Source organism: Pelobates fuscus, chromosome 5 (genome assembly GCF_036172605.1).
Source record: "Pelobates fuscus isolate aPelFus1 chromosome 5, aPelFus1.pri, whole genome shotgun sequence".
NCBI lineage: Eukaryota > Metazoa > Chordata > Amphibia > Anura > Pelobatidae > Pelobates > Pelobates fuscus.
In genome coordinates this window covers 126,371,144-126,515,322 of record NC_086321.1, presented here as the reverse complement: position 1 = coordinate 126,515,322, position 144,179 = coordinate 126,371,144, and the positions used below count along the sequence as shown (strand labels likewise).

At 43.1% G+C, this 144,179-nt stretch overlaps 1 protein-coding gene across 1 annotated transcript; it reads right to left on the bottom strand.

Moving 5' to 3' along the window:
- Positions 1 to 64,422: 64,422 nt before the first annotated feature.
- Positions 64,423 to 120,529, bottom strand: PPTC7 (protein phosphatase targeting COQ7). Its single transcript, XM_063454257.1, has 6 exons — positions 120,038 to 120,529; positions 82,659 to 82,838; positions 76,907 to 77,105; positions 73,555 to 73,678; positions 71,546 to 71,675; positions 64,423 to 65,975 (listed from the first exon to the last, which is right to left on the bottom strand). The coding sequence occupies exons 1-6, from the start codon at positions 120,237 to 120,239 to the stop codon at positions 65,917 to 65,919; spliced, it is 894 nt and encodes a 297-aa protein (XP_063310327.1). The 5' UTR covers positions 120,240 to 120,529; the 3' UTR covers positions 64,423 to 65,916.
- Positions 120,530 to 144,179: the final 23,650 nt, after the last annotated feature.

Genomic DNA, 144,179 nt, shown 5'->3' with positions numbered 1-144,179 from the left:
CTTGAAACGATAGCACCAAAAGGACTGAATGAAAAATATTCTCTAGCAGTCTTTTTGTAAGAAAGATACATTTCGCTATAGACATCATTACAATAACTCCAGATGAGTCCTGATTAACTCATGAGCCCACCCTGGGGGATAGACTATGGGTTCTCAGTACTTTGATGGATAAGTAACTAATGTCTAATTAGTCATTTAGTTACACTTATGACTATAACAAAACACTTATGACTATAACAATATTTTGGCAGGTGACCCACTTTCCACCCAGGGTGATGGGAAATGGATCGAGCGGACCTATACCATGTAACTGTCTTAAAATTGTTTCAAAATATAATTTTCATTGGGCTTGTTTGAATAAGGATGAGTCTATTAGGAGCCTATCTTCTCTGTTTATAGAGGTGATGGTTACAGTAGAGTGAATTTAGTTGTTTTTTGCGTGATACTACCGTTAAATCTGAAAGTATGGTACACTTTCTGTATGAACCTATGACCCCAGTAGATAGAAACTGGTTTCTGAGATAGAAAGGTGGACATTTTAGCGTGACATAGTGTAAAAGACTATAACTAAGAAGCAGGAAAACAGTCTATGTCTTGATGTGTAAATATGTATAAATTTCAATTTCAGTGATACAGTGATATTCAGCTTGTTAGAGATATAACTAGTACAGCGATCATATGGATCTTTGACTATAACTCTATAAGTCCTCAATAGATTTTTGGTGACACATATAAATGCTAGTGCAGGGATATAGGAAATAGTTATATCTCTTACTCTTGACAGCAATTCTGTTTTGGTCTCTTAAGATACATTGTGAGTAGTTCTAGGATCTGACCTCCAGCGGGTGAAAATGTTTTTAATATTAATAAGTATTATTTCCTTTTAATATTCTCTTCACAGTGGGTTTGTACTAGTTTAATTGTGTTTATTGTGTATGCTGGTTAGAGGCATACAGCTTGAAAAGACTCTGTCTTTGCCAGACGAGTCGCAGAGGTGTCTGGTTTCCATGGATACCCTCAATGAGCGGCCGGGCACGTGATTGACGCATGCGTGATGACGTCATCCGCGTGCGACCGGCATTTTCGGCGCGGTAATGGACCGGACGGCTTGTGGAGGTGTGCCTCTAACCAGGTTGGGTAAGTGTATTGATTGTTGTTTCATGGTATAGTATATATGTATGTTTAATGTATTGGCTAACCTTGTCCTGATGAAAGTCTGAATGTCCAGAGTGAAACGTTGATTCTTTTTAACTTGGAGCATTAAAAGTTAATTTTTATTGAAGAAAAAGACCGTGGAGTGCTATATACTTTCATATTTATATATATATATATATATATATATTGTGACAAAGTTACTCCTTTCCCTTGGTACCTTGCCCTGGGATTGGGGTGTTACACACAGTCTTTTCAGGCTTTAGAGACACTTCACACTCTGGATGAGGTAAATTAACTTGCTCTTTTATTGAGGTTCCAAAATAAATGCACAGTAAGGTATAAAGGTAACAAAAATATATAAAACAAAAGCCTTGCTCTTCTGAGCACTAACTAAACAAAATAATCAGCTAACTGGGTTGGATGGCTTGTCCATTTCCCAACATAAACATAAGCATAAACAACCTTACTGTTTCAGGGTTTTCAGCTCTCTGTTTCCACTCACAGAAACCAAACACAATCTTCCTCCTTCCTTGGCAGGGGAGTACTTAATAGCACCGGTAATTGGCAATCCTTTTCAGGTGAGTTAAATTAGGATTCAAACTCTGGAACTGGACTTCTCACCTGTAGGTTCCAAGCAACTTCCAAAATGTGGAGTGGAGCACTGGCCCACCCTACTCTCCAAGTACTCCACCCCAGGGCCCAAATATACACATATTTAAAGTGCAACATTCATTATAACATTACACATTTCCCTGGGGCTAATTACACAAAGTAGGAACCTTGCAAAATCTGGGGAGGTATATAGATTCCCTCCAGCACAATTCCTTGCTTTCGGTCACACATCCTCCCCCCCAGCTCAGACCTATTGGGTCCGCGAAAGACCATCTGCATTTCCCTGTTTACTCCCAGCCCTATGCTCTATGGAGAAGTTATAGGGTTACAAGCTAAGGAACCAGCGGGTTACTCTACTATTTTTATCCCTGTTTTGGCTCATCCAAGTAAGGGGTGCATGGTCTGTCACTAGTCTGAATTTTCGTCCCAAGAGATAGTATTTAAGTGTGTCTACTGCCCACTTTAAAGCCAGACACTCCTTCTCAACAATGGAATAGTTTCTTTCTTGGGGATTAAGCTTCCTGCTTAAATATAATATGGGGTGCTCCTCACCCTGAATTTCCTGAGAGAGAACAGCACCTAGTCCTACATCAGAGGCATCTGTCTTTAAAATAAATTCTTTAGAAAAATCAGGTGTTACCAACACTGGTTGGGCACAAATGGCTTCTTTAAGCTTTCTGAATGCTTGTTCAGTCTCTGGGGACCATTATACCACTACTGGAGCATTAGCTTTAGTAAGGTCAGTTAATGGGCTTCCAATTGTAGCAAAATTGGATATAAATCTCCTGTAATAGCCAATGAGGCCAAGAAATGTTCTCACCTGTTTCTTAGTCAGTGGTCTAGGCCAATTTCGTATGGCTTCAATTTTAGCAACTTGGGGTTTCACTAGTCCCTTACCAATAGAGTAGCCCAAATATTTTGCTTCCTCTAGGCCAATTGTACACTTATTGGGGTTAGCAGTTAAGCCAGCATTTTGTATTGAGTTAAGGACAGCCTGTACTTTTGGAAGGTGAGATTCCCAATCCTCACTGTGTACTACATCATCCAAGTATGCAGCTGCATAGCGCACATGCGGCTTTAGTATTCTGTCCATCATTCTTTGGAATGTGGCAGGGGCACCATGCAAGCCAAAAGGCAAAACTCTGTACTGAAATACTCGAATTCTAGCATTCTTATTATAGCTATTCTGCTGATTTTGTTGAGCCTTTTGCATGTGTTCTCTGACTATTGGCATAATGGCTTCAATACGTTCCTGCATCTGAGTTATGTGTTCTATTACACTGCGATGTGGGTTTGCTTCTTGTTCCCAAGTTTCCTTTGCTATGTCAAGTAATCCCCTGGGGTGTCTGCCATATAATAATTCAAAAGGTGAGAAACCCGTAGAAGCTTGGGGTACTTCTCTAATGGCAAACATTAAATAGGGCAATAGAAAGTCCCAGTTTTTCCCATCTTTATCAGTTACTTTGCGCAGCATAGCTTTTAACGTTTTATTAAATCGCTCAACCAAACCATCGGTTTGTGGGTGATAAACAGAGGTTTTGAGGTGTCTAATGTGAAGGAGCTTGCAGAGTTCCTTTGTAACCTTGAACATGAATGGAGTACCCTGATCTGATAGGATCTCCTTGGGAATCCCAACCCGGCTAAACATCATCATTAACTCTTTAGCAATGGACTTTGCTGAGGTTGTGTGCAAAGGTATTGCCTCAGCGTAACGGGTAGCATAGTCTAGTACTACTAATATATACTGATGCCCCCTACTGGATTTTACCAGAGGACCCACAAAATCCATAGCAATACGTTCAAAAGGCACTTCAATAACAGGCCAGGGTACTAAAGGGCTACGGTAAGCCGTAAAGGGCGCAGTGACCTGACATTCAGGGCATGACGAACAGTAGTTCTTGATAGCTGCGATTACTCCAGGCCAATAAAATCTCCTCAAAACACGCTCTCTTGTTTTGTCAACCCCTAGGTGACCCCCCAAAACATGGCTATGTGCAAGGTTTAACACAGTGCGCCAATAGGCTTGTGGTACTAACAGCTGCTTTGTAATAACGGACTCTTTTTTTCTCAACTCTGTACAACAGATCATTATCCACTTCAAAATAAGGGTAAGTAAGAGAATTCCCTGGATTGACAGGGGATCCATTCCTTATAGAAATATTATTCCTGGCTACCAATAATGTTGGGTCAGACCACTGTGCACTTCTGAAGTTACCAGGCCTAACCTCTAAATCAGCTAACTCTATATCTGGTTCAGAGCTTCTAGAAGGTCCCGCATTAGTTTGTTCTGGGTTTTCACCAACTAATGTTTTTATAGGGGAATGCTGCATATTGTTAGGCTCATCATCATGATCTCTCTCATCTGCCAGAGTATTTGCAAAAGGAAATTCATCATTCTGTTCACCTGATGGGTTTTCAAAACATGCCCATAGGTCTAGAAAATTGGGAAAATCCCTTCCAATAATCATCTCATGTGCCAGTTTTGGTACCAGCCCCACTCTGCAGTTTACAGTACCACACTGGGTTTTAACAAGTATATCTGCAGTAGGGTAGTTATGTATATCCCCGTGCACACAAGCAATATCAACTTTTCCAGAGTTAACAATATGAGTATCCTGTAATAAGGATTGGTCTAGTAGGGTAACCATACTCCCTGAATCTAGCAATGCCTGTATATTTTTTCCCTCCACATTCACTGTACACCCAGGGTGACTATTCAAATAACCATTTTTTTCCACAGAACATACAACCTGTGAATAAAGTGCAATTCCTTCCCAATTATTACCAAAATTACACTCCATTGGTTCAACATTTTCAGGACAGTCTTTTGCAATATGTCCAAAGTTTCTGCATTTAAAGCATTTTATACCATAATTAGTACTTTTTGATTCATTTGTAGGCTCTTCCCACCTCCCAAAGTCTTTTTCTCTTTTAACAATGTCTCTTGGGTAATAAACCCCTGTTCTCTCATCAAAAGACCCCCTTTTCCCTGGAACAGTCTTACCAGATTTGCTGGGGCTGTAGGTTTTCAGATTCTTGGGTCTCTCTTGGCCAGGAGGTTGAAGCAGTTCTCCCGCTGCTATATACCGTTCAACCAATTCAACCAATTGGTCTGCTGTTTGGGGATTGCTCTGACTGACCCACCAACGAAGTCCAATAGGTAAGCCTCTTAGGAATCTTTCCATCACCAGTTGCTGCACAATGCGGCTGGGTGAGTTGATCTCTGGCTGCAACCATTTTCTGGCAAGGTGTATCAAGTCAAACATCTGTGAACGAATCGCTTTATGCAGGCTGTAAGTCCACGAATGAAATCTCTGGGCACGGACGGCTGTTGTCACCCCCAGGCGTGCCAGTATTTCTGCTTTCAGCTTCTTGTAGTCACTGGCTTCCGCTGGTTCCAGATCATAGTACGCTTTCTGGGATTCACCAGTAAGAAATGGTGCTAGCAGACTTGCCCATTCCACTTCCGGCCAACCTTCTCGCTCAGCGGTTTGCTCAAATGCCATCAGGTAGGCCTCTACATCATCTGTGGATACCATCTTTTGCAAGTAGTGACTCACTCTGATCACCTTTGGACATTGTGGTGATTCTGTGGCACCCCTGGCTAGCCTTTGTGATAGACTCTGGATCTCCTGCTGTATGACACTTGTGGCATGCTGCTGCTCCTCTCTGAGCAATTGATGAGCTGCTGCCTGTGTTGCTTCAACTTGCTTGAATAAAGCATCTGTATTTTCCTTTTGAGCCAGTACAAGCTGCTGCAGTATTGAAATGCTCTCTTGCTGTATTGCATTAGTCTCTGCAGTCCTCCTGTTTTTCTCTTGCTGTACAGCAGTGGACTGGAGCAAAGCTTTCATGACATCCTCCATTTTCTCAGCAGTCTCTTTCTTCCTACTTACAGACTTTGCCGTGTGTTGCCCGCATCCTCCACCATATGTGACAAAAGTACTCCTTTCCCTTGGTACCTTGTCCTGGGATTGGGGTGTTACACACAGTCTTTTCAGGCTTTAGAGACACTTCACACGCTGGATGAGGTAAATTAACTTGCTCTTTTATTGAGGTTCCAAAATAAATGCACAGTAAGGTATAAAGGTAACAAAAATATATAAAACAAAAGCCTTGCTCTTCTGAGCACTAACTAAACAAAATAATCAGCTAACTGGGTTGGATGGCTTGTCCATTTCCCAACATAAACATAAGCATAAACAACCTTACTGTTTCAGGGTTTTCAGCTCTCTGTTTCCACTCACAGAAACCAAACACAATCTTCCTCCTTCCTTGGCAGGGGAGTACTTAATAGCACCGGTAATTGGCAATCCTTTTCAGGTGAGTTAAATTAGGATTCAAACTCTGGAACTGGACTTCTCACCTGTAGGTTCCAAGCAACTTCCAAAATGTGGAGTGAAGCACTGGCCCACCCTACTCTCCAAGTACTCCACCCCAGGGCCCAAATATAAACATATTTAAAGTGCAACATTCATTATAACATTACACATTTCCCTGGGGCTAATTACACAAAGTAGGAACCTTGCAAAATCTGGGGAGGTATATAGATTCCCTCCAGCACAATTCCTTGCTTTCGGTCACAATATATATATATATATATATATATATATATACACACACACATACATATTACGTGGCACAAGGAGTTATGGGGCTGGCATACATTTTTTTTTCAGGGCTGCTTTGAATTCCCAGTCCGGCCCTGAAGATAATGATAGAAGTGGTTAAGGTAAAGGGGGTTTAAAGTTAGAGAGTGGTTAATGTCAGATTTAGATTACATTGGGCATTTAATGTTACGAGGATTTAGAATTTAAAAGGGGTTAAAGTTGTATTGTTAGGGGTGTTTAAAATGACTGGTTTAGGATTTGACTGGAGTTAAATTTAGAACTTGGATACAATGGGGTGTAGGAATATTGAGTTTACAGTTGGGTGAAATTTAGTGTTGGGGTACATGAAAAGTTTGCTTTCCAAGAGAAATCAATTTAAACCTAGGATTAGGCAAAGGATTTTTTTCAGGTTTTGGTGCTTAACCCCTTAGTGACTAGACCGTTTTTCAATTTTCTTACCGTTAAGAACCAGGGCTCTTTTTACATTTGTGCGATGTTTGTGTTTAGCTGTAATTTTCCTCTTACTAATTTACTGTACCCACACATATTATATAGCGTTTTTCTCACCATTAAATGGTCTTTCTAAAGATACCATTATTTACATCATATCATATAATTTACTATAAAAAAATATAAAATATGATGAAAAAAACAAAACACACCTTTTTGAACTTTGACCCCCAAAATCTGTTACGCATCTACAACCGCCAAAAAAAACAACCCGTGTTAATAGTTTCTAAATTTTGTCATGAGTTTAGAAATACCCAATGTTAACATGTTCTTAGCTTGTTTTGGAAAGTTATAGGGCTATAAGTACAAGTAGCACTTTGCTATTTCCAAACCATTTTTTTTCAAAATTAAGTTACATTGTAACATTGATATCTGTCAGGAATCCCTGAATAACCCTTCACATGTATATATTTTTTTAAAAGAAGACAACCTAAGATATTAAACTTGGGGTATTTTGACTCTTTTCATGCTCTTTTCTTGCAACCATTTTACCACCAATCCATTCCGAATTTAAAAAAAAATAATAATAATTTGTGATTTTTTTTGACACACAGCAATTTAAGAATACATGTACGGAGAACTTTAAGGGTTATTGCCAAAGAACACCTCAATATGTTTTCAGCAACATACCCCCCATGTATAGGTGTGTTGGGTTATGTGGGGGCTAAAATACCTTATTTGGAGGGTGCACATTCCAGTTCTCCAACTTGGCATTTTCACAGCTGGTCATCATGCACCCATGTCCTATTTGGGACATTTCTGAAGCAGGCCAATGTAATTTACCCCCATCAAACCATATATTTTTGAAAAGTAGACACCCTAGGGCAGGGATAGGCAACCTTCGGTACTTCAGATGTTGTGGACTACATCCCCCATAATGCTCTTACACCCATAATTCTGGCAAAGCATCATGGGAGGTGTAGTCCAAAACATATGTAGTGCCGAAGGTTGCCTATGCTTGCCCTAGGGTATTTCAAATGGTGGTATTTTAAAACTTTCCATGCACTAATTTTACTACCAGTCTTTGTCAAACGTTTGGGTAGTCATTTTTTTGTGTTATTTTTCACACACTTTGTACTTTAGGAATGGATTCTCAGCTCCTGTTATGTATTACTTCCAAAGAACACCTTAGTATGTGTTCAGCAACATCTCCTGAGTACAGTAATACCCCCTATGTATAGGTGTGTTGGGTTCTTTGGGGGCTAAAAGACCTTATTTGGAGGGTGCGCATTCCAGTTTTCCAACGTGTTATTTTCACAGCTGGTCATCATGCACCCATGTCCTATTTGGGACATTTTTTAAGCCAGCCAATGTAATTTACCCCCACAAACCATATCTTTTTTGAAAAGTAGACACCCTAGGGCAGTGATGGCGAATCTATGGCACGCGTGCTACAGGTGTCACGCCGGGCCCGCTTTGTTGGCACGCGGCCATAGGTCGCCGGGAGAGAGGGGGCTGCTGGCTGTCTGCAGAGTAGGCACCTGCCTGCCCGAAACGGCAGGCGCCTACTCTGCTTCCGGGTCGGGAGGCAGGGGGAGGGCTCTAGCAAGCAGCTCCCCTGTCCTCCCGCGCGATGCTGTGTGGAGCGTTGCCGTGCGTTACCATGGCAACGCTCCACACAGCATCGCGCAGGAGGACAGAAGAGCTGCTTCGTAGCTGCCAGAAACAAACTTACCACCGGACCACCAGGGATGACTGTGTGTCCTCCCCCCCCTTCCCCAAAGGGAAGAGGAAGGGGGGGGAGGGTACAGCATTAATATAGCTTTTCTTTTGTTTTTTTTAAATTCTTTATTTTTGTTGTGCGGGTGATTACAGAGCATTGTCATGCGCCACAACATACGTTTACAGAAAGATACATATAGGTTAAACAGTGGCATGATAAACTTGCACAATTTTTCTTTGTTTTGTAAAACATGCTAAGCTAAGCAGTTTTGTTTAAACGATAGCAATCTATTTGATATCAAATAGATTATTACAAGGTTATTACAACGATTATTACAAGGCTTGGCATATTCTTTTGTTTTTTTAATGTATTTTTACCCCTACCACCCACAGCACCCCTTACCCCCACAGCACCCCTTACCACCCTCAGCACCCCTTATCACCCACAGCACCCCTTCCACCCACAGCACCCCTTACCACCCACAGCACCCCTTACCACCAACAGCACCCTTTACCACCCTCAGCACCCATTACCACCCGCAACACCCCTAACACCCACAGCACCCCTTACCACCCACAGCACCCCTTACCACCCACAGCACCCCTTACCACCCACAGCACCCCTTACCACCCACAGCACCCCGTACCACCCACAGCACCCCGTACCACCCACAGCACCCCGTACCACCCACAGCACCCCGTACCACCCACAGCACCCCTTACCACCCTCAGCACCCCTTACCACCCACAGCACCCCTTACCACCCACAGCACCCCTTACCACCCTCAGCACCCCTTACCACCCTCAGCACCCCTTACCACCCACAGCACCCCTTACCACCCACAGCACCCCTTACCACCCACAGCACCCCTTACCACCCACAGCACCCCTTACCCCCACAGCACCCCTTACCACCCACAGCACCCCTTACCCCCACAGCACCACTACCACCCACAGCACCCCTACCACCACAGTACCACCCACAGCACCCCTACCACCCACAACACCCCTACCACCACAGTACCACCCATAGCACCCCTACCACCCACAACACCCCTACCACCACAGTACCACCCACAACACCCCTACCACCCACAGGACCACCCACAGCACCCCTACCACCCACAGGACCACCCACAGCACCCCTACCACCCCTTACCCCCCCTCCAGAGTGAAACGTTACCACCACACGTTACTACCACCACAGTACTACCCACAGCACAGCACCCCTACCCGCCCACACACACACACACACACAGCACCCCCCCCCCCCACACACACACAGCACTCCACACCCTTACACACACACACACTGCACCCCTAAATGCAGTATGTGTGTGTATTCAGCAGTCTGTATGTGTACTCAGCGGACTGTATGTGTATTCAGCAGAATGTGTGTGTGTGTCTGTGTGTGTGTGTGTGTGTATTTAGCGGACTGTGTGTTTATGTATTTAGCGGATGGTGAGTGTGTATTTAGCGGACGATGTGTGTATGTGTTTAGCGGACGGTGTGTGTATGTATTTAGCGGATGGTGTGAGAATGTGTTCTGCAGTCTGTGTGTATGTATTGCATTTGTTGGAGATACTAATAAATATAAGCTGAATTTTATCTATTTATATCATTATTTAAAATCTGTATCATTAAACTCTCTGTTGTGTTCTTCTTTTAAAACAAAAGTTGTTAATTAGTTCGGACAACTGTACAAGTTGTTTTTTCTAAACTTAAACCTCAGTATTCAGGTTTAATTGCAGTGTTGGCACTTTGAGGAAAAAAAAAGTTAGCATATATTGCGGTTTGGGCACTCTGGCTCAAAAAGGTTCGCCATCACTGCCCTAGACTAATGACATCTCCAACAGCTAATTGGAGTGAGATGTCAGCCAACTGGAGTCCAATCAATGAAATGAGATTGGAGGTGTTGGTTACAGCTGCCCTGCCCTATAAAAACACACACCAGTTCTGGGTTTGCTTTTCACAAGAAGCATTGCCTGATGTGAATGATGCCTCGCACAAAAGAGCTCTCAGAAGACCTACGATTAAGAATTGTTGACTTGCATAAAGCTGGAAAGGGTTATAAAAGTATCTCCAAAAGCCTTGCTGTTCATCAGTCCACGGTAAGCCAAATTGTCTATAAATGGAGAAAGTTCAGCACTGCTGCTACTCTCCCTAGGAGTGGCTGTCCTGTAAAGATGACTGCAAGAGCACAGCGCAGACTGCTCAATGAGGTGAAGAAGAATCCTAGAGTGTCAGCTAAAGACTTACAAAAGTCACTGGCAAATGCTAACATCCCTGTTAGCGAATCTACAATACGTAAAACACTAAACAAGAATGGATTTCATGGGAGGATTCCACAAACAAAACATTGCTGCATGTTTACAGTTTGCACAAGAGCACCTGGATGTTCCACAGCAGTACTGGCAAGATATTCTGTGGACAGATGAAAGCAAAGTTGAGTTGTTTGGAAGAAACACACAACACTATGTGTGGCGAAAAAGAGGCACAGCACACCAACATCAAAACCTCATCCCAACTGTGAAGTATGGTAATGGGGGCATCATGGTTTGGGGCTGCTTTGCTGCGTCAGGGCCTGGACAGATTGCTATCATCGAAGGAAAAATGAATTCCCAAGTTTATCAAGACATTTTGCAGGAGAACTTAAGGCCATCTGTCTACCAGCTGAAGCTCAACAGAAGATGGGTTTTGCAATAGGACAATGACCCAAAGCATAAAAGTAAATCAACAACAGAATGGCTTAAACAGAAGAAAATATGCCTTCTGAAGTGGCCCAGTCAGAGTCCTGACCTCAACCCGATTGAGATGCTGTGGCATGAACTCAAGAAAGCTATTCACACCAGACATCCCAAGAATATTGCTGAACTGAAACAGTTCTGTAAAGAGGAATGGTCAAGAATTACTCCTGACCGTTGTGCACGTCTGATCTGTGTCAGGGTACTCACCTGTTAGACAGACAGCCAGACGTGGTCGCTCCTGGAGTTCCCAACTTATCAGTCCTAGTCCTGATTTCTACCTCTGAGCCACAGCAGCTTTACACAGAGACTACTGAGTCCGGTCCTGTTCATCCTGGCATGGCTTATACACCGGGGGCTGCACCTTGACTTGGCTGTGTCTCACCTGACTCTCATCGGTCATCAGCAGGGTATTTAAACCCAGCCTCTTCCTGTGCTCAGTGTCAAGTCTTTGATCTAGTGTTGCTGTGTCGTACCAGTGTTCCAGTTTATCTGCTTCGTTTATTTGACCTCGGCTTGTGACTACGTTTATTCTGACCTCTGGCATCCTTTGACCTCGGCTATCCCTCGACTATCCTGCTGGTTCTGTCCTTGCCTGTCCTGCGTATTTGGTACTGCATCCTGCACAGCCCCCGTGCACAGACCCACAGGCCAGGTGAATTCTTACCTGACCACCTCGGCCTGTGGATATCTGCAAGGGTGAGCAACATATCTGCGCTACAGACTCCCAACTCAGGTAAGACCCTGACAATCTGCAACTACAGGAAACGTTTGGTTGAAGTTATTGCTGCCAAAGGAGGTTCAACCAGTTATTAAATCTAAGGGTTCACATACTTTTTCCACCTGCACTGTGAATGTTTACATGGTGTGTTCAATAAAAACATGACAACATTTCATTCTTTGTGTGTTATTAGTTTTAGCAGACTGTGATTGTCTATTGTTGTGACTTAGATGATGATCAGATCACATTTTATGACCAATTTGTGCAGAAATCCATATCATTCCAAAAGGTTCACATACTTTTTCTTGCAACTGTAGTTGAATGTGCTAACAACAAAATCACACAAGAATTAAAAAATGGAAATCTAATTTTTCAACCCATGGTGGTCTGGATTTCGAGTCACACTCAAAATTAAAGTGGAAAATCACACTACAGGCTGATCCAACTTTGATGTAATGTCCTTAAAACAAGTCAAAATGAGGCTCAGTTGTGTGTGTGGCCTCCACATGCCTGTATGACCTCCCTACAACGCCTGTGCATGCTCCTGATGAGGTGGCGGATGGTCTCCTGAGGGATCTCCTCCCAGACCTGGACTAACGCATTTGCCAACTCCTGGACAGTCTGTGGTGCAACGTGACGTTAGTGGATGGAGCGAGACATGATGTCCCAGATGTGCTCAATTGGATTCAGGTCTGGGGAACGGGCGGGCCAGTCCATAGCATCAATGCCTTCATCTTGCAGGAACTGCTGACACACTCCAGCCACATGAGGTCTAGCATTGTCTTGCATTAGGAGGAACCCAGGGCCAACCGCACCAGCATACGGTCTCACAAGGGGTCTGAGAATCTCATCTCGGTACCTAATGGCAGTCAGGCTACCTCTGGCGAGCACATGGAGGGCTGTGCGGCCCCCCAAAGAAATGCCACCCCACACCATTACTGACCCACTGCCAAACCGGTCATGCTGGAGGATGTTGCAGGCAGCAGAACGTTCTTCATGGCGTCTCCAGACTCTGTCACGTCTGTCACATGTGCTCAGTGTGAACCTGCTTTCATCTGCGAAGAGCACAGGGCCCCAGTGGCGAATTTGCCAATCTTGGTGTTCTCTGGCAAATGCCAAAAGTCCTGCACGGTGTTGGACTGTAAGCACAACCCCCACCTGTGGACGTCGGGCTCTCATACTACCCTCATGGAGTCTGTTTTGAGCAGACACATGCACATTTGTGGCCTGCTGGAGGTCATTTTGCAGGGCTCTGGCAGTGCTCCTCCTGTTCCTCCTTGCACAAAGGCGGAGGTAGCGGTCCTGCTGCTGGGTTGCCCTCCTATGGCCTCCTCCATGTCTCCTGATGTACTGGCCTGGCTCCAGGTAGCGCCTCAATGCTCTGGACACTACACTGACAGAAACATCAAACCTTCTTGCCACAGCTCGCATTGATGTGCCATCCTGGATGAGCTGCACTACCTGAGCCACTTGTGTGGGTTGTAGACTCCGTCTCATGCTACCACTAGAGTGAAAGCACCGCCAACATTCAAAAGTGACCAAAACATCAGCCAGGAAGCATAGGAACTGAGAAGTGGTATGTGGTCACCACCTGCAGAACCACTCCTTTATTGCTGGTGTCTTGCTAATTGCCTATAATTTCCACCTGTTGTCTATCCCATTTGCACAACAGCATGTGAAATTGATTGACACTCAGTGTTGCTTCCTAAGTGGACAGTTTGATTTCACAGAAGTGTGATTGACTTGGAGTTACATTGTGTTGTTTAAGTGTTCCCTTTATTATTTTGAGCAGTGTATATGTATATATAATTTTTTTGAAAATAATTTTACACTTTATTTGAAATTATTATTTATTTTTTATAATATATACATACATAATATATATAGTTATTATATATGTTATATACACCCTGTTCCAAATTATTATGCAAATTATATTTTTCTCATTTACCTAAATAATTGATGTAAATAACAGTCAGCATAATTCTCATGCTATCAACTATTAAGAGTACAATTCAAATTGTATTGAACAAACCTCCTAATGATAACAGTATTTTTTTTAAACATAAAAAACGTACAATGCACTGTTCCAAATTATTACGCACAGTAAGTTTCAAAACACTTAATAGGTTGTAAAGAACTGAAAATTGTCATTTGTTGTGTTTGCAGCATATTTACTGAAATCAAAAGCTATTTCAATCAAACTTATAACAACATTTTAACTTTTTAAACATTTTAGCATGTCACATTACATTTTAATATAGGACCCCTTATTTGATAGCAGCTTCACAAGTCTTGCATCCATTGAACTTGTGAGTTTTTGGACAGTTTCTGCCTGAATTTGTTTGCAAGATGTCAGAATAACCTCCCGGAGCTGCTGTTTGGATGTAAACTGCCTCCCACCCTCATATATCTTTTGCTTGAGGATGCTCCAAAGGTTCTCAATAGGATTGAGGTCAGGGGAGGATGGAGACCACACCACGACTTTCTCTCCTTTTATCTCCATAGCAGCCATTGATGCAAAGGTATTCTTTGCAGCATGAGATGGTGCATTGTCACGCATGAAGATGATTTTATTACGGAAAGCATAGTTCTTCCTTCTGTACCAGGGAAGAAAGTGGTCAGTCAGAAACTCCACATACTTTGCAGAGGTCAGTTTTACACCTTCGGGGACCCTAAAGGGGCCGACTAGCTCTCTTCCCATGATTCCGGCCCAAAACATGACTCCACCACCGCCTTGCTGACGTCGCAGCCTTGTTGGAACAGGGTGGCCGTCCACCAACCATCCACTACTCCATCCATCTGGACCATCCAGGGTTGCATGGCACTCATCAGTGAACAGGACTGTTTCAAAATTAGTCTTTTTATATTTATGTATTTTTCTGCCCACTGCAGCTGTTTCTGCTTGTAAACATTGGTTAGTGGTGGCCGAATAGAAGGTTTACGCAAAGTTGCAAGATTCTGGAGGACTCTACACGTTGATGTCCGTTGGACTCCAGAGGCACCAGCAGCTTCAAATATAGCTATCAAATATGGATCTGGCAGAAATCTTCCTCAATGTGCCTTTATCTGCACAAACCCATCTGTGCTCTGAATCAGCCACAAATCTCTTAATAGTGCGATGATCACGCTTAAGTTTTCGTGAAATATCGAATGTTTTCATACCTCGTCCAAGGCATTAAACTATTTCACTCTTTTCGGCAGCAGAGAGATCCTTTTTCTTCCCCATATTGCATGAAAATGGTGCTCTGCTTAATAATGTGGAACACCCTCCTTTAGTAGTTTTTCCTTAAATTAGGTTCACCTGGCAATCTAATTATCACAGGTGTCCGAGATTGTTTTCAGTGATCAAAAGAGCACTGAGACACAATGCCATCCATGAGTTAAACTGAAAAACAAAATATTTCATCTTTGTGACACTTAAATAGAATTTGCATAATAATTTGGAACAGGGTGTATATAAGTGTGTAATTTTACTCTAAGTGTATTTTTATATTAATATATGTATATATTAATAAAATAATGCACTTAGTATGATGTTATATATTTATATATAGATATAATATATGCATGTATATATATAAAAATATAGAAAAATTCCTTGCACTCACGCTGAAAGATGTCCCTTGTATACCGGGTGCTAGAGCCAGGGCTTGATAGTACATGTGTCCAAAGAGGTAGCAGCACTCACGGAGTTTTAAAATTACTATTCTTTATTTGGTCATTTAAAAATTGCGATCAACATTTCAGTCCTCTAAACGGGACTTTCCTCAGGATCAATACAACAAAGCAGTCAATAAAACAAACTTATATAGACATAGATATTAACATTGAATTAAATTAGCTTAACCCCAGGTGAAGTGCATTCCCGAATGGCGTTCTAGCTTGATCAGTGCGCATGTGCAAAATAAGCTCCGCCCCCATGACTGCATGACGTGACGTTACCGCGTCCGTTTCCATGGCGACGCGATACAAATATTGTCACCATGGAAATAGAGATGCAGACGTGCTGGCTGTGTGTGTATAAATTGCTCTTGTGTATAAATTGCTCGCCCCTGCAGCCAGCAATGTGGACACCTATGGGGGCCATGTGACCGCTCTTTTAGAGCCCCTGGGGGTCCTAAATTAGAGAGGGGGAGGGGCTCAGTCCAGAGAGTCACCCCTAAGAAGAAGACCGATCACCGACGGGGGAACGGCGGTGATCGGTAAGTACATGGGGATGGAGAGGGAGGGAGGGAGGGTTGAGGGTTAATTTTTAAAACCCCTAGTCACCCCCTCCTCCAAAAAATTAATAAACCCCCTACCTACTCCCCTCACCCTTAAAATAGTGATGGGGGATCAATAACTAAGTACCTGTAAAAACAGAAATAAAACTTACCATTCTTTTTTTTCTAAAATCTTATTTTTTCAGCCCCAAAAAAGGCCAAATAAAAAAACATAATACCTGTCGCACTTTGAAAATAAAAAATAGAAAATCAGACGGGAAAAAAGTAATTCACCTTCACCCATGGAGGACACTGCGCAGACTGAGCTCCGCAGGGCGGGGGAAGACTTATAAAACCTTGCGCCGCCCTGCAATTAGGCTCAGAGCACTCTGGTTGGTTTAAGCCATCCAATCAGAGTGCTCTGACTGGTAAATGAAGAGACTGACAGGTAAGCCTCTACTTTACCTGTCACAGCACTCTAATTGGTTGGTTTGAAATCCAACCAATCAGAGTGCTCTGTGTCATTTTACACTTTGTGGGAACGTTCTTTGGAATTTTCCCACGCTGTGTAATTTGACTCATAACAACACTCTAATTGGTTGATTGAAATGAGTTGAGTCATTTATGAGTCAAATTACACAACGTGGGAAAATTCCAAGGAACAATTAGGCTCAGAGTGCTCTGAGCCTAATTGCAGGGTGCCCTCCATGGGTGAAGATGGATTACTTTTTCAGCGTCGGTTTATTTTCTTCGTCTGATTTTTTTTGCGCTCTCTTTTTTTTTTTTTTTGTTTTTCAAAGTGCGACGGGTATTATGTTTTTTATTTGGCCTTTTTTGGGGCTGAAAAAAGAAGATTTTAGAAATCAAATGGTAAGTTTTGTTTCTTTTTTTACAGGTAATTAGTAAGGGTTTATTAATTTTTTTGGGGGAGGGGGGTGACTAGGGGTTTGGGGACCCCTAGTCACCTGGAGGGGTAACATTTTTGTTTAGGGCTCCCACACGCCGCTCAGGGGTGGGGGCCGGGGGGAGGACAATAGGTCCCCCCCTCTTATTCTACTTTTGGCCCCCACCCGCCGCTCAGGGGTGGGGGCCGGGGGGGGAGGACAATAGATCCGTCCCCCCCTTATTCTACTTCAGGGTCCCCACCCGCTGCTCAGGGCTGGGGGCAGGGGGCCAGGGGCGGAGGACAATAGGTCCCCCCCTTATTTTACTTTAGGGCCCTCACCTGCCGCTCAGGGGTGGGGGCCGGGGGGAAGGACAATAGGTTCCCCCCCTTTGAATTAATTTAGGGCTCCCACCTGCCGCTCAGGGACAGGGGGAGGACAGTAGGTCCCTCTTATACTGATTTAGGGCCCCCACCCGCCACTCAGGGGTGGGGGCCGGGGGAGAGGGCAATAGGTTCCCCCCTATTCTAAGTAATTTAGGTCCCCCACCTGCCGCTCACGGTTGGGGGCCGGGGGGAGGACAATAGGTCCCCCCCATATTCTACTTTAGTGCCTCCACATGCCGCTCAGGGGTGGGGGCAGTGGGGAGGACAATAGGTCGCCCCCCGTTTTTCTAATTTAGGGCCCCTACCTGCCGTTTAGGGGTGGGGACCGGGGGGAGGACAATAGGTCCCCCTCCCCTCATTGTTATTTAGGGCACCCACTCGCCGCTCAGGGGTGGGGCCGGGGGGGAAGGACAATAGGTCCCCCTCCCCTCATTGTTATTTAAGGCCCCCACTCGCCGCTCAGGGGTGGGGGCCAGGGTGGAGTACAATAGGTCCCCCCTCATTGTTATTTAGGGCTCCTACCCGCCGCTCAGAGGTGGGGCCCGGAGGGGGGACAATAGGTACCCCCCACATTATTTTTATGGCCCCCACCCACCACTCAGGGTTGGGGGCAGTGGGGTGGACAATAGGTCCCCCACCTGCCGATCAGGGGTGGGGGTCGGGGGGGAGGAAAATAGGTCCCCCCATTCTCATTTAGGGCCCCCCATCCCTCGTTGTTATTTAAGGCACCCACTCGCCGCTCAGGGGTGAGGGCCGGTGGGAGGGCAATAGGTCCCCCCCTCATTATTTTTATGGCTCCCTCCCGCCGCTCATGGTTGGGGTACGAGGGGAGGACAATAGGTCCCCCCTCATTGTTTTTATGGCCTCCACCTGCTGCTCAGGGGTGGGGTGGGGGTGGAGGACAATAGGTGTCCCCCCCATTGCTATTTAGGGCCCCCACCCGCCGCTCAGGTGTGGGGGCGGGGGACACACGATAGGTTCCCCCTATTATCACCCAGGGCCCTCACCCGCTGCTCAGGGGTGGGGGCCGGGGGGCAATAGGTCCTCCTTCAGTTTAAAAGCCCCCACTCGTGCGGCTCGGGAGGGGGGACACTTGTTTTTTTGTTTTTTGTTTTAACAGTGAGCAGCCACAGGCTTAATACTAAGCAACCTTTACTTAGTATTAGTAAATTTGGTAGATTTTTTGGTAGATAGCTCCCTAATTCCGTGGGAAATAGGGAGTTATCTACTTACTCATTCCCATCCATTGACTGGCTTAGTAACTTTTATATGAGTAACATTTTATATGTGTAACATTCTTCCACCTAGTATATTAGTACTTCGGCAATTTTGTGCTTTGGCACTTCAGACATTCAGCGCTTCGGGACTTCGGCGGTTCAGTTCGCCATTCTTAAATTCGGCACTTCGTAAATTCGTTAATTCTCCAATTCAGCTATTTGGACATTCGGAAGTATCAGAATGTCCGAATTGCCTGAAATTCATCCGAATTGACATTTGGAACTAAACGAATTGCACATGTCTAGACATCGTGGATAGCGGCGCGGCAAGGGATGAAAAGTACGTAAATCTCACCTTTTCAAACCCTCACATGAAGGGGTATATCTAGATAGATAACAGTAAACTATAGTGTTAGGAATACATGTCTAAATTCTGAATGCTATACTGTTCTCTAAATTTGGGATTAAGGAACTAGGTCTAAGGACTAGGTTTGGGAGAGGTTAAATTTAGGGCTAGGTATGATAAGGGTGAAGGAATGTGGAATTTGAAGGGTTATTTGCAAAGTAACCACCCTCCTATGATTGATCGTATAGCTGCTGTAGGAGTTATACAATGTTTATCACACAATGCTGTCACCTTTTCCTCTGCATGGCATTTCCTGGGTGAGAGGATGTAAGGGAGGAGATGGGAAGAGATCTAGCTGCAGACTGGTCAGAGTGCCCATGATGACCCCTGTCCTAAAGTGCTTTCCATGGGGACAAGAGCATCAGGACTGGACCATGGAGCAATATCAAAAGGTTGCCTGGTCGGGGGGGCGGAGCCTGACTAGCAAGCGAGCAAGACGTGCTAAGCTTGAGCTCCCACCGAACGGACGACCAAACGCTGAAAATCAGGGCGCACAAACCGGGAAAACACACAAACGGGCTCAACAGATGGAGGAACCCGGTAAGCACCCGCAGATACCAGTCTCACCACCCTGAGTGCCCGGGATCCGAAACGGCGGAATGAGGCTGGCGAGAGAAGGGGGGTTGGGAAGGCGGCCGCTTCCCGCTCATCACTCCGAGCCACAAGCACGCATGAAACATCCCCCCCCCCTGGACCGGCGGGGGACATCCCGGTCCCCGCCACACAGACCCAGCCCGGTCACTGACCTGCTATCACAGCCGACGGTTCAAACAGACGGACCGGAGGGGAAGGCCTTGAAAATGGCGGCCAAAAGCGACGACTGCACTCGTGGCATGCGGCAGCAGCAGCATGCATCACACTACCCTAATCCTAAAGTGAGAGACTCCCTGGATATAATTTTTTAGAAGTTTTGGGCTCAGCTAATGGCCCATATACGACCAGCTACAGTCATACCACTCCCTGACCCACCTACAAGGCAAGCCTGCAGCCCCGGGAGGACTGGGACACCTCTGCTGGGCGCAAAAAAACGCCAACCCACAGTAACCCACATGAAACGCCTGCCTGGACAGAGGGCAACGGGGGGACCGACCCGCAGGTACCGGCCACACAAACGGAGGGCTACGGAATCCACGCGACGGCCTGCGCCAGGTACACGCAAGGCCCAACGCACCCGCTTGCCGGGAAAGACCCTGGACCCAAGAGGACCCCAGGCTCGTGGCCTGAAGGTACCAGCCCTCACACTGATCCAGGGCAGGGGGAGCACCAGGCCTATGAAAGGCTGCTTAGCCGACCAGCTAAGCCTCTCCAACTGCCGCTACACGCAGCTGCGCATAGGGATCGGATGATCGACCTAAAGGAGTGATGCAGCTGAATTGGTCTTACACACAGTGGGACTGTAAAGCTTCAAACATACCTGGACTCTCTCAAACACACCTGTACTCTACGTAACATTTATCTTTTTGTTCATAATCGTTGCCAAGGGTTTCATAATCTGTTGTATTTTGTGCTATTTAACAGTATAAACTGTGCACTGTTCCTCTGTCACACTTTGGACACACATATAGTATACAATGCACTGCATAGCCTTGTTTATTTATGCTCACTCTACTCATATTAAGCCTGTATATGTACATTTACGTCAAGCGATCATAACCTTTAACCCCTTAAGGACCAAACTTCTGGAATAAAAGGGAATCATGACATGTCACACATGTCATGTGTCCTTAAGGGGTTAAACATGTGCACAGTTTTATCCACTGCCTAATTACCGCAAATCCTAGTTTGTTTCTGCATGCTCAAGCTGTTGGGGCAGGACATGTTATATATGATTTTCTCCACGACACTGTATTTCTGATGTTTGAACCTTATAACTAGACTAAGCTTGTTTCCTTTAACTCACATATTTCTTAACGTGTACCACGCATAGAGCAACATCGTATGTTACTATATGAATAACACTTAGCAAAGTCTTAGCCATGAAGAAGGATCTGCAGTTAGATATCTATACCTAGCTTGTTTACCATTGTATGAATACGAAAACGCAATGATCTTTAAGTGAATTAACCTATAATATAAAAATTGTGCAAGTACTAACCTAAACCCTAATGTTATATCTGTTTATCGAAAAGCATGAGGACTGCCGTTGGGGTAACACATGCCCGCTTGTTATTTCTTAATGCACTGAAAAAATAAAGAATTTAAAATGTTCAACAAAAAAAAGGTTGCCTGGTCTGATGAATCACCTTATCTTTTAGATCAGGTGGATGGTTTGTGCTTAGTTTATCTGGACAAGAGACGCCACCTACAGGTGCCTACTCTGCCTAATGGGAATTCCAGCCCTGGTGTTAACCTGCTCATTAGCAGGAATATACGACAAACAATAGGTCATCTATTGAGACTGGGAGAAATAAAGAGGAATGGGTTCTTCTCAGTAAGAACAATAACGATGTGGAATTCTCTACACAAAGTGGTTGTGGTCATTCTTTCAAATAGTTTTTTCGTAACAGCATCAGTGGACTTAAATCTGTTTTTTTTTTTTTCAACCTAGATTACTATGTTGCTGGTTCCTTATCATCAGATCATCTGAAGTCTCCTGTAGGTGGTGCCTCTTCCCCAGGACATAAACTCTCTCATTATCCCCTCTTTTCCGCTATCACCTTAACCTCTGCCTGTCCTACAAGTTAATATCACTTTATCGCTTACTTGGAAGGGTTACAGGAGAACAAGATAATGATGGCTTTGGCCGTAGACTAGAAATGCAATCATCAAGTATAGTACTGTTTTTTTTAAGAATGACCCACATCCTCACCAGAAATTTAGATGCATCAATTTAATAGTCAGTTCTCCTGGTAAATGCATGTGACATATGATTGTCTCTACTTAAAAATTGGACCTCATTACTTTTATTCAGGGGTTGCGCTATACCAAAGTAAAATTTTGGAGTCTCTAGCTGGGCTAGCCCTGTGTATAAAAAAAGTTCCCTAGTGGGAGGGAGGTGAACTAGGTCCCCACCCCTCATTATTTTACAGGCCCCATTTCTAATGACTGGACAGTAACTATGTGTAACTATTTAACTGTGTGCTCACTAGCGGCCCATAGAGATTAACATTGAGCAAATAAACTAATATGACTAGGTGACTGAATGCTAGAAAAATACGAAGAATGACCGAGGAAATTGAAAAAATTGTGCTGCACACATCTCTAATAGTTATTACTAGTGTATTTAAGACGATCTCTGTCAGTAGAACAGATTCTGGTAGTTTCTACCAAACGCCAGATCATCAGCATTTTGTTACAAAAATAAAACATTTTTGTTCTTTAAAATAAATAAATTTACCATATATTGTTATATATATTATATTGTCATATCTGAAGGTAACGCATTTCATGTTTTTTCTTATCATGTCTTTATTGATAAATGTGTGCTGAATATATATTATTTTTTTTTTCAGACCAGTTGTATTTAGCGTGGAGGACATGATGTTTGAAGCAAACTTTATTTTAGCTACGCTGGAACAATCAGAAAGTAAAATATTAACTCAAACATCACAAGGCACAGTTGTTGGGTAAGGAATACAAGTTTATACAATATGTATCAGTTAAAGTGCTTTGAACAGTTTTTAGTTTTTCTCGAAGCATGATAAAAAAAAATATCAGACAAAAAAATACTTTAATTTAATCAAGGGTACTTTTGTGGCAGGAATAAAATATATTAGGACAGCCATTCTACAATTATAACTCCAATACTATTGCAAATCACTTCTATAAATGTATGTCGTTAATGAGGACAAGAAATAAATTATATATATATATTACAAAAGTACTCTGATCACTACATGGATGCTATGTCTATACCTCTCTCAATGAACACTGTTGATTTTCTTTATTAATTGTGCTACAAGTACAGATTTGAATACACTATCAAATAAACTATATGTGGAAATTAAAAAAGGAAAGTTTCTCTAGTGTTAGGGACCAGGAACCAGACAGAGACAGAACGTTAGATGTAAAACACTTTTTAGGACGTAAACTGGGGTCGATAACCAAAGCGGGTAGTGAGACGAGCCGAAATCAGGAGAACTGAGAGCAGCGGAGTCAGGGACCAGGCCAGAAGTCAGGGACCAGGAAAACACAGGAAATGTACCGGAAAATAGGAAACCACACAAGAGCAAGGAGGTACTGGGATTTGCTGCTTAAATAGCCTGCACTGGCAAAAGGGGCTGGCTAATAACAACCAGGTGAGTAACCATGGCAACAGTATTGAAAGTTGCTAATCGTTAAAAGCAGCTTAATAGCTCAGACACAGAGTAAGAAAGGGATGATGTTTAAAACAGAATAGAAACCCTGACAGTACCTTCCTCTCAATGACTTTCCCCACCCCCACATCCGCGAGTGGATCCAGGCTTCAGGCGGAAGGGCATGAAAGGAACAAAGGAGGGACAGGGCATGGACATCGGAGGCTGGAACCCAGGAGCATTGCTCTGGACCGTACCCTTTCCAGTAAACCAAGTATCGGATCTGTCCTCTGACAACACGTGAATCAATTATGCTGCGTATTTCATATTCCTCATAATTATCAAGAACAGGACGTGGACATGGCAGCGAGGTGGTGTAGCAATTACACACCAAGAGTTTCAAGAGGGAAACATGGAATACGTTAGGAATGGGAAAGACCAAGCGCATAAGCTACAGGGTTAACCTTTCGAAGTATACAGAATGGCCCAACAAGGGATATGCTTCTGAAGCCACGGGTATCCCAAAAAGACCAGGTAATATGGTGAGGAAATCACCTGAAGTTGGATCATCTTATGGTGTAGAGCCCCTACAGCCACAGATACCATCAATGGCTTTTAAAACTAGTGGAGAGGCGCAAGGCTCTAAGGGTATAGAGTGCTCTGATGCAAAGGTACTGTTTATAAAGAAGCCTGCAGCCCCAGATTTGAGTAATGCCTAAATATTAACCCCTTAAGGCCACAACTTCTGGTATAAAAGGGAACCATGACGGAATATTTCCGTCATGTGTCCTTAAGGGATTAATGGATGACCCAGGTCAGGAGAGGACAATAGGAACCAACGGTTCACCTTATTAGAACACAGGGAACGCAGAGAAGCCACCCAAAGTGTGTTGCCGACAGGACCTTAGGTGCAGGGATTTACCCAGACAAATCGGGCAAGACTTTAACAGGTGACCCATTTGGCCTCAGTACAGGCACAGGTCTTCCCTCCTCCTAAAGGCCCTCTCGTCGACAGAGAGGCATGTGAAGACTAACAGCATCGGCTCCACACCGCCAGAGGATTCAGGATCAGGAGGCATGAGAGGAGAGGGAGACTTGGGTGGGGAAGAAAAGCTTTGTGCCAAATATACAGCAGACATCTGCAGGAGCTCCCTGAATGAGGGTCTTTTTCGCAGTCTGATATCAATGAGGGGGGCAAAGGATATCATTTCTCGAGATCCTTGGATATATATCTGGCTGTAATCTCATCCCTAAAAAAATCGGAGAGCCCATGTGAAAAGGCAGCCCCAAGAGCCTCGTTGTTCCTGCCAACCTCTGCTGCCAGGAATATTTTGGCATACTCAGCAACTGTTCTCATGCCCAGTTTGATAGACATGAGTTATTTGGCAGCAAAGGTGGAATGGGCTGGAATATCAAATACCCTTTTGAAGGTCGCAACAAATTCAGGGTAATTGTAAATAATGGGTCTCTCTGCCTCCCAGAAAGGATTTACTCAAGCTAGGGCTTTATTAGACAACAAAGAAATCTTGAACCCAATTTTACTTCTGTCTGTGGGAAATGCCTGGGGAAGCATTTCAAGGTATATTCCAACCTGGTTTAAAAATCCTCTGCACTGAGCTGGGTTGCCCCCAAAATTATGGGGGAGCGGGGCAGACCCAGTCATGCCTCTAGCCGCAAAAAGTTTGGAGACTACAATCGGTGTTGAAACAGGAAGTGAGACAGAGGAGGCCACAACTGCAGGCTAACCCGGATGCTGGATCCAGATGTGCAGTAGGAATCAGAAAGGTCTGCAGTGCATTTACAAACTGGTCCAAAAGGTGGTCCTGCAGGTCCAACCAAGTAAATACATTAGGTATAGGTGGATTTCCTGTACTATCCAGAATCATGGCCCTTGTTTAATGTTAACCCCATAAGGACCAAACTTCTGGAATAAAAGGGAATCATGACATGTCAGACACGTCATGTGTCCTTAAGGGGTTAAGGACCAGGAACCAGATAGACAGAACGTAAGATGCAAAACACCTTTATTAATAAAAAAAATAGTAAAATGAAAATAATCCAAAAGCAAAGTCCAGGAGACAAGCTGAGGTCAGAAACCAAAACGGGTTGTCAGACGAGCAGGACACAAGAGAACGGGGAGCAGCAGGGTCAGGGACCAGGAAAACACAGGCAATGTACTGGGAAACAGGAAACCATACAAAAAGGCAAGAAGGTACTAGGCCCTGCTGCTTAAATAGCCTGCACTGATTAGCAAAAGGGGCTGGCTAAAAACAACCAGGTGAGTAACCATTGCAACAGTAATGAAAGGAGATGATTGCTAAAAGCAGCTAAATAGCTCAGACACAGAGTAAGAAAGGGTTGCTGTTTAAAACAGCAGATACAATCTGACACCTAGTTTACAGAAACTATTCCTTAGAACTAAAAAGGGACGAATGGAACTTGTTCTAGGCCTCCAGCAAGTCTCTTCTCTCTTCTAGGCCAGCAGTCCCCCTGTAAATTCAGTGTACCTATATCTAGTAAGCCCCCTCTAACTAGATTCAATTAGCTGCAGACATAGGCAAGCTTTGGCACTGCAGATGTTTTGGACTACACCTCCCTTTGATGCTTTGCCAGCATTATGGGTTTAAGAGCATTATGGGGGATGCAGTCCACAACATCTGGAGTGCCGAAGGTTGCCTATCCCTGAACTAGTGTATAGCTTTAAGAATTTTTTTTTTCCAAATATATGCACATCCCTTTCATTGTCTGCATAGAAGTCTAGGATGAAAATTAACTAAAGGTGAAGAACAGGGGTATCAATGGCCAGCTTTAGGTGCTTTGTGCAAAAAACTTTACAAGGCTCCTTCCAAACCACAACCCCTTATCCAATTCCTACCACCATTTAAAAAAGTGAGACTAGCCCTGAATTCAAAGTGAATTTCAAATTTGAAGATATAATAGTCAAAATGGACATTTCCCATGTTCCTGCAATCTTGCACAATGTTTTAATGACCCTCTCTTTTGTACTTTTGCTCACACATGAGTGTACGCCAGTAGTGTAATTACAGTCGGCACATGAGTGTACGCCAGTGGTGTAATTACAGGCGGCACATGAGTGTACGCCAGTGGTGTAATTACAGTCGGCACATGAGTGTACGCCAGTGGTGTAATTACAGTCGGCACATGAGTGTACGCCAGTGGTGTAATTACAGGCGGCACATGAGTGTATGCCAGTGGTGTAATTACAGGCAGCACATGAGTGTACGCCAGTGGTGTAACTCCAGGCAGCTGAAATAACATCGGAATTGTCACTTCCAGAAAAGTGAGAGTTTCTTGTTCCCTCTTGTTAGTAAGCACTATTGCAACTTTATCTGGGTTGAGTAGTGCAGGGGAAGCAAGTAAAAATAAGAATAAAAAATACTCACTTCACTTCCATGTTGTTGGTTACTTTGCCACTCCATTAATATTATTATTGATATTATTGGCATTTGTATAGCACCATATCATTCTGCAGCACTTACTCCAAGATGCATTAGGCATGTTTTGAGAATTTATGTATGATTGCACACTCAGGCATCTAGTAGTGTTGTACACAAGCAAATACATTGCACAGCAGGGGTTAATGTGAAGTGTAAAATAAAAATACGAAACTAGCTAGATTTAAATAATAATAGAGCAGTCCATAAATTTTCATCAGCAATTTGGTTGCACAAAAATACCCCTAAATACAGTGCCTCCAACACATTGAGCCTCAGATAAAATTAAGTGTGAGTCTAAACATTTAAGAGCAAAATGTTTGTGCTGTTTAGTGATTCCTATCGCATAGAAAGGTTTAGGACAGGAGTAGCCAAAGGTTAACCCCCCACCTGCTGTTAAATTACAATTCTCTTCACACTTTAAACAAAAACACTATATCAATGGTGGCAAAAAGCAACAGTCTCAAAACAAGGAATCCACAACACCTTATAAGACACAGAAATATATGAAAACAAGAAAAGTAAGAATTGCTCTGAATTATGAGAATGTAACACCTAGGTGTTAAATATGTATACATGCAGATTTTTATGAAGGTGATTTTCTCATAACATGTAACAATAAAAAGAGACACAATAACAGAGCAATAACAAGCTTGGCAAATACCCACACCCCAGCAGCCGCTGGATTAGCAGCAGCAACACAGCAATCATGGCACACATTGGGAACGGGAGTCCTGTGGCGCACAGCAACGGCACAGATCCCCGAGTCCAGGGCTACAAGACACCGGACTCGCAACGAGCCAGGAGTGGGAGAGGGCAATCGTTTGAACCCTGGTCGGCAACCAACCCCAACGAGACCATCAGGCGTGTAACTACAGCCTCCAGATTGGGCGTCAGCTGATCTCTCAGGAACTGAACCACAAAATCTCTCATAGCCCGTGCCTGGGCATGTACGTGAGAACTCTTTTTACCTAATCATACTCATTTTTAACTATACATCTTTCATACCACCAACGTTTTCGTTAACTTGCTTTACGTAGACTTGAAGAGATAGGTATTGTGGAGCTAACAGGGTATATCATCATTATTTTATTTCTGATGTGAACAACTTTGTTGCCGAGTATTTATGGAGGTGGATAATATCTACTTTTTTTCTTTTTAATAGATGTGTGTACTAATTACAATATAAATATAAAATTGGATGTGTTTATTATTAATGAGGGAACATTTTCAATGTGTTGAAAAGAAAGATAAGTGTCGTTTAATACATTGATGTCATATGAGTCACTTTATATAGATTGTGTAAATAATATCAATTTGTGGGTCACATATACACAGCAAATGATACATTTTTAGCAATATTGTATCCACAGCCATCCTGATCGGTCCTAAGGATTTTCTCTGAAATACCAACACAGACTTGCTGGTAATATTCTTGCTAATCATCCCCAATTGATATTTTTATATATATTTTTATATTTTTTGATATACATATTTTTAAATTTTTCGTTGTCACTCTATATTAGTTATTATGGTTTGACACAGTTATTACTATTATCATTATTTTTCTTCTAATAAATTCTTTATCAATTTTAACCTATTGGATTCTGGTAATTTTTTTATATAGAATACAGTCATCCATATACTTTGAAGTTTTATCTTCATGAGCATACTGTTTCTAACATATACAGATTTAAAGGGATATACACTAGATATATGCTTGATGTTGCACTAATTCCACACCAATATAGGGAACAGTCTTTTATACTGTTCCTTTGTATACAAAGTCTTTTTTCTTTTCACTAAATATAAGCAATTGGTGTGTTATAACCCTATCCTGTTTTCTGACAGATTTAAAGGTATACACACCATATATATAACAGTTGCTTGGTATTCACACTGCATATCTATACTGGTGACTCAAGCCTTTTTAAGTGGAACTAGCTCCTGGGTTTACCTATATCATTGCACCAACAATGATATAAATTGTACTTCCACATATACACAGTATTTGAATTAACAATTTATTTTCTTTATATATATATATTAATACATTGTCCATGTGATAAAAAAAAAAAAAAAAAAAATGAAAGATAAGGGTGGTTTAACACACTGATGTTATATGTGTCACTCCATATAGATTATGTAAACAATGTAAGACTGTGGGTCACATGGACACAGCATTAGAAATGATAAGATCAATATTTTGTATATACTAACACATTTTCTTCTTTATATAGATAAGCACTTTGTGTTTTTTTCAATAAATTGCGTTTATGTGCACAAGCACCTTGTTTCTTGCTGCTACGAATATGTTATACAGATGGAACGCAGGTGGAACGCATGTGGAACGCATTTGGAATGCGGAAATAGGAGATCGTACTCACTTCCGGTTTTCGTTTTGATTTGAGCGCGCTCAATTTTACTGATCTAGATGCCGAAAATATTATCAGCTGAGAGGATTTGTCCCAGGACAATGAAGAATGAGAAGACTGGGAACACCCACAGTACTGATTAATTGAACATTGGGACTAGCCCTATTTAAAGGGATTGTATTAAGGGGGGAGTAGGATGTATGATTTTACTGCTTGTTCGATTGTATGTGGTTATTTTTTATTGCGGTCCCTGATGAAGTTCATGTCTTGAACGAAACGCGTAGGACCTAATACCGCATTTCTAATATTGATCTTAATGGTGTTTATTTCACCTTTTATATAATAAAAATATTTGGAGTTTGATCCTATTCGGAGTCCCGTGTACCTTTCAGCTATTTCGTATTAGAAGGGAGATTACTAGCCCCCCATACCATCAGGGGAGGCACCCTATGAGCGCTTTTATCTACATCATCTCGTGAGTGCATTTATTACTAGCGCAAGATACATTGTATTTACTGTATCACACTATTGTGTTTTTTTTGTATGTTCTCTTTATAGAATTTTCAGCCGTATCCCGCTTTGGTTGTGGTTTCTTACTAAAAATGGGGCACAGAGGCTCCACTGTGCAAGCAACTACTGTTAATCTACAAAGCGAGTTCACACACCATACCTATACTAGCACAGATGACCTAACAATCTCAAGCAACCAGCATTATTATTTTGTTATATGTTGTTATATTTTGTAATACTTTACTTAACCTCACTCTGTTGACGTACCTGCTCAGTTAAGCTTGTAAAACAAAAATTTGTGCGAATTAACATGCCACTGTCTGACTACTGTGAAAGCTTGAGATACGCTATTGTGGCGTCTGTCAAAACCATGTAACCACCTGCACAACAAAAATAAAGAATTACAAAAAAAAAAAAAAGTGCTGACTTCTATTGAAATCAACAATTTTAAAAAATGTCACAGATACGACAAACTCCACAAACATAAAGCAATTGAGCAAACTGAAGTGCTTTATGAGCCTGGAAGGTTCCTTTAATCCCTATGACTTAATCCTTGTGTCAATAGATAATGTTATTTGTTATAACAACAAAATGAAATTCACTAGGCAACATGCATTTATTCATAAATGAGGAACATTCATTTGTAAAATGCAGATGTTTCTTATATCTTCTTTAGGTCAAATCTTGTCACGCCACATGTGAGCACTGGAAAAGAGAATGGAGTCAGATCTGCAATGATTGAAAACACTAATAAACACATATCTAAAAATCAGAACAGCAAACATACAGGAATAAGTGATCATCCTACATTACCAAACATTCTTAGGACTACTCAACAATATGTAACACCGTATAAAAGAACAGGAAGGTTATCCCATATTTCTGCTTATGACCAGGTATTATTAATATAATTAAAGGCACAATTAATCAAGATGAAGCCTTTCTGAGAAACAGCATAGTTTATATTTTTCAATGCTCTGTGGGGATTGTGTCGACTAAAATCTGGTGTTTGGTGTCATCAAGTAAAGTATGCCGATGCCAGTGCATCTAATAGTTAAAGGAACACTCCAGTCACCTTAACAACTTCGTCTAAATGAAGTTGTTATGGTGCCAGGAGGCCACCCGGGGCACTCTTACCTTAAGGGGTTAAACAATTCTCAAACAGTTTAACCCCAAAGGTTGTCTTGAGCATTGATCTCCAGGTCCCCTTTTTATAAATGGGGAGCTACTAATTGGCTCTAGCCAATTAGCAGCGCCACAGACCTGTGACTCTCCACAATTCCTGTAGCTCAGTTTCAGAAGCTAGATTCTGCCTGGTGGAACTGGAAATCAATGCTGGAGGCAACCTTTAGATTTAAACGGTTCGAGAACGGTTTTACCTCTTAAGGTAAGAGTGTACCTGGGGGCCTCTTGGCACCAAGAAAACTTAATTTAGAAATGTAGTCTCCCTTTAAGTTTTGGACTGAGAGATTGCAGTGCTAGCTAAACATGTGCTGTATGTCCAATTGGATAAATATAATAAAATTTTGATAAATTCAGTGAGTGAGGATCAGAATAGTAGGGAGTCTGTCTTGGTTCTAGATTACAGATAATAATTTTTTTTTTTATTATTCTTTATTTTTGACAGTGCAGTAGTGAGTACAACATTTGGCAATGGAAGAAATATGCATAGTGAAATCGATGGTCATTAGACAATGTTGGTTAACAAGAAAAATTCTAAGCATACCTCACTGTTATTCTTTTGTTAAAGGTAGCGTAACAACATATATGAACAGGATTATGAGTGAGCCTACATTGAAGTTGCTGGCCTGTGGCTTGACATGTGAGAAGTGGCTTATCTACATAGATAAAACATACATATATCGTTAGTTACAGAGGATATAGCTAGTAGAGGTATTTTGGCATTGTAGCTCTTTTTGTTAAAAGGTAGCAAGACAGCATATCTGAACAGGATCATGAGTGAGCCTACATTGAAGTTGCTGGCTAGTAGCTAGATATGGGAGAACTGGCTTATCCACATAGGTAAAACATGCATAGGTCGTTAGTTACTACGGATATAGCCAGTAGTGATATTTTTCATGTGAACTCTAGAATGATGGACCGAGTGTGTAAGGCGTTGAAAGTGTGTCTTAGATTACAGATAATTTTAAGATTGTTAAAAGAAAAGAAAGAAAACAGGGGACAAGTATTCTTTTATTTATATATATATATATATAATGTAGTAGTTTGAAAAGCACTCCAAGGACTTCATATAAGGTGAAAATAAACTTAGATTTTATTCTGCAACAACCAAGGTGATCGACGTTTCAGTCCTACAACAGGACTTTCATCAGGATAACAGTGCATACAAAATGTGACCATAGGGGGGCGGGGCCGGGCCGCCGAGCGGCAGCCGTTCTCACCGGCTCCAGCTATAAGCGCTATAAAATGCCCGCAAACCGACCTACAAACCTGCTAAACACCGACGAAAAGACAGGCAGCCGAGGAGAGATGCACACAGTACCGCGGCACTCAACGAGCAGGCAGCAACAACAGAGCGCGGTGAACCCCGGAGGCCTGAGACACGCAGCAGGGGACCACAACACGCAATGGGCATGTGAGAATCCGGGTCCGGCCCCGCTCCCCCCCCTCCTGGCCGGGGGGGTGATCCCGGCCCAAGAGTCTGAGCTTCAGAGGCTGGATGGGAGGGCTCACCCGGTGCGGGACACCTTACCGCATGGAGCTAAAATGGCCGACAGAGCCCCACATGTCCACACAGCCATGAGAGGTGCCCCGCGCAAATGTGACAGAAGCCCGCTGAGACACCCTGGCCCCCGGAATGGCGGACCCCACGACTGGGCCCATCTGGGCGGCGACCAGGTCGGCATGGAGCCGGCCAAGACCTCCGGATTTGGTGGTGGTCCGGAGCATATGCCCCCGAGTCTGTGAGCCCTGTGGCGCTGGGGCGCGCAGGCCCCTCGGCGGACCGGTGGCCGGGGGGCCGCGGGCCGGCGCCATGCACGTGACCGGAATCGGGTGAGGCAAGTCGAGGCTGGAGCTCCAGGGAGGCCCTGCCAGAGCTGGGGAGGTGCAGGAGGCCGCGGCCATGGCGGACTCTACAGGAGGGGGGGGACGCCAGACAGCAGCGGTCTCTGAGTGCCCACAGCGCGGTGGAGCTTACCGCGGGCACGGACGCAAGCCTTGGGGGGGCGGAGGAGGGGGGCCTGCCGAAACTGGGGATACCTGGGGGACTCGGATGGGAACAGCTGGCACACCAAGTACACGTTTACCCCGTTCGAACTTAAAGCACAACCATACCAGAGGGGAGCAAGCGGACATCCCGTTTAGGAGGCTGAGAAAGCCATGCTGGACGGTCTCCTCGCACCGGGCGCCATATCGCCCCATCCAGTGAAGTGACTCATGTTGTTCTGTTAGTTTTAAAGATATAGTCTACTCTTAGGTTTTCCTGAAGTAAAAACTATTTTTGTAGAGTTACTTTATACTTACTTTACTCGCCTGCATGTTCAAGTAGCCACGTATAGGACCAGAGATTAATTACAGTTTTTTGGCGCTATTGGTTTTCTTTACATCAATGCAATATTCCGTAGGTCTAAAGACCTTTACTGTATAATAAGCCGGATTACTACAATGCGTTCTACATTGGGCCAAACTTGCCACTTCTCTTAAATGTGGGTGCCCTTATGCAATATATATATAGTTTGTTTATTTGTTTGTTTATCAAAGCTTAACCCTCTAAAAATCCTGCATACGAAGCATTCTTTTTTATAATGCTAGTTATCACCTGCATTTCCAGGCACTATTTGAAGTTGAATAACGGTTGTCTTTTTTCTGAAATGTCCATACTGGTAATAATATACTGCATGCAATGTCCTATCCGGTCATATATCAGCACGGTAGATGTACTGAATGAATACAGCACAATAACTGCACTTTCCAACGTCCCAGAATTCTCGCATCGTGCCTAACCCAAAGCACTGACACAAGCCAGCGGTCACTCTTGCATACAGCCTGCTGACACAGACCACAGGCATACACCTACTGACATGGGATAATGGCTCGAATGGCTAACACAAAGCACCCACGTAACCAACAAACACGCAACACTTGCACGCACCAGTTAATATACACAACGCTTATTTAGGGTTAGACATGAGTACGGCTCGGATGCTAACACCAAGCTGCAGTTAAAGTCGATGTGGGATAAATTCCTGGCCCGTGGATATAGCCCATCCATTCTGCAACTTGCACTCAATAAATGCTTTGAAGACCGGCCTTTACGACTACCTAAGGAGGAGAGGTTGATATTCCCGGTGACATACACAACCATATCAGACCACGTTAAAGAATCGGTTAATAGCAACTGGCGGATGATGATCAACGACAAAAGCCTACCAAGCCAATTTAAACAACGACCTATGATGTGCTACCGGAGGGGAAAAAACCTGAGAGACCTACTTGTAAAGACAGACCCAACCCATTACTACAATCAACCCTCACTCCACCAGAATTTGGGTTGCTACAGGTGTCTGGGGTGCGTCACATGTAGCCATATGCTACCAAGCAAGACTTTCACCCACCCACACACCGGGAAAACTTTCACCATTAGGCATAGACTTACATGCACCAGTGACTTTGTAGTATACAAACTGGTCTGCCCTTGTGGATTGACATATGTGGGCAAAACGGACCTACCCTTGAGGGAGAGAATGCGGAACCACCGATCAAGTATACGGGTGGCATACAGGGATGAGGGTTCGGAACAACCAGTTGCGAAACACTTCTGGGAAAAGAGCCACCCTCTACCATCAATGAAATTCATTGCAATTGACCATATCCCGCAACCAATGAGAGGAGGAGACCGCAAGAAAATTCTGCTCCAAAGGGAATTGCACTGGATTAGGACTTTGGACACGGTGCACCCTAGGGGCCTAAATGAAAAATACAGCCTGGGCATCTTTCTATAAGTCCTTTCCCTACTATGTAATATGAACACTTCTCTACAGTAGTTCCATGCATGTTGGGGTGTTATGTTATTTTGATATTGCTCTACATTAATCTTCTGTACGTTGGGTTTCACTGGTGTATTGTGGATTTAACATTCCTTATTAGATATACCCTACAGGCACACCAACCATAACATTTTAGCTATTATGATCCACTAAGGCTACCTACGTACCCTGATTGTAAATTTGTAAATATATAGATAAGTGTGTATATATTTCTTGACGATACTATAATACCCACCGAACCGCTCCACTCCAGGCTCCCACCCTCATGCATTGAATCCTGTGACATATCACATAGATATCTTACATTGCATAGTTGCCACCTATGATATCAATCAATTATCATCTCGGTTAGGTTATCTCCAGTTTTGCTATTTACCGCTATTTACCGTTGGTGGTCATTCTGGACGTACTAATATGCCTGTATAATGTACAATTGATGAATTAGACATACCGTGACCCTAGTCGTTTTGTTTCAGCATGAACTTAATACACTCCATTATTAATTTATGGGGTTATGCACACAGTTGAACTAAGTGGTATCCGCTTTAACTATTATTGATTTGGGGATGATTCTTTGTTGTATTTGCATTAGTTACATTATGTACTAGATACCCCCATGAATATGAATATGTATTAATTGATCCGATATATCTCTTATAAATTTCCCCGGTTTAGCATCTGGTTGTATATATGCTAGCTTTGTCTAGCCCCCCTTCTTCTAACTAGGTATTACTGTATAACACTGTCAACCCGAGTGTATTCATCATATATCCATCCGATGTATGTCTTCCTCCTAAACTGAGTGTTGTGTTGCTGCCGTGTCCATGCTGCCGATCGCACTTGCGGCTACTATTAGGAATGTAAACACGCCTCTAAGCGTCCCGGCTGGTTGCCATGACAACCTCCAACACGCAGAGGTTCACAGCAGCCCCAGCTGCTGAATACAATATGCAGAATCCGCTTTTGCCCGCGTTTTTTCGGCCGGCAGGACACTGGAGCACACACAAACTCAGGTAAGATTCAGCTGTATCCTATGTACTTTGAATAATTATGTTTGTTATATATATGGTCACATTTTGTATGCACTGTTATCCTGATGAAAGTCCTGTTGTAGGACTGAAACGTCGATCACCTTGGTTGTTGCAGAATAAAAGCTAAGTTTATTTTCACCTTATATGAAGTCCTTGGAGTGCTTTTCAAACTACTACATATATTATTAATGCCGACAAGCACCGGGCTATAAATGTCACTATACTGGAGTGCAAGCTTTTGGACATTATATATATATATATATATAGAGAGAGAGAGAGAATAATAAAGAAAAGAGGGAGGTAGAGGTCTAGGATAGGGGCTTAACAGAGCTCCCACATCCTGTTCCTTAACCAATGTGGTCACCTAGACTGGGAAAACGGGGGTAACCCAAAGTAATGTATAAATATAAGTAATGTATAAATATAGAGGAAATAGTGCTGAAGTGCTCCAAAAGGAAGATAATAATGAAAAGCCCAACGCGCGTTTTGGAGCACTTAAGCACTATGCACTGATACACAATGGTTACTTTTTAATTTTTGTTTCTATTTTTGATACTGAGGTAGTATTTTAGGACTAGGATTGTCACTTCAGATTCAGCATTTATATAGAACTTCCCTTGAAGGTGTTTTTAGGAGCTACAGGGTTTATCAATAGGGATGCCCCATTATTGTCTCTTTAGAATTTAGAGAGAATTTTATTTCTTTTCTGACAGAGACTCTACTTATATTATTGATTCTGTCAATATAGTAGTCACTTTATCACTGCTATCCCTGTCTACCCTTTCTCTTTTTACAACTCTTTAGCTGTTCCTGTTCCCTGTGTTTAGGGATTTGTTGCTACCTTTTCTACTTGCTATTGGACCTTTTTCTTTCCATACTAGGCTATTATTAGCCAGTGTTAGGTTTTACTTCCATTAGCTGGCAACAGTAATAAGGTAGGATCAGGTTGCTATTGATTACTGCTTTTCAATCCTATCTCGCTAATACCATATATTTTTCTGACCTGATGTAGTATGTATTATATAGGCACCTAGTACCTCTCCTGACTTTTGCCTATGGTCTACCAGGTTATATTTATATATATATATATATATATATATATATATATATATAGAACATGGGGGGGTGGTTGCACTCACCTGAACATGCTTAAATGGGGTGCTGCTGGGGGCCATATCATACAATAAACAATACACAAGATCCAGCGCACTCTCCTATCTACTAAACAGCAACTTCAATGTTGACAGATTTTTAGTTTTTAAAAAGGTTTTATTTAAAAACACCTTATCTAGGCAAAAAATAATGGGGATTTAGTTACATTATATGATATGTATGATCATATGATGTAACTAAATCCCCATTATTTTTTGCCTAGATAAGGTGTTTTTAAATAAAACCTTTTTAAAAACTAAAAATCTGTCAACATTGAAGTTGCTGTTTAGTAGATAGGAGAGTGCGCTGGATCTTGTGTATTGTTTATTGTATAATATGGCCCCCAGCAGCACCCCATTTAAGCATGTTCAGGTGAGTGCAACCACCCCCCCATGTTCCATATATATATATATTTGGGAGTCTAGCCAACTCCTTGGTTCTGCACCCCTCCCTGTCACAGGTCCCTATTTAGCCTTGTACTGCAGAGAGCCTCAGATGGAATTTTTTTTCCCAAGTAAGTGGGTTAATCTCATAAGAGCAGACATTAGACTGTGAGAGTAGGACCTGCCAAAGATGGGGTACATTGACGTTGTGGCAGGCTTATGCAATGTATGATCATATAATGTAACTAAATCCCCATTATTTTTTGCCTAGATAAGGTGTTTTTAAATAAAACCTTTTTAAAAACTAAAAATCTGTCAACATTGAAGTTGCTGTTTAGTAGATAGGAGAGTGCGCTGGATCTTGTGTATTGTTTATTATATATATATATATATATATATATATATAATACAATGTTAAACAAAAATCTGCACACCAGTCAAGCCATAAGACTTGCTTTTCCCCACAGAAATCCCAAATCTGCAGTGATGTTACAAGCGCAAAGGATTCTGGGTGGGTATATGCAAATTAGTTTAACAAAAAAATCACATTTTTGCCTCATTCCATTTTAAACATGGATTCCTTTTAATCTATGTTTGCAGTATACAACTGCTTGGAACACAATTTAGGAAAAGATGCAAAACCAGTAAACCACTCATGGACAGCTGTTTATTTGTTAATGCGACTCATCAGCATGAGGTTGGTTACTGGTTTGCTTATTGAGGCTTGGTAGTGCTTGGGAAGCAAAATCCAAAAAGGTTATGGTGGGGGAAAATTGTGATTGAAAACCCCTTCCACTTGAAGTCTCTGGATTGTTAATACAATGTTAAACAAAAATCTGAACACCAGTCAAGCCATAAGACTTGCTTTTCCCACAGAAATCCCAAACCTGCAGTGATATATATATATATATATATATATAAAACACGTCTAACAAGATTTTATATATATAGAGAGATTTTTTTTAAATTAGCATGTTCTTTTAAGTGATATCTTTATATATAACAACTAGACATGTGCAATTTGTTTTGTTCCGAATGTGAATTCGGACGAATTTCGGGCAATTCGGACATTTCGGAGACTTCCGAATGTCCGAATTGCTGAATTGCCGAAGTTTCGAAATTCCGATATTGCCGAAGTTCTGAAGCGCAGTATTGCCGAAGTACTAATATACCTACCCAGTGGAAGAATGAAGTATGTTACACTGTATACAAGTTTAAATAAAAAGTATGCAAACATAGCCAGGATTCAGCTGTAAGCATTTACAACACTTACAACAATCAAGTAACCCACATTCATATAAAATGTAAGTTACTTAGCCAGTCAATGGAATGACAGGAATGAATAAATAGATAACTGCCTAATTCCCACGGTATTAGGGAGCTATCTACCAAAAGGCTGAAAGACCTAAATTGGTCTTTCAGCCAAATTTACTAATACTAAGTAAAGATTAAACCTCAAGGGAAGTAATTGATTGCTTCCCTGGGTGGCCCGCCAGGGTGAACATTTGGATCCTGAAAGGACACGCCTCCCTTGCCTGGTTTAACACAGGGATCTCGTGAACGAAGGTTGGTCGCGACAAGTACCATTGTGGGGGAAGGGGGTTTGGTGGGCTTCCTGTAGCTGGGAGTCAGAGAGACAGGAGGTTTTCCCCCACCGTAACTTACAAGTACAGAGGCTCATGGGAAGGAGACCCTGGATGGTGGGCTTTCTATGCCTGGGAGACAAAGGGACAATGACCCCCCTCTTTCGCGCTTGGTCTCCCAGGCATGGAGGATCCTAGAGGAACTAGCAAGGGGTAAGCGGCCGGGTCCTTCCCAGTCGTGTGGAACCAGTGTTCGTGAACAGCACTGACTGATGGACTACTCCACGTTAAAGCGACAGATGTTGCAGGAGTTGCTAGAGTGGAATCAGCTGGCAACCGACCCAAGACAGACCTGGTCGCTGCCCTCATGGAGGATGACCAAGTATGTGGCGCGGCTGCTGCTCAGCAACCAGGGGGTGAGAAGGATGCCCTGGACAAGGTAATGGATCATCGTCTGGCATACTATGGTTAGAGGTCCTCTGCCGAGGCACAAGCCTATGTCTTGGCGCAGAGGGCATGGGCAAACCCCACATCCAACCCCGATTAGCGGACTGGGGAAGTCCCGGGTGGTCTGGCCGCTCCAGAGCCCAAGCCCAAACTACCCTACCAAGCATTCAAAAAGTTTGCAGAGGCGGAAGAAGGCATAGATGACCTTTGCCTGTTACAGGAGATTGCCCCAGCCGATTGGGTTCCCCTCCTGGCCAGGAAACTCACGGGGAAAGCTGCGGATGCTTACTGTGATGTACCCGAGGAAGTCCTGCAGAACTATGAAGCAGGTCCTGTTGACGAGGTATGCCATCACCCCAGAGGAATACCGCCAAAAGTTCAGGGAACTGAAGAAGGTGGCCCAGGACTCCCATGCGAAGTGGGCTTGCCGCCTGAGCAAGGCAGCCCCAGCAGGCGAAGACTCCCGAGGAAGTGCTGCAGCTGTTCCTGCTGGAACATTTCTACAATGGGCTACCCACAGAGATTCAAGATTGGGGAAGAGACCGACAGCCTAAGACTTGCAGCACAAAAAGCAGATGAATACCCGGATACCAGGCGACCCCAGCGTCCAGTTACCACCCCAATCCACAAACCTCCAGTACGCCTGGCACCCCAGTTTACCTCCCCTGCAGCTATCCCACCCTGAGGTTCCCCAGCTCCTGCACCAGATCCAAGAGCACCAAGCTGGGCAGCCGGTCCATGTCATCAGTGCCAACAGTGGTGCCATTACAAGTGGGAGTTCCCTCAGCTAAGGGACCGGTCCGCGTGGATCTGGCCAAGGACCCCTCCTGGCACTGCCCACTATTATGAGGCAGCCCCACCCATGTCCCCAATCCCAATGAGGAAGCCTGGAGCGACCTGCATGAGGTAGACCCCATACAGGCTGCCTCCGATAACCTAGACCATCACGACAACCAGTCCACCTAAATGGACGCCCCGTGCAGGGTATACAAGATTCAGGAGCCACCCTGACCCTGTGCAGCATCAGCTCGTCACAGAGAAGGACAAGACCGGAGGGACAGTGGCTGTCCAGGTGGCAGGGGGAGTCGTCCATCGCCTGCCCACAGCCCGGGTCCATCTCGATTGTGGAGCCGGATAGTGGAGGTCAGGCTCATGAACAACCTACCCGCCAATGTGCTGCTGAGCAACGACCTGGGTCAGCTCACCTCCACCTATGTCCCAACCAGTGCCCCTGTGGAGGCCTATCGAGTGATGACCTGGCAGCAAGCCCACACCACCCAGGACTGCTCGCACTTTTAGGCTTTGGTAGGCACACGCACCCATCCACTTCCCCCGATCTCCCGTAGGTCTCCCAGGAGCACACACTCCCGTGCCCGTCCACCTCACCCAATTCCCCGTGGCCATTCCCCTACCTCGACACCCTTACCCTGGGATACCCCTGCTGAGTTTGGGAGTTAGTGTTCGACTCTTCCTTTAAGTCCTGTAGAGATCAGGTGGCCACTAGTCAAGCTGGGTTGTCTAAGGAGTGGTTCACGTGGAAAAAGGGTTTACTGTATGGCCTTGTAGAAAAAGGAAAGCCAGTAACCACTCCTACCACCACCAAACAGTTGGTGGTACCCAGGAAGTATTGAAAGGAGCTACTGAAGATAGCTCACGACATCCCTATGGCAGTGCATTTGGGACAGGGTCGGACACATGCCCAACACAGGCATCTCCCAGAAGCAATACTGTCAGGCGATGTCTGTCAGAAGGTGGGGAAGTGCGGCAACTGGCACAAGGGCACACTCCATCCCTACCCATCATTGAAGACCCCTTCGGCAGAATAGCTGTCGATATCTTAGGTCCCCTGGCTAAGCCTAGACCCACTGGGAAGAAATACATTCTGAACATTGTGGACTACGCAACTCGGTACCCTGAGGCAGTCGCCCTGAGCAATATTCAGGCAGAGACTGTAGTCGAAGCCCTGATGCGAGTGTTCTCCCAGATGGGATTTCCCTGGGAGATTGTCTCGTATCGGGGCACCCAGTTTACGGACGAGGTAACCCACCAGCTGTGGAGGTTATGCAGCATTAAACCGATTCTGAGATCCCCATACTACCCCCAGACCAATGGCCTGTGCGAATGCTTCAATGGCACGTTGAAGCAGATGCTCAGTACCTTTGCCGCGACTCGCAAGGACTGGGAGAGATTCTTGCTGCATCTCCTGTTCGCTTATCGGGAGGTGCCCAAGGACTCCACAGGTTTCTACCCGTTTGAACTGATGTTCGGATGGAGGGTGATGGGACCCGTAGACCTGGTCAGGGAGCACTGGGAAGAAAAGGGGGAGCAGGAAGGGACCCTCATCGTCCCATATGTGCTTGAGTTTAGGGACCGGCTGGAGGAGCTCACTCACCTTGTGCGTGGGAACATCCAGGTTGTTCAGAGGCGCCAGTGCACCTGGTACAATAGGGACCATAGCTTTCACATCGGTCAGAAGGTTTTAGTGCTAAAACCAGTCCGGCATGATAAGCTGCAGGCCGCCTGGCAGGGCCCATACCGGGTGGTGGACAAGAAGTGTGCCACTACCTACGTGATCGGCCCTTGCTTGAGTACAGGAGCTAGACGCATGTTTCATATTAACATGCTAAAGCTATACCACGAGCGGACCAAGGAGGTTGCTGCTATATGTGCGCCCTCCTCGGAATATTTTGATAATCTTCCCCTGCCTGACCTCATGGAGCTCAGGCAGGGTCCATAGATTAGGTCCACGGGGGGGACCAGCTGACCGAGCGGGAGGACCGGCAAGCGAGGCAGCTGTTGGCTGCAAAGTGGGAGACCTTCTCAAACCTGCCAGGCTGTACCCCCCTAGCCAAACTCACTGGGTAGAGACCCCCGTCCAGCAACCCCTGAAGCAGACCCCATACTGGATACCGGAGGTGGTCCAGGAAATTATGCAGCAGGAGATCCAGGAGATGCTCCGACTTGGGGTGATCGAATTGTCCCAGAGCCCTTGGGCATCCCCAGTAGTCCTGGTCCCGAAGCGTGACGGAACCACGCGGTTCTGTGTGGACTACATGAGTCACAATGACAAGACGGTCTCCGATGCCTACCCCATGCCCCGCATCGACGAGCTCCTAGACAGGATGGTTCTGGGCTAGTACCTTACCATGATAGACTTATGCAAGGTCTACTGGCAGATTCCCGTAGCGGTAGATGCTGTCCCCAACTTTAGCCTGTACCAATTTAAGGTAATGCCATTCGGGATGAAGAATGCCCCGGCCACTTTCTAAAGGATGGTGGACTGGCTGTTGGATGACCTCCAGGATTATGTCTGCGCATACCTGGATGACATCGCCATATACAGCGACACTTGGGAGAAGCATCTGACACATGTAGGAGTGGTACCAGATCGGATTAGGGAGGCAGGACTAACCCTAAAGCCCCGTAAATGTAACATAGGGATGGCCGAGGTACAATACCTGGGCCACCGGGTAGGATGTGGGAAGCAGAAACCCAAGCCAGCCAAGATTGAGGCAGTAGCGAACTGGCCCCGTCCCCGCACTAAGACCCAAGTGCTGGCCTCTGGATACTACAGAAAATTTGTCCCCAATTACAATGCCATAGCCATGCCCCTCACCGACCTGATCCTAAAGAACCTACCCCGACAGGTAAACTGGGCCCCGGAGTATGAGCAGGCGTTCAAAGCACTGAAGAACGCCCTGATAAATGCCCCTTGTCCTGGCTGCTCCTAATCCTCGCAAACGTTTTCTCATCCACACAGATGCTTCTATATTTGGATTAGGAGCGGTGCTGAGTAAGATCGGGGACGATGGCGGAGAACACCCAGTAGCTTACCTCAGCAGGAAGCTACTACCCAGGGAGGTAAGCTACCCTACCATTGACAAGGAGTGTCTAGCAGTGGTGTGGGCACTCAAAAAGCTGCTACCCTACATCTATGGACAGCAGTTCACCATGCTCACAGATCACAACCCGTTGGCTTAACTGGGTCGCAGGAGACAATGCCAGGCTGTTACGATGGAGCCTGGCACTCCAACCCTATGACTTCACCATCCCCTTCCGATCCGGTGGGCAAAATGGGAATACCGACGGGTTGTCAAAACAGACAGAACTGAAGAAGTGATCTGTGAGCCCTCTCAATGACATCCACAAGCCGATCTGTTGGGGATCTGACCGTGTATGCCGGCTAGTGGTTAAGGAGTAGCCCTGTCTTTATGTGTACTGTGTATTTGTGCAAATTGCCTGCTCCTCGTTCGGGAGTGCTCCACGAAGGGAATCCATTCGCCTCCTGAAGGGGACAACCCCAATAATCCATTTAGAACGCTCATTAGAACGTTCTCACCTATACCTGATGCCAAAACCGCAAGGGAAGTCTTGGCGCATGTTGTCCCCTGGGTGGCCGCCAGTTCGTATTAACGAACGCCATCCAGGTGAAGCATTCGTGAACTGCTTCTCACCCCATTCAGTTCCCAAACGTGGACCTCCCCAGTACCCATTGGAATGTTCGCACCAATCAATTAGAACGTGAACAACTTGCAACATAACTGTGAAACCACAAGAGAAGTGATTAACCCCTTAAGGACCAAACTTCTGGAATAAAAGGGAAACATGACATGTCACACATGTCATGTGTCCTTAGGGGGTTAATGAGTGCTTCCCTGGGTGGCCAGCGTTCATAGAGACGAACGCCGACCAGGGGGAGCATTCGTATCCCAAAAGTAGACACTTCCCTAGTCTGGTTTCACACAGGGACCTCGCGAACGGAGGCTGGTCGCGACAAGTACCGTTGTGGGGGCCCTGGGGTTAAAAATGGATCTCTGTACATTTTAAGTGGTTCCTGACTGGCTGAAAGGGAACTACCGGAGGTAACACCTACCTTTCCTTCTTTGCACAGCAAAAATAAAAAATATTTAAATAAAACTAACCCTCCAACCACAAAAATCATAAATATAAAAAGCGTGGCCTGTGTATGTGTATTTGCCACTGAATATCTGAGTGTGTGTGTGTGCCAGAGTGTGTATATCAAGTTATGTGTATTTGTCAGTGTGTGTATGTACCAGTGTGTATCTGTGTGTATATGTCACTGTGTGTATCTGAGTGTGTGTCAATGTGTGTATCTTTGTCAGTGTGGGTGTGTGCCAGAGTGTGTATATCTGTATGTAAGTGTGTATATATATATCTGCCACTGTGTTTGTCTGAGTGTGTCTGTGTATGTGTGCCAGTGTGTGTATTTCTGTGAGTCAGTGTGTGTATGTGCCAGAAAGTGTATCTGTTTGTCAGTGTGTGTATCTGTGTGTGTGTGTGCCACTGTGTGCATCTGGGTGTTTATGTGCCACAGTGTGTGTATGTGTCAGTGTGTGCATCTGAGAGTGTGTGTGTGCCAAAGTATGTATATCTGTATGTCAGTGTGTGTGTTTCTGGGTGTGTATACGTGCCAGTGTGCATCTCTGTGTGTATATGTATGTCTGTCTATACATCGCAGCAATCAAACACCAATACAACATGCAAACACATCCCTGCAAACAGAAACATTACGTACAAAAACACCCCTGAATTCAAACTCCAAAATTATATACAAACACACCCTTCACTCAAACACCAATACTACACATAAATGTAAATCTGCATTTAAAAGCCTATGTCCAAACACACCAATGCACCCAAATGCAAACATTATATACAAATACACCAATATATTAAAACACTAAAATTATATACAAACACCAACACTACACAAAAAGGAAATGCTACTAAGTAATACAACCAGTTTACTATCTGGAGAAAAAAGTGTGTGTGTGTAAAACTCTTTTTTTGCGGGGGGGTGTACCACAATGTTTGTACCCTATGTCAACGGGTTCCACAGGGAAAATTAATTGGGAACCACGGGTGTATTGTATGGTGAGTGTGTTGGTTCCTTTCTGCAGTACCTTATATGACTCGGGCCTGCCTCCTTGTCTTGTGAAAGAGGGTATTGTTTAATATAAACTAGAGAGGAGTCTTATTTGAGAGGGGTCTGGTACGGGGTATAAGATATGTAACCAGGGTCAGTCGAAGAAGTCACCCAAAGAGTAAATAGTGCCAAATGATTCAGATTCAGACCATGGTAGGTACGCCACTGTTTTATTGATTACTGCACCATTGTAAAGGTGTTATTCTGCTATATTGTAGTCAAGACCATTATAATACATTTGAGATACAGCAAGTCAATGCCTTTGAAAGCACAGAAAGTAGTCAAGACAGTAGCCGAACTGCACAATTTTGAATAGTCCAAGGTTATTTGTAGCTGGTTACTAATATTCTGAAATTACATTTTGATTCCAGTTCCATTCTCTGTTCTTTGGAGAAATGTCATCTCAGAGAAAAGAAACCATGGATCAGGCCTTGTATAGTTTGGCAACAGCAAGTGATGAAGAGGAAGAATCTTGTGTGCAGCTTTCTCAGACGTTCTAACATAGTTTATGGCTTCCTGGTTAACGGTTAGATATACTATTATGTTATATCCAAATGTTCATGTGTTCAACAATAAAAAAAGTGCAAGATATATACTGTCCAAATATTTGAAACTGTAGCTTAACTGTAATTAAGATTGTACAATGCAGAGTGCAGTATTTTAAAATGAGATAGAACAAGAGTGTAAGCCATAGAATAAATGCAAAATGTATCCAGTTAAGAAATATTAGTATTGGAATCAGTGGAAGAAAAATTCGAATTTTAAAACTTAAAGGACCACTATAGTGCCAGGAAAACACTCGTTTTCCTGGCACTATAGTGCCCTGAGGGTGCCCCCTCCCTCAGGGACCCCCTCCCACCAGGCTCTGGGGAGAGGAAAGGGTTAAACACTTACCTTTCTCCAGCACCAGGCGGGGAGCTCTCCTCCTCCTCTCCGCCTCCAATCCTCCTTTTCGGCTGAATGCACATGCGCGGCAAGAGCTGCACGCGCATTCAGCCGGTCTCATAGGAAAGCATTTACAATGCTTTCCTATGGACGCTTGTGTGCTCTCACTGTGATTTTCACAGTGAGAATCACGCAAGCGCCTCTAGCGGCTGTCAGTGAGAACGGAGCTGACAGGAGCTGCAGGAAAGGTAAGTAAACGCTTCCGGCCAGCCCCCCTCCTACACAGCCCCATTGTCTGTATTATGGCAATATAAGTTGCCATAATACAGACATTGACTCGAGTATTAAGTTTCTTTAGATTTCTTTCTATTCTAATTCTAGTTTGTTTATTAATCTTTTCCTGACAGTTCTTAATGGCAAGAGCCTTTTCCTCTGTGTAATTGAGTTTATTAGCTTTAGACAGATTATAAAATTTAATATAAAGATCTGCTAGATCACTTTCCCTACTTAATTTCTGTTGACTTGCAAGTTGAATCCAATAAACTCTAGTTACCGCTTTAAACGTGCACCGCAGGCATTCCTTGGATATTTCGTCAGATGAATTTTCGAAAACAAATAATTTCATTAATCTCTCTATATATTCAATATTAGTTTTAATTTTCAGACTCAGCAAGTCTCCAACTCGGGAGTATTTTATTTTGTCTATCCACCACTTCAGTTATAACCATGTCATGATCAGACCAAGTATTTTCTACTATACTAATAGTTAGGATTGCTCTTAAAAAACTCAAATTACCGGTACCCAAGAACATATCTATTATAGCAGAGGAGGTATTAGGGATAGAGTTATGTGTATAGTTCTTATGGTTAGGGTGTATTAATCTCCAGCAATCATACAAGTCTGCCTTCTTAATGCCTCTATTGAAAGCTGCTGCCCTTTTCTTTAAAACTTTATCTATTTGTTGATGAATTGCTAGTCGTTTATCCATTTGAGTATCTAAGATGCAATTAAAATCGCCCGCTATTATAATTCTGCCCTTTTTAATTTGGTCAACCAGATTAAAAATTCTAACTAGCGTTTTGATCGGATCTTTGTTATGTAAGTAGACATTAACCAATGTATACTCTATATCATTTAATAGGCCCACTAATATAATAAATCTCCCATCAGGGTCTAGGAAATTATATACACATTCAAATTTGATTTCTTTAGAAAATAAACCTGTAACCCCACATTTTTTTTTTACCCTGTAGAGAAGCTGAATATATTAGAGAATATTTTTTTTTTTTTTTTTTTTTTTGTAGTGCATAAGCATAACACAGGCAGGCTAGAGGTACCCCAACGGCATTCCTCCAACTTTTCCCAAACATGCGGGGTATATTAGTAACATGCACAATTTTATATTTTTAAACAGGTTTAAGCATACTTAAAATTACGGTCTAACAGTACATGTAGTTGTAGCAGTGTATTTACGGTCGTATACTTATACTATAGACATGTTCGGTCAGAGCTTTAGTTAGGTTAGTTTCTCACTAAATTGAATGACAGTATTTACAAATGATGCGTATATCCGAACAACGCTTATAAACTGACAGGTATCTGATTATGCATGAATGTGATATACTTTTGTTGCTAGTCGATATATGTTTGGTCATGTACATGTAGATATCTGGCTCTATGACCATAGTAGATAGATTCAGACACGCTAAGCTATACAAGCCTAAGAATGGTCTAAGAGTGGTCTAGCGTAGTTGCGTTCAGAAAATACAGATTGGTCAAATGCATATATCAAAAGCTTTGTACAAATCAAAATAAAATAAAACAGACTAACTTTCTACGATGTAGCATATTAACTGTACGTTGCATTGAGGGCCAAATTAGACCAGTATATCGAGTTATTTATAAAAGGTTGGGTGTTGCACTGGGGATTTTGTCCTGCATTGCACGGCTAGCGGCCGTAGCGGTGGGCCTGCATACCGTCATCCGATGCCACTGTTGTGTTTCAGTAGGTAGTCCTTAGTGTTTGCTAACCCAGTGTCTCCTCTCTCCCTGGTGCTGGTCCAATAAAAGCGTTGGTTCTTAATCTGGGGCAGTGCTGTCAGGTACAGTGTGGGAAGGTCCTGATACCCCTGCTGGTGAAGACCTTGCTGACCGTTGACTGTATTGGCTTGATATGCTAAGGACCTCTCTTCTGTAGCGTGTGCCGGGATTCGGACTCTGTTGCTGCGGGCCTTGTGAGTGCCGGTCGTTCGTTGTCTCCCTGGTGTGGATCGTACGTCTGGGTGCTGTCTCGGCTGTGTGATGCCGCGATGCATCGGGGGCGGGGGTCCCCTTCTGCCCCGGGGTTGCATGAGGGCTGGTGCATATAGGCCACGAGCCTGGAGACCGTTGTGGTCCAGGTTCGACCCTTTCGGGGTAGTGCCGGGAATCTTGGCTGGTCGCTTGGGTCTCCGCTTTGTTTTTCCCGGCTTGTGTGGCCGGCACCTCTGGGGCTTGCCCCTTGTAGCTCTCAGCCCGGGAGGGCTTGTAACGTGAGTGTCGGGAGCTTGGTTGTTTGCGCTGCCCTGAAGTGGACCCTCACTCACCCTTCCGCCATCAGCTCTGGTCGCAGTATGGGAGATTCGGTGTGGCTTTCCCGCCCGCAGGCGCTCTTCCAGCATGACCCAGAAGCGATCAAATATAATAGTGATGGGGTCTTTTGCCTGTTCACCGGTGTGTGAGGTGCCAGGTCGTTTTCGGTGCTTGTCAGGTGGCGTTGGCTGATAGTGCTCCGCCATCTTGGGTGTTCCCGGCCCCGCGTGTCTTCGAGATGTCTTGGTGTCTGTCGCTTGGTGCTGGGTTCGGGACACTCCCCTTGGCGGGGACCGGGATATCCCCCGCCGGTCCAAAGGGGGGGGGGTGCATGTTTTACGCTCTTGTGTTGCTTTCAGCAGCTGGCGGGAAGGCGTCCGTCCTTCTCCCGTGCTTTCGCTAGGCCTCATACCGTTGCCGCGGTTCCCGGACGAGGCTGGTGTCGAATTTGGTATCGGCACGTACAGGAGAACTTCCTCTAGCCGATAGGCTGATTTGCGGAAGAATTTCAGCGGGTTTTCTCGGGTTTTCCGTCGAGTTTGGATCAGCTCGGCGGGAGCTCCTGTGAAGTGCGTCTGGTCGGGATGCCTGTCCGGCTCCGCCCCCCGAGAATATTTCTTATAATGCCACAAAGTCTTCGACTCCCTGGTCCAATGAGTTTTCTGAATAAAAGCCACTTTAATTTTTTGCCTAGTTAAAGTTTCACACAAAAAAGGCCTGAGCATTTAATAAGGATAGCATTCTAGTGGTGTTGTGCAGAGAGGCACTGAGGCTAGTGGTGTTGTGCAGAGAGGCACTGAGGCTAGTGGTGTTGTGCAGAGAGGCACTGAGGCTAGTGGTGTTGTGCAGAGAGGCACTGAGGCTAGTGGTGTTGTGCAGAGAGGCACTGAGGCTAGTGGTGTTGTGCAGAGAGGCACTGAGGCTAGTGGTGTTGTGCAGAGAGGCACTGAGGCTAGTGGTGTTGTGCAGAGAGGCACTGAGGCTAGTGGTGTTGTGCAGAGAGGCACTGAGGCTAGTGGTGTTGTGCAGAGAGGCACTGAGGCTAGTGGTGTTGTGCAGAGAGGCACTGAGGCTAGTGGTGTTGTGCAGAGAGGCACTGAGGCTAGTGGTGTTGTGCAGAGAGGCACTGAGGCTAGTGGTGTTGTGCAGAGAGGCACTGAGGCTAGTGGTGTTGTGCAGAGAGGCACTGAGGCTAGTGGTGTTGTGCAGAGAGGCACTGAGGCTAGTGGTGGTGTGCAGAGAGGCACTGAGGCTAGTGGTGGTGTGCAGAGAGGCACTGAGGCTAGTGGTGGTGTGCAGAGAGGCACTGAGGCTAGTGGTGGTGTGCAGAGAGGCTTGAGGCCTAATAGAAAGCAGTTGTTGTTGGGGGATTCCATCATCAGAGGTGTGGAGATGGACAATGGTGGTCTTGTGAGGTGTCTTCCCGGAGCTACTGCTCACAGAGACAGGAGACGTATCTGTAATATTGTTAAGCAAGCAAAGCAGGAAGGGGAATTGGATGTACTTGTCCATTTAGGGACAAATGACTTGGCTTGCAATGAGGTTTCAGAGGTTAAGGAAGTTTTTAGTGTTTTTGCCAATGATATACGGCAGGTTGCTTCCACACTGTCATTCTCTGAAGTTCTGCCTGTGCATAACACTCAGAACGACAGGCGGATGCGTATTAGGGACTTTAACTTGTGGCTTGGTGAATGGTGTCGGGAGCAAGGATTTGGCTTTATTGCTCATGGTAGCTCTGTTTGGAATGGAAATAAACTGTACCAAAAAGATGGTTTGCATCTTTCTCAAAAGGGAACAAATGTTCTCAGTGAGCAGTTCAGAGGTTTTGCTAGGATGTATTTAAACTAGGAGGGGGGGGGGGCGGCAAAATGGTGTTAAAACATCAATCCAATTGTCCCCCAAAACAAGGACAGAAGGAGCCTGTACCAAATGTGTTAAAAAATGATAAGCTTAGAGTCATGTCTACAAAATGCTCGCAGTTTAGGGAATAAGATCCATGAACTTGTGGCAATAATGGCAACTGATAGTGTAGATTTAGTCGCTGTTACTGAGACATGGTATAATGAGAAAAATGACTGGGACATAGCAATACCAGGGTACTCTTTATATAGAAAAGACAGGGAAGGCAAGAAAGGGGGAGGGGTGGCCCTGTATGTAAAGGATAGCATAAAATCTAGCCTAATAAAGGTTAGTGAGGCGAACATAGAGTCCGTTTGGGTTACGTTAGAATTTGGTAATCACACAGTAACTCGTGTAGGTGTGATTTATAGGCCCCCAGGACAAATTGAAGAGTTAGATAATCTACTAGTTGAAGAAATAGCTAAAATGACAATAAAGGGGGAAGTTATCATCATGGGTGACTTTAATCTTCCTGATGTGAATTGGAAAACAAAAATAGCTACTTGTGCCAGGAGCACACATATTCTAAACTCCCTACTGGGATTGTCTCTAAAACAAGTCGATGAGGAGCCAACTCGTAAAAAGGCCATACTAGATTTAGTGTTAACAAATGGAGATTTGGTATCAGATATTACTGTTTCTCCGAAAATAAGACCGGGTCTTATATTAATTTTAGTCACACAAAACACACTAGGGCTTATTTTCAGGGTAGGGCTTATTTATTTACGGTACCGGTATGTACATTGAACCCCCCCTTTAATTAATCCACCCCCTCTAATTAATCCACCCCCCTCTTTAATAAATCCACCCCCTCTAATTAATCCGCCCCCTCTAATTAATCCACCCCCTCTAATTAATCCACCCCCTCTAACTAATCCACCCCCTCTAACTAATCCACCCCCTCTAACTAATCCACCCCCCCTTTAATTAATCCACCCCCCCATAATTAATCCACCCCCCCATAATTAATTCACCCCCCCATAATTAATTCACCCCCCCTTTAATTAATTCACCCCCCCCTTTAATTAATTCACCCCCCCCTTTAATTAATTCACCCCCCCTTTAATTAATTCACCCCCCCTTTAATTAATTCACCCCCCCCCTTTAATTAATTCACCCCCCCCTTTAATTAATTCAGTCCCAGACATAAAATACCGGTATCTACTCACAGTTCAAAGACCACTGGGTGCCTCACCGCCCAGAATGGATCCTTCCGCTGAAGATCCGTGAAGGCAGACTGACGGCGCTGCGCACGTCGTCATCACGCTGCGCGATGCCGCGGCCCGCAACACTCCTCCCCCTGCTCATAGAAGAAGGAAGTCCCGCCGGGCCGCAAAGGTAAAATGCCTAGGTCTTATTTTCGGGGTAGGGCTTATATTGCAGCCCACCCCGAAAATTCGGCTAGGGCTTATTTTCGGGGTAGGTCCTATTTTCGGGGAAACACGGTAGGTGAAAGTTTAGGATCCAGTGATCATCAGTCAGTGTGGTTTAATATAAGAACAGTAACTGAGTCACACCACACAAAAACAAAAGTTTTAGACTTTAGAAAAACAGACTTTTCTAAAATTAGAATATGTGTAAAGGAGTCATTATCAGACTGGATCAATTTAAATGGAGTCCAAAAGAAATGGGATTATTTAAAAGTTGCACTACTGAAGGCAACAGAAAATTGCATTAGGCTTGTCAGTAAAAGCAAAAAAAATCAAGAAACCACTGTGGTACTCCGCAGATGTGGCCAAAATAGTAAAAAACAAAAAGTTAGCATTTAGTAATTATAAAAAAACCCAGAGTGAGGAAGACAGAATGACCTATAAGATTAGGCAGAAAGAGGCTAAGCAAGTTATAAGAGCTTCCAAATCAAACACAGAAGAGAAAATAGCACAGTCAGTAAAAAAGGGGGACAAAACTTTTTTTAGATACATAAATGAGAAAAGAAAAGTAAAACAAGGATTAGATTAAAAACAAAAGAAGGAAGGTATGTAGATGAGGATAAAGGTCTAGCTGACTGCCTCAATGAATATTTTTGTTCGGTATTTACAGATGAAAATGAAGGAAAGGGACCTCAGTTAAGAAAAAGGATAAATGAGTCATTTATTACACGTGAGTTTACAGAGGAAGAGGTTCTATTTCAACTGTCAAAAGTAAAGACAAATAAGTCAATGGGGCCTGATGGAATACACCCAAAGCTATTAAAAGAGCTTAGTGGTGTACTAGCAAAACCATTAACAGATTTATTTAACCAATCATTGTTAACAGGAGTAGTCCCAGAAGATTGGAAGTTAGCGAATGTTGTGCCCATTCACAAGAAAGGTAATAGGGAGGAGTCGGGCAACTATAGGCCAGTAAGCCTTACTTCAGTAGTGGGGAAAGTGATGGAAACCATGTTAAAGGATAGGATTGTTGAACATCTAAAAACACATGGATTTCAAGATCAGAGACAACATGGGTTTACTTCAGGGAGATCATGCCAAACTAATCTTATTGATTTTTTTTGATTAGGTAACTAAAATTATAGATCAGTGTGGTGCAGTAGAAATTGCTTACCTAGATTTCAGTAAGGCTTTTGACACTGTTGCACATAGAAGGCTTATCAATAAACTACAATCTTTGAGTTTGGATTCCAATATTGTTGAATGGGTAAGGCAGTGGCTGAGTGACAGGCAACAGAGGGTTGTAGTCAATGGAGTATATTCGAAGCTTGGGCTTGTCACCAGTGGGGTACCTCAGGGATCTGTACTTGGACCCATTCTCTTTAATATTTTTATTAGTGATATTGCAGAAGGTCTTGATGGTAAGGTGTGTCTTTTTGCGGATGATACTAAGATATGTAACAGGGTTGATGTTCCAGGAGGGATAAGCCAAATGGCAAATGATTTAGGTAAACTAGAAAAATGGTCAGAGTTGTGGCAACTGACATTTAATGTGGATAAGTGCAAGATAATGCATCTTGGAAGTAAAAAAAAAAGGGCCGAGTACAGAATATTTGATAGAGTCCTAACCTCAACATCTGAGGAAAGGGATTTAGGGGTGATTATTTCTGATGACTTTAAGGTAGGCAGACAATGTAATAGAGCAGCAGGAAATGCTAGCAGAATGCTTGGTTGTATAGGGAGAGGTATTAGCAGTAGAAAGAGGGAAGTGCTCATGCCATTGTACAGAACACTGGTGAGACCTCACTTGGAGTACTGTACACAGTACTGGAGACCCTATCTTCAGAAGGATATTGATACCTTAGAGAGAGTTCAAAGAAGGGCTACTAAACTGGTTCATGGATTGCAGGATAAAACTTACCAGGAAAGGTTAAAGGATCTTAACATGTATAGCTTGGAGGAAAGACGAGACGGGGGGATATGATAGAAACATTTAAATACATAAAGGGAATCAACACAGTAAAGGAGGAGACTATATTTAAAAGAAGAAAAACTACCACAACAAGAGGACATAGTCTTAAATTAGAGGGACAAAGGTTTAAAAATAATATCAGGAAGTATTACTTTACTGAGAGGGTAGTGGATGCATGGAATAGCCTTCCAGCTGAAGTGGTAGAGGTTAACACAGTAAAGAAGTTTAAGCATGCGTGGGATAGGCATAAGGCTATCCTAACTATAAGATAAGGCCAGGGACTAATGAAAGTATTTAGAAAACTGGGCAGACTAGATGGGCCGAATGGTTCTTATCTGCCGTCACATTCTATGTTTCTAACCATATCTAATTTCTTTTTTTGGGCTCTCTGACCATACATTTCAAATACATGACCAATAAATACATATACACATAACAAATAGTAACATAGAAACAGTCATAACAATCGCCTACTTGGAACAGCAAATCTGAACCAAGTACTGGGTGCCGATTTGGAAACCCTCAGGGAGGAATAAGGAGATTAGAATGGCCTAAGAGAGAAAAGTAGCGGGAAAGCAGAAGAAGAAAAAAAGAAAAGAAAATAAATACATTTAAAAAAAAAAAAAAAAAGTATTTCCCATTATTTCCTTGTTCTCCTATCTCAAATCTTGTGCAATATCAATCCAGTGAATATTCATTACTTTTGAGTTAACTACTGCAAACTTATAAAAAAAGGGATATTAGTTTGACAACTACAACATCAAAATAATTCTAAGTTTGACGGGCGATAAGCTCTGTCCCAAGGCTGATTCTTAGAATATCAGTATCTCTTATAGAGTAACACATAGTATGCCAAACTTTCATTACTATGATACATAATTATTCAATAGAGCTATACCATATTTTTAGGGGATAATCCCTTTGAGCCAAAATCATTATATATCCCCACACAGTGAATACTAGGAGGGGGGGGGAAATATTTTTTTACAATAATTAATAAAACTCCCCCCTTCCCCTTACCCCCAAAAACCTATGGTCTATAAATTCTTTTAACCACACGTGAACAAGCTCTACTGATTTGCAGAGCTGATTGATGATTCCATTTAAATTTGAGATTGTGTTTCTCAAAGGAGGGAAAGACTGATGAAAACAAGTTTTTTTGTTGTCTTGTAAAGAGGGAGACATCTGATAGAACTTTTATAGCCTTAAATTTGTCTTCCCCTATAACTGTATTCCTTGAAGCCTGATAGAGTTTAAGCCTAAAATCGAATGAAACAAATGCCACGATTAAATCTCTGGGGAATTTCTGTTCTTGCTTTTTTTGAAAAAGACGGTGGAAGCGTGATATCTTAGTATGAAATTGTTCGGTGAATCCCAAACAACTAAAAAATTATTTTAGATAATCTTCAAGTTTGTCATCTGTGATGTCTTCTGGTATATTTCTGAACCTTAAGTTCAGTCGTCTTGATCCGTCCTCCAGATCACACAATTTATCTTCCAATGCGTCAGCTTTTCTTCCATCTTAATTTGTGTTTCCTTCTGCTCTTGAAGTTGTTGCTTCTTGTCTATCTTCTGTTCTTTGTAACCTCCCCGTTAGAATAGATAATTCCTTCTTAATATCTTGAAACTTTTCAAACCGCTCATTCTTAATATCCAAAGATAAATCTTCTAAACACGCTTTTAAAAGAGAAGGTGTCACCATTTCTCTATCTTTAGCCATTGAGGGTGAAGCAATAACCCCGACTTGAGCAGGTTCTAAGGTGGATTGTTCCAAAACTTCTTGGCTTTCTTGTGGAACAAAAAAGCGGAAAGTATTTTTTCTTGTTTTTGACCTTTCTTCTTCTGTTTTGGTAAGAGCTTTATTGTCTTCCTTTTTTCTGGTCGACATATCTCATTAATGAATCTATTTACAATACTTTTGGTGCAGTTTTCAGAGTGATCAGCAGGTCTATAAAGAACTTTTTTTATAATGTTTTGAAAAGGCTGAGGGGAAAGATACAGAGGAGAGCAAGCAAATTTGGGAGATTTTTATGAGAGCAAGGAGCAGCTGTAGCTTTATTTACAACTATATAACAGTATTCTCTTTTTCCCTTCTTTTCCCCTCCTTCTTCACTCCTTTTCCCCTTCAGTGCTACATCCAGGTCATTTATAAGCCTTACTCACACCTCACCCTTATTCTTGCCACCTTTTCCTTCGGCAGTCCGGTAAGCTTCTAGGCCCCTCTCATCGCAATAAACCGGCTGAGGTGACCCCCCGCAATATTGGTGCTCCGGTAGCCAAAGAGAGGGTAGAATCTCACAGCAGATTATCCTACGTGAGCTGTTTCGAGCAGAAATCTCGAGCCGGAATCCCGTTCAGTGTCTCTAACGACTGCTTCTCCCCTCTCTCCGACCCGCCAATCTCCAACTCCTCCCCTCCTGACGTGCGCATTACGTCATCACGTCCCATTTTTGTTTTTGCCCCCATTTTTCATGAGCTGAACGAAAAAGTCAGACTTTTTCTATGTACACAAAATTATCTATTTCTGTCAAATATTCACAAATCCGTCTAAATCTGTGTTAGTGAGCACTTTCCTTTGCCGAGATAATCCATCCAGCTCACAGGTGTAGCATATCAAGATGCTGATTAGACAGCATGATTATTGCAAAGGTGTGCCTTAGGCTGGCCACAATAAAAGGCCACTCTAAAAAGTGCAGTTTTATTACACAGCACAATGCCACCGATTTTTGCAAGTTTTGAAGGAGCGTGCAGTTGGCATGCTGACTGCAGGAATGTCCACCAGAGCTGTTGCCTGTTAATTGAATGTTCATTTCTCTACCATAAGCTGTCTCCAAAGGCATTTCAGATAATTTGGCAGTACGTCCAACCGGCCTCACAAACGCAGACCACGTGTAACCACACCAGCCGAGGAACTCTACATCCAGAATCTTCACCTCCAAGATTGTCTGAGACCAGCCACCCTGACAGCTGCTGCAACAATCAGCTTGCATAACCAAAGAATGTCTGCACAAACTGTCAGAAACCATCTCAGGGAAGCTCATCTGCATGAGATACCATGACGAGATCCTGAGGCCCATTGTTGTGCTATTCATCCACGACCATCACATTATGTTGCAGTATGATAATGCATGGCCCCATGTTGCAAGGATCTATACACCATTTCTGAAAGCTGAAAACATCCCAGTTCTTGCATGGCCAGCATACTCACCGGACATGTCACCCATTGAGCATGTTTGGGATGCTCTGAATCGGCGTATACAACAAAGTGTTCCTGGTCCTGCCAATTTCGCATAGCTATTGAAGAGGAGTGGACCAACATTCCACAGGCCACAATCAACAACCTGATCAACTGTATGCAAAGGAGATGTGTTGCACTGCAGGAGGCAAATGGTGGTCACAGCAGATACTGACTGGTGTATCGATACCCAGTTTTTTCCATCTTTATTTCTGTTTACATATTGTAAGAAAACCCAGCATTTCCAAGACTTTTTTGAACAATATTTCGTATATTTTACCCAGTTTTCGTTTGTTTGTTCGGTAGTTCCAAAACTACCGAACCACTGACCACCCCTCTGGCTCATTATCTTCAAAGGTCAATTAAGCGCTCTCGCTGTGTGGCCATCTTGTTTGCACAAAAGGAGGCAGCGAGACTTGGTCGTCGAGTGTCTGGAACTAAAATCGGACACTCGACTTCTCGAACACCGGTCAAACTATACAAATGCCTGCTTCCTTTTCCCGAACAGCTAGGAGACCGCTGTTCGGTAGTTTGGTTCCCACGAACCATGGGAACAACCGCTACTATGAGCCAGGGGGTTCCATTTGTGCATTAGTTCGTTTTTGTAACTTGTCGAAATAGACCATGTGCGGTCGGTCCAAATGGGACCTCCATGAAATTCGAAAACCCCTGAACTGATCTGGGTGATTTTTGGATATGTTGGTCACCCAGATCAGGGCTATCAGGGGATATGACATTTCTGGGGATGCTGTGTGTTTTGGGGTACTTTCTAAGTTTTGTGAAAATGTTTTTTTTTTCTGCCTGGAGATAATTGAATTATTACTCTAGCTGACTCAATTATTTCACAGGCAGAGCGGAGGGAATTATATGTTTGTAATAGGAGTGTCACGCTTTGTCACTACATTGTCATTGGTTATAAACTTTGTGTTCCAGTTTCCCACAAGGTCCTCTGTGGGAGTGCCCCTTGCATGGGGAATAAGCCAGTATAAAAGCCAGCGTGGCACCAATAAAGCTTCAGTCTTGTAACACCCTTCATCAAGTTTCGGCTGATGTTTGGGCAACTGGTTACTGTGTTGGGAGAATCTGCTGGAAAAGCTGTACCTGATCGAGAGAAATAGACGAACGGACACCCGAACTGTGAGCTATAACCACTCATGCTGATAGCTGTTCGGGTGAAGTCAGATGATCAACATATAAAAGCAAGAAAGACAGGTCCCCCAGCCTTCTTTCTTGCTTTTGCATGAATTTACATTTAATAAAAATAATTTCCAAAGCTTTTTTAATATTAAAAACTTACCTCCGTTCCAGTGCCGAGCTCCCCGCCAGGCCACGCACACTTTTTCATCAAAATGATGAAATCGCGGGACTCAGACGCTTTTCTCAGAAGTGTCATCGCAATGTGGTGCGCATGCGCAGCACCAATTGCGTACTTCATAGAGCGGCAATGAATGCCGCCCTATAAAGACACTCAGCGCTATACCGCACATGTACGCGGTATGGGCGTTCACGAGCGGAGCTGACTGACAACTCAGCTCACTGTGTGTCCACCCCCCTCCTAATCCAAACTTTGTATGCAAACACTATATATAGAGATTTCAAACAGACACACTTTAAATAAATATGGTTAAACACCTTTCTATTTATCTATATTTCTCTCTATCCCACCCTCAGTCACCCGCCCACAATCAGTCACACACTGTCTCACACTGTCAGTCACGGTCACACACACACACAGTCTCTCTCACTCATTGTGTCTCTCACACTCACTCTAAATTTCTTAAATAAGTGTACTTACAGTTTGAAGTCAGATCTCTGTATCCTCCTGCTTCTGCCTTCGGCTTGTCAGCTCCAGCCGACTCCCACGCGCTGCTGCTGACAGGCTCTGGGAGACAGGATGCTCGTGCACAGTGCTGCCCTCTGTCTGCTGACAGCAGATCTGAGTGGATGGAGGCGTTTTAAGCTTCCATCAACTCGGAAGTCCCTCTGGTGGCAGTCTGAGTGACTGCAACTGGAGGTGTTCCTAGTTTTCAATGTAAACACCATTTTCTCAGAAAATACAGTGTTTACATGAAAAGGGCTGCAGGGAGCTATAGTTCTCACCTGAACAACCTCATTAAACTGAAGTTGTTCAGGTGACTATAGTGTCCCTTTAAGCCACTTAGACTTTATTCATAGCGATCACACCCAATACCGGGAGCTCACTATTTTATGTACACGTTCCCATAGCGATACCAAACAAGCCGCATTGCTATAATAACGGCGGTAGCGTAACCACATCACAATTAGGGGTGGAGCTATAATTGAGCTGATGAAAGTCCCTATTTGGGACTGAAACGTTGGTCCTGTTTTTAACCATTGTGGAATAAAAGTTAGAGTGCAGCAGTCTTCATACAGATTGGATGTTGGAGCCCTGGTAGTGCACCCAGCCACCTTGCCTATTTGGGAGGAAGGGGTGTGTGTGTGTGTGTGTGTGTGTGTGTGTGTGTATATGTAATAAAAAAAAAAATATATATATATATACACATACATACATACATACACATACACACACACACACACACACACAATCATGATGACAGTTTGATTGGCAAACGCATTTTTTTGCGCAATAAAAGTAAAATTTTAATCAAATTTAAAATATAAATCTGGGAGTGCTATCTAGTTCTATATAGATTTGCATATGCCCACCCAGAAGCCTTTGCGGTAGTAACATCACTGCAAATTTGTTATTTCTGTGGGAAAAGCAAGTCTTAGGGCTTGACTGGTGTGCATATTTTTGTTTAACATTGTAAAATTATAATATATATATATATATACACACACACACACCCTATAATGTATGCATGTTCAGATGAGTGCAGCCCTAGCCATCTTTGGATATAGAGAGCGATCTCTCCCTTCTTCCCGCTCGAGATCTCTATATCCAAAGATGGCTAGGGCTGCACTCATCTGAACATGCAAACTGCTAATCCAATCTACACTATAATATATATATATATATATATATATATATATATACACACACACACATACATACATACATACATATACATATATACACACACACACTTTATTTTTAAAAGTTAAAAATATATATCTGGCATTTATAAAGCGCCAAATCCTTTAATAATTTCCTCCATTGTGTTATGCAACCATAATTCAAGAGAGATAAAACGAAGACATGATAGGAGTAGTTTACTTAAAGCATGATCCTTATTACAGTTATTACTGGCAATGGGAAACAGACATCAGCCCTGTACCAGCCAAACGCACAAGTTAAGAAAGATTTGTAAAGTGCTGTTTGATTATACCATTATTTTATAGTAGTCTACAATTAAATACAAAAATAAATGTTCTTTCTTTGCCTAAAACAATGGCAGAGTACAGATTTAGTAATTGAAAAGCCGACTGGCCTGAAGCCAATCTAAAACCCCAGACCTGGATATCTTGATTTTTTTTTTTTTTTAAGACACTGAAAAATAAAGTCACACAAATAAGGCAATTTTAGTATAAATACTAAGTTTATTAAATCATTTCTTACAGTTTACTTAATTGTATGTACAAAGCTATTCCTGTAAAGCAGTATTTCATACATGAAATGTAGACTTTTGCCTCGAAAAAAATTACTATATTTAACAAAACACATATCCCTCATGGAAATAAAACACTATTTTCTTAAGCATATAACCAACATCTATTTTATGCACTCTTAAAGTCTTAGAAATTATTTTAAGACTGTATGTGTTCTGACATACAAAAAAAAGAAAAGAAAATAAATTGTATAGCTACATAGCATACCCATATCTACACACATCACTCTACACATTTAAGCTGGCAAAGCATAATGTAGAACTTCGATTAAAAACATATGCAGTGCCAGGATCAGCTAGTAATAACACTAACTAAAAGACCTTCCGATGGAATATGTCTCACTATTTTTATACTGCATTTCTCATTCAACAGGCTTACTCAGCTAATACATGCACTCTCTCCTTACAGACAGACATTATGTAATTTAACATCCTGATTACATAGCAACTAAGCAGCTATCCCTTTTCGGATGAGAAAAAAAAAAAAAGAATCAACATTCACTTAATGCAACCATAAAACATGGGACATTATCTCCCATTAAGAAAACTGTACTGACTCATAACCTTACATATCATCACAAGGTATTTACACTTATAGAAAGTGCCTGGGTTCGCATTGTCAGATGTCTTGTGCGCAAACAGCTTTGGCGGAAGAAATTAGGCAGATATGTTAAAAACATCACACAAAATAAATGTCACTAGCATCGGGATAAAAATATTTATTCTATACAAATACAGTATTGCTTTAATAAATGGAGATGGAAAGCTATTCATTTTTCTCGTCTTTGGCATTTGTTGGTGAGAAACATAACAAGCCACTGTATGTGAAGTAAAATTTTGATCATTTGTGAAGTTGGGTAGAATGTAAAAAAAAAAAAAAAAAGTATTTAAAAATATATATTTATAGCACATATTGATAGCACTCCAAGGGCTTCGTTTTAAAGTAAAAATAAATTGTAGCTTTTATTTAGCTTATTAAAAATGTCAGCATTTTTAATAAGGTAAATAAAAGCTATATTTTATAGTCACTGCAAAACAAAGTCCTTGGAGTACTATCAGTTTTTGGCTATAAGAAATCTGGAGAGAGAACATAAAACATCACTCTTATAGCTTTTAAGCCTCGTATGCACTATGGGAAATCTAGTTTATACATTTAGACAGCAGAAACAGACATCCAAAAGGTTTGTTTTTATGTGGGGTTCTCATTCACCCAGTCTAAAATTCCTTTGCTCATAAAATAAAACATGAATCAGAAAACAGAAGTTGTGGTTTTCTACCAGAAACCGCTTGATTTGTGATTTTTAAAAATTAAATTAATCTAATTGTTTAGGAATATACACCTTGCAGTGCATAGTCGAATAAAAATTAGATCTGAAAATCCTCTGCAGAAAAATATAGGAGTTCAAAACTTGCAGGTCTAGTAATAGGCCGCCACAGCAGTTTAATATCTTGCAGCAAATTTCTAGTACATCCAATGCTTTGATGATCGTGGCCACCTACACCCTGGAGTGTTCCTTCATCTAGTGCAGAGTAGAATTATAGTAAGAATTACACAAAATGGTATTGGTTTAAGAATCAGTGTTCTGTATCGTTAAAACACACACGTTGTTAATTAATTTACACCCAAGGCACAAGTTAGTAAGGTGAAGCAAATCTGATAAGCAGGCAAGCAGAAGGGAAAAAAAGTTTTGGGGGGGATATGATTTGTGTAATTAATACACATCAGGTAACAGAAGATGGAACATAATGGAACATATTTCTACAAGTAAACTGTACCTTGCAAATATGCTTCAGTTTTTCAGTTGATCTAAGACCCACCCTTTATGCAAAATGTTTGCGTTTTTCTGGCTTGGATTGGGTGCACAATCCAGTTTGCAAAATATTGGTCAAGTGAATAATTGCAGTCACTTCATTATTAGACTTTAACACGGTTACTTTGTATTCTCTTAAAATAATCTAGAGGACTAATTTGGGCTAATTAAAACAAAGATACATTCACTTGAACTATACAACATAAGCCCTGTTTTTCAAAATCGCTAAATGGCTCAGCTAGGGGATATCAGAAAAATGGTGGCATGAGAATGAAGGGAAAAGCAACCTCTAGCCATTCCAGCAACTATGGATTATAATCCCTACAAAAGTCAGTAATGCTCATAAGCTTGACTGATCAACTGATTTGATATCCACATTGGCTGGAATGTGTACATTGACTTTCCTTGGGAGGAATGATGGTTAATTATGGGAATATTTGTGCATATTAATGTATAACCTCTAGAATACTGAAAAATAAATAAAAAATACATTGAAATTGGGTCTCCTGCAGCAAACAACTAAATCCTGATCCTCCAAAAGCGACATGAGCTTCAGTAAGAGACTGCTTGGGATATCTTGGCCAAATGGTAAACTCTGACTTTCTTTCTGCAAAGGACTTGAGGATGTGTGCATGACGTCATCCACGAATATACTCCCATAAATACTCATTTAAAAAAATAATGGAATGTACTGACACATGCTCTGCATGTCTGCATGGCTTCAGCTCATATAAGTGATTGGAAGCTGCTTGTAGGTTTTTTACTCATCTAAGCAAGTGGTTTTTTTAAATAATTTTTTAAGTGAATAGGAAGCCATTTCTGTTCGTACTAAGCATGCATGAGCAGGTTCTATTCATTTGTGCATGGTACAATATTGTTTTCTAGAAAACCTGTGTTAAACAAAGAACCCCCCCCAAAAAAAAACCAAACACACATTTGCATTAAAGGAACACTATAGTCACCTAAATTACTTTAGCTAAATAAAGCAGTTTTAGTGTATAGATCATTCCCCTGCAATTTCAATGCTCAATTCACTGTCATTTAGGAGTTAAATCACTTTGTTTCTGTTTATGCAGCCCTAGCCACACCTCCACTGGCTATGATTGACAGAGCCTGCATGAAAAAAAAATGGTTTCACTTTCAAACAGATATAATTTACCTTAAATAATTGTATCTCAATCTCTAAATTGAACTTTAATCAAATACAGGATGCTCTTGCAGGGTCTAGCAAGCTATTAACATAGCAGGGGATAAGAACATCTTAATTAAACAGAACTTGCAATAAAGAAAGCCTAAATAGGGCTCTCTTTACAGGAAGTGTTTATGGAAGGCTGTGCAAGTCACATGCAGGGAGGTGTGACTAGGGTTCATAAACAAAGGGATTTAACTCCTAAATGGCAAAGGATTGAGCAGTGAGGCGGCAGGGGCATGTTCTATACACCAAAACTGCTTCATTAAGCTAAAGTTGCTCAGGTGACTATAGTGTCCCTTTAAGAATCATACTGATGTTATTTACTTGATGCTCTTCTAGATGTCCCTTTACAGCAGTGGTTCTTAACTTCTGATTTGAGCCTGTAAAATGGGTTCCTATTTATTAGGTCCCCTATGTTGGGTACATGTTAATCAGATCTTAGACGTTTGCCAACAATAAATGGTTTTCTAAAGCAGCACTACCTTCTCTAGGACAAGGGAAACCCCTTGGGCACTGGGAAGTGTAATGAATGTGTTACACCCACTTTAATTTTGTAGAGATGTGGGTCTCAAAAAAGTAAAGAACCACAGCAATAAAGCAAACAAGACCAATTTTAAAATGTTAACGAAGGGAGAAAAATATAAGACTATAAAAATATCACTTGCTGTATTACTTGTTTTAATGCACAGCACTCTTTATGAAATCACAAGCTAGATTAGCGACATTGTCAAGTTTCAGGCAGTTAAGGCAATTTAAGAAGTCCTTCTTGAGGTCTAAGTGTACAAGATACCAATTTAGGAGGAAAACACACTTTAACTGCTTACAAATGAATAACTCATTACCATTTAGAATGAAATGCCTGTTACAAGCATGATGCACTAATGTTACATCATGTACATAGTACATGTTAAGTATTTAAATAAAAGCTAACCATATAGTTATGCAAATATACAGTACAAATTCACAAAAAGAAAACCATGTACAATCTGAGGTAACATTACACACCACATAGTTAAAATACATAGAAATCAGTCATATTTCTTTCAAGAAACAATATTTTAGATTTAACTCAAATGACAGATTTCCACTAAAATGTAACCCCAAAATATTATTGACCGACATTATTTCTCTGTTTAATCACTGTTACCTGAAATATTTAAAAAAATATTATATTTTATATACACACACATTTTTCTCTGTCCACATATATACACACACATATACATACATAATATACTCATATACATATATGTGCATATGTATATATAACATGGCTTTAAGTATCCTTAGAAATAGCATACAATTAATAATGGAAGGAATTTATGACCCCAATTGTGTAGTCTTACAGCAGCTGAGTATCACACTAGGCTTATAGCATTGAACAAAAACAGATACACAAAAAAACAAAACAAAAAAATAAAGAATAAACCACAATTAACCATTACTGTGCCAGGTAATATTAAAGTAAAAAATAATAATAAAGAATTCTAAGCATAGTTGAGGTCTCCAAGTGTGCTTTTTGGTAACAAACAAGGGGAATATCACAAGGGCTACAAGTTTAGAGTAAACAAAGTAAGAGAAAAGAAACATGGCATTCAACTACACGCTCGATTTGTTGTGGAACTAGCAAATCACACACTGGTGGCAGGTAGCATTCTTGTTTACCAAGCCCTGTGATGCTCAGCTAATTATCACAGAGCTACAAGCTACTTGATTATCTAAACTTGCAGCCCTAGAAAACGCTATGTACATCAATCTGTAGGAAGCATTGTGTGTTAAACTAAAAAACAAAACAAAACACAAAACAATGCTATACCAACAATGCTATACCCAGTATTAATGTAACAATTTAAGAAAAAAAAAAAAAACCTATTACATTTCCTCCCTCTATTTAAACTTTTGTCAATACACTAATTGAGCCTAGTTCCATCTTTAGAAATAATTTTCGCTATAGAACAACACTTTGATTAGACAGCAGTGGTTTCCACATTGACCTCAGTTGTATTAAAAACACCCACACCATTTAGCTTTCTTTCAAAACTGGCCAATGAAATTGTGATCCTGCCAGCAGGATAACAGTGCAACATATATTAAGTTCTACTTGTAGTAAAAAAAACAAAAAAAAAACATGTAGCAGATGTTCCAGGTTTATCAGTCTGTATATTCAGCCACAATTGAAAGGAGAACAGTGATATCATCTGGTTTACCACCTGCAAAAAACAAATGCATCATGATATTAATAAAAGTACTTTTTTTTCTAATAACTATTCTATTAATACAAAGCACACACTGCTTATATGCTGCTGCAGACATTTTAATATTTCTAAAAGAACACCCTGTACCTGGAGTAAACTAGTATATTACCATTTTTGTGGACAGAAAAACACACATTTTTACTTACCGTAAATGTATTTTTCCTGAAGATTAGAGGCAGTGCTTTACCAATGGGATTTCTAATCTGGAGGGAAAAACAGGCAGGAAATTCTCCAAACTTTTTAAAACCCTCCCCCTTATTAAGTACTTTCCTTTAACCCCTTAAGGACCAAACTTCTGGAATAAAAGGGAATCATGACATGTCACACGTCATGTGTCCTTAAGGGGTTAAATGTCAGCTTACCACAAACAAACAACCCCAGAAAATACACAAGCCGCGTACCTACACAATTCTGAGTTTATTAGAAAAAAGGGGGGGGGGAATTATAGCACTGCCTCTAATCTTCAGGAAAAAGAAATTTACGGTAAGTAAAAATTTATGTTTTTCTCTTCAGATTAGAGGCAGTGCTTTACAAATGTGATATGACAAAGCAATTCCTTAGGGCGGGATTCATTTCACCACTGCTTGAAGCACCTTACGCCCAAAAGCTGCATCTTCTGAGGCCAGTATGTCTAACCTGTAATGTTTTGATAATGTATGAAGTGAAGACCAAGTGGCCGCTGAACAAATCTGGGAAGGCGTAGCCGCCGCTCGCAGAGCCCAGGACGTAGATATACCTCTTGTTGAATGGGCCTTTACGGAGCCTGTAATTTACGTGTTACTTGTGGAATAAGCTAAATGAATACAATCCTTAAACCATCAAGCCAGAGAACTGGCTTTGAAGCCTTCATACCTTTCCTTGTGCCATTGACTAAGACAAACAGGCGGTTATCCTTTCTGAAAGATTCAGTAGCTTTAAGATATTGCATAAGACATCTCTTCACGTCTAGGTAGTGAAACTTTCTTTCAAAGGCATTGGATGGATTTTGGCAAAAAGTAGGCAATACCACTTCTTGATTGATGTTAGATGAGGTCAAAACCTTAGGAATAAAAGATGGATCGAGCTTTAAAACTACCTTGTCTTGATGAAAAACTAAAAAAGGAAAATTTGCCCGTAGAGCTTGGAGTTCACCCACTCTCTTGGCTGATGTGATTGCCACCAAAAATAAGTTTTTTTAATGATACAATCTTCAGAGACGCCTCTTCTAGAGGTTCAAAAGGCGGCTCACAAAGAGCCGATAATACTAAATTTAGATCCCAAGGCGGACAGGTTACCCTAATGTTGGGAACCAAACGGCCCAGAGCCCTGAAGAATCTAGATATCAGAATGTTTGAAGCTAAACATCTGAAAGAAAAGAAACTGATAGCGGAAACTTGTAATTTTAAAGATGCTGGCTTTAAACCCTTCGCAAATCCCAACTGAAGGAATTTGAGAATCTTTTGGATGGAGGCGGAAACAGGGTTCTCTTTATACCCACAACACCACTGACAACATTTCTTCCAAATCTTGGAGTAAATTTTAGACGTTGATTCTTTGTTAGTAGCCAATCAAATTTTAATAACCTCAGGATCTAGATCTTTACTCTTTAAAATCTGGAGTTCAGACACCAAGCCATCAACTGGAATCTCTGTAGGGTTGGAAGAGATACCATGGAGTGTTCCATAATTTCTTCCGATAGGGGAAGTTTCCAAAAGGTGGCCCCTGGTATGTTTAGAAGAACCGAAAACCAACTTCTTCTTGGCCACCAAGGTAGGATTATGATAATCCTTACTCTTTCCAACTTGATCTTTTGAAGCACTCTGGGAATAAGTACTACCGGTGGGAATACATCTGCTAGGTTGAACTTCCATGGCACTGAAAGAGCATTTATGATATCTGGTTTGTCTGCAGGGTTCAGAGATGCAAATCATCTTGTCTTCCTGTTTGTCCTGGAGGCCATAAGGTCTATTTATGGACAACCGAAGCGGTCTGATATAAGCTTGAAAATTCTGCACGAAAGGGACCAATCTGTTTGCTTTAAAAGTGATGACGACTCAGGGCGTCTGCCAATACGTTGAATTTTCCCATTATGTGAACTGCTGAGATTGATAGAAGGTGAATATCCGACCATAGCATGATCTTTGAACATAGATATTCTAATTTTGTTGATCTTGTACCGCCTTGTTTGTTCAAAAATGCAACTGTGGTTCGACTGTCTGAACGTATCTGAATATGGAGATTTTTTATCTGGAACTGAAAAGCAAGGAAAGCCACCCATACCGCCTTTAATTCTTTGAAATTCGAGGAAGTCCTCACATCTTTTTCTTGCCAAAGCCCCTGCTTCTTTAGGTCTCCTAAATGGGCCCCCAAGCCTAGTGCCGAGGCGTCTTAATATTCTGAAGGATTTCATTTGGAATGAAAGTCCTGCTTGCAGGAATCGAGAAGAGGTCCACCACAGCAGACTCCTCAACGTCTGATTGTTGAATTTTATCAGCCCATCCAGGCTGTCTGTCTGTCGATTACAAACTTGTAGAATGTTTCTCTGAAGAGGCCTCATTCTGGCTTTTGCCCAACCGACCGCAGGGATAGAAGCCGTAAAAAGACCCAGTAAACTCATTGCTTCTCTGACTGAAAAAACACCTTTTTCTCTGAGCCTCTGAATTGATTGCTTTATCTTTAGTTTCTTCACTTCCGGCAGAATTTTTTTTATAGAGATTGAGTCTATGATTAGACCTAAGAACTGAATCCTTTGAACCGGAACCAATTCCGATTTGCTGAAATTTATTAGCCAACCATGATTTTTTAGAGCTTGTAAAGCTGTAATAAGGTTGAACGTTCGTTGTTCTTTTGATTCCGCAATCAAAAGCCAGTCGTCCAAATAAGGGATGACACAGATCCCCAAACCTCTTGGGTATGCTGAGATGACTACTAGCAGCTTTGTGAACACCCTGGGCGCAGATGAAAGGCTGAATGGAAGGGCTTTGAATTGGTAATGCCTGGTTACCGATCGGATGCAGATTGCAAATCTTAATAGCTTTTTGCTGGATTCTGCTATGGGCACGTGAAGATATGCGTCTTTTAAATCCAGGAACGCAAACCAATTTCTTGGTTGAATAAGAAGTGTAGCTGATTTTATGGATTCCATACGGAACTTTTTTATAATACACTTGTTTACGGCTTTTAGGTCTAGTATGGGTCTGAAAGAACCATCTGGCTTTGGCACCAAACATAGCCTTGAATAAGTGCCCTGATGTTTCTCTCTTAGGGGTACTTCTTCCACAACTCTCTTCTGCAGGAGTCTTGACACGTCTTGCATCAAAGCTATCTCTGTTTCCTGAGAACGAACCTTGGAACATAAAAAAATTTGGGGTATTTGCCAGTTCCAGACCGTACCCGCTCTTTATTACTGAGAGAACCCAGCGATCGGATGTCGTACTTTCCCAGTGATTTAAGAAGTGGGTTAATCTTCCTCCTACTGGCCTGGCGTCACAACATTCTATTTCTCTTGTCCGTGAATTTTTCTTTCTTTCTATAATCGAAAACTTTCTTTTGTTGACCCTGATAGTAGTTCCTGCGAAAGGCTCCTGCTTCTTGTGCGTTTCAGGCAAGGCCTTCCTTCATTTGTTTTAACAGATCATCCAGTTTAGACCTGAACAGTCTACCAGACTCAAAGGGTAAGTCACACAAATAATTTTTTTGATGCCGCGTCAGCTGACCAGTTTCTAAGCCAAAGTGCTCTCCTAGATACTGTCGTTCGACCTAAATTCTTAGCAGATAATTTCAGACTTTCTGAAGAAGCATCTACCAAAAAATCTGCAGACATTGATATTTTTTAACAGCTTTACTGGATCTTCCTTTGATTCTCCTGCATAAACCTTCTCTAGTTCTTCTAGCCAATGTTTTTAGGCTTTAGCCACGGATGTTCCTGAATAAGTGCTTTTGCCAGGGCCGCTGAGGAAACAAACATTTTCTTTAACCCCTTAAGGACCAAACTTCTGGAATAAAAGGGAATCATGACATGTCACACGTCATGTGTCCTTAAGGGGTTAAAGATGAGTCCATACACTTTTCCATCACATCCCTTAAACCACTCGAGTCACCTATAGGTAACGTAGTTTTCTTTCTTATCTGAGCTATAGGAACGTCTACTACAGGGACTGTATCCAGCAGACAGTCCTGGTCCGCTTCTATGGAGAAAAGAGTTTTAAAGTGTTTTGAAATAAATGGTTTATGACCTGGGAATTTCCATTCTCTTAAAACCGACTCCTTCAGCTGTGGATGTAAAGGGAAAACTTTAGTTATTTTTCCTGACATCCCATCCTCCATAATGTTCTGCTCTTCCAACGAATGGAAGCAGAGCCTCCCGAGCCTCAGCCCTTCTCACCTGCTTCCCTGGAGAAAAAAACTGCTTAACCTCCCCTGCCAAAGAACTGGGGTTGTTTGTGGTAAGCTGACATTTAAAGGAAAGTACTTAATAAGGGGGAGGGTTTTAAAAAGTTTGGAGAATTGCCTGCCTGTTTTTCCCTCCAGATTAGAAATCCCATTGGTAAAGCACTGCCTCTAATCTGAAGGGAAAAATTAAATATTTAAAAAGGTATATTTTATAATCTAAGTACTCCACGCAAACAATGGGCACTGCACTGGAGCAATAATTCAGATCACAGGAAAGTAGTTGTTAAAATCTTGGTAAACACAGGCCAGATAATTTGAATGCAGTTCTTCAGACACAGATCGCAGGCTGTGATATCGCCTGTGGCTGTCTTAGATCTTAATTTACAGGAAGTGTTTAGAAATGTTTTGTAGGTCACATGAAGGGAGGTGTGACTAGGGCTTTATAAACAAAGTAATATACCTCCTAAGTGGCAGAGAATTGAGCATTGAGACTGCAGAGGCATGATCTATACATGAAAACTGCTTGATTAAGCTAAAGTTGTTTTGGTGACTATAGTGTTCCTTTAATCATTTACCAGTGGATGTGAATTCCGCTAGCCTTTTCTCCATAACCTCTATATACATTGCAGATCAGAGCTGCCAGATATACTGCTAACACTGCAGCTCAAACCTGAATTACAAAAGGTTGTTTTTCCCTCTTCATAATGACTAATCCTTCCATGAGAGTCTTCCAGATTTCTTAAACTGTGCGGATAATGAGCCTAACTTTTTTTCTTCAATCTGTGTGTGGTTCAACCGTAGTGAAGCTAAATTAATGGAATCGATTTGGAATTCTGTGAATACACACAGGTGTTTCCTCACTAAATGGCAGTGAATTGAAACCCAAATTGCAAAAATAGACAACCCAATTCTGCTGTAGTCACAGCTTGGTTATTTTAACCTAAAAAAAAAAAATGCATTTCACTAGAATTCACAATTTAGTAAATAAACCCCATAGTTTAAACTACTTTGGACTGAAAATAAGTGAAATAAGTTAATAGTATCTCCAACCAAGGGATGGAATTGAGGTGCTTTTTATTTCCCTTTGGACTGCTTCAAAACAAAGTCACTTAGTCAACAGTCTCTTAGCACCATAGCTAGAGAAATGTACTCACCTCTAACATTCAATCCATAGTCACATGCAAATTGTGCAAAAGGTGACATGTAATTTGGATCATATGCCAGGTCGTGTGCTTGCTCTGCAATGCTTCGTGCCGCCTGCTGTATACTCTCATAATTTGCATTCTAAAACAAAATAAATACATATATGTTTAAAAAAAAATTTTTTTTTAAATTAATTATGCAAACAGACTACCAAACAGCACAAATATACACACATAGATGTAACCATAGTGCATTACATTTCTCACTGAAATGGTCTGGGTGTAATGTCCCTGTTCCCTTAACCCTGCAATGTAAAACTTTGCAGCAATTCTTAACACTATAGTGTTCCAATTGGCTCAACAAATATAACACTAATAAGTTCACGTCAGATTAATTTGCAACTCAACTGTTTTAAAACAGATTAAGCACATTTCTAGAGATTTGGTCAATTTTAACAGTGAACCAAACAGCACGCAAACGGGCAAGGCAAATATTTACCACACATTTTAGTACAAGGACCATGCTGGTCATTACGCTCTAATTTGCCTGTGGCTGCCATTTAGGTTTTCACATACAAAGTGAAAGCCCATTCCAGAGACTTAGGAGCTTTACAGCTAGGGCATACCATGCATACACAGACTGCACAATATCTTGAACAGGTCATGGGAAACTGATTTTATACCAGAGCAATAATACTCACAGTAGGTATCTTTAAACTACAATAAATATGTTTAAAAATCAGTTTAAATAAAACACATTGTTCTTATTCTAAATTACTTTGGAATTACATATTTCTAAATTACATACATTGTTATTAGTAAGTCACTTGAAAACCCAGAACAGCCCCGCCTCTGGCCACACCCCTAAAACTAAAGAGTCTATCCATTTGAAATGTTGGAAGGTATGCTATAAACACCTCGAAAGAATACATATGCCTCGTCACAATAAATGTAATTACAAAGTACGTGCCTAAACAATCAACATATGTTAAAAGGAACACTATTGTGAACACTTTTATACAAACATCTATTCCTGACACTATAGTTGTAAAAGTGATGTTAAAGAAACACTATAGTCACCTAAATTACTTTAGCTAAATAAATCAGTTTTAGTGTATAGATCATTCCCCTGCAATTTCACTGCTCAATTCACTGTCATTTAGGAGTGAAATCACTTTGTTTCTGTTTATGCAGCCCTAGCCACACCTCCCCTGGCTATGATTGACAGAGCCTGCCTGAAAAAAAACAACTGGTTTCACTTTCAAACAGATGTAATTTACCTTAAATAATTGTATCTCTAAATTGAACTTTAATCAAATACAGGATGCTCTTGCAGGGTCTAGCAAGCTATTAACATAGCAGGGGATAAGAAAATCTTAATTAAACAGAACTTGCAATAAAGAAAGCCTAAATAGGGCTCTCTTTACAGGAAGTGTTTATGGAAGGATGTGCAAGTCACCTGCAGGGAGGTGTGACTAGGGTTCATAAACAAAGGGATTTAACTCCTAAATGGCAGAGGATTGAGCAGTGAGGCTGCTGGGGCATGTTCTATACACCAAAACGGCTTCATTAAGCTAACGTTGTTCAGGTGACTAGTGTCCCTTTAAGGTCCCCAACCCCCCTGTCATAGCAGTAAATGGTGAGTTTACTTGTCGCTGCTGGCTGAAAAGGCAGTGTTTACATGAAAGCCTGCAAGACAGGCTGTAGACACCAGAAAAACTACATGAAACTATAGTTGTTCTGGTGATTATAATGTCCCTTCAAATAAAATTAGGTAATTTATGACACAATGACAATAATCCATTAAAAACTAAACAAAACGCTAAGATCAGTTAAAAAAAGGATTAAAACACAAAGACTAGTTTTGGGGTAGTATCTATAGTCACTTCCTAGATTTTCTTTCATTCAAGACAGCAGTGAGCCAGAAGCATGGACAACTGCGTAAGATTAGATCTATGCATCTGATTTACTGGTGGAGTGAGCACATGCACAGACAATACATGCAACACATTTTAATATACCTTTAACTTCTTTAACTCCTGAAGAATCATGTAATCTGGCATATTGTCAAAAAGTCCATCAGTAGCAGTCAAAATAATATCGCCCAGTTGCACATCAAATGTACTACTGTCAGCAGCATCGGGACTAAAGAAAAAAGAAAGTAAACCAAGTTCACTGAAAATACAGAAGGCTTTATTGTATTCATTTAATATCAAATAGTCTGCACAACTTTTTTGTGTTTTTTCCTTTTAGTCCAGCTCAAAGTGAGTTAGCACACAGGGAAAACAAGTTTTACAGATTCATTATCTAAAAGCAGCAAGCAAAATAATACGTATAATCTAATATAATCAGGGCTTTAATATTTGCTATTGTGTGTCAAAGTTCAGTGTAATGTTCAGATCCCTTGTGAATGTGAATCATATGCCAGTATCTACTGCTCATCTACTATTAAAAAAAAAAAAAATTACAAAAGGCACGTCCTATGAGAAAACTCATTTCCATACACTCCCACCAAGCAGCTTGCTGCCAAGTGCAGCATGCTTTCCATTCCTGGAACAGGGTGTGCTGTTGGAAATTTTATCACATTGATGTGAAAGCAACATGAGATCACTTTGAGCACATGCACTGCTGTTCTGCTCTGCAGAGAAGACTTCTAAACAAATTAGAAACACAAAAAACACAGACTTCTATACAAAGTAATGTTAATAGCATTGTTAAAATGTGTTTACAATGCAATGCGTGTGAAGATCACTGTATTTTATATTAGTCCTACATAAAAGCTTAAAGGGACACTCCAGGCACCCAGACCACTTCTGCCCATTGGAGTGGTCTGGGTGCCAACTCCCACTACCCTTAACCCTGCAAGTGTAATTATTGCCGTTTTTTTATAAAATGCAATAATTACCTTGCAGGGTTAACTCCACCTCTAGTGGCTGTCTTCTAGACAGCCACTAGAGGGAACTTCCTGGTCCATAGCACAGGAAACCTGTGCTAGAGCGTCGCTGGAGGTCCTCACACAGTGTGAGGACCTCCAGCGTCGCTCAAATACCCATAGGAAAGCATTGAAATTTGTTTTCAATGCTTTCCTATGGGGAGATGTAATGCGCATGCGCATTAGGTCTCCTCGGCCGGTGGGCAGGATCAGTCTCGCCCACCCGCCGACGCAATACAGAGGAGGAGCGTCGCGGAGGAGGAGACAGCGGCAAGGGACATCTCAGGTAAGTGACTGAAGGGGTTTTCACCCCTTCAGTAACTGGGGATTGGTGGGTGGGAGGGAGAGGGACCCTCCAGTGCCAGGAAAACTGATCGTTTTCCTGGCACTGGAGTTTCCCTTTAACAGTTATACACACACACACACACACACACACACACAAAATTTGTATTTTCTTAAAGTAGCACTGTCACTGTCAGGGGACTTTGCGTGAAATCCAAAGACCTCTGACAGTGATATCACTGCTAGGTATTGCGTAGCGGCAGCCAAATGCGAATTTTACTTACCTAAACCTATCCCTCGCGGGCGCAGCCATCCTCTTCCAGTGGGTTCTCTTCTATCCCTGGAGATTCAACTTCCAAGAGCCACCGACAATGCTGTATTCTCGTGCATGCACAAGAGAACATCATAAAGGTCTTTTGAAGATTCCGCAAGACCCTTCTTAGACAAAGCTAATTATTTATCTGCAGCCATCACTGGTGACGCTGGGGGATTGACACTTCTTGATGGTGGTATTTGAAAAATAGTGGAAAAATACTGAAAAATCCCTTCTTTGACGCAGTAAATCTCTTGACTGTCAATATGTGTATTTCATAAAGATTATGAAGTGCAGCTGTAAAAATACACTCAGCAGACACACTCCACCCCCTCAACACCAGTTTTGCACCATTAGGTTCTTTAATTCATTTTTTAGCTTCAGTAACAGCCGTATGTAATGCCTGCAATAGTCTCAAGGAGAGGTTAACCCATTGGCGTTCTATTGTCTAATGACAACTCTCAGAACCCATGTTGTGTTCATAAAACATTGCTGTGAGTGGATATGTTCAGCATTGTCATTCTATGGCAAAATAGAATTATGACTAGCTTGTTAACTTTTTTGGTCTGGACACAGCTCACTGCAGAATATGTGAAATCTGGGTATTTCATTTAATTTCATGCATGTTTTAAATAATCAAGAGATGATTGAAACTAACAGTGAGGGATAAATTGTTTATCCCTTAAACTCTGCTTGTCAGGAATTCATGACATAAGATCAGTCCCTATATACTAGCATGAGAAGCTCTGCTGCAGACAGACCCACAAGTGGATTCTGTTGATCTTTTAATGTATATTTATTTTAAAGAAAAAGAAATGGAATTGGGCAACTCTGGCAAGTTCCTATGCAAATGTTTATGTTGGTATATTACTATTAACTTCAGAGTAAACTCTATAAACTGATACTAGGCATGATGTTGAAAGACAAATAAAAAAAACTAAAGTTATGAAAAATAAAAGGCATTCTTTATGAGGTTAATATCAGGGGACAGAAGTATTTTTTGGGAAAGAGAGACCACCAAAAGGGGGAGGGAGAGTACAGAACAACAGAGCAGGTAAGCTAAGATAGAAGGAGGGAGCAGCGCAAGAACAAAATATTTAAAGCTCTTTATTTTAATTTATTGGCACAAGGCATAAGCCCTTTCCAAATACGGTTACTCACACAGCTATCACCAATGTAAACAATACGGATGGTCACAAACTGCCCTGTCATTGATTTAACTAGTTTGTCCTCTAAGTGATACCCAACCCCGTCTTCAAGGCACACCCAAATATGCAGGTTTTGTGGCTTGCCTCACCCAGTGAACACAGGCAGTATCTAAAAAGTTGGCTATACACACACACCAACAATGACATGTTTTAATAGATCCAGGAACCCCGCACATCCTTGATTACTGGTCTGGGGAACACAGTTGATTATTTTTAAGGCTGACATTCAACGCATAATCTTGTATCTCAGTTTAGCTCTACATCCTATGAGCTCCAACTCATGCACCCTGGATTTTCTAGAATATTTATATAGCTTAAGGAACAATAACTACCAGTAGTTCTAGGTTTTAAATGTACTGGCGACCACTGATATGCATGTCTGTTTACAAGCTTTTGATGACAGTGGGTTGTCTCTGTGCCATCACGTGTTATATACACAAAGATTAGCGCCAATCAAAGAATAGTTTCTTCGGTACATTTAACCACAGCACAATACAATGCTGGATCCAAATAATGACACATACAGCTGGGGGGAAAACAAAACAATTTAGTCGCACCCTAGGTGCCAAGACTGTCAAAAAAAGTCTTACATACATAGATAACCAATGCCCCAATCAAGTAAACAGAGGCACATGTACCTGTCACTGAGAACAACACCCTCTGCTTCTGGAGGTGCTATAGACAGTTGGAACGGAGTGTTGAAATAATGCTGCTGTTCGTCTGATCGGTGAACAACTTCACCTGCTCGAACCACAAGAAAACCAGAATCACCTAAATTTGCTGTGTGTAAACGATGACTTGTTCTGTCCAAAACCACTAGACAAGCAGTGCTGCTTCCTTAAAAAAGACAGGAAAAGAAAGTATAAGTTAACACAAAGTCAGAGTGTGCAAACAATACACACATCTATATCTAATGACAATGCTATTCTATAAACAAAAGCTGGAAATTACATCATTTATTTTTTTTAATTTAAAGTTTATTTACTTTTTTCAGAGGCAATTAACGTTGGGGAAGGTTGGGGTACAGAAATAAAAAGGGTGAATGGGTAGGGGAAAAGACAGGTTACAGATAGTCACAATTATACATATGCAGCTGGGTACTTTTTAACATTGAAATTACATAATTTGAAAACACAAAATTGTTTTACCCCACCAGCTTACGACAGAACTGAAGAGTTCACCTGCGCTGCTGAAAACACACGTTAAAAACCATTTAGGAAAATTATAAATTATAAACCATTCAGCAATATTAGGGCACGGCTTTACAAACTTCTAAAGATTTTAGCAAAGAGCCAAAGGTTAGGAGGCAGCCAAAATTTCTATGAGCCAGACACTTTGCGTGAGTAGGTTAAGGTATGTATAAGAGCATTTTCACACACTTAAAGAAACACTAAAGCAGGGCTGCCCAATAGGTAGCTCCTCAGATGTTGTAGAGCTACAACTCCCATGATTTGTGATTCTAAACGCATGCAAAGCATTATGGGAGTTGTAGTTCTACCACATCTGGGCATGTAACTATTGGGCAGCCCTGCTGTAGAGTTGGGAATGCAAACCTATATCCCCAACACTACAGTGTCCTAGTGCCAGAGTAGTTTAGCAAAGAGGAGCATTAGGGACTGATGCGCATGCAAGGTGAACATGCATCCAAATGTTTCTCATAGGAAAGCATTGAATTCAGCACTTTCTTTTGAGCTGCATCTGGTCTCATTGTAGAGAAAGCACCTCTAGTGGCTGTGAGGAAGACAACCGTTAGAGGTGTGTTTAACTGCAATGTTTTACACATTGCATGGATAAAATTACACGGCCACTGCACCAAAATCACTTTATTGAGATGAAGTGGCCTGGATGACTTTAGTGGACTGTTAAATTGACCATGTAAGCACACCAAAACACATCTTAATCAAGTAGTTTTTGCCCAAAGATTCTCCCAATTTTTTTCTACATTCATCTGAAAATATGTCTTTAGTGGCAGTCATGACTGACAGACATTAGAAGTGCATCCTCATTTTTTAAGATTTTAAGGTTTTCTTAAAAGGCATCTATTGCTTCTCTTAGATAGGAACTGAATTTAATGCTCCTCTAGAATCTCTGGATTGGTGGAGCACAATCATTTCCAGACATACTCCCTATAAGCTCAATATCAATGGATTGGGTAGAATGTCAGAGTTAATGGCTTCACTGGAGGCAAATCGGCTGCAGAAAAGACATGATCCCAGCACTGGATTAGAGGCAAGTTTACCAACTGTTACCAATTTACCATACCGGGCATAACCAAGACATACACAAACATTAGCTACTTTCTTACAGACACATTTACATCCCATCCTACAGGTCAACACACTTTCTATTTTTTTTTTCATTGAAGAACTGCTTTTATTCACATCAGTTTGCACACATTTGCAGTTGGAAATTCTAACATATTACAGCATAGACTGGTATACAATAGTATTACAGTAGTACAATGCATTATGGTTAATCGCGACTGCAATAATATGGTTGCAGAACGTAAAAATAACGCATCAATAGAAGTTAACTACGAATATCGCATCAAGCTTACTAATCTTTTCCCTCTTGCACTCCAATAAGTGGGGGCAGTAGGTTCCATTCTGTATTATGAATAGATTCCACCTTAAACCCCATGGGTATATATATTATTTATTAAAGCCCCTTTGCAATAAAGTTATAAAATAAGCTTCCCTTCACTGAGTGCATGAAAACACTGAGGGGGAAAAAAAAAACCTTTATATAATGCCAGGACTCTGTCAAATATTATACCATATATCAATAAGGAGGTCTTACATACAAGTCCAGGATTACTTTGGAACATGATCGGGAACAGGTTGTGTACATTTATATGGGAAACCCAGTATAAATAACATTTAATGATCACCTCCTCGCCTAGGAAAGCAATAAAATTGTCTCCGAAGCATCAACACTTTAGTGGTGAGTGACCTTTCAAATCACATTTGGAACATCTACTCCACCACAAGATTTCTGATTTGCCGATATAACTCAGCCCATTTCACTTTCTGGATTGGTGAATATTACAACACTAGTTTATATTACAGGGAATTTATAGTTTCAGAGTAAAATACTTCCATCAGTTGTGGATGGGCAAAAAAGACCAGGAGGTTTTTGGACAGTTAAATACTGGTCTTTGCCATAGCACAGAGCAAAGCATATGTTCTGTTTAACTTAAAATATTCAGTAAAGTCAAATAAAACCTATTTACCTACAAATACTATACTAGGCAATGCACTACCTTGCTTTTTGCATACCTGAACAAAGGGCCTGGCCAAAACTATTAGGCTGTGACTGTACATATTTTGTTTGATTTTGGTTCTTTTATTCCCTTATCGTGCTCAATGTTTCACATGGGTCTGCAGGTTCATCTGGCCTAGGTACTGATACACTCACAATCCTACCATGCATTTCTCTACTCACCTGAGCATGTAGGTGACCTAGTTTTGCATACAAATATGCATTTCTATCAATCCCACTTCATTGTAATTTATGATTTTCTATTCCATTCTCTGCTCACCTCCTGAGAAATAGGTATGCTATTCCCACACCAGGTACGTTTTCCACAATACTCAATATACAATACTCAATATTCCAGTGAGTGTTCTGTTAACCTACAGTTTTAAGTCTGGCTCTCCTAAACCACACACATCTGCGTATACACATGGTCCTCACTTTCTGACCTACCGGTTTTACGACTGCTCGCACTTTCGACAAAATTTTATTTTTTACATGCACAATTTTATGGTTTTATAAAACGTTGCTCAACATGAGAGGATTAGACATGCAATCAATAATCAATCTTTTTTATGCTGTGAAGAACGTGTTATAACATTGCTAACAGGCACATTTATAACGAGTGTTACATTAACATAGCGTTTCACCAGGATAATAAACAGGAGTGCACTCTTGCTTAGCTAATTGTGCTAATTTCGCCTGGTACCTCCGACATTTGTACAGAACTGTCCAGCATGGGGGTGACTTGCCTGAGGGTGGCCCGTTCATTTGGTGAGGTGATGAGGGCTTTACTTGCGCGTGAGGGTTGCTGGGTGCTGTAGGTGAGTATCGCTGCCAAGTGTGCTGGAGGAACTGCCTGCCCGGACTCTGTTGCTGTCAGCCTGTGAGACCTTGCGATGTTGCTCAGAGGCAGTGTCCACCGGTTGATATGGTTTCTCCCAGCCAGGGTCTGTGTGCGATGGTCGCTGGAGGAAGGGGGGCATGATGTGTTCCCGCTGCGTCCCTGTTTCCAGTCTCTGCGGCTCCGGGCCTTAGCGTCCATGGAGCCTCCCAATCTCGGTGGTGGGCTCGGGGGCCCGCGGGTTCTCCCTGTCCCGGGGGTCCCCACGGGTGAATGGACGGCGTGGAGTAAACTCCTGGTGGGCTCCCAGCCCAGAAGGGAGTCGGGCAGTCAGGAAGGCAGCTTCGGACGTCCTCTTGACAGGTGATGCTGGCTTGGGTTTAAACTTGGGTGCACAGGCCTCCCTCCGCTCTTGTGCTGGTAGGCCCAAGGTGCTCCGTTTTAGTTGCGGCTCAGTGGCCATCTTGGTAGCACCATGCTGGTTGCCCATGTGTCGATCACCTCTTTGTGGGGAGACAGGCGGTTGTAGTCTGGCCTCCAACTTGCGCCAGAAATTGTCGAAGATTGCATCCAGCCTCTGCAGGGCCCCACGCTGTGGGTCTGTAGGCTCGGGGAGACGCGTGGCTTCCACCATGCGGGGTGCTGCATGCTTTTCAGTGCAGTCCCCCACTGCACCCTCTCTGGTCTAGGTGGAGGGGGGGCGGGGGGAGAGTAACAGGGCTCCTGCCTGTGATGTGCCGGCATCTTGTGGCGCCGGACCGGGAGATCGGCCGCCTCTCTGGCTCTACGAGCGCCAGGCCTCATGTCGCAAGTCGGTCGGCCAGCCCCCCTCCCCCCCCCCCCATCACAATTTTTTTTATTTTTTTTTTTTAACACCTACACTAGACAAAAATACAGTGGAACCTCGGTTAACGAATGCCTCGGTAAACGAAAAATTCGGTTTACGTATAAAAATTCATTAAAAAAAATGCCTCGGTTTACGTATTTTTTTCACAATACGAAACAAGTGTCCCAGTTTATAGCTCCGCCCCCTGTATACTGAAGTGTGGGTAGCACGTGAGTGTGTAGTGTGGAGGTGTTGGAGAGGTTTTGGAGCCATTTGCAGCAAGCTGTGGAGCCTTGTGGAGCCTTTTGGAGCCATTTTCAGCAAGTTGTGGAGCCTTTTGAAGCCACTTGCAGCAAGTTGTGGAGCCTTTTGGAGCCATTTGCAGCAAGTTGTGGAGCCTTTTGAAGCCACTTGCAGCAAGTTGTGGAGCCTTTTGGAGCCATTTGCAGCAAGTTGTGGAGCCTTTTGAAGCCACTTGCAGCAAGTTGTGGAGCCTTTTGGAGCCATTTGCAGCAAATTGTGGAGCCTTTTTGAGCACTTTGCAGCAAGTTTTGGAGCCTTTTGGAGCCATTTGCAGCAGGTTTTGGAGCCTTTTTGGTGCATTTCAAGAAGTGGAAAGGTAGGGAGCTGAGCTTAGTTGTTTGCATGCCTTTTACTGTGTGTTGATGTGTGATGTTTTAAAACATAAAGTTGGATGTTTGAAATGTTATTGCTTGATTAATCATGTCCCTGTACAGTATGCATGCCTTTAAAGTGCACTTTATAAAGAGTTTTGAACAGATAAAATACTTTATTTGACTTTTTTCTCACCTCCGGAACGAATTAATTGGTTTTCAATGCATTCCTATGGGAAACCGTGTTTCGGTTTACGAATTTTTCGCAATACGAAACATCCCGGAGAACGCATTAAATTCGTAAACCGAGGTCCCACTGTAATGGGTAATAGTTACATTGTATAAGCCTGCCACAACACTAATGTATGTAATGCATTGTTTCTGTTTCTCTTGTTTTCTCTCTGATAGAGTAGAGTAGAGCTAATGATTACTGACAGGGAGCCAACACTAAGGAATACTGTCACAATATGTAGGTATATACAGCAGCAATGATTTCTACATTTAAAGGAACACTATAGTGTTAGGAATAAAAACCTGTATTCATTTCCTTACATTTTCATATGTTGCAATTTACCCAATAAAATAAACGAAAACAAAAAAAAAAACTGTATTCCTAATACTACAGTGCACCTGTCTCTATATACAGCAGCGCCTCTACCTGGCTGCTGGAGAGATTTGAGATCGGAGCTGGAGGCTCACATTGGGGTCGAGAACTATTTAACCCCTGTAAGAGGGTGCCCAGGGGCCTCCTGGCACTATGACAACTTCATTCAGATGAAGTTGATATGGTGCTTACATTGGCCCTTTAACAATAGATCATTACTTTCTTGAAAAATGAATGTAGTGCTTACCTAATAAAGGTACTTTGTTCTGAAGCAGTTCACAGTAACTTGAGGTGAGTATTCCCACTGGGTTGGTTGGCACAAACCTTCCTTCTTTGACCAAACGCTCACAAGTCCGCATAAGGGTCTCTGAGAACTGAGAAGGGTCAACGCCATAATCTCTCCATCCTCCGACACCATCAGCCACACCTGAAAGTAATAACACGTATGTTCAAAAAAGCTGCACACAATAAAACCTAGTAAAACATAGATGTACTATCCTCAATTCTTAAAAATACATTTATAAAGACGCAACATATCAGCTCAAGGGTTATTTATATATATATATATATATATTTATCTTGTTTTATGCATTATAGCCCACCTCTTTAGACATGTTCTGTCTTGACTGCTATGTACCGAGCAAAGACAGTGATCAGACAGAACTGAACTTTTGGGACAACCTTCAGAGGGTAGCCCAGGGAGACATACTAGTATAATACCACATAACTGGTTGTCTTGCCCCCATTCATGTCCGTGGTATACACTGCAGGCCACGCTTTGCTCATCAGTTATGTTTAACAATCAAATTCAGTGTTATGAGATGCTGTGCATCCCTCAATGTTGCAGGCAGCTAGAGAGCTCTGGGCAACATTGAAAAGTCAGAAAGACCCTGCACAGCTACATTCCCTTTGCTTATTTCCTATTTGTAGGCTCACATAGGTGAATAGAAACCCTAAATTCTGGGCAGCATCCCGCTTGTATTGGCTACAATACATTCCGGCAGGTACCAATTTTAGTACAGACTGAAGTCTGAAAAGCTGGGTATTGCTACTATAGCAGCAAACATATTGCTATTTCACAATGTGATGGGTAATAAGAGTACTGATTGCAGAAAGAAATGATAGGTTATTGGGACTGAAAGTTTGTTTTTCATTTAGAATTATGCTATTTTCATTCTCTTACTATGATCAGCACTTGAAAAGCAGAATAAGTAATGATTCTCATAAAGAATAAACATTGCGCTCTGATTGTATCTCAATCAGCTTCCAAAACGGAAACTGGTTGGCATTTCAAACAGAATTGAAGGACTAGCAGCCAAAGTGCTGCTCTGCAGAAGATTAAATAAAAAGATTGGTGTGGGGGTGGCGGAGAGACTGTATTTAGCATATTGATATTACAACAAAAGGACAGATAGGAGTTATATATTAAATAAGGGAGGGAGCATATTTAGCCAGGACAGTTCCATTAAAAGGGAAACCAACATAATATAAACAAACATTTATACGTTGTCCACATTTCATTCCTAGAGATTTTCAGACAGGGGTTAAATATAAAAGGAATACTAGGTATCCAGACAACTGAACCTCAATTAAGCGGTCTGGGTGCAGAAGCCCTTTGTTTTTTTAACCCTGCAATTGAAAACATTCTTCCTGGCAGCTAATAGAGGTGCTTCCGCTACTATAATTGAGCCAAATTTGGTTAAATCAAATGACATTGAGAGCATTTTGCCACATATGCACACAAGCCTCTCAATACTTCCATATTGGGAATCATTTGATTGGCTAAGATCATCAGTCTCTGTATGACTTCAGCTCAGGAGGCTGTTGCAAGATCAGAAAGGTGAAGGAGTTAAAGGACCACTATAGGCACCCAGACCACTTCAGCTCAATGAAGTGGTTTGGGTGCCAGGTCCATCTTGGGTTAACCCTGCAGCTGTAAACATAGCAGTTTCAAGGAAACTGCTATGTTTACATATGGGTTAATCCAGCCTCTAGTGGCTGTCTCATTGACAGCCGTTAGAGGCGCTTCTCACTGTGAAAAATCACAGTGAGAAAACGCTGACGTCCATAGGAAAGCATTGAGTAATGCCGTCCTATGGACTAATTGAATGCGCACGGCTCTTGCCACACATGCGCATTCAGTGCTGATGTCGGAAGAGGGAGGAACTTTCTCCCGGCGCTGGAGAAAGGTAAGTGATTAACCCCTTCCTCCCCATTCAACCCTATAATGCCAGGAAAAAGTGTTTTCCTGGCACTATAGTGGTCCTTTAAGGCAATTAAAACTCACCTTTTCTACTAGTGCAGGGGTGGTCCTGGTTTTTGTAATTCATAAGCAAGTACTATAATAAACTAAAAAGGTGAGAGCTTGTAGCAGAGTACTTGCTTATGAATTACAAAAACCAGGACCATCCCTTCCCCAGTAGAAAAGGGGAGTTTTAATTGCCTTAAAGGACCACTCTAGTGCCAGGAAAACATACTCGTTTTCCTGGCACTAGAGTGCCCTGAGGGTGCCCCCACCCTCAGGGACCCACTCCCGCCGGGCTCTGGGGGGAGGAAGGGGTTAAACTTACCTCTTTCTCCAGCGCCGGGCGGGGAGCTCTACTCCTCCTCCTCTTCTTCCTCGCGACGTCATCGGCTGAATGCGCATGCGCGGCAGGAGCCGCGCTCGCATTCAGCCGGTCGCATAGGAAAGCATTCATAATGCTTTCCTATGGACGCTTGCGTGCTCTCACTGTGATTTTCACAGTGAGAAGCACGCAAGCGCCTCTAGCGGCTGTCAGTGAGACAGCCACTAGAGGCTCTGGAGGCTGGCTTAACCCTCAAAATAAACATAGCAGTTTCTCTGAAACTGCTATGTTTATAAAAAAAAGGGTAAAAGCTAGCTGGACCTGGCACCCAGACCACTTCATTAAGCTGAAGTGGTCTGGGTGCCTAGAGTGGTCCTTTAAATCATTCACCTGCTGGTCTTACAACAGCCTTCTAGGCTGATGTCACATAGACTGATGATCTCAGCCCAACAAATGATTCCCAATATGGAATACTGCTAGAGCTGTCTCAACAGCTCCAGATTATTATGTACCGTATATACTCGAGTATAAGCCGACCCGAATATAAACCGAGGCCCCTAATTTTATCCCAAAAAACTGGGAAAACTTATTGACTCGAGTATAAGACTAGGGTGGGAAATGCAGCAGCTACTGGTAAATTTCTAAATAAAATTAGATCCTAAAAAAAATATATTAATTGAATATTTATTTACAGTGTGTGTATAATGAATGCAGTGTGTGCGTATGTGTGTGCGTATGTGTGTGTGTATGAGTGCAGTGTGTGTATGAGTGCAGTGTGTGTGTGCATGAATGCAGTGTGTGTGTGTATGAATGCAGTGTGTGTGTGTATGAATGCAGTGTGTGAATGCAGTGTGTGCAGGGCTGGTGCAAGGCCGCCCCCTCCCCCCCCATATGTCCTGACTTCCCCTCCTCCTCCCTCAGTGGTCCTTACCTCCCCACCCCCGTGTTCCTTCACCCCCCCCCCCCCCAGTGGTCCTGACTCACCCCTCCCCTAGTGGTCCTTACCCTCCCCTCCCCTAGTGGTCCTTATCCCACCCCCTCCCTCTCATAGTGGTCCTTATCCCCCTTCTCCCTCCCATAGTGTTCCTTATCCCCCCCCCATCCCTCCCATAGTGGTCCATATACCCCCCCTCCCTCCCATAGTGGTCCTTATCCCACCCCCTCCCATAGTGGTCCTTATACCCCCCCTCCCTCCCATAGTGGTCCTTAAACCCCCCTCCCTCCAATAGTGGTCCTTATCCCCCCCCTCCCATAGTGGTCCTTATCCCCCACCCCCTCCCTCCCATAGTGGTCCTTATACCCCCCTCCCTCCCATAGTGGTCCTTATCCCCCCTCCCTCCCATAGTGGTCCTTATCCCCCCCCTCCCTCCCATAGTGGTCCTTATCCCCCCCTCCCTCCCATAGTGGTCCTTATCCCCCCCTCCCTCCCATAGTGGTCCTTATCCCCCCCTCCCTCCCATAGTGGTCCTTATCCCCCCCCTCCCTCCCATAGTGGTCCTTATCCCCCCCTCCCTCCCATAGTGGTCCTTATCCCCCCCCTCCCTCCCATAGTGGTCCTTATCCCCCCCCTCCCTCCCATAGCGGTCCTTATACCCCCCCCCCCTCCCTCCCATAGCGGTCCTTATACCCCCCCCTCCCTCCCTCCCATAGCGGTCCTTATCCCCCCCCCTCCCTCCCATAGTGGTCCTTATACCCCCCTCCCTCCCATAGTGGTCCTTATACCCCCCCTCCCTCCCATAGTGGTCCTTATACCCCCCCTCCCTCCCATAGTGGTCCTTATACCCCCCCTCCCTCCCATAGTGGTCCTTATACCCCCCCTCCCTCCCATAGTGGTCCTTATACCCCCCCTCCCTCCCATAGTGGTCCTTATACCCCCCCTCCCTCCCATAGTGGTCCTTATACCCCCCCTCCCTCCCATAGTGGTCCTTATACCCCCCCCCCTCCCATAGTGGTCCTTATACCCCTTTTTTTTTATTATTAATTTTTATTTTATTATTATTATTTTTTTATTATTTCTTATTTAATTTATATTTTTTTTTTCGTCCCCCCTCCCTGCTTGATACATGGCAGGGAGGGGGGCTCTCCTTCCCTGGTGGTCCAGTGGCAGTTCAGTGGGGGGGAGAGGGGGGCTGGCAGAGCTGTACTTACCTGTTCTGCAGCTCCTGTCAGCTCTTTCCTCCTCTGCGCCGTCCGTTCTGCTCTTCTGTCAGCTTACACTGTAAGTCTCGCGAGAGCCGCGGCTCTCGCGAGACTTACACTGGGAGCTGACCGAGGTGCTGACCAGACGGCGCAGAGGAGGAGAGAGCTGACAGGAGCTGCAGAACAGGTAAGTACAGCTCTGCCAGCCCCCCTCCCCCCCCAGTCTGTATTATGGCAATGCAAATTGCCATAATACAGACCTTGACTCGAGTATAAGCCGAGTTGGGGTTTTTCAGCCCAAAAAATGGGCTGAAAAACTCGGCTTATACTCGAGTATATACGGTAAGTTTGTTTTTTGTATCTTGAATGGCTGTGTTTTTCCCACCCCTTTATACTGTGCCTATACATTTTTAGAGAAAAATTTAATTCTATTTAGGATATACAAACAAAAAATATCCAAAACAAAGCCAGCATTTAACACTTTGGTAGTCTTTTTCACATGCATTCAAGAGGAACAATTTCCATAGTTAGCAGCCCTCTCCCAAATATGGGAATACAGAGTTTTATTTAAAAAAAACCTCACATCACTAAATAGATCAGCATTCAAAAAGAAGAAACATAAATTTGGGAAATATATAATTTTTAATTCAACACTATATGTGAACTACACTTTTTAAGCCACTCCAATTTATGACAGTCTGAAAGGCTGAATTTAAAAAAAATAGCTTTCATGGTCTTTAAAATATATGTAGCCAAAATTGACCACTTGTTATCACTGTCCTATCAAAATCAGACATTTTATGCATCTGTGTCAGCCTCTTTAAAGGGACACTACAGTTACCGGTACCACTAGAGCTTAATGTAGTGGTGCTGGTGTCTACAGCCTGACCCCGCAAGTTTTTCAGTGTAAACGCTGCCTTTTCACTCAAACGACCACTAGAGGAGCTTCCTAGTCCAGTGCTTTGCAGTGTGCAGTACATACAGCAGCTTGTTATTCAGAAGTACCACACATGTGGCAGAACAACAACAAAAAAACCAAATCAATTACCATTAGAAAAAAATACTTCTAATTAACAGAACTTAATCAGGCTTATGGCTTGTAGAAAATAAGGTTCTTCATTTGATCAAAATTTACAAACACATTGACCCCCCCCCCCATATTCTTGTCCAGATGTCCTCCAAGCCTGCCTTTGGAGAAGAGAATTTCCCTTGACCGGTTTGTGAACCCTGTAATCTGATAGTAACCTGCTGCCAGACTCAACACTGCCTAAGGATTAATCAGATTCAACCCAAAAATAGATAAATCTTTTCACTTCCATTAAACTATTACAGCAAACACAAAGGTATTCTGACATTTTATTTTATATTTTTAACATACCGGTAGTTTGTGCAATGTCTAACAAAAGGAAAATATGGGACATGGACTGGCATTTGATTGTTTCATATTAGAGTAACAGGCTTATGCTAATCTTCTTGTAGGGTAAGTAGACTGCTACTGGGTAAGTGACAGATACCATAACAGATGCTAAACTTAAAAAAAAAAAAAAAATGAATATTCATGCTAAACATGTGACACAGGGGCAAGCTTGTACCGCCGAGGCCCTATGCATGTATACACTTTGCAAAGAAGGGTGACCGCTACTGCAAGAGCAGTGTCTTGGCCTCTGGTAGATATACCAGCTCACAGGGGGATGCAGTCAGCCAATGCCTTGACTTGGCTATTATTCCAGTCGGTCTAAGAGGGCCGCACAGCGGAGCCCGGTTGAGGCACCCTTCCAGCCCCAGCCCCATTTGAGAACCGGTTCCACTTTTCCACTGACCCGGTATCTTCTCAAGCCCAAGTGCATTCGGAAGTGTTGAGGCTTGTCTGGCTTTACTCCGCCTTCCCTTCCCTCCATCACAGCAGACCAAGAGTCAGATGCCATGTGCTGCTTTCGGCTCTTCAGCTTTGCCCAAAATAGGTCAAGAGTGCCTCCAGTTTTTCTGCAGAGGATAGAGGTGAGCTTGATGGATTAGGTGGTTTTGGCACCAAGACCCGGGCCGCCCATTCATGAGAGTCAGCCATCTTGTTTTATGCGAGGTTCAGCTTTGCACCTGGGATGTGGTAACAGAGGCAGCTTTAATATGCAGAACTGCACAGATCTGGGCAAGCGGAGACCGGGATAACCCCCACCGGTCCAAAAGGGGAGAAGCGCGACCCAAACAGTAGACACGTCTTTAAGGCGAGTGACCGGCCACGTCCCTCGCCTCGGTACAGACAGCAGGCCACAGGGATCCTCTGGTATGTGGTAGTGCCAAGTGAGTCGGTCCAGTGGGTGCATACGTTCTCTTTGTACAACCTTATATATTTGTAGTCACCAGGTGTTCAAAATTATATGCTTTTTAAGCTTAAATTGTGGTCTGAACAGAGGAGCTGCCCTGGCCCACGTCCTGCTTGCTTGATGGTCAGGCCACGCCCCCCCCCCTAATATTTTTTTTAAATTTGTTTTATTGATTGCTTATAGATTGTTGGCATACCCTTTGTTATATTTACAGTTTTCCCATTCACTCACATTTGGGTTGCTGCCGATTTTTATTTTATTTATTATAACAGTCTGACAGTTCTTTCATTATTAACAGATGGAGAGACAATTTCCCAGTTCCGTTTATTACAATCTAAATTTAATCTCCCCCCACAGGGAGATATTCATCTATCGGAGAATTAAATCCTTTTTAAATGGTGAAGCCTTAGCAAGGCCAACCACGATAGACCAGTTTCTGGCTCAACACTTAAGTAATAAAATGTTTTTCATGTTCATTAGATTTGTTAACACTCAGCAGCATAAAGAAAAAGCCCTAGCAATGATAAAATGGGAACAAGAACTCCATTTCGTTTGTGCTTGTGAAGATTAGATACAGGGCTTTCTTTTAGTAAAAATAATTATACACAGTGTAACCATACTAGAGGTATATTACAAACGTATTTACCGCTGGTACATGGCCCCATCTAGTCTTTCACGAATGGATTCTTATGGATCTCCTGATTGCTGGCGCAAATCTCACTTTTAACAGGGAAGTCAAATTAAAAGCACACATGCTATTATTCTATATAGGCTTCCCCCTTAGCAATAATAATGCAAAAACCCTTCTGATTCATACAGCGCTACGGAATTTGTTGGCGCTATATAAATAATAAAATTATAATAATAATAATAATAATATTTGTATGGCCACGAAATGAATTGCTAGAAACTGGAGGAAAATAGACCCTCTGAGCTGTACCGAAATATGCTTACAGGTGAATTTCCAGTATAGAATGGAAAAAGGGTTCCTCCCAGACAGATTATCCTCTGACAAATATGAAGAGGTGTGGCTTTCCTGGCATAAATTTAACACATTTTATGGTCATTAGACGCAACCCCCTGCCACAAGTATGCTTGAAATGTGTTGGTAGGTTATTAGTTGGGAAACCACCTAATGGTTTCTATAAACAGAAAGCGAACTATGGACCTAGTAGTTTGTAATAATTTATATATTTACTGCCTTTGCCCTTTCTATAATGAATACAGTATGTACAACAATATGTAAAGCTGGAACCTGTGAAAAATAAAGAAATTCTAAATAAATAAATAAAAAAATTAATACGTTTATTATATATATATATATATATATATATATATATATATATATATATATATATACACATATATACATACATACATACATATATACACACACACACATTAATTCTTTGTTTTTTACCTTAAATCATAATACACTATTAAAGTGACAATATGCATCAAATCCACATCCTCTTTAATTTTAATCTGACAATGTAAAACACTGCCATTTCTGAGAAATAGCAATGTTTACATTTATCAGAGACAACGCTTCTAGGGGCTGTCAGACTGACAGCCACCAGAGGTATTTCCTAATTTAATGTTCGGTATAATAAGACAAACTCTCTGAAATATTTGAAGTATTTGATTGGGCGAGTGTGGAGAAAGCCAGGAGGGCACACAATGTCTCCATTACTTCTTTATCAGGCTTCTTCACTAAAATAAGAATTCAAAGTGAACTTAAAATTTTAAGTCAAAGTAGCGGATTTAGAAGAATTCTCTAAGACAACTATACTTAAATTTTGGCTACTTTGTAGCAAGTGGGGGATCAGTAAACTAAAAAAAAGCATTACAATACATATATTAATGTTTAAATGGACACTATAGTCACCAGAACAACAACTACAGCTTATTGAATTTGTTCTGGTGTGTAGAATCATTACCTTCAGGCTTTTTGCTGTAAACACTGTCTTTTCAGAGAAAATGCAGTGTTTACATTACAGCCTAGTGATAACTTCACTGGCCACTCCTCAGATAGCTGTTAGAGATCCTTCCTGGGTCATGGCTGCCTAAAATGCATCCAAACATTCAGTATCTCCTCCCTCTGCATGCATACACTGAACTTTCCTCAGAGATTCATTGATTCAATTCATCTCTATGAGGAGATGCTGATTGGCCAGGGCTGTGTTTGAATCATGCTGGCTCTGCCACTGATCTGCCTCTGTCAGTCTCAGCCAATCCCATGGGGAAGCATTGTGATTGGATCAGGCTACCACTTCTGATGATGTCAGCAGACTGCTTGTTTTTCTTTTTTTAGGCAAACAGCATGCCTTCTGGCGTGAATACAGTAAGATTTTGCTATATTTATGGATGCATGAGGGGCCCAGGGGGGCTAGATGGTGTTTTTAACACTATAGGGTCATGAATACATGTTTGTGTTCCTGACCCTATAGTGATCCTTTAATGTAACAGTACTCCTTTAGAAAAACCCTACAGATTAGAAGCTAGCAGCAACATCTTTAGGAAATATGGCTTTCTTGATACTGTGGTTTGACAAGTTCTAAAGAATGGCAGATCAGGACTGTATTGGCCTGACGAAGGATATTGTATTTCCCTACAATACTGCAGAACTATTCTTGCATTATCTAGCTATGGATATTTACATATGCCCATTCCCCAAAAAACATGAGAAGAAAAAGTTGAAGTATCCCTACTGGTTCAATGCTGCATGTTTTGCAAAACCATACAAGAATGAGGTTTGCTTTTCCTGGAAGAAGAAAAAAAAAAAAAAAGAAAACCCATTACATGCATTACTTATCAGAAGGAGAAGAATTCCCCAACCTGATGCTTAAAAATAAAATGTAACTGCACTTTACTGAGCTAGTTTCCTTTCCTATGCACCACTCCAAAACTGGAGATGTACGACTATCTCAAACTGTCACGGTTTGAAACCTATTGCAGCAGTATGATTATGGGTCATCAAAAAGCAGCACGCAACTGATGAACAAGACACTTGGAATGGTACATTTAAGAGTGATGGGAAACGAATGTGCCATGCAGCAGACATAGAAGCAGTAAACCTTTCAGAGGGTTAACTTCACGTACTGCAATAACTATTAGGACTATCAAACATTTTTCTGAATTTCGAGAGGATTAATGACTAAATGTAAATGTAAACAGTTTATTTATAGGTTTCAAATTAAGAAAGAAACCATACTACGGGCAGACAAACTATGGCTATGTGTGTTGCATTTGCAAAGAAATCTTCAATGACAAGGCAGCAGTCACACTGTTGCATAAAGCATGAGATTACTCTGTGTGCAAGAACATTATGTAACTCACTCTATGTTTAGATTAATTATTAGGCACATTACCATGCCAAAAAGAGAATACCACAGTAGAACATGGTACTTCAAACCTTTGTACTGTAAAATTATAAAATTAGAACTACCATATACAATAAATACTACTACTGATAAAATATAAAGAAGTGTGGCTATATAAATACACAATTCTAAAAATAACTGAATTAATGAAGTTTTTAAAAGTGGCACTGTAATGGCTGAATTATTATTTTTTAAATAAACCCCTCTTCAACTCATACACTTTATTATCCTCCCAATCACCCCCAAATGCCTCTAGGTCCCCTATTTCATACTTATTTTTTCTACTGCCTAATTTCTTCTCCGGATTTATGTCCTAGGCGCCGCCATCTTTGTGTTCCAGGATAACATCATTTGCCCACACTAGCATGCGCTGTGAAATTCCTGTGCATGCCTACTTGAGCGTTTGCTTCTTGCGAATTTCTCCAAATGACGAATAGAAAATCACATCCAATGAAACAAAGCCCGAATTGTAGTTCTTCATGTGATGGTTTATCTTATTACAAGGATGGAGCTACTAGCCCACAGCTCCCTCCTTTTTTTAATAAATATTAGTTGGGATGAGGGGAGCTGTGCTCCAAACCTTCTAAATCCCCCATGCCCCCTCACTCTAAATAGGTATTACCGTATTTATTGGCGTATAACACGCACTTTTCCTCCCTGAAAACAGGGGGCAAATGATGTGTGCGTGTTATACGCCGATATACATATTTTTCGCTCCATAAGACGCACTTTTTTTCCCCTCAAAAGTGAGGGGAAATGTCTGTGCGTCTTATGGAGCGAATGTGAAGGTTTACTTACCTGTCTTGAAGCGTGGGCCGGTGTTCAGCGCGCACCGCGGTACTGGAACTTCAATTTCAGGTTCCGGTTTCCGGCGGGACTGAAAGGAAGTGCGCACTCAGTGTGCACACTTCCTTTCAGTCCCGCCGGAAACCGGAACCTGAAATTGAAGTTCCTGTACCGCGGTGCGCGCTGTGAAGCCGGCCCACGCTTCAAGACAGGTAAGTAATTATGGGACAAGGGGAGGGAAAGTGCACTATGGGACAAGGGGAGGGGGAGGGGGGAGGGGGGGAGAACACTATGAGATGAAGGGGGGAACACTATGGGAGGGGGTGGAAAATACTATGGGATGAGGGGGGGAGAACACTATGGGAGGGGGGGAAATTTCCTTCTTAAAATGAGGTGCGTGTTAAACGCCGATAAATACGGTATATTAGTATAGTATAGTATAAGAGGTTTAATTCTCCTTCCTGCCCCTACTCACTATGCCACGAGTAGAGGGAGGTCTACTAAACAGGCAGTGGCTGCTCACAGTTGGGAACAAAAAAAATCCCAGTCACCAACAGGCAACGATTTATTCACCATCATTTGGTTCCTGGGTGAATCCTGAGCAAGCGGCTCCCATGTGGCCTGTCTTAAATGGTTGACGGCGACGCTGCTACACAGCTTGTGGTTGAGGCTCTGGTGCAGATCTAGCAGGAAGGCCCTTACAGAGCATTCTTGAGGCAAACAAAGCAATCCACTGACAGCTCCAATGGAAATACTCGATCACGGAGCCTCGACTTGGTGACTCTGATCCAGATGGAGATTTATGCAGGCTCAGCGATATGCTTGCGTCCCAAGGGCCCGAGAAAATCCATAACCCCCTGGGAACTCAATTTTTTTTTTTTACAGTTTGTACGAAAAGCGATACACAGCTACGGGGACAGGAGAACTGAAACACTCCATGGCACCCACAGAGGATTTTATCATCCAGTAAACCTGTCTGGACTCTGGCTGTATGTTACGGGCATAGGCTGAATGGGCTGCAGTTCTTTAGTTACATGTTTTAGCACTAAGCTCTAGCTTTGCTGTACTTAGCCTCCCTTTCTCAGCTTGCTTCTTTTGAGCACCTATTTCAACTATATCATGCACCCTCAGTCTGCCTTAGCAACTAGTAGAGACCAGTCTAAAAAGCTCTTGGTGGAATTATGACCCTAAGTTTTACAGAAGTTAAACTAGCGTGTTAACTATTACATATAAGCACCCCCAACTACCATCTCTAGTATTTCTTTAGTGATTGACAGTTCAGTTAATACCTTGTACTTAGACTAGCATGTTCATTATACTAAATTATAAAAAAAATTACATCATAGAAATGCCACACAATGTACCATGACTTAATATAGATGATATCATGCAACTATTTCTATGCCACTTGTTATTCTTGTACCTGTTGTAGCAGTGCAACAAAAGTAACTCAAACACAGCGAAAATAAAGAATTTTTAAAAACTGCGAGTGGGGGCTATTAAACCAACACGTTTCCACTGCTCCAGAGTCCAGTGGTGGCATGCTTTACACCACTCAATCCATCACTTGGCATTGTATTTAGTGGTGTGAGGTTCTCTAAAAAGGCAGTGTTTACATTAGAAAGCCTGCAGGGACATACAATATACACCAAAACCACTACATTAAATTGAATCGTTATGGGGACTATAGTGTCCCTTTTATTAAGGGGTGTGTCCCAATACTGGTGTTCATATAGTGTATGCCACCAAAAGATCAATAATTAAACACAAGTCCTAACAGTCTGTTATAAAGCTTCATTACACTGTTTTATTACTGTTATATCACAAACTCTTATCCCAGTCACATCGATCAAGTCTTAATTATGTTGGAGTACAAGTCTGGTAATGCAATGCCGCATTGCTGGATACTAAATTGTGATATTTGTGTAGAGCAGATGCCAGTAACTAATTAGCAGTAGATAGGAGGTGCTTTGTTTCAAATCATACAAGCTGGTGAATGTTTTTTTTTCTCTAAGTTATAAGCTCTGGGATCAAGGCTTACACTCCCAATCCTCCAGGGTACAGACGTCTCATAGAAGCATAAGTAGCCAACAACAGATCAGTATTTAAAGTACTTTACACACCCAGTAAATGAACTCTATAAACAGTGAATTTCTCCAATTCGAACAGCATGATTAATATGAAGCTGCTAACTCCATAGCCAGAGGGTCAGACAAAGAATAAGGAACAAATTCAAACAAGACACACCATGTGTTTAAACAGTGATACAGTAACACATGAAATCAATCACAAGTCAATGGTTACTCCAAGTGATTTAAGGACATGGCATGCCGCAATTCCCTTAGAGCAATGGCTTCTTGCAGATATGTGTAACCATACATGGGCATATTTACAAACATTACTAAAGGCAAACTGCTATTGCAAAAAAACAAAATGGACAAAACTACATTTTCTGACAACAGCACAAAAACATTCACAGCAAACAAACATTGGGGGGCTAAACACACAAGCTAGGAACATGTTCTTTCTAGAGATATGTAGCCAGTTTAGGGGATTATTTCTGTCACGCAAATAACAAAACTCACATTTGATACAACTACAAACAATTACATTAGACATAAAGTTGTCCAATTGTAGATTATTAGCTACATAAATTTCCAGCATACTAACCTCAGAGCTGCTGGAGAAAACTGGTGCACAGTGGACCCCAAATAAGTTGTCAAATTGTGCTAAAACAGTCTGACAACTTACTATGATATGGCACCAAGGTGCATCTGCCACTATAACAACTACAATGGGCTGAAGTTGTTTGGAGAGTTCATTCAGCAGTTAATTGTTTTTCTGCAAGAATCTAAGTTTGTATAAACAACTTGAATGAATAATCTTAAAACTATTTAATAGTATGGACAGGAATATTCTATCAGACATTGTACTTTCATTACTTTGGTGCAGGTAATATACATATTTAAAGGGACACTATAGGCACCCAGGCTTCTTCATCTGAACTTAAGTGGACTGGGCACAGTCTCCCTGTCCTCTTTAGTCCTGCAATGTAAAACATTGCAGTTTTAGAGAAACTGCAATGTTTACATTGCATGGTTGGCAGTCTACTAGATTTAACATTGACTGGTAAAAAGGATACTGGACGTCCTCACGCTCGGCACATCAGAGAAAATCATATAGGAAAGCATTGAGGCAATGTGTGCATTAGGTTCCCTCCCCATTGAACGACATTCTCTGGAGTCAAATAAATGAAACCCTTTATGTCCTGGGGTTGGGACACACACCGAGGGCACTATAGTGTTAGGAATATTGCTTTTTATTGCGAAGACTAATTTTCCATTAAAGGGTAAACTGTATGACTGCAATCCATTCAAATAACAGTTATTTTGCAAAAAATCTTCCAAGGTTAAAACTCTGAAGGTATGAGATGAAGATTAATGAACATTAAATAACCTTCGCACAACCTTCAGAATGTGAAAGTACAATAGACTGGTTATTTTCCAAGAGTTAAGTTAAAGATTAGTAAACAATGCGTGTTGCCAATACCAAGGCATCTGCATGACATATCACATTTCAACATATCAAGCTAATTTAGACAGCAGAAGGGTAAAACTGCAGACAGAAGTTTAATTGAAAAAAAAAAAAAAATAAGGTTCAGAATGGTTTTACACTGTAGACCTCAGGTTCTTTGCCATTAGAAACTAGCAGTGTTGGATTAGAGGCTTCATAGGCTTGGGCCAGACCTTAGGTCTACAAATAAAATTACATTTTATTAATTTGTGTTTCAAGTATCATGTACATCAGGGCTTGACAAATTTGCTTTCAATCTAGGAGCCAGCTAAAAAAGTTAAGAGCTAGTTTTTTTCTCAACGACAGAAATACAATTCTTAAAGGGACACTATACTCGCCAGAACTACTACAACTTAAAGGGACACTATAGTGTCAGGAAAACCGCTTGGTTTTTCCTGACACTATAGCACCCTGAGGGTGCCCCCACCCTCAGGGTCCCCCTTCAGCTACTCACCCTTTTCCCCCGCCGGGCTCCCTTACCTCTCCTCCCCCGCCGACGTCAGCATCCTTGTCTGACGTCACCGGCGCCGAATGCGCGGCACTGCCAAGCGCGCATTCAAAGTGTCCGTAGGAAACAATTTTTCAATGCTTTCCTATGGACGCTCTGCGTGATTGAGGCATAATATGCCTCAATCATTGCCGATGCGCCTCTAGTGGCTGTCCGGAAGACAGCCACTAGAGGCTGGCTTAACCCCAGATGTAAACATAGTTTCTCAGAAACTGCTATGTTTACATCAGGCAGGGTTAACCCTCGAGGGACCTGACACCCAGACCACTTCATTGAGCTGAAGTGGTCTGGGTGACTATAGTGTCCCTTTAATGTAGTGGTCTGGTGTCTATAGATTGTCCCTGCAGGCTTTTCAAAGTAAACTCAGCCTTTTCAGAGAAAAGACACTGTTTACATTGCTATCTAGTAACACCTCTAGAAGCCGTCACTCAAACAGCCACTAAAGTGTCTCCTACCTACATTCAGCGTCTTCACGCTCTGCATAGAGCTGATGAAAGTTCCCCATAGAGATGCATTGATTTATTGCAGCTCTATGAGGAGATGCTGATTGGTAATTAATCTTAGCAACGGAGGCTGGCCAGCTGCAGCGAGAGCAGCATAGCGTTGGAAAAAAGGTGAGTAAGAACACCATTCCCATGCGATCAGAGGGGCTGGTGACCTAAACGCACACACAAGGCACACACACTCAGACAGATGACAACACACACAGACAGACACGGCCGGGCCGGCTCTGAGGGATGCGGATGGCCGGGCTGGCTCTGAGGTCCAGCTTTGCTCAGTGTGGGTGGGCAGCAGGCAAGCCGTCAGTCTTTAAATGCTCCCCTTCAAGCTTGCAATTTTCCTGTGGGAGGATGGAGGGAACAGGCCGACCAATCCCAGACGCAAGGGCAAAATTCTTAGTCGCCAAGGCGACCTGACGCCTGGGATTTGTCGAGCATAAAAGACAGTATGACCTCTGCAACTATATTTTGCACATTTATAAACTTGAAGTTTAAAGCATGTAAAATCCATTTTCACATGCCCACTGAGGCACAGAAAATAAAAATCCACTGAAAGAATTTATAATCATTAGAATTCCAAATCAAATTTAAAAATTGTTTACAAGTCTGAGTAAAGTTAAATCCCTGGTTAGAAAAACACCATCTTTTGTGTGATTCTATTAACAAAATGTATGTTTCAAAGAACACCATAAAATAAAAAAATAAAAAGATATAATCAGATTTACTTAGAAGGGGAAAAAAAGTACATAATCCGTCCATTATGACCTTCAAGTTAACCAGATCGAACAGCTTCATTCAAAGTCTCAGTTCTGGAGAACAGCCAGTACACAGGGTGTTACCTTTCCACACCTTGACAGTGAGAGAACAGAATTGTATATAAAACAGACATGTTGTGATAGAAATTACTTTGACATGGTTAATATAGTTTTATGTTGCTATTAAGAGTCCGAGGAGGAATGTAGAAAACCACTTGAGATTGTATTAATATATGAACTTCAAGATTAACTCAAAGATTACCAATCTCAAAATATACTATTACACTCATAATCTACACACAATATATCTGAAAAATAAGTCGGTATAATGGAAAATGTATTTTCTATAACAATGCAGAGTTGTTGCTCTTGACTAACTTTTTTCTACATTCATTGCAGAATAAATGTAAAGTCTAGCCCTGTGCTCAGAAAACGCAAACTCTACACAGAACACAAATTAATAACCAAATGCAATTTAAAAATTTTTTTTTTATTTTTTTTTTCCCTTTATGGCCTATTGCTATTCAGTGAACCTTTGTAGTTTAAAAGGTAGACAAAAAAACACATGATGGCAAACAGCAGCAGCATCTCCGAAAATATAACGTGCCTCAAAAGGGACACTCCAGACAAGTGTAGATTAGATTGCAGTTTTTCTTTCTTCTAATAAGGCATTTCGCTCCATACACAAAAAAAAAAAAAAACACTCCGAGCACTTAAAGAGCTTTTTGGAGGACTTCAAACTAGGGATCAACCGATTATCGGTCTGGCCAATATTCGGCAATAATCGGTATCGGCCTATAGAGATACCGATATTGCAGACCAGGACCGCCGGGCCCATGACAAGCCCGGCGGTCCTGGAGGGCCTGCAGCAAGCTCTTACCTTCCCAGCAGCTCCCCTGTCTAACTCTCACGGGTCCACAGCCGTCAGAGCGTTGCCATAGGTTACTGTGGCAATGCTCTGCACGACATGCTGGCTGCGAGATTTAGACAGGGGAACTGAAGGGAGCTGCTGGGAAGGCAAGTAAGATCTTGCTGCGGGCTCCCACTGCACAGTTCATGCCACAGGATCACCAGGGAATGTCATATCCCCCCTCCCTGGCCAAGTAAGAAGAAGGGAGACTTAAAAAAAAAAAAAAAAAAAAAAAAGTAAAATAAAAATGCCCCCCCCATTTTACACACATTATATACATACATACATACATACACACACACACTAGGTTTCAGGATTCCAGGTGGGCGGTAGGGATTTCCTCATTTGGAGAGATTGGATGGGAGGGCTGGCGGGTGTGAGCCGGCGGTACCCCTACAACCGGGTACCGCCATCACCATTTGCGGGCCAGGCGGCAAACCGCCGGGGACGCCGTCCAAGGGGTCCATCAGGTGGTCCATGCTGTCAGCGCCACCCGATGGATGTGGATTGTAAGGGGGGCCGGTCAGCGCTGGGCGCTTTAACAGCGCAACTGAGCCCCTGTGAATCACAGAGCTGGGAGGAAGTGACTGCACGTCACTCCTCCCAGCTAACACACAGACCGCGCGGGAGGCAGCAGAGGGAGTCAGAGTGGGACCCCAGGGAATGTCACCCTCCTGCACCTTAAAGGTAGGAAACAGGAGGGTGTGTCCTGTGTCTTTGTATGTATGTCTTATGTGTGTGACTGTGTATGTTTGTATGTTTGTATGTATGTGTGTGTGTGTGTGTGTGTCTCTGTCTGTCTGTCTGTGTGTGTGTCTTGTATGTGTGCCTGTCTGTTATAGTGGGCTATAGTAAGTGGGCTACCTAGCTAAGCCTTCCTACTGGGCATTGCTATAAATAAGGTTACAAAATAGAAAAAAGGGGGGGTGGGGGGGGGGAGGGGAATTGAGGAGGAAGAGGAGGGGAGCTGACGCACAGATGAGAAATCATATTATGAGCAAACAGAGAAATCGTCTGAATATCACCGAAAGAGGAGACCTTCGTTTGTTCCTAACGAAAATCGAACTAGATATCAAATATTTAGTCTCGCAGCATCAACCTCAAGCATCTCATTAATCTTTAGTAAAGGTAATTTCAATTTACTTTATTGTTTTCTCATTAAACTTTATAAAGTTAAAAACATTAGAAACATGCATTAAGTAGAAATAAAAAGATAATTGTACGTACAATATATATATATATATATATATATATATATATATATATATATATATATATATATATATCTCACGCCCTCCTTTCTAAAAAATATTCTGCACTTGCGTGAAAACTGGTGGGTGGTAAGGAAATGTTTCCATCAAGAAAGATGCATTAGTGGTCAGTAGGAAGAAAAAGGTTGACTACCACTGGTATAGTGTGTAAAGTGAATTTAGTGTGTGTGTGTGTTGTGTGTACACACACTACATTCCTTTTATACACACACACACACTACAGAAACACACACACATTGCATCCACTACACAAACATACACTGAATTCACTAAGCAAATACTCACTGCGTCCACTACACACACACATATTATTGAAAACAAAAAATTCTGACTGGCATGTATATTTTGTGTATTTACCTTAATAAAAAAAAAAAATATTTGCAAAGAAATAAATAATAAACATGTTCAGTTAACAGTAGATTTGTGTAGAAATAGTTTATTTTTTCAAAATGGTAAATGTACAGAATATCAGTAAGTTATTGGCTATTGGCCTGAAAGTTCAGATTATCGGTATCGGCTCTAAAAAAATAAATATCGGTCGATCCCCACTTCAAACGCTTTTTCCTTTATGATCCTTAAGGCATTCACCTTCATTTTCTCCCTCTGTGCCTTTCATCCCCTACCTTCCTCTGTAATGTTCCCACTCCTCTTTTCCTGCACTTGCATAATCTGCCTAGATACATGTATTTCCTCACTGTCACATATGCAAAGGGTAGAATTTACCCTTTTTACTTTTCCCCTTATTCCAGGTGCTTCCTAACGGCTGTGGGCAGTCACATTGTGCTCTGGATCTCTTGACTGGTATTGTAATGTTTTTCTTTTTTAAGTTCACAATGTTGTGATGTAATATTGAAAAGTCTGAAGAATAGTATAATATTGCAAAAGCTCAAAATGGCTGGCTGCGGGGGGGCGGAGCTTGACCGCCGAGCTGTGAAGACGAGCTCCTGTCTGGCGGACGGAATGTGGGGTACAATCTAGGGCCACCCAGCCCAAAAACGACCAAAGTGCACTACCGAAGCGAGAGACACCTCGCTGGAGCCCATTGAACCGGGGAGCGGCGGCCGCTCTCCCTGACACCGGACTCACCAAACGACACTACTAGCTTCCTGGACAGAGGATGTCGGGCTCTCCAAGGCCTGGGGCCTGGGGCAACTGTCCCAACCCTGTCGCCCCCCGACTGACCTCGGCAATCAACCCGCACAACAGCTCACTCACCACACTGTTCGCCCACCCGGGTTGAAGGTCCCTAGAGGTAATGCCTCCTTACACCTGCTGCACAAACGGAGCAACACCTGCCATGGACGAAGCGAGCCACCGCAATCACATGCAAACCCCAGTCAGGGGAAAGGCCGGTCACTAAAGGGCACCCTAGCCCGCAGACTAGCAACACTTATCCTTACACAAGCCAGGGGTTGGAGGAGAGACCAACACCGCTACACCTCGGTGGATGCTCACTGGGACGTCCCCATGCCTGCACTACCTTTGCCGCTGGAGGGAATAGGCTGATCGGGTATTCCAACCCGCAACCGTGACGCCTAGTCACTTAAAGGGGAAGCCAAGTAACTGGACATACCCGATGAGAGACTCAACTCTATGCTGAAAACATATATAATCTTCTTCTCTATATACTTGTTGTTGTTGTTGTTGTTGTATCTTCCCCAGCCTACTTATAACGCTTTTTTTTTTTTTTTTAAATAAAGTGCCAAATATACTTGAATCTATCCAACTTAAGCCCCAATAGAAATTGGAGAGGGGAACAGCTCTAGTAAGTTTGTGTATAGGGCCTTCGGCAGACCTAGGTCACATGTGAAGATTTGTTTGTCAAATTACTGTATATATAATTTGCTACCCACGGTACATAAGTAGCAAATATGGTGGTATTTATAAAAAAAATATATAATATATATATATATATATATATATATATATATATATATATATATATATATATATAATTGTAAGACCAAAATGAAGCCTCCATACATGCACATTTGATGTATCCCAAGCTTTACCTTATGCCACAAGACATATGTGCTCCAACATCTGTCTGTCCTAGACATTCTCTTATCACTATGTCAGGGAGTTCCCAACCCAGTCCTCAAGTACCCCCTACCAGTCCAGGATTTAGGGATTACTGTTTTTCTCAAGTTTTTTTTTTTATTTTTTCTTTAAAAAACAAAAAAAACACCTTAGACACAACTGGGTTGTTTCTAAACCCTGGACTCGCCAATGAAACTGGGTCAGGGGCTTAAGCAGGGCCAATATGAAATTCTGAGTTTATAACAATTTTGGCATGTAAATATAAAAACGTATCCCTCTTTACCATATGAGTCAAAGAATCTATGAGTCATTCAACATTTTTGCACTTAATTGTGGAAAGTTCTGATTCCAGGGAACAAAATACATTCACAAAGTACTGAGTCATCTATGTTTGCCATTCTATTGTTTGAATGCAGTCAGAACAAAGACGTTCTATAACTAAATATATTTAAATGCGTATTCTGACTCATTAGGAAAGGGTGTGATTCTAACATGCTCCATCAGATATAGGCTGTGAGTATGCTCCTGGCTGGCTTGATGTTAGACAATTCTGATATCACTTTATGCACACACTGTGTTGTCACATTCACATACTAGACATCTTTATGGAAGTAGAGAACCTTCTAAGAAGATTAAGTCTTCATGATAACTGTAATAATCCTGGAAGAACCAAAATGACAACTAGTAAGAATTTGGGATTATTCTAGCTTCAGTGACTGAATAATCTAAATTTTATTAAAGACAGGAGGTGAATATTTGCTTAAACCTTCTTTACTGAACCTCCCAGCAGCAAATAAATAGTTAAACATGTAGAGAGAAAAAAAGCAACCAATCTGAACACATCTTAGAACATATTAGTCTGTGAGACTCCTCCCAACTCCTCTTTCTTGATGCAGCCGATCAAAAGTGTAGTCAACCATGTAAACTTGAGCGATAATCAAGCGTGTAAACCAGAACGGAATCGACACTGGAAATCAATGGATAGTAGTCTGTAGGGTAATCCTTGCGGCTCATGCAGACAAACTTCACACTAAAAAGGACAGAAAAATATCGCGAAACTATAGTCACTTTGACTGGGTGTCTGCAAGATATATACATACACAGATATACCCCCATGGATATCACGCGTATAAAAACCATTGCAAAAACTAAAATAGCCATAAATAGGTAAATTAAGAATCACCTAACCAGAGCAAACAGAAAACAGGAAGTTTAATATAAAGTCTTACGAGAACCATAGAAATAAAAATATACCTGACCTGAATTTTATGGCAAGACAGGAGGCTTCATATTTGCAGTTTTAAAGCATGGAGACCGGGGGGCGGGGCCGGGCGGCCATGCTAGCAGGCTGCAATTCACTATGGCTCCTGAGGAATTCAGCTAAAAATGGGAAAATACCCACGTCTCTCAGCTTGATACACCCTGGAGGTTCGTGGTACATGGTCCTGGAGTGTCCCGTTGCAGCTGGAGCACCCAAAATCGGGTGAAACTGGGTCCTGGTGAGATGCTCCAGGGCCTAGAGACTGAGGCCTACCCGGGAGGGGAGTGGGGCGGACGGCCGCTGCCTCGCTTTCCACCCCGGCTACTGAGTAACGCAGCTGGAGCCCTCCTGGCCCCGTTCACCCCCCCCCCCCCTCCTCTGGGCCAGCGGGGGTTATCCCGGTCCCCACCAGGCAAATAAACATCCTTGCAGTGCTGCTGGGCGACAACGCCGACAGCTAGCGGCTATCACGCGGCCTCAACAAAATGGCCGACAGCGATGCACCCAACAGGCCGCTAGAGAAGAACCCTGCATGGCGCGCTGAAACATAACATACACAACACACAGCCAGAGCCATGACCACTCCTGGAATACAAACATAGCCAAGAAGGGAAGACGGCAGCCTGCAACTCTACAGATTACTTACATTGTAACAGCAATACCGAAAAGCAGGCTCAGTGCCTACCCCACCTGAGCACACCCCACCGGAGCTCCCTATAATTCAGACCGCAGACTAACACTGAGGAAATATCTGGAAAGGTCATACACACACAACGACACCATCACACCACTACCAGCAAATGGACACTGAGGCCCGTAAAGCGCCACATCCGCACTCACCTAACGACCGGGTAATTAGATCACGGTGACCAACGAACACTTTGACCTGCAGAGGGTCCTCAGGACTCAATGGACTCTGGGGTGCCCTGTGAGGATTTTTCCTATGCCAGAGAACAGGTTGCCTACTAACACCATCCCTGAAGCCACAGTCGACAGCCACCTCAGCTCTTCATGACGAAAGGCATCTAAAGCGCACACTGCAGGACTTATCACCGACAGCCTTACCAGAAGACGCTCTGGTTACCACTAAACGGACATACCTGCTGCCAACATCACAGTCGAGGTTACAGTAAATGTCGGTCTTAGTACCCTGATTATTGTAGACGAGAACCCAGCAAGCCATAACCTGAATGGTGGTACATAACATTATTTAAATGTTTATCTTAGCGAAGCTATTGATTCCTAAAAGCATCCGCATACACATCAGTACTCTATATACGTAAATAATCACACACTCAGTCTATGGACCCAAGCAGACTCCTAGTATGCTTTAAAATGAGCGATGATTGTACTTCATGTTGGTAAAATGAATCAAATGTTTAACTGTATAATTTTGGGTATGTACTGGAGGGTACCATGACACTCAGCTTAAAACAGATTAATATTCTAAAGTATTAATACATAGCCTGCCAATCGCATGCCTATAACACCTTTAGTATACTAATATCTATTCTAATGGATCAGTGTGTATACCCTGCTGTGCTAACGCTTCCGAGCTCTCCCCACTTAGATACCGATTGAACCTGTTAACTAAATTTCAAAATGTGCAGTGATACATCTGTAAAACTTGCAATGCACAACAAAAATAAAGAATTAAAAAAATAAATTAAGGGGGGCGGGGCCTGGCCGCTGGCGGGATCAGACGCGTTCTGTCTGAGCTCCTGCTCCGGGACTGGAAAAACGGTGAAAAACAGCTAGAAATAGCTCACCCAGCACACCGAAACGGCAACCAAACAGACCCCCATCTGCAGAGGTACACGGGGACACCCACCAAGACCACCAGCACCGACCCGACAAGGGCCTGGGGCACATGGGAGCTTGAGCCGGGACGAGACGGCCGCTCTCCCGGGTCTCCGTCCGGTGCCTGCCCCCCCCCCCCTCTGGACCGGGGGGGTTATCCCGGTCTGCGTGGGCAACCAGAGGTGCAGCAAGCGGGCAAGCAAATGAATACCCTGCCGCAGACCATAGGGCATTCCTCATTAAGATGGGCGCCGCACGCCAGCCATGTGCGCGACCTACCCGCAAACAGAGCGAGGGAGAAGCCTTCCAACACCACAGCCGGCCCCAAGACTCTACAGGCTAACCCCTATAACACTAAGCCACAACGACCACCGAATCCCCGACGCTGCTGGGCCCGCAAACACTGACCTGGGGGGCCGAACAAGTTTACCACTCACCCAGCACACAGCCAGAAATAGCCCTCCTCAAAAGTCTGGACCAGAGACACAGCAGTCACTGCCGCACACTACCAAAACACCGTCTTTTCCCGCCAGAATGCTGACAAATGGGGTTACCACGGAATGGAGACAGACCACCTACTTACCTCCCACCCAGCCTGCAACAAACTGACCCACGAACCGACGAACACACGCTAGTGACACCAAGCTCACCACGATGGCTGACCCAGACCCTCAGAGGAACAAGAGGGAAAAATCTATTGGAATGCAGCTGCAGCCCCAGAAAAATCGCGCACCAAAGCATACTGTTTTTACTATTCATGTTAGCCTAGCAATTGTTTAGCTTTGTGTATTAGCCTGCAGTGCTATAAGCCCTACCAACAAGCATTATGATTAGCGAAGTATGCGAACCAAGCGCTTCATACTAGGTTCAGAAGGGGGTAACAGGGTGCTCTTGGTTTTGTTTTTCTTGGATTTATTAATCGACAAATGCATATCGTATCTTCGTGTAAACGCCTGTCAAAATATTCCATCTTGTATAACCTATGATATGCTTCCATAGCAATTCTAACCTAATACTCCATGAAGCAAACCTCTTGTATTGCGTACATTGTAAAGCGAGAGATAACAGTATTAATGCGAGAGATTACAGTATTAAAGCGAGAGATAACAGTATTTAGCCATAGCATGTTACTATATATAAAATGAGGTTGATAATCATAGGAGACTTTGACAATGTTATGACGACCCTACCCTGTACAACTCTTGAAAGTCTCCCTCTCTTTTTTCTGTACCCCTATAATCACATGCCTCAACAAAAATAATGAATTTAAAAAAAAATAAATAAAAAAAAAAAAAAAAAAAAAAAAGCATGGAAACCAAGGAAAAAGAAGCATAGGACTATTGTCGAAAATAAAAGGTACGGAAGGTAGACTCTCGAGAGCAACCAGCGGATGATGGGATGTCTGCAAGGGATCCTCCAGCCATAAAGGCGGAAGCACCTCTGACTGAGTGAGCTCCAAAAGATTAATCTAAGCCCGCTAAAGCGAGAAGCCACTTAATCCAGTAGGCAATCGTGGGACAGATAGAGGGATGTTTACCCACTGCAGCATTGTCAATAGGGCAATGAGCTCGCCGATATTGCTGAACGAAACACATTAATAGATCTGTAGGATTTACTTTGGTCGAAAAGAGAACAGGAAGTTCATAACATTAATCAAACTGGATCAATGCCCCTTTTTCAAGCACCAGCGATGCCAAACTCGCCAGGCTGAGAGGTAACAGCGTATACTCCCGGGGGCCCATGAGTCCCATAAGAGTTCTCTAGCAGTCTCCGAAAGTCCTGCGGCATTCCAGGATCCCCTGAAACAGTTCAGGCCACTAGCTGGAGATGACCCTGCAGCGCGAGAGGGTGGAAGTTGCCTGCAGGATCTTTGAGAAGATAGTGTGTGGCAGGTAGCAGTAGTGGGTAATCCACTGACATTTCCAAGAGATTGGGAAACCATGGTTGGGTTCGCCACAACGGAGTCAGCAGTGTTTTTGTGGTCCCTAGAGTCCTGAGATGAGAGTGCAAGGGATCATGGAGAACGGAGGGAAAGCATAAGCTCCAGTCATTGGCCAAAATTGAAGGAAGGCGTTGACTGCTAGAGAGGTCTGATCCGGCAATCAACTGAAAAAAAGCGTTTGTCTGACGATTCACACGAGATGCAAATAGGTCGAGGTCGAATGGACTCCGAAGAAGATGGAGGGGAAAAAAAAAAAAGTGTGGGTCCAGTTGCTGGAGTCTCTCCAGTGTCGAGAGAACAAATCTGCGACTATGTTGTCAGAACCAGGCAGATACTCTGCTCAAAGAGATGTTCCTTTTCAGACAAAATTGGTATAATTATTTTGTGAGGTCTGAGAGCATTTTGGAAGGGGATCCACCTAAGCGATTCACGTATTGAACAGCTGAGATGTTGTCCATCCTCAGCACTAGGGAACAATTGTAAGAGTCCTTTGCAAAGCTGCAAATCGCAAACAAACCGGCAATCAACTCAAGACAATTGATGTGCAGTGCACATTCAGATGGGGACCAACAACTTCCTTTAAAGAGATCCGAACATGACGCACCTCGGCCCAGAAGGCTGGCATCTGAGTCTAGGATGTAATCGGGTTGCAAACCAAAGATCGCTCTCCCGTTCCACGCATCCATATGGAGCAGCCACCAGTTCAGTTTGAGTTGGACTTCGTCCGTCAGTGAGATCTGTTGAGTCTTCAGACGTTGCATTGCTCGATAATGTAGAGGAACTGTATAGAGGTGTAGAGCAGTCCGATTATGCGAGCTAAGTCACGAAGCTGTATAATTGATGAGGCTAGAATTTTCCTGATGTCTTTTTTGATGTTCTTGATCTTGACCGAACGGAGTTGTAGGACCGCCAAAACGGAATCTATTTGAAATCCGAGGAATTGATCCATCTGAGACTGGGTGAGGACAGATTTGGGGACATTTATCAAGAACCCCAAGTTCTGTAATAGGGCCGTGGTCACAGCTGTATGAAGGCGTAGAGTGTCTGGGTCCTGAGCCATAAGGAGGATATCGTCCAGATATATGATGGCGCGAATCTCCTGTGAGCGTAGTAAAGCCATGACCGGTTTCATCAGCTTAATGAAACACCAAGGTGCGGAACAGAGTCCGAAGGGGAGGCATGTGAACTGCCATAAATCTTGATGCCATCTGAACGGTAGGAAACTGCAATGGGCCGGTGCTATAGGTACTGTGAGATATGCATCTTTCAAGTCGAAACGGGAGAACCAGTCTCCCTCACAGAGTAGGTCTCGCAAGAGAAGGATACCCTCCATTTTAAAATGCTGGTAAGCGATAAAATTGTTTAGGTCTTTCAGATTGATAACTGGTTGAAAGTCTCCCGACTGTTTCTGAATCTGTGAGGGGACAGAGAACGTTCTATAGCGCCCTTGGCGACAAGGTTGTTTAGCGCGGTCTCTATAGTCGCATTGTCCTCTTGAGACATGTGCAGAGGAGGGGGGGGGGGGGGGAAGGATCGTTTCCAAAATCTACATGGAAACCGGATACGGTTTGAAGGATCCATGGATCTCGAGTTAATAGAGGCCACTGTTGGGGGAAAAAAAGGGTTAATCGGCCTGCAATAGGAACTTGAGAATAAGGAAAGTCTATTGCCGTTAGCAGTGCGGCGGCGGAGGGAAGCAGAGCCACGTCCTCTGATGGATCCTCTAGAGGGAAAAAACTGTTTGTGGTAGAAACGGGTATTGCCCGAATTCCATGCGTCTGATGGTTGAGGCCTGTAGCCAGTCGTTCGGCCCCTATAGCGACCAGCTCTCCCAGAAAAACGCTGGTTTCTAAACACCCTGAGAAAGGACAATTGTGCCTTATTGAGGGAGGTAAACACGGATAAGTGTTTATTCAGGTCACGTATGAACTTGTCCCCAAATAACAGTCTGTAAGCCTCTGGACATAGTTCTTTGGTGCCTAGTTCTGCCAGTTTGACATCAATTTTATATAATACTGCTTTACGCTGTTCAATTGAAATAGCTACATTGGCGTTGCCCAACATGCATAACACTCTTTGTGCGTCAGCAATTATAAAAATCTGGATAAGCAGGCCCGCAATATCCATCAGCTTCTCTTGTGTGGCTTTTAAGCCTATTTCGATGCCTTTACAGGGATCTTTACCCATTTAGTTAGAAAGGTGACCAGGAGTGAGTCAAGTTCAGGGGTGACAGCCCTCAATTTGGCCCTATCCTCCTTTTCTATTGGCTAACAAAGCCATAATCTGCAGTATTTGGCAAGGTGATCAGGGGGTGTCCAATCAGCTGAACGAGGGTGTCTTATACAGCGAGGGTCAACCATTGGTATCCAGTAGGATATCGTCCTTCGTATTGGTCATGGGATCAGTGTTTTGGAGTAGGAGGAAAGTCTCCGTAACATAGTCAGAAGAGGAAGGGTCTCCTGGGAGATCCTCATCTGGATACGCACCGTATTTGTCCATCACTTGTAGGTGATAGCAAGAGGTTGAACCCTTTAACAGGTCAAATTCTTTATTGAAAGTGGGTTTGGCATGAGACAATTTAGCAGTCTTTGCTGGGGCTTCGTCTTTGTCAGCAGAAGCACTGTCAACCTTACAAGGGCACTTACATGGGGCTTCGTCATGGTCAGAGACCCTGGAAATATATAAAAAATATATACCGTATATACTCGAGTATAAGCAGAGTTTTTCAGCCCATTTTTTGGGCTGAAAAACCCCAACTCGGCTTATACTCGAGTCAAGGTCTGTATTATGGCAATTTGCATTGCCATAATACAGACCGGGGGGAGAGGGGTGCTGGCAGAGCTGTAACTTACCTGTCCTGCAGCTCCTGTCAGCTCTCTCCTCCTCTGCGCCGTCCGTTCAGCACCTCGGTCAGCTCCCAGTGTAAATCTCGCGAGAGCCGCGGCTCTCGCGAGATTTACACTGTGAGCTGACAGAGGGAGCTGCACAGACCGCGCGGAGGAGGAGAGAGCTGACAGGAGCTGCAGGAAAGGTAAGTTACAGCTCTGCCAGCACCCCTCTCCCCCACTGAACTGCCACTGGACCACCAGGGAAGGAGAGCCCCCCTCCCTGCCATATATCAAGCAGGGAGGGGGGACGAAAAAAAAAATATAAATAAAATAAGAAATAAGAATAAAATAAAAAAATAATAAGAATAAAAAAAAAAATTAATAATAAAAAAAAGGGGTATAAGGACCACTATGGGAGGGAGGGGGGGGGATAAGGACCACTATGGGAGGGAGGGGGGGGGATAAGGACCACTATGGGAGGGAGGGGGGGGGATAAGGACCACTATGGGAGGGAGGGGGGGGGATAAGGACCACTATGGGAGGGAGGGGGGGGATAAGGACCACTATGGGAGGGAGGGGGGTATAAGGACCACTATGGGAGGGAGGGAGGGGGGGTATAAGGACCACTATGGGAGGGAGGGGGGGATAAGGACCACTATGGGAGGGAGGGGGGGGATAAGGACCACTATGGGAGGGAGGGGGGGTATAAGGACCACTATGGGAGGGAGGGGGTGGGATAAGGACCACTATGGGAGGGAGGGGGGGGTATAAGGACCATAATGGGAGGGAGGGGGGTATAAAGACCGCTGTGGTAGGGAGGGGGTGGGATAAGGACCACTATGGGAGGGAGGGGGGGTATAAGGACCACTATGGGAGGGAGGGGGTGGGATAAGGACCACTATGGGAGGGAGGGTATAAGGACCACTATGGGAGGGAGGGGGGGGTATATGGACCACTATGGGAGGGATGGGGGGGATAAGGAACACTATGGGAGGGAGAAGGGGGATAAGGACCACTATGAGAGGGAGGGGGTGGGATAAGGACCACTATGGGAGGGGAGGGGGAAGTAAGGACCACTAGGGGAGGGGAGGGTAAGGACCACTAGGGGAGGGGTGAGTCAGGACCACTGGGGGGGGGGGTGAAGGAACACGGGGGTGGGGAGGTAAGGACCACTGAGGGAGGAGGAGGGGAAGTCAGGACATATGGGGGGGGAGGGGGCGGCAAAAAATTTTTTGCCTACGGCGGCAAATATCCTTGCACCGGCGCTGCACACACTGCATTCACACACTGCATTCATGCACACACACGCTGCACTCATGCACACACACGCTGCACTCATGCACACACACGCTGCACTCATGCACACACACGCTGCACTCATGCACACACACACGCTGCACTCATGCACACACACGCTGCACTCATGCACACACACGCTGCACTCATGCACACACGCTGCACTCATACACACACGCTGCACTCATACACACACGCTGCACTCATACACACACGCTGCACTCATACACACACACATACGCACACACTGCATTCATTATACACACACTGTAAATAAATATTCAATTAATATATTTTTTTTAGGATCTAATTTTATTTAGAAATTTACCAGTAGCTGCTGCATTTCCCACCCTAGTCTTATACTCGAGTCAATACGTTTTCCCAGTTTTTTGGGATAAAATTAGGGGCCTCGGCTTATATTCGGGTCGGCTTATACTCGAGTATATACGGTAAACAGAGAATGACCACACTCAGGGACTTGTAGATATCACCACAACTTAACTTTTAATGTTCAAAATAAATCAAATCAATGTTTCAGCCCCATATTTGGGCTTTCATCAGGATAAAAGCCCAAATATGGGGCTGAAACGTTGATTTGATTTTTCTATGCTCTTTGCCTGACCAGCACCGGGCACATTACCTGTTCCAGGAGTGCAAGCAATTTTGTAATATATATATAATATATTTATATATCCAAAAGTACAAGATAGCACTCCAGGGACTTCCAAGTCGAATGAATAAAACTTAGCTTTTATTAGCTCAAAATAAAAATCGACTGAAACGTTTTATTCATTCGACTTGGAAGTCCCTGGAGTGCTATCTTGTACTTTTGGCTATATCTGTTTGCTGATATCACCGGGCAAGTACATCAAGGAAGGTGGAGTGGATTACGTGTGTGTGTGTGTGTGTGTGTGTGTGTGTGTGTGTGTGTGTGTGTGTGTGTGTATATACACACACATATATACACACATACACAACATAAATGGATGATATATATATACACAAACGCACAAAAGTAGGTTACAAATAGCTGCTTTTTTGAGGGGGTGGGTAGGCAAATTTGTGTAATGATTGCTGGCAAATGGATAATCTCTACAGACAGTGTAAAAATAATCATTGCAGCTAGTTAGTGTAGTTGAGGGTCAAAATAGGAAACAGATAATGTGGTGTACACGTTTGATGGATATATAAGTGTTAGGCCTGGCTAATGAAAGAATTTACATTTTGAGCCCTTGTGTTGAATGTTTTTTGTCATGGTTTACAAGAACAAGTTTTTTTCATTAGGTTCTAAACTTCTAGCACAGACATATTTTCATTTTAAATGCTGAGCAATTTAAAACCTAACTGTTGACCCTTCCAACATCAAGGAAGAAACCAGTCCTGTTGTCAGCAGCTTTTGAATGCTACATCAAGTTTCAAGAACCAGCATAAAATGTTTGTGACCTTGAGCACGTTGCAATAAAATATGTGTCTGCAGCTCTACATGCAAATAAAATTAGTCACATTATTATTATAGTGCTAGTTAATGTGCCTTTGAGGTAGAATTTTACATTATTGAGAATATATATTATACATTCTTTTTTATTTTATTTTTTTAACTATTAAAGACTTTAGATTACATGGCAGATTTTTTCGCCTTAACTTCAGCATATCTGCATTATGACTTTGAGAATGTTTTTGTTGAGCTTAAAAATATAAGTGAGTGAACAAATAACTTTAGAAAATAGGACATTTAAAATGTGAAAATCATTAATAAAAGAAAAAACAACGTACCAACACCTCCCCTCATCCGATACAAAAAAACATAACATTTACAAATTTTATCTTAAGTCTTCCGGTATGATTTCATTTAAAAAGTGCAAAAAAAAAGTTGTATACTTTGTAAAACAAGCAGCCTTCATTTGCCCAATAAAAATAATAGCAAAACAAATGTAATGTCATGTGTGAGCACGCAACACACAAAAAAATAAAAATAAGACAAAAACACAGATAGAAAGGCTGATTGGATGACAAGAGAGGTGAAGCTAGGTTATAGTTAAGAATATTTGCAAAACCAGGTCAGTGCACGAAATACAAACAAAAATCACAAGCCCAAAAACTGGCAGTTAGCCCCTCTGGTTCAACCAAAAGATGCAACAACAAATATGGCATTCTGGTCAACAATTCTATCCTGAAATATAAACTACATCCAGAATTAAAGGGACACTGCAGGCACCCAGAGCACTTCAGCTCATTGAAGTAGTCTGGGTGCCAACTCCCATCACCCTGCAAGTGTAACAATTGCAGTTTTTATAAACTGCAATAATTAACATGCGGGGTTAAGTCCTCCTCTAGTTGCTGTCACTAGAAGGATTTCCAGCTTCTTAGACTACTTTTGGTTGTCTAAACACCACTGGACGTCTTCGCGCTATGCATGAGGACCTCCAGCGTCACCGGAATCCCCATAGGAAAGTATTGAATAATGCTTTCCTATAAGGAGGTCTAATGTGCGCGTGGCCATTGCCATGCATGCGCACTAGGTCTTCCCGGCCGGCGGACATCGGTGGGGGAGGAGCGTGGGTGGAGCCTGACAGCGCAGAGGGACATCTGCGCTGGATTCAGGTAAGTGTCTGAAGGGGTTTTAACCCCTTCAGCGACGTGGGATAGGGGGCACTCCAGGATTCTCTAGTGCCAGGAAAATTGGTTTGTTTTCCTGGCACTGGAGAATCACTTTAATAAAGAACTGAAAACAAAATGATAAAAGTTAACTTACTTGACCAAAAAAAAAAAAAATGTATCTTATTATGTACTTTAAAAACCATCACTGACCTAAATCACAAGTTTAATCACAGATGGTGGGGGGAATCTATTAAGTTAGGATTTGTATTCCTAACGTCATAGTGTTCCTTTAAGGCTCATTCTCAATAGTTCCAAATTTGAGACATTTGTGCATTGGTCATGGACAGTACAGGTGCCAGACGTGTACTAAATGAAATCCAATGTGACTGTATTACTTGTGATTAAAGAAACACTATAGCACTAGGAATTCACACCTGTATTACTAATGCTAGAGTGCCCTATTGGAAAGTTTGTTTTATCCCCACCATTTCAAGTTAAACAATAAACAAAAAAAAGTTTACTTACCTTTACTCCAGCGCCAAGACTGCTTCAGGCTTCCAGCCACTCTGCCTCCCATGATGTCATCTGGCTCTCGAGACAGTGGCAAAACTGATGTGCACGGACTGTGTGCGCATCGAGGCTTTCATTGGAATGATTTCCTATGGACTTCCACGTCACCAGACAAATTTTTACACTGTCAGTTTAGTGGAAGCGCCTCTAGTAGCTATAATGATTACAGCCATTAGAGGTGGATTTAACCCTGAAGTTTAAAAAAAAAAAATACAAAAAAATTACCCTGCAATGAACTAGAGCAGGGATTCTCAACCCAGTCCTCAGGACCCCCTACCAGTCCAGGATTTGGGGATTACCTGGGTGTGTCTAAGGTGTTTAGAAAAAGGGGGAAAAAAACACCTTAGACACACCCAGGTAATCCCTAAACCCTGGACTGGTAGGGGGTCCTTGAGGGCAAGGTTGAGAACCCCTGAACTAGAGGATCCTCTCTTGAAAAAGGCTTCCAGTTGAAACATTGGGGTATGATTTTGGTATCCTCACTCTCTTGCATTGCCTTGACTTTTTTTTCTGGTATGTAATCTAGTTTATATCATTTTGTTTCGTAATTTGGTGTCTGGGGCTTGGTTTTTAATTTTGTTTCTATTTTTTGTTCTTCATTTTTGTTAGTTGCATTTTGTGATACATAGGATATATTTCTGGACTGTGTATATTGTAAGTCATGGTACAAATTCAATAAAGATTACTTATGGTTTAGAGCGTGCTCCTTTTTGTGCTATGTACAGTGTTAAAAATAAAGAATCACTAATGTGAGAATTGCCAAGATTTAAAAGTAAATGTAAAATGTAAGGGCAAAGCAGCTGACCTCACCTCCCCCCCACTCTGCTACTTTGGATTACATTTTACTTTAATTTAACTGTTAGCAAAAAGTAATAGTCATATACACACAGTGTGTCCCATTTTAAGTACTAAATGCCTCTGTATCGGCCATCAAACTGCAACAGAAATTATAGTAACACTGTTTTGTGTAGCTACTATTTTACTGTTCAAGTAAAATCTTAACACGACTATCGTGGTGTGAGTACTTTGAATAATTTGCCAAGAGCACTCAACGGTGACATCACCGCGGGGTGTCAGGTGGCTGGGAGGTCAGACACATCTTTTTCAGCTCGTGGAGCCTCATCTGCAACATCAGCGCTGTAGTTTCGTGCATGTGTTCGAATATAGCACTGGGGTCTATGGAGGATCTTGCAAGACCACTGGATCTTCCATAGAAATAGACTTTTTTTTTTTTTTTTTTTAAATAAGCTTAACGAAAAGTATCCCCTTTTGTCAAGCGTGCGAAAAATAGAGACAAAGTAGTCCCTGCTTTGTTTTAGTAGATCTTTTGACTGGGTTGGAATTTCAGTGGAATTCCAACACAGTCAATGAGGGTATTTCATAAAGATTCTATCTCTAACAAATACTAATTTTGGAGGTGGGTTGACAGAAGCACTTTAAGAATAAAAATAATGTTTTCTACCTGTTAAAACACACTGGTGGCAATTCAAGTGATACAAACCACTTAAATGAAAATCTAGTTATAGGTGCCCCTCCCTTTAAGTTGCCAATTTTGAATTACAGGGTCAGCCTAAGCATCAGGTGCCCTTTGCAGTACTACATGTAAAGTACATGGCACATGAGCCAATTTGTATTTCTGAGAGTGTGGCTTTTAGCTGCAACGATATAGAAAAAAATATTATTTATCTAAAAGACAGCCCACCAATGAAGTCAAGCATCCATAACAATTTGTTCTAAGCGGTCTTGAAACAGTTTTGTAAAATGCACTGCGCATGCATAGCTCTAAAGAACACAAAGCACAGCTAAGTTCACTAAACAATGAACTAGGCTGCACATAAACCGTAAACGTCTGCAATTTATTATGCAGTTTCAATCATGTTATGCGATTAGTAGATATAGGATAAATAGCCCATAATTACCAATTGTATACAGGCTGACTGGACAAAAGTCATTCCCCACACAGACCATAATATAATGATTCCAATTGGAACGTCTCATACTAGTAATGGGAAAGGTCTGAAAGGTCACTAAGATGTACACTGGGGGGCACTTTCAAAGTATGTAACTTTTTTAGTCTTTTTTTTTTTTACAATACTTAGTGCACTATCTATATACTGCCTTATCCAAAATATGAGGACAATATTTAACTAGGAAATTCATCACTACTTAGCATTAATGCAAAGGTAATGGTGCATGGTGTACACTGAGCCCACTCTCTGCACTGATAATGTTATAACGTCAAAGAATTGCAGTTGTAAACAGAATTGATGCAGTCAATCTGGCATGCAGAACGCAGACAGAATTATTCACTAAAGTGAGAAGTCAAATTGAATTTAAAGGGACACTATAGTCACCAGAACAACTTAAGCTTAATAAAGAAGCTTTGGTGTATAGATCATGCCCCTGCACTCTCACTGCTCAATTCTCTGCCATTAAGGAGTTAAATCACAATGTTTAGCAGCCCTAGTCACACCTCCCTGCATGTGACTTACACAGCCTACATAAACACTTCCCGTAAAGAGTCATCTAATGTTTAAACTTCCTTGATTGAATATTCTATTTAATTTTGAATTTCTTATTTCCTGCTCTCTTAATGGCTTGCTAGACCCAGCAGGAGCCTTCCGTGTATGATTAAAGTTTAATTTACAGAGCAGGAGATACATTATTTTAAAGTAAGTTACATCTGATTGAAAGTGAAACCATATTGTTCTCATGCAGGCTGTGTCAGTCACAGTCAGGGTAGGTGTGAGTAGGGCTGCTTAAACAGAAACAAAAATGGTTTAACTCCTAAATGGCAGATAATTTAGCAGTGAGACTGCAGGTGTATGATCTATACACCAAAACGGCTTAATTAAGCTAACATTGTTTTGGTGACACTAGTGTCCCTTTAAGGTCACAATAATTGGACTGGAAAAATACCACATCTATGATTCTAGTCCAGCTACTTTGGCCTTAAGTTAGAGAATCACTTTGAATTCTGAATGTAATGAATAACTGTCAGTTCTGTCTGCCCATTGTCAATTTTGTTCAAGTTTTGTTTGTGGGTCTGTGCACACACAATTTTGTATGAGCTCTCGGTAACAGAACATAGCCCATTTCACTAAACACTTATGTGTGGTATGTGTAAACAGACAACAGCCATACCATGACTGCCATCAGTTTACAGAGCTGTTCCACTCATTCTAGTTAAGGATACAATATCAAACAGATCAACGCCAGCAGAAATGAACTGGGTAAGAGGCTCTCCAAATGCAGTCTTCCTGTAGCTGCATGCAGGTTGACTAAAAAGTGCTTAATAAGGGAACTCCATAAAGTTAAGATTTTGTTCCAATTTTTAATGCATCAGAAAAAAAATGGTAATTTTTAAGCCACACTTTCTGTTAATTATGCAATAACAGATTACTGAATAATAATAATAAAAAAAAAGTTAAAATGTTTCTCTAGGTACTTTTAGTAATCTATAGACCAATGTATTTTTTATAGTTTGCATAGCTTAAAATAGAATGTAAATTTGAAAAAAAAAAATGGGTTTGTCCTTTTAAGACCTGGGAATGGGCAGATGACCCAATGGCATCTAGGAACACTGTATATCACAGCCTTTAATAATTTAGTGATCACAAAAGGCAATGTAATGCTGCCTAGATACCTACAGGGTTCAGCTTATATCTGCAGGACCATTTGGCTAAAGCGCAAAAATGGCTTCTCTACAGGTTGTAAGTCCCTAAACAACTGATGGATAGCCTTTTGCATGGCAGCTGATGGGGATTGTGTTTTACAGGCTGGTCAGCCAGCAGAGGCACAACCAGGTCGAGTACCAAAATATTATTCTGCCTGCACTACACCCAGGGGGTCTGCACCAGCGACACAAACTGCCAAAGGCTCGATTTATTCACTAAACACTGAATTGTAAAATTATTGCCAAAATAGCCAGTTTGCACCACAGTAGAAGGGGTTTCCAAGTCACCTATTGTTGCCTACGATTAAGAGGAAGAAAATGCACAATTTAACCCATAGCAGCTTGCAAATGAAAAAAAACACCATTAGTAAAGTTTTCCTAAATCTCCATCTTGGGGATAAAGTGTGCACTTTCCTTGTCTCCTAATTCGCAGTTTAGTGAATAACCCCCAGAGTGAGTGTCTCCTTGCCCTCTACATGCGGAGCCCGGTACCATCTCTCTCTCTCCCTGGTGGTGCCAGGTTTGGCTGGGGATGATGGGAGTAGGTTTGGCTGGGGATGATGGGAGTAGGTTTGGCTGGGGATGATAGCCGGTCTAGCAGGCTGGCTGGGGATGATGGGAGTATGTTTGGCTGGAGATGATAGCCAGTCTAGCAGGCTGGCTGGGGATGATGGGAGTAGGTTTGGCTGGGGATGATAGCCAGTCTAGCAGGGGATGGTGGGAGTAGGTTTGGCTGGGAATGATAGCCGGTCTAGCAGGCTGGCTGGGGATGATGGGAGTAGGTTTGGCTGGGGATGATAGCCGGTCTAGCAGGCTGGCTGGGGATGATGGGAGTAGGTTTGGCTGGGGATGCTGGCCGGTCTAGCAGGCTGGCTATGATGGGAGTCGTTGCGGTCACTCACCGAGTACGTCCGCCGTGCGGTGCCGGGCGATGAAGCAGGCGTCGTCCCCGTAGCACATGCCTTTCTTGAGGATGCCCTTCCTCGCATCCTTGCCGAAGCCGCAGCTGGCGGTGACCAGGCTGTAGTCCCGGGAGTCGGTCTGTGAGAGCCCCCCCAGCACCGCGCGGGCCACTATCCTGCCGTAGGACAGCACCGAGAACATGGCCCCGGACCGTCCGCCGCGAGGCCGCCGCTTCCCCTCCGGCTCGTCCTCCGTGTCTCCGCTTCCTCCTCTCGCCGCCTTCTTCAAGGACACACTGCGGGCTCTCACCGTGCCCTCCGCCCCGGGTGCCGCCTCGCCCCTCTCCGGCCGACACCGAGCTCCTCACACACTCCGCTATCGGGCTCTCTCGGTACCTGTGTAACGATCGCCTGGCTTCCGTGTCACTCAGAGCCGCCGACTCTGCCCGCTCCGCCGACCCTGTGCAGCCGCCATCTTTGTCACCTCAGACACATACTGTCAGTGAGGCCGGGCGGAGGGCGGGGACTGCGGCGGGGCACGTGACGCGGCTGACGTCATCACCACGCAGCAAGGATTCCCTGTCTGCACTGAAAACCCACGTGGTGTACTGCTCTGACAACCTCCCTCTCCCCCCCCCCCCCCGCTGACTGCCAAGAACTCTGAGCCGGTGGCTACACTCATACTACAATGGCAATGTATGGGACACGGGCGGTCTAGCGGTGATTTACCCGGATAGTGTGCTGTGGGTTCATGTAATATAGACCGGGGGCTGGGTGCCATTCACAATTGTGTGAGAGATGATATACAACATTTAACATTTTTGGTTTGTTTTTTTCAGACCGTTCATAAGCTCACTGTGTAAAAATATATATATATATATATATATATATATATATATATATATATATATATATATATATTTTTTTTTTTTTTAATATAATATACCTACAGATAAACAGTATACCTTTAATTTGGCTGTAGTTGAAAGTAGCCATGTGACGTGGTCTTTTGAAATGTTAGAAAAGGAGGATGTTCCCAAGGTTAGTAAAGGTGGTTTGTGCAATATACAGTATTACTATATAAGCAGAGTTAGAAGGGATATGTTGCTGACCATGGTGGCCTAAACTACACTTCGCTGTCATTGTACACAAAACTTAAAGTTTACACGTCGTGCTACACACAATTTGGGCATAGCACTTTAAATTTCATTTAAAATTACTACCAACCTGTTTTTGAAATTTAAACATGTCGTTTTGTTGTATAATTATTATTATTATTATTCTTTCCTTCTGTGGAGCTTCATTGAGTTTTTAGCCATTCTCACCTCCTTTTAACAGATCCAGTGCAGCCATTATCCCGCTTTCATGGGTATTCTAGTAGTTAGGCTTGTGCCTGGGGAAAATGTTCGGTTCGGTTCAGCATTCCGAACTTCGGGATTTCGGCACTTCGGAAATTCGCAACTTAGACACTTCGGAATTTCGGAACTTCTATTGCAGCCGCTTGGTAGATAACTCCCTAATTCCCATGGTATTAGGGAGTTATCTACCAAAAGGCTGAAAGACCTAAATTGGTCTTTCAGACAAATTTACTAATACTAAGTAAATATTACTTAGTATTAGTAAATTATGCCCCTACTCGCTATACCGCAAGTAGGGGCATCTCTAGTAAACAGTGAGCAGCCAGTGGATGCTCACTGTTAAAAAAAAAAGGGTCTCCCCTCCTGAGCTCCCACCCGTGACGTGCGAGTGGGGGCTTTTAAACTAAAGGGGGGGCCTATTGCCAGCCCCCACCCCTGAGCGGCGGGTGGGGGCCCTAAATTAGAATAAGGGGGGGGACCTATTGGCCCCCACCCCTGAGCGGCAGATGGGGGCTCTAAAGTAAAATAATGGGGTGGGGGACCTATTGTCCTCCCCCCTGGCCTCAACCCCTGCGCGGTGGGTGGGGGCCCTACATTAGAATGAGGGGGGGACCTAGTGTCCTCCCCCCTGGCCCTCAACCCTGAGCGGTGGGTGGGGGCCCTAAATACTAATTGGGGGGGGGACCTAATGTCCTGGCCCCCACACCTGAGCAGCGGGTGAGGGCCCTAAATAAAAAATTAACCCCCCCCCCAAAAAAAAAAAATTACCCCTACCTACTCCCCTCACCCTAAAAATAGTCCCCTAATATGAATTTATAACATCATTCTAAATGTATTTTATTTTTTATTATTCTTTATTTTATTTGTGCAGTCGTTGAACAGAATAGTAGCACTTCCACAATAGCTGGTGCCAACATTTTTCAATCACAGATGTACATGTGGCTACATAGACATTGCACTTTTTTATATGGTGAGATAATGCGTAAAACCGGGGTTTCTCTATAATATTAAGATAACAGTAGCTTAGCAATACGATGTGAGTTATTATATATTCGCTTAGTCTAGACTATGCTCTCGTCAGAGATGTGGTCTGAAACAATTTTATAGTGCAAGAGCATTTTCATGAGTGTGGCATATTTATAGGCTTAAACAGGTGTATTGTTGACAGGCTAAAGAAGTATGTTAGGTCTCTGCGTTGCTGTGTGTTAAACGGTAAAATACTAAACATAAAACAAAGGTTAACATATGCTGCATTGTCTAGCCCTTTAGTTTGTGGGTGCTTCTCCTCGCTAGCCATCAGGTGTGTGTGAGGCTGAAAGTAGAACTTAGTGGCATTGTTGTCATGCCTGATCCTGATGTATGAGCTACGGTACTGAGATATAAAAAAACACTATAGCTAGTGCAAACACGTTGGTGTAAAATTAGTTGAAAATCATACAGAAACAATAGGCCAGTACCATCTCTGATTGGTAGGGTAGGGAGGTTATCCCACAGTGTCCCGGTCAGCCAACTCCCGCCAGCGGTATCACAGTCCCGGTTAAGGGCCCGAGTGCGTCTCGGTCTCTGTCGCCACTGGTGCTCGGGAAGTTCCCTCTTTCGTGTTGGAGTGCCTCCATTGGTCCGGCTTGATGATGTCGCCATTTTGGGACTCGTGTCTCGCTTTTTACACTGCCGATCGTGTGTTGCTGTGTTCTCGCTGGGTCTGTTGCTGGGCATTGCTTGTTTATGTGTAGAGCTTGAGTAGTTTAACTTGGTCGCTCTCTTTGCCCTGTTGGTCGGTGTCAGGCTGCCTCTGCGGTCATTGGGTCTCCCCGAGCGTTTCTTCAGGATGAAACACTTGCGGCACCAGCCTTTCGGATGCATGGTGCTTGCGAGAGCATTTGCTTTCCGCTGTGCGGTCACCCGATGTGGGCTTGGTAGTTTACCCTTGGCCTGGGTCTCCCGGTGGGGAGGTCGCATAAGTGCCTCAAGCTTCTCCCAAAAGGAATTGAAAATTGTGGCCAGTCGGAGCTTTGTGTCCGCTGGGATGTGGGAGGCCTCCCAGTCCAGCCATCTTGGAGGCATCGTGTGCCGGGTTTCCCCTCTGTGTTGCAGGCTTGGCCTTATGGTAGGACTTCGCTGGGCTGCCCCTGTTGTCCAGGGGGGACCGGGATATCCCCCGCCGGTCCACAGGGGGGGGGGGGTAGGAAGCCAGTGTGTCGAGGGGTCCGTGCGCGTCTTTGCTGTCGCAGCTTTGTGTAGGCCCCAGTGGCTTGTGAGGATTCCCGGGGAGTGTTTGTCTCGTTTTTGGGGTCATTGGATTCCCCCAGGTTTCCCCTGCCTGCATCGTGCCTTTTTGCAGTTTTTGCGCCGATTTGTGGGGTGTTTGTCCCCAAATCAGTCGCTTATAGTCAGGAGCTTTTTCGTTGTGCGTCTTTCCCGCTCGGTGGTTAGGCTCCGCCCCTCTAAATGTATTTTGATTTTAATATATATGTACATTAATATCAAAATACAGTTAGAACAAATTTAAACCGGTATATAATTTTTTTTTAAATGTAATTTTTTCAATTTATTTATTGATTACTTAAAATAATTAATTAATAATAATAATAATTAAGTGTATTTTAATATAAATATATATAATTATATAGAAACAAAAAAAGTCGGAAGCTATAGGCAAACACTCATGGTGGGGTTAACCCACAAATTCACTACCAAAGTAGTAATTAGACAGACTACGATGTTTGAGTGCCCTAGGACAAATGAAAAATAACTTTAATAGAGTATATAAATGAAAATGGAAATAACTGAGTGCAAAAATGCACAAAGAATTTCAACTAAGTAAAACAACAGCCAAACATCGAGTAGAAGAACAAATCATTCTAAAAGAGGGCTGTTTAATAGAATAGCGCTGAATAATTATTTCACAGTCTAATTGGTGCACAAGGACTGAAAAGATAGTGATATGTGAAGCGCTATAGATATAACTTAATGAACAGGTTGTCTAAGATTAATACACTAAGTTGCTGCTAATAAATACAATGTAGAGTTCATAACCCGGTGAATAAAAAGTGTAACACTGTGTTAACTAAGGTAAATCCAAAAGTATGGGTTTATAAAGACATATAATCAAAAGGTAAATTTTCACATTGTGTTCCCATTAGTTGATAGATATGGTCCGGTAGGGATATAGGGGTACATGAACATACGCCGCGATCTAAGTCTGTATTGATATACGGAAAAGACCAAAAGGTAAATTGTACAGTGACTGTTATAGATAGCTATGAAATAGCTTATAGCTCATAGGGTGTTATGTATACAATGTACAGTCCATAAATTCAAAAAGGAATGTGGCTGAGAAATAGCTATCAGCTTGTACGGTGTGTGTATATATATATATATATAGTGATGTACAAAGAGAACGAGAAATTACCTCACTACTGAATGGCTGTTAGCTGATACAGCATGATAAATATATAGTATTATGCCGACCATAAGATCAAATGCACAATAGAATATTGTACCATCTATAAAGTCAAATAGATAGTAGGATGGTAGAAAATAAATAAAGGATCCTTGCTACCGAGATTGAAAAGTAGCAATTACCTATTTCAGCTGAGGTAAAAAATAGAACACAATTGAACTCTAAGTATAGTTGAGCATATAGAGAAATAGTACAGAGGACCTGTTCATAAGTTTTCACTGTTCCTCTGGCGAGTCAAAGATTGCAACAGACATTGTAATTTAGTAGATCCTTAGAATACAAAATAGTATTACAAGTACACTGCAGAGCTTAAAGTGGCTAACAAAATATAAATGACCTACTGGTAGAAATAGAGGTGGGGAACTAGCCCCATATGTCAGCCCAGTGTGCACAGCAAAGCAGTTAAGGGATTCGGAGGGAAGTGTGGTAATAATTCGTGAAGAAACCACACTGAGAGCTGGTGCAAAGAATCCCTGATAGCCCCTTTTATATAATTATTTATATATATATATATATATATATATATATATATATATATAAAAAACACTTTTAATAATGATTTATGTATGTGTATATAAAAGTACTAAGATCACGTATGTGTGTGTGTGTGTGTATATATATACCGTATAAGTCGAGTTTTTCAGCACATTTTTTGTGCTGAAAAACTCCAACTCGACTTATACTCGAGTCAATGTCTGTATTATGGCAACTTACATTGCCATAATACAGACAATGGGGCTGTGTAGGAGGGGGGGTGGCAGAAAGCTGTTACTTACCTCTCCTGTCAGCTCCCTCTTTCTCCGCGCCGGTCCGGTCAGCTCCCAGTGTAAGTCTCGCGAGAGCCGCAGGGTCATAGCACGGCCGCGAGACTTACACTGGGAGCTGACAGGGGAGCTGACCGGACCGGCGCGGAGGAGAAGGGAGCTGACAGGAGCTGTAGGAGAGGTAAGTAAACGCTCTCTGCCAGCCCCCCTCCACTGAACTGCCAATGCCACTGGACCACCAGGGAGTGAGAGCCCCACCTCCCTGCCATGTATCAAGCAGGGTGGGGGGACAAAAAAAAATATATAAATAATAATAAAATAAAATAATAATACTTAAAAAATAATAATAAAAATGCCCACCCCCCACCAAGGCTCTGCAACACATACACAAACACACACTGCATCACTGTAGCGTTACTTACCTTGTCCGGGGGCCGGCCGAGGTCCTCTGTTCCCGGCGAGCTCAGAGCGCCGATGACGCAGTTGGATTTCTGCTGATGCTGTTCATGCTCCCCGCCTTGTGCGTTCTTTCCATTCTCGTTTTCCTGCCAGACCTGGGGGTGTCCTCAGGGGAGGGTACTGTAGCGTTACTTACCTTGTCCGGGGGCCGGCCGAGGTCCTCTATTCCCGGCGTGCTCAGAGCGCCGATGACGGCGGGCGCTGACCGTGGAATGCAGTCACGTGTCCCGCCTAGCTTTGAGAGCACGCCGCGCGTCACGAGCACGCTCTTAAAGTGGAAGTGGGAGCCGAAAATCAAAACGGTCTCCCATTGGCCCCTGTCACCCCACACTCCCCATACTCTCACATATTGGGGGCGTTGCTATGACAGGGGCCAATCAAGAATGAGTTGAAGGTATTTAAACTTACCTCTCCTTTTACTCCCTGCCCTATCGTGGTTTCTGTTTCAGTTCCCTTTAGCGCTTGTTGTGTTCAGTTGTGTTTCTTCGTATTGACCTTGGCTTTGTTTCTGACTACGTTATCTCTTTATCCTTATCTGTTCTGTTTGCCGGCTTGCTGTTTACTGTGTACCAGACCCCGGCTAGTCCTAGTTTATGCTGTCTCTCTGTGCCCTTGACCTCGAATCGTTCCTGACTCTGTCTCCTCTCATATACGTCGAGTCCGGCCATTCTAAGGTCCGGTAGACGTATCTCTGCTCTGTGTTGTCTTTTGTCGAGTTGAATCTTGCGAGTTGGGGTATATTTTCGTTACATTACGATAGGGCCATGGACCCCGCAGATTTGGCTCAGCAAATGGCTTCTCATGAGGCAAGGTTTGTAGAGCAGGATCATCGTATGGATCAGATAGCTCAAGCTCTCCAGACGCTCTTGTCTAGAACTATTCCTGCAACCGCACCTAACCCTCCTACACCTCTTCTTCCCGAAGTATCCAATTTACCTAATACTTCGCCCCATTTAACACCCCCTCCCAGGTATGGAGGGGAAGCTAAGACATGCAGAGGTTTCATTAATCAAATAGAATTCCACTTTGAGATGTATCCACGTTCCTTTCCCACTGATAGGTCTAAAGTGGGGTTTTTGATGCATCAACTTACTGACAAAGCACTTGAGTGGGCAAATCCTATTTGGGAGGCCAATGGACCTATGGTGCATAATTTCAATAGTTTTCTTACGGCTTTTCGTAGAACTTTTGACACAACAAAAAGGTCAAAGAATGCCGCAAGAGCATTTAATGAGAATAAAACAGGGTTTTAGGTCTGTGGCTGTCTATGCTATTCAGTTTCGTACCCTTGCTTCACAGGTAGATTGGACCAATAATGGGTTGACTACTGCGTTCATGGAAGGTTTATCTGACACTATATTGGATGAGTTAGCAGCAAGGGAACTTCCTATTTCATTAGAGGACCTTATTGATTACCTCATTGATATAGACAATAGGATTCGTGACAGGCTCTATACTAAGAACAGGAATAGACGTTTTGTTACACCTATTAACCCCAGAATTGATAAATCTGAGGGTGTTAAAGTATCTGAGGAGGAACCCATGCAATTAGGGGTTGCCAAACTCTCTGATACTGAAAAATTACTTAGGAGAAGGGACGGACTCTGCCTATACTGTGGTAGGAGAGACCATATGGTAAAGGAATGTCCTTTGCTTCCGGAAAACTCTCGCACCTAAGACCTTATAGGGGACTGGCCTTGGGTGTGATATCTAAGTCTCCTAAATTGCCTCCTAACCGTTTGCTTCTCCCTGTTTCTCTTCATATGGGAGATAGTTGTATAGCTGAAAGCATAATAGCCTTGGTTGATTCCGGGGCTGCTGAGAACTTCATAGACTCTGGTTTTGTTACGAAAAACAACATTCCCATCAGAGAGAGGGAGATACCCTTGGCCATTTAGGCCATAGATGGTAGACCTTTAAGTACTCCAGTCGTTACCCATGAAACTGTACCATTTATTCATGTACACAGGGGTTTTTCACTTTGAGACCGTTCAGTTCCAGGTTATCACCTCTCCCTCTTCTCATATCGTGTTAGGGTACCCATGGTTATGTTCTCACAATCCCATTTTCGACTGGGATTCGACTGAGTCGGGACAATTAAAATCATGGAGCAAAGCCTGCCACGAATCTTGTATGATTAAAGTCACCTCTTTAAATACTATTAATGTTCCTACTACTCCTCCTTTATCTACTGATATACCTCCTCAGTACTTGTTTCTCAAGACTGTATTCGATAAAAGGGAAGTTGATAAATTACCGCCTCACAGACCCTATGATTGTGCTATCGATTTATTGCCTGGCACTATACCTCCAAAGGGCAGGGTGTACCCTTTATCTATTCAAGAAAACCGTATCATGGAGGAGTATGTTAAGGAATCACTAGAAAAGGGGTTTATTTGGAGATCCTCTTCTCCGGCTGGAGCGGGGTTCTTCTTCGTATCTAAGAATTTAAGAAGATTTAAGACCGTGTATCGATTATAGAGGTCTAAACAAAATCACTATCAAAAATGCATACCCTATACCTTTAATCACAGAATTGTTTGACAGGCTGAAACATGCTACTGTATTCACTAAATTGGACCTTAGAGGTGCATACAATTTAATACGTATTAAGAAAGGCCACGAATGGAAGACTGCATTCAACACTAGATCCGGTCATTACAAGTATACTGTTATGCTATCTGGTCTTTGCAATGCCCCAGCAATATTTCAAGAATTCATGACGTCTTAAGAGACTTTATTCACACATTTGTAATTGTATACTTGGACGACATACTACAGATTTACACACTCATCACAGACATGTGACAACGGTCCTGAAGACCCTCCTTGCTAATGGTCTTTATTGTAAACTAGAAAAATGTTTATTTGACCAATCCGAAGTCCAGTTTTTGGGTATTTGATTTCCGCCAAGGGTTTTCGTATGGATCCCCAGAAGCTTTCTGCTGTTATGGAATGGCCTCTACCACAAGGTTTGAAAGCTATTCAGCGTTTTCTTGGTTTCTCTAACTATTATAGACGCTTTATTAAGGGTTTTTCTTCTAGTGTAGCGCCTATCACCCGTATGACAAAAAAGGGTGGTAATACTCGTGTCTGGTCTCCCGAGGCACTTCAGGCTTTCGACTTTCTTAAAACTACATTCACCTCTGCACTTATTTTACAGCATCCTATCCCTTCACTGCCTTATATTCATGAAGTTGATGCTTCTGATATCGGGGTAGGTTCTGTTTTGTCCCAAAGAGAATCGCCTGAAAAGCCATTGCATCCTTGTGGCTTATTTTCTAGACAAATGTCCAAAGCTGAAAAGAATTATGATGTGGGTAATCGTGAACTCCTTGCTATTATCTTAGCTCTTAAAGAATGGAGACACTTGTTAGAAGGAACTAAGGATCCTATCCTAATTTTTACGGATCACAAGAACCTATCCTACCTTGGTGAAGCTAAAAGATTATCTTCTAGGCAGGCTAGGTGGTCATTGTTTTTGTCCCGTTTCAATTATATTATCACCTATAGACCAGGTTATCGTAACATTAAAGCAGACGCTCTGTCCAGACAGTTCGAAACTGCTGACAAACAGGAGATTGATGTTATTCCTGTCATTCCCCCAGACAGAATAATAGCTACCACTATTTTGTCTATTTCTTCATCCCTCTTGCAGACCATACAGGCGAAACAAAGCATGGCACCTAGCGAGAGGCCTATTGATAAATTGTTCGTTGATGTTCCCGAGAGACGGGAGATTCTGTCGTTAAATCATGATACCAAGACTGCTGGACATCCTGGTATTTCCAAAACTATGTCAGCTGTTTCTTGGTATTTTTGGTGGGATTCCTTACGCAAGGATGTCACTGACTATATAGGTGCTTGTACTACTTGTGCATGTATGAAATCTTCTCGTAGAGTTCCTTGTGGGCTTTTGCATCACTTACCCGTTCCTGAGAGACCTTGGTCTAACCTATCCATGGATTTTATTGTTGAATTACCCCCTTCGAATGGTTACACAGTTAGCCTGATGATAGTAGATCGGTTTTCCAAAATGGCTCACTTTGTGCCTCTTCATAAGTTGCCCACATCCAGGGAACTAGCTAGTATCTTCGCTAGAGAGGTATTCCGGTTGCATGGTATTCCCGTATCTTTTGTTCAGAAATTGGTATTTCTCTCTCATTTTCTTCCGCTTATCATCCCCAGTCTAATGGAGCTGCAGAACGTGCCAACCAGTCTCTGGAGCAGTACCTTCGTTGTTTTGTGTCCCACCATCAGAGCAATTGGTCTGACCTTCTTCCTTGGGCTGAGTTTGCTCGGAATAACGCCACTCGTGAATCTTCCGGCAGAAGCCATTTTTACGTTGTCTATGGCCAGCATCCCGTTGTTCTTCCAGCTGCATTCTCCTCACAGGGCACTTGAAAAAGCCTACTGTTTGGCGAAACACGTTGTGTATTTTTACTTTGTTTTTAATTAAAGTATTTTGTGACTACCACTTATCTTTGGTTAGTACATTTACTTTATATGTTGCTGTTTTATCCTGGCTGATTTTTTTTTAAACAAGATCCAGTACTTCAAAAGAAATCCCTGGTGGAGATTATTCCACCCACGCTTAGGTCATAGAGCAGTGTGGCTGCTCTGAACACTGTAAGTACGTTTCATTTTTATTCCACTGTCATTTTATATATGGAAAACACTATGGGCCCTCTCTTGTGATTTTATTTTCATAAAACCGGCACTGCAAGCATCATTAGAGGAAGATCCTACACGTGGGGAGTTAAAATACCACTGTATGCTGTTTTACTCAGAGCTGGTCATAGCTCTTTAAATTGTAAGTTGGCACTCTTAGGACCTCAGTGTTGTCTGTTGTTGCAGTATTACCAAAGTTATTGCACCATTGGGTTTTTCCATCTTTTATATATTTTATATGCTGACGTCTGTCTGGGATGGTGTAAAGAATCTTGTAAAGACACCTCCAATTGTCCAGCAATATCCTACATGTGGGGAGTACTAAATACCACTGTATGCTGTTTTACCTAGAGCTGGGCTTAGCTCTTTAAATTGTAAGTTGGCACTTCTCCACGTCTGTGTTGTTCGTGATCCTTTCCGCATTACGGTTTTGCACTATTGGTCTCCCCTCTCTGCTTTTGTATTCCATATTCGACTACTGAGATCCCAAAGAAAGAACACAAGAACACTCACTCAAGGTCCACATTGTACCTATAAAGACTTTTTCATTTCCCTCTATTTTATTTAGCGCACCCTGTGTTTGTTGTCTTTTGTTCTCTCCATTCTTTGAAGGGTTTGAGGGTTACCCTTCCTTTCAGGTGTGCAGCTCTATCCCCCCTTGTGATCAGTACTGTAGCGCTGTTCCCCTCCCTTTCTATTTCCTCACAGGGCATACCCGTTCTGGATGAGCATTTGGCTGGTTTGCGTAATACTTGGGAGCAGGTTCAGCGTTCTTTGGTGGATTCTGCTGCTCGCCAGAAGGCTCAGGCTGACAAGCATCGCAGAGCGTCTCCTTCTTATGTTGTGGGGGACAGGGTTTTGCTTTCCACGCGGAATATTTGCCTACGGGTGCCTTCTATGAAATTGGCTCCCCGCTTCATTGGTCCTTATCGTATTCTACATAAGGTTAATCCTGTTTCGTATGCCTTGGGTCTGCCTAAGAATCTGCGTATTCCTAATGTCTTTCACACCTCATTGTTGAAGCCTTACGTACGCAACCACTATACCCGGCATACTCCTCCTCCCCCTCCTGTCTCTGTGGAGGGTCATGAGGAATTCGAAGTTTCTGCTGTTCTTGACTCTCGTTTCCTTAGGGGTCGACTTCAGTACTTGGTACATTGGAAGGGTTATGGGCCTGAGGAGCGCAGTTGGATTTCTGCTGATGCTGTTCATGCTCCCCGCCTTGTGCGTTCTTTCCATTCTCGTTTTCCTGCCAGACCTGGCCCTACCCGCCCGGAGGGCGTGTCCTCAGGGGAGGGTACTGTAGCGTTACTTACCTTGTCCGGGGGCCGGCCGAGGTCCTCTATTCCCGGCGTGCTCAGAGCGCCGATGACGGCGGGCGCTGACCGCGGAATGCAGTCACGTGTCCCGCCTAGCTTTGAGAGCGCGCCGCGCGTCACGAGCATGCTCTTAAAGGGGAAGTGGGAGCCGAAAATCAAAACTGTCTCCCATTGGCCCCTGTCACCCCATACTCCCCATACTCTCACATATTGGGGGCGTGGATATGACAGGGGCCAATTAAGAATGAGTTGAAGGTATTTAAACTTACCTCTCCTTTTACTCCCTGCCCTATCGTGGTTTCTGTTTCAGTTCCCTTTAGCGCTTGTTGTGTTCAGTTGTGTTTCTTCGTATTGACCTTGGCTTTGTTTCTGACTACGTTATCTCTTTATCCTTATCTGTTCTGTTTGCCGGCTTGCTGTTTACTGTGTACCAGACCCCGGCTAGTCCTAGTTTATGCTGTCTCTCTGTGCCCTTGACCTCGAATCGTTCCTGACTCTGTCTCCTCTCATATACGTCGAGTCCGTCCATTCTAAGGTCCGGTAGACGTATCTCTGCTCTGTGTTGTCTTTTGTCGAGTTGAATCCTGCGAGTTGGGGTATATTTTCATTACAATCACACACACTCACATTGCACTCATACACACACACATTGCACTCATACACACACACATTGCACTCATACACACACACATTGCACTCATACACACACACATTGCACTCATACACACACACACTGCACTCATACACACACACTGCACTCATACACACACACACTGCACTCATACACACACACACACACTGCACTCCTACACACACACACTGCACTCCTACACACACACACACTGCACTCCTACACACACACACACTGCACTCCTACACACACACACACTGCACTCCTACACACACACACACTGCACTCCTACACACACACACACTGCACTCCTACACACACACACACTGCACTCATACACACACACTGCACTCATACACACACACACACTGCACTCATACACACACTGCACTCATACACACACACACACACACTGCACTCATACACACACACACACTGTACTCATATACACACACACACACTGTACTCATACACACACACACACTGTACTCATACACACACACACACACACACTGTACTCATACACACACACACACACACTGTACTCATACACACACACACACACACTGTACTCATACACACACACACACACTGTACTCATACACACACACACTGCACTCATACACACACACACTGCACTCATACACACACACACACACACACTGCACTCATATACACACACACACTGCACTCATACACACACACACACACTGCACTCATACACACACACACACTGCACTCATACACACACACACACACTGCACTCATACACACACACACACTGCACTCATACACACACACACACTGCACTCATACACACACACACACACTGCACTCATACACACACACACACACTGCACTCATACACACACACACTGCACTCATTGTCAGGATATTTATATCGGCAGACATTTTGTGCTATGATAGACATTAAAAGTGTATATTGCCTGAATCACTTTGAACAGAGCAGACTCCATTTTGGATTTCAAGCTAACAAAGACACAAATTTCCATCCTCTTTGTAACTAAACACTAGCCTGAACTAAGGAATGCTTTGTATAAACAAACCAAGTGATACAATGAGTCTAACAGAGAAGGGGATGGAATATTCTTCTTAATGTTAGCTTCACACAAGAAAGCCAGACACCAGTGACCAGATAAGACTTGGTAATTAATTTTACTTTCTAAATTTCACAAGGTCTCATTGTAAGTAAAAGTTGAAATTAAGTTTAAACTGTCAATTTTAGAAATTACAGCAGGAATTGTCGACACACTGTCTGGTGAAAATCCAAAGAAACTCTTTGAACTGACAAGTAAACTTAAAATTATGGCAGCCATATAGATAAGCCAAATTACGTCAAAATCGTCATCAGGAAAAGTTAACTGTTTCCTGGATAGGAAAGTTTAGTTAGGCGATACTGCCCCCTATGGACCAAATACCTAAATTGCTATATGCAGGGTGACCCCACCTTCAATTTCCTATTGGCTTATCAAGTAATGACGAACAGAAAGTCTGGCCCTTTAAAAATCAGGATCACAGGCTAAGAGGGTAAGCAAAGGAGTAAGAAAAGGAGTGAGCAAGAAGCAGGAGAAAGACAAGAAGTAAGAAGCAAGTGAGTCAGAGCGAGAAAGAGACCCATGACAAACATTCCTTGACACTTAGCTACTTGAGAACATCTGATGAGAACATCTTTAATTGGTAAATATGCTGGTTTCATTTAATTAATCTAATTTAATTTTTTTTTTTCTAATAGCATGATATATGACTGGATAAATCACGGTCAGATTTCGATATTTAGAAATCTTAGTTAACTAAAAAAATATATAGTTATAAATATTCCATTCTGCAGGTGGAATTAAGAGTAATTATATATTAGTGTGATTATATCACATGTTAGCATATCGTGATATTTATCCAGGTGTATTGATTTGCTCTAATATAAGATAAGATCTTTTTAGGCAAGTTAAAATTCAGCTTATAGAATTTGGTAGATTTCTCTTATTGGATGGTTCCAGGAAATGACTAATGAGCTGGTTTAAATGTTATGTTATTTAAAATTACATGAGAATAGATCTTAGGAGAATCTAACCAGCATTGAAAGGGTTACTCAGTTATTCAGTTAACTGCTAGCCAAAGTTTTATGGCCTTTAGCTGCTGCGCTCTGTGAAAGTTTTTCCTTCTCTGTGAAGTCCGTCATAAATCTTGTCTTGACAATTGACCATTGGAATGGTGTTAACCATTGGAATGTGTATTGCCATTGTATTGCATATTCATGTTATACTAAATATTCATTGATTATTATCACGCATGTTACATATTATTATTTAATTGTCACAAGAAATTGTATCTATTTTTATAACAAATTGTGATTTTATTTATATGGAATACATTTCAATTACATGATAACGATTTCTGAGATCTGAGAGAATTGAAATAGTGGGCAATTCTCGACTGTTTACTATTATCATCTCATAAATATCCCCACATCATCCCCACATCATACACACACACTGCATTCATACACACACACTGCACTCATACACACACACTGCATTCATTATATGCACACACCGTAAATAAATATTCAATTAATATAATTTTTTTTAAGATCTAATTTTATTTAGAAATTTACCAGTAGCTGCTGCATTCCCACCCTAGTCTTATACTCGAGTCAATAAGTTTTCCCATTTTTGGGGGGTAAAATTAGGGGACTCTGCTTATATTCGGGTCGGCTTATACTCGAGTATATACGGTGTGTGTGTGTGTGTGTATATATATATATATATATATATATATATATCATTTGTTAAATGTAAACTCTGTTATTGCAACAGATAATCCTAAACACCCCTTATTTCACAACTGTAAACCCTCTCAAATGTTTAATCCTTTTAACACCCTAAGTAATTTAACTCTGAAATTAGCTCCTCTCTAACTTTAATCCTCTCTTTACTCTAACCACGTCTAACATTATATTTAACCCAGCATGCACTTACTCAACTGCAAAAACTCTCTGTGCTCATAGATTCAAATACAATACATTACAAGCAGGGATATCTGTATTTTTGTGTAGTGTGTGTGTGTGTATGTATGTGTGTGTGTGTATATATATATATATATATATATATATATATATATATATATATATATATATATATATATATATACATACATATATATATACACACTTCTCAAAAAAATAAAGGGAACACTTAAACAACACAATGTAACTCCAAGTCAATCACACTTCTGTGAAATCAAACTGTCCACTTAGGAAGCAACATTGAGTGTCAATCAATTTCACATGCTGTTGTGCATATGGGATAGACTGTCACGATACTGGGGAACCCAACACGCTAACACACACACAGACACACAGACAGAAAGTGTGCAGTACCGGTCCTTAGAGTGGCCGGGCTAAGCACACACAGAATAGTCAGGAGACAAGCCGAGTAAGGGGAACCAGAAAACAGAATATGAGAAACAAGCCGAGGTCAAAGGGTAGGAGAAAGTCACAAAGTCAGTATAACAAGCCAGAGAGTACATAACCAGAAAGCACACGTTCAGAATCAATACTATAAAGCAAAGACCACAACAGGGCACAGATAGACAGGAAAGGTAAGTATTTAAATCCTAGCCTGAATCCTGATTGGCTAACCACCAATCAGTATTAACAAACACACGTGGGGGATATCTATACCCCCCACTGTGTTTGTTGCACTGTAGCTTTAACGCCGGGTCACGTGAGTGACCCCGGCGCTTAGATAATAGTGCCGGCTCCCAGCGTGCAGCGTTAGACATGCTGCCGCTGGGAGGAGGAGAGGAGGACGCGAGCGGCGTGTCAAGAGGAGAGGACGCCGCTCGCTTATCGGTAAGGGGAGAGGGGACCGCGGGCGGCGACGGACCGAGGGTGAGTGCTGCGAGAGGATTGCAGCCTCCCCTCACCGCTGCCCGCGGAGCCCTGACATAGACAACATGTGGAAATTATAGGCAATTAGCAAGACACCCCCAATAAAGGAGTGGTTCTGCAGGTGGTGACCACAGACCAGGGCCAGACTGGGAATTAAAAGCAGCCCTGGAAAAAAAATATTTACCAGCCCCATAATGCGTCGCACCAGCATAGTCTGGTAATGGGACTGAAATGGTGAATGTATGTAGGGCACAATTGTAAAAAATTACGTTATCTTGTTTATTTTGAAGTCCTGTGGGTGCACTCTTCACTTTAAATATGTTATTGTGCTGGAGTATGCACCTAGCAACAAGACTGGGCCAATATCTGCTCATTACATATGGTACATATCAATGACATTTCTATGTGTATTATGCATATGTAAATGTACATTAATATATGTGTAATTATAATAGGCATATATATACCAGTGGCGGATCCAGAGCCTGATCTCGGGAGGGGCCCTTACAGATTATTTAAAGAAATAATCCATGCACAATAACCACTACTGCTCTGTGTAGTGATTATGGTGGCAGGAGTGCCGGGACCCGCTCCCAGAGTAAGTAGTCAAACTGTTTAAGAACTGTCCATGTCTCCCCTCTCCTTCCCATGACTCTCTCTTCCCCCTCTGCCTCTTTCTCCCCCTCCCCTTGTGTGTCTCTCTCCTTTCTCCATCTGTGTCTCACTCTCCCCCCCTGTCTCTTTCTCCCCTTTTCCCTGTGTCTCTCTCTCCCCCTCTACCATCTCTCTATTCCCCCTCTTTCTCCCCTTGTGTCTCACTCTCCTCCTGTGTCTCTTTCTCCCCCTTTCCCTGTGTCTCTCTCTCCCCCTTTACCATCTCTCTATTCCCCCTCTTTCTCCCCTTGTGTCTCACTCTCCCCCCTCTGTCTCTTTCTCCCTCCTTTCCCTGTGGCACTCTCCCTCCCCCCTCTGTCTCTCTCTATTCTCCCAGTGTCTCTTTCTTCCCCAGTGACTATCTATTCACCCTCTACCTTTCTCCTCCCCCCCCCCCATTCCCCCATCCCCCCCATCCACCTGAGAGGAGTCAGGGGGGCCAGCCACGTTCCACGCTGCAGCCTCGCCGGTCTGGCGGCACTCCTAATGCTGAGGGCATAGGCGTGCGCAACCTATTGCATTAGGGTGTGCACCCTAAAGCACAATCACAGTGTGTGTGTGTGTGTGTGTGTGTGTACCTTTAAAAAAAACACACAAACACATTCACAATTACATCCTCAAACATACATACACACCATTACATCCTCAAACACACACACAATTACATCCTCAAACATACATACAATTACACCTTAAGAATCAGTTGAATAAACATGAATGCCTGTGTGCCACTGCCCACTTTGCTCCTTGAAAGCTCTGCGCTCAGCTCCTGACTGAAACTTCTGCTTAAATAGTTGAATTTCCTGCTTCCAACAGAAGGGGAGAAATCAAGAGCACAGTGATAAATGGTACACTGTGGGTCAAAGGTCACCCCCCATCCTCACTGCCAGCAGCTCTGGACTCCCTGCTCACCCCCACCCCCCTCCCCTCACTGCCAGCAGCTCTGGACTCCCTGCTCACCCCCCCTCCCCTCACTGCCAGCAGCTCTGGACTCCCTGCTCACCCCCCCTCCCCTCACTGCCAGCAGCTCTGGACTCCCTGCTCACCCCGCCTCCCCTCAATGCCAGCAGCTCTGGACTCCCTGCTCACCCCCCCCCCCCCTCCCTGCCAGCAGCTCTGGACTCCCTGCTCACCCCCCTCCCCTCCCTGCCAGCAGCTCTGGACTCCCTGCACACCTCCTCTCCCTGCCTGACAGCCTTTCACACAGACAGGAAACAAACTTTAAGTCCCGCTTGGGCTGCTTGGCTGTGCCTGAATAACAGGTCACATGCTTCCTGTGTGTAAAGGCTGTCAGACGGAGCAGGATTACCAGGGTGGTTTCTCTCCAAAATCGATCCTCCTGGCTGCTGTGAGTGGAAACACAGTGAAGGCTGTTCCAGGCCCCCAGCGTGAGTGTGCTTCTGCAGTACTGTGGAGCCCCAGCTCCCGGGAACAGTCGAGCCAACAGGGGAGATCCTCCAGAGGCGTGCCGCGGGGATTAGGGTGTGCCCCGGCACACCCCGTGCGCACGCCTATGGCTGAGGGCTGAAGGAGGAGGAAGCATGTCTCTCTACCATGCTCCCTCGCGGTTCCCACAATTCACAGCAGTATCTGTGCTGTGAATTGTGGGAACCGCGAGGGAGTATGGCAGAGAGACATGCTCCCTCCTCCTTCAGCCCTCAGCATTAGGAGTGCCGCCGGACCGGCGAGGCTGCCACCCTGCCTGGCGGTTTCAGCCTGGAACGCGGCCGGCCGGCCCCCTCTGAGTGTGCCACCGGACCCGGTGGCACATACCTGCGCAGCCCCCGAATGCCGCGGCCCACCGGGAAATTTCCCGGTATCCTGGTGGGCCAGTCCGGCCCTGCCACAGACCACTCCTCAGTTCCTATGCTTCCTGGCTGATGTTTTGGTCACTTTTGAATGCTGGCGGTGCTTTCACTCTAGTGGTAGCATGAGATGGAGTCTACAACCCACACAAGTGGCTCAGGTAGTGCAGCTCATCCAGGATGGCACATCAATGCGAGCTGTGGCAAGAAGGTTTGCTGTGTCTGTCAGCATAGCGCCTCCATGCTCTGGACACTATCAGGAGACAGGCCTGTACATCAGTAGACGTGGAGGAGGCCGTAGGAGGGCAACAACCCAGCAGCAGGACCGCTACCTCTGCCTTTGTGCAAGGAGGAACAGGAGGAGCACTGCCAGAGCCCTGCAAAATGACCTCCAGCAGGCCACAAATGTGCATGTGTCTGCTCAAAACAGACTCCATGAGGGTAGTATGAGAGCCCGACGTCCACAGGTGGGGGTTTTGCTTAGAGCCCAACACCGTGCAGGACGTTTGGCATTTGCCAGAGAACACCAAGATTGGCAAATTCGCCACTGGCGCCCTGTGCTCTTCACAGATGAAAGCAGGTTCACACTGAGCACATGTGACAGACGTGACAGAGTCTGGAGACGCCGTGGAGAAGAACGTTCTGCTGCATGCAACATCCTCCAGCATGCCCGGTTTGGCAGTGGGTCAGTAATGGTGTGGGGTGGCATTTCTTTGGGGCCGCACAGCCCTCCATGTGCTCGCCAGAGGTAGCCTGACTGCCATTAGGTACCGAGATGAGATCCTCAGACCCCTTGTGAGACCATATGCTGGTGAGGTTGGCCCTGGGTTCCTCCTATTGCAAGACAATGCTAGACCTCCTGTGGCTGGAGTGTGTCAACAGTTCATGCAAGACGAAGGCATTGATGCTATAGACTGGCCCGCCGTTCCCCAGACCAGAATCCAATTGAGCACATCTGGGACATCATGTCTCGCTCCATCCACTAACGTCACGTTGCACCACAGACTGTCCAGGAGTTGGCAAATGCGTTAGTCCAGGTCTGTGAGGAGATCCCTCAGGAGACTATCCGCCACCTCATCAGGAGCATGCACAGGCGTTGTAGGGAAGTCATACAGGCATGTGGAGGCCACACACACTACTGAGCCTCATTTTGACTTGTTTTAAGGACATTCCATCAAAGTTGGATCAGCCTGTAGTGTTTTTTTCCACTTTAATTTTGAGTGTGACTCCAAATCCAGACCTCCATGAGTTGAAAAATTTGATTTTGTTTTTTTTATTTTTGTGTGATTTTGTTGTCAGCACATTTAACTTTGTAAAGAACAAAGTATTTCAGAAGAATATTTAATAATTCAGATCTAGGATGTGTTATTTTTGTGTTCCCTTTATTTTTTTGAGCAGTGTGTGTGTGTGTATAGGTTATAAAGAGTAATTTGTTTCCCTAGTTTCTGAATTAAGGAAACATGGAAAGACTGAGGGTCAAATGCTGCTTGCTTGACGTCCGTTGCAATGTTCCAAGGTCACAGAAATATCTAGTTTCATCATGACTTAAAGGTTCAGGGCTAAAATAGGAAACCACATCTAATGTTTCTGCCCCATATCTGGGTGAAAGGTGATCTATGTTATGACTAGGGAAACTACCATTGAAGTCTTATTTTACCTACCTTATTTATTCAGAGTTATGATGTATAATACTTAGTTTTGTTTGAATGATTTATCTTTATTTAAATTCTTTATTTTTGTTGTGCTGGTAGGTACATTGTTAAGTCAAGCGCCACAACAGCGCACACGTGGTATACATGGTAAACAGTGGCAGGAGTATATGCACAGTTTTTACGATTAATTTTTAAACAGTTCTATCTTAACCAATGAGTATGCTTAATAAAATGTAGTATACATGTTAGGTAATGGTGAAACACTAAGGAGTTATGCCTGTTAGGACTTGCTAGGTTTAACAAATAATAAGTAACAAATAAGGTTGACTTTGAGCATGAGTAGGTACGTTGACAGAGTGAGGTTAAGTAAATTATTACATAATTGAACAACATATAACAAAATCATGACGTTGGCTGCAAGGAACAGCAGGTTGGTCGGAACCATACGGTGAAGAGATAAGGCTATAATGACAATTTACCGTCCTGCAACCAACGTAGTTTAAAAGAAAAAATAAAGCTTGCCCTGCTATATGCAAACATGCTGCTCATGTTAAATAATGTTAATGCTACGGAAGGCTATAAACAAATGCCTGCCCGGTTTTACTCTCATAATGGTGATGATAAGTAAATGATACTTCTGCCTCGGTTCAAGACATACTTTAAACATGCTTCAAAGTAGAAGGCTTCTTGAAACGTAAAGCAAATTAACGAAAACTTCGGTGGTATGAAAAATGTATAGTTAAAAATGGGAATGCTTAGGTAAATGGAGTTCTCACGTACATGCACGGGCTAGTAAGGCTAGAAGCTCGGAGACATTTGTAGTGTAGGCAGTGTGATTTCCTATGGCGTCATTGCATCAATATTGATAACATGGTGACTGTCAGGGTACCTGTTGTCTCTACCTCTGAGGAGGTGTGTCAGGGTACCTGTAGTCTCTACCCCTGAGACGGGTAGAGACTTAGACGTTTTTCCATCCAGACGGCATGATTCTCCCGTTCCTCGCGGTCCTCTCGCGCATGTAAACGCCGGCCGCGAGAGAACTATGCCTTTTTGTAACGTGACGCTCAATAGTCGACGTCATGACGCTATTCTAGCCCGACCTGTCAGTCAAATCCCGGACACGAATCAGGTCTCGGCGGAGGTGTGATTAGTCTCTAGAACCAGGGTATTTAAGGGAGCTCTCAGCTTTGCTCATTGCCCTGTCGTGGTTCTAGCCAGCCTAGTCACACAGTGCTCTTGTATTCTCTTGTCTTTTGGTTCTGACCCGGCTTTGTTATTACTTACCTGTCTTCTCTGTTATCCTTGACCCGGCTTGTCTCTCGCTTACCTGTCTTCTCGTTCCCTCGACCTCGGCTTGTCTCTGACCATTCTATACGTAGTTTTACGTTAAGTCCGACCATTCTAAGGTCCGGTATACGTATCTGCTACTCTTTGTACTCTGCGTGTTGGATCCCTGTCCCGATCCTGACAAGGTGAGACACTTGGACGTTCTTCCTCCCAAAAGGGTTGAATCACTCATTCCTCGCGGTTCTCCCGGTCGTTTACACGCCGGCCGCGAGGTACCCACTTCCTTTTATGACGCGGCACTCAGTAGCCGACGTCATGACGACAACCCGTCCCGACCTGTCAATCAAGTCCCGAGCACGAATGAGGACTCGTCGGGGCGTGATTACCTATCTGGAACCAGGGTATAAAGTAGGGCTTTCTACATTTGTTCATTGCCCTGTCGTGGTTCTAGCTTGTCTAGTCACTCAGTGCTCTTGTTATATATTCTGTCTCTTTGGTTTTGACCCGGCTTGTTTATTATACCACGCTTACCTCTATTACCCTTGACTCGGCTTGTCTCTCGCTTACCTGCTCTCTCGTTCCATCGACCTCGGCTTGTCTCTAGACCATTCTTTACTTTCACCTACGTTAGTCCGGCCATTCTAAGGTCCGGTATACGTACCTATTACCTGTTTGTACTCTGCGTGTTGGATCCCTGTCCCGATCCTGACATTGACATGGTAATGGTACCAATTTACTAAGTTTAGCTAAAGCACAGTGACATGCATGGCAGCGTAAGCAGTGCAGTAAACAGAGTCCCAGTGTCATACCAGTCCAAGGGGGCACATACAATGCTCCGGATAGAAGGGCTATTAAACAGCAACTTGCCCTAGATCGCCAAAGGGACTCCAGATGATGTGGTTACCGCCAACGCCAGTTGAATTTTGCATGGGTAAATTGGCAGGGGGTCCCCTTCTAGATTTTATGTCCGGGGTTTAGGTAGTGGCTGCCTTGTAATTATCCTCGTGGAGTCTTCGCGGCACAAATGGGGCTGAGCCTGCCGGGTCCCACACGTGTGTCGTGGCTGTGGCGCTCGTTCCTCCGGTAATGAGTGCGTCCCATGGGAGGCCCAGAGTCTCCAAGATGGCCGTATCTCCTTCGAGGTCCCGGATGGGGTATGTGTTGCCGGCCTGGAGGACCGTTAGGACCTGAGATCCCCTCCAGCGATAAGGGATGTCCCTGGCTCTGAGTATCGAAGTGAAAGACTGTAGTGTCTTGCGCCACCCCAAGGTGCTCCCCGATAAGTCGGCAAAGAAAGTGAGGTTCGAGTTCTCAAAATTGTAGGTTTTTTTCCCCTTGAGTGTCCCCATTACTGCAGCCTTGTCTTGCTTTGTTTGAAAACGGACTATTGGGTCCCGTGGGGCCATGGTGGGTGCCTTCAATGGTCTCGGGATGCGGAACATATCTTCAATCATCACCCCTTTCGCCTGTTTAGGTGTGAGGATCGCTGTTATCAGCCGCCTCACGCAGTGCGGTATTTCTGCGTCCGGGATCTCTTCAGCTAGGCCTCTGATTTTAAGATTGTTGCTGCGCCTGTAATCTTCCATTGCCGCGAATCTCTGTTCCGTGGCTGCATGGTGTCGGTGGAGTGTTTGTATCTCCTGTTGCAGGTGGGTAATTTGTGCCTTTGCGTCGTAGGAGTCCTTTTCCATTGTTCCCATCCGACCCTATAGTCCCTGCAAGTCTTTTCGGAAGGCCGCCATATCCCCTTGGAGGTCCCTCCGCAGGCCTGCCAGTAGCTCCTACATGTCCGCCTTGGTCACCGGTGCGGAGTTCGGTTTGGTGGTATTTTTTTGCCGGTCTCTGCCTTGGCTCTCGTGGGGAGGGCATGTGGAAGTCCTCAGGCTCCATGAGCTGGTCGTCTGAGAGATCGGAGCTCTCGCCCAGGTAGGCGGCCATCTTGGGTAAAGAGGCGCCATGTGCTTGCCTCCATAAATCCCGGATGTTGGTGCCTGGCTTCGGCTTGTCCGGTTTTTGTTTTTTAACTTTTCGACCCATATCGGCTTGGGTTGCCTGGGGATCCGGTTTCTCTCGGTAATTTATGGGTTTTAATCCGTTTTACCGGTTGCTGGTCACGGAGTGCGGGTTGCATGCGACCGTTCAGCTCCGTAGCTTGACTCCGCCCCCGAA

Coding starts and splice junctions, on each gene's coding strand:
- PPTC7 (XM_063454257.1), bottom strand. CDS start 120,239: ATGTTCTCGGTGCTGTCCTACGGCAGGATAGTGGCCCGCGCGGTGCTG. Junction 73,679..76,906: donor GGTGTTGTTCTCAGTGACAG/GTACATGTGCCT, acceptor TTTTTTCTTTAG/TCCCGATGCTGCTGACAGTA. Junction 71,676..73,554: donor AGGAGTTAAAGAAGTTAAAG/GTATATTAAAAT, acceptor ATTTTGTTTTAG/AATGCAAATTATGAGAGTAT.